This window comes from Python bivittatus, unplaced genomic scaffold, assembly GCF_059951505.1.
Source record: "Python bivittatus isolate LINGU-HERP-01145 unplaced genomic scaffold, Pbiv_v1 ctg000080_np1212, whole genome shotgun sequence".
Classification (NCBI taxonomy): domain Eukaryota; kingdom Metazoa; phylum Chordata; class Lepidosauria; order Squamata; family Pythonidae; genus Python; species Python bivittatus.
In genome coordinates this window covers 40,068,510-40,212,688 of record NW_028277035.1, presented here as the reverse complement: position 1 = coordinate 40,212,688, position 144,179 = coordinate 40,068,510, and positions in this window count along the sequence as shown.

Genomic DNA, 144,179 nt, shown 5'->3' with positions numbered 1-144,179 from the left:
GGATTAATTAAAATATGGCAAAGGAAAGCCAGACCATTAAGACAATGCCAAGTACCTAAAGAAAGCAATCTATATGGATATTTTATACATTCTTTAAAGAGAAAAGAGAAGGAAATCAGCTAAGCTTAATGTATTAAAACATGAGGAACAAACACTTTCTTATATACAACAACACTCTGCTTACTATGGGACATAAGTTGGTAGGTGTACCACCAAGTACTTAGCATCAAATCAGTTCACTATAGCTGAAACTAACACAGTGGCCAACCAATTGGAAGAGGTGAATCTACATTCCAACACACACACCCCAAAAGCAGAGTTAACAGAGTGTGCAAATTACTGTACAATATCCTTAATGTCATATGCCAACAAAATAATGCTTAGAATCATCCAACACAGATTAGAGCCCTACATGGAAAAAGAGATGCCAGATGTTCAAGAAAAGGCCAAGGAACATGAGCCATTATTGCTGATGCCGGCTGGATAATTGAGAAAGCCAAAGAATACCAAAAAAAAGTCACTATGTGCTTCACTGATTATAGAAAAGCCTTTAATTGTAGTTGTGGAAAGTGCTCAGAAAAATGGAATCCCAGAACATCTAATTGCTCTCATGAGAAATTTATATACAGGTCAGGAAGCCACAGTACAGACAGATTATGGTGAAACAGACTGGCTCCAGGTTGGCAAAGAAGTGCATCAAGGCTGCATACGCTCCCCTTATTTATTCAACATATATGCTGAATATAAATTAAGGGAAACCTGAGTGGAAGAAAATGAGTGTGGTTTTAAAATTGGAGGAAACATCAATAACCTGTGCTATGCTGATGACACACTACTCTGATAACCGAAAATGTCTGCAAACCCTAATACTAAGGGTCAAAGAGCACAGTGAAAAAATGGGACTAAAATTAAATATAAAGAAGACCAAACTAATGACAACAGGTACAACAACCACCCTTAGAACTGACAATGAAGATATAAAGTGGTGAATATCTTCTGCCTTTTAGAATTAACCATGAACAGTAAAGGTGCAAGCAGTCAAGAAATACACCACAGACTAGCACTTGGTAGAGCAATCATGAAGGCCTTGGAAAAGATATTCAAATTCCATGATGTGTCTATACCTACAAAGATCATAATCATGCAAGCCATGGTGTTCCCTGTAACACTCCATGTACCAAATGTTGGACTTTAAAAAAGCAGGATAGGAAGAGTATTGACACTTTTGAACTTTGGTGCTGGAGAAGACTCCTGAGAATACTGTGGACAGCCAAGAAAACTAACCAATGGATCATTGAGCAAATCAAACCAGAGATCTCACTTGAGGCACAAATGACCAGGCTCAAATTAACCCTTTAGACACATTATGCAAAGACCCAGGTCTCTGGAAAAGACTCTAATGCTGGGAAAGGTGGAAAGAACGAGAAAAAGAGAACAATCAGCATCAAGGTGGATGGACTCAGTTACAGTGGCAATGAGTGCACCATTGGGAGACTTGAAAGAACAGGTTAGGGATAGACTGTCATGGAGAAAATCTATCTATATTGAAAACAACTTGATGGCACATAATCAATCAATCAATCAATCAATCAATCGTGTGCACTAGATAGGCTGTGCTCAAAGGTAACCCAAGAGGAGAAACAGTGCAATATTCTGTGAAATATTGACTCAGAAGGTCTGAGAGAGGTGATAAAAGAATCTCAACTGACTGGCACTGAGAAAACCAACCTGACAAACAATAGCATCAAGAATGTCTTTGGAAAAGATGAAAAAGAGATAAAGATTAAACAAAACAATATTAGAAAAGTAGTACCAACCAAGTGATTCGATGGCAGAAGGTACAATACAGTCTTGATAAGCTTTTCAATGTAATAATTCTTCAAATTCACAGACATAAAGCAAACAAACAAGGGTAGAAACCATCAATTTATTCTTAGTAGAATTCTAGGTAGAATTTGGAATTTTGAGTAAAATAGGATGAGATGTGAAAAAAAGTTTGGACTATAGAAGGTAGAGGATACAGAAGACATCAAGATCCCTACTATTTTTAGGGATCTTAGTACACATTTTAATAATGACAATGGTAATACTGAAATAAAAATGTCATATTAACTGAAACATAGGTGGCATTTTTTTATAAGTTCTGTAAGGTTCTGGAAACATTTCTAACTTGATTTTTGGCTTCTGTAAGTGTATATTAGGGTTTCCTAATGGGACCTGGGGCTAGTGTAAAACTGGCAAATAATGGCAAATTGTTAGAAAATATAACAAGGGCTAGTGAACAAGAGATTATGTAATGTGTATTTCTAATAAGAATAATAATTGTTTTAAAATGTCCCTTAAAGGGTATATCAAGAGGTTGTTCTAATGCAGAAGGTTGTTCTTATTCCAGCCAATGATCAAGTGAGGCCCTAAGTGTGCTGAAAGGGTTCGGTGATCCTGTAGCTCCATCACTGCTTGCTGCTGACTGTAGAAATAAAAAGCATTTGGCCCTTCCTGAAGCCTTTGACTCCAGCTGAGTCTGAGCTCTCAGATCATTAGAGAGCTACATCCTTAAGAGAAGACATTTAATTTAATCGAATTTATTCAATTTAGGCACCACCCCAGTCCAAACTGACTCTTGATAGTGTACAAGAAAACCAAACAAAATAGAAAATACAATATAATAAAATTGTAAAAGAGAACAAGAACCAATGGTGAGTGGGGCTAACAACACCCACACCCCAAATGAATCCAACAGGGACCCCAACCATCCTAACCCAAAGCCTAGGAAAATAGCCAAGTCTTTAAAGCTTTCCAGAATGCAATCAGAGTGGTAGTCCCATGGATATCATGAGGAAACTCATTCCAGAAGACAGGTGCCATGACAGAGTCGGCACAGTTCCTGGGTCCCAGTAGATGACATTATTTACCACTGCTTTCTTCAAGGCTGAAAATACCACCTCCTCCTTCAAAGAGGCTGTCACCACAGCATGGACCCAACTACACGTCAACTCCCTGGCCACTTTAACTAACCAGGAGGGACCTGGGTCCAACAAACAGGTGGCCAAACTATCAGCGTCAAGAACATGTATACTTCCTCAATAGCTACCAACTCAAACTCATCCCAGATCACACCACAAGACCAATCCCTAGGCAACTCAGCCAGATCTGCAATGAAAGCACAAGAGGAGATGTTAAGAAATGTTGCTTAACAATAGTGACTTAGGTTCATATGCTAAATCTTCTTCAGGAATTTGTTGGAACATGACAAGGAACAAAAAGCATTAGGAAAGATATCAGGGAGAGTTCCATCTCCAGCCATGAAAATGTCTGAATTCCTTAGTTCTTCAGAATCAAAAGTAAATCTCATGTTGTCCAGTTCTGGTCCAGAGGAGAAGAATGAAAGAATGATGGTCAATTACCTAGAAACAGCAGCTGGCAAATCTCCCTGGAGATCTAGGCTCTGAGAAACAACATGAATGAACAACAACCTCTTGCACCCACATTGGTGGAGTTTGGCCAGAGCTACTATCTAAATTTGGAAGAGAGATGGCACCATTCTGTGAAAACCCAGCAAGGTGAATAACACTGAAATGCAAGACAGAAATAAGGACACCAGTTGTAAGTGATGCTTTAAAATATTTTAAAATGCTCTAGGAGATTTTTTGTGGTGAAACTGATGTTAAAATGTTTTAAGCAAAGACATAGAGACACCAGGTTTGTCAAAAAAGAAATCCTAAGAGACTAGTCATATCCCTTTGTCTCTCCCTTGTTGTTTTTCTTTCAAAAAGTATGCACCCACATGCCAACTGCGTTTGGGTGAGACTTAGCTAAACTTGGGTATAAGAGACACAAAGTTCATTCAGCAAGTTATCGGGGGGAAATGGCAAGTTCCTATATTTTCACTTTATGTTTGGAACCTCTGATCTTGAATGAAGTATCAAATTTGTTGGACTTTTGACCATGTACCAAATGGACTTCCTGACTCCTTTTAGTGTAGTACATTTTGCTAGCCATATCTCTTGAACCTGACATTCCTTATTCTTCTGCTTATTTACTCTGTGCTGGACTGATTATCATTTTATCAACCTGAGACAATCTGTTTACTGTTCCTTGGCATTCCCAGGATAGAACAGCATTTTGTCTTTTCCAGCTTAAAGAAAACCAAAGCTTGGAATGGGCTGAAACATTTTTTTTTCCTCTGCAAAATGTGCTATTTGGAGGACTTCCAAAGTGCTATGACACTCCAACCACACCCTACAAAAGACTGCCAGCTTCCTTCACATCCATATCACCAAAGCCATTTAACTGATATCACAATTATTCCAAACCACAGTAACTTTCTTTTAAATTCCGGACAAATAGAGGTTAAAGTACAGACTTTCACAGAAATGTAAATGTTCATCTGAGCTTTGCTTTGGGCAAAGTTCTGTCTGTAATGATGGGAAAACCTCAGTTGGCTTAGACATGGGCTTGGAATAAAGCCTCAAGCCTACCTACTTTTCTGAATTGCTCACTTTCCCCCCACTACCTTACTTTTCTCGCTGTTCTAATGGCCATGCATTAGAGGAAGGAAGATAGACATCCATTTCAAGAGTGCTTCTGGAATTAGTAGAGAGTAATAGTATGGAATGAATATGTTTGTGTGTGTGAAGGGTGGGGGGAAGGGAGAAAGCAATTATTCTAGAGCAGTGTTTCTTAAACTTGGGAACTTTAAGTTTGAGAAATGTGGAATTCTGGGAGTTGCCCACTGGGGAATTCTTTAAGTTTGAGAAGTGGGGAATTCTGGGAATTTGCCAGCTAGGGAATTCTAGGAGTTGAAGTCCAGCATCTTAAAGTTCCCAAGGTTGAGAAACACTGTTCTAGAGATTTAGAGTGGGAGGAACCAGAATGAGGGAAGTTTATCCATTTGTAAGTAGAGCAACAATAGAGGAAACTTACAGGGGAGGAAAAGCTGAATATGAGGTCAGAGTGGAAATCCTCTTTGGTTTAGAGCAAATAGCACCAGAAAATTATTTTTGCACTCATACTAACTTAGGAGTGAACATTACAAATAGGTCATTTTCTTATTTCTAGTACAAATATTAACATTCTACCAAGATTCTCGGACAATGCAGAGAACTATTCCTGGTTCATTTTATCTGCCAACCTAACATGTAACTGTGATGCTGCTAAACACCACTTCCTACTTTAGCTTTACCAGCAACTGCTACCATACTGGTATCTGCAGGAATTTGGGAGGGGGACAAGGAAGCTGAAACATCAAGTGCAAGTTGAATTGTTTGCATGGTGCACATGGATAACACACATCCCCACCACAACCCTTCCTTTGTTTGTTTTTGTTTGCATGTTTGCTTAGTGGCATATTCAGCACAGAAACACTATACAAGCATCTTAACAATGCATTAGATATTCTTGGCAACACTGCGTTCATTTTAAATTGTGAACATAACAAGCTGCCTTATACTAAGCTAAAATATTGGTCCATCTGGTTTAATACAATCCACAGTGATACGCAGCATCTCTTCGAGGTTTCAGATTGGAGTTTTTCCCAACCGATTTGGAGAGGCCAGAGATTAAATCTGGGGCTTTGGAAAGAAAAGCAGAAGCTCTAGCACTGAGCTACAGCCCTTTTCTGCATCCTGGAAATATTAGTGAGCATTCTGTGGAAAGTAGCAAGGGAATCTGTAGGTAGCATTTTTTAAAGTGGGAATGGGGGAAAAAAGGACATATTCGGCAAGGATTTGGAGCTCACTTTGCATTTACACTGACGTGAAAGGCTGAGTGAGGAATAAAAATTGTTCTTGCTCCTGTTACAGATGCATTCATATTCTTTGAAATATGAAAAGCAAGAAGCAAGAACAGTGCTACAGATTAATAATGGTCAGTCTGTATATCTTAGTAGATAGGGCCAGGTTGCTTGTTACCAGTTTTATTAGAAATGGTAGATCTATTCTCTGACTGCACCCATTCCTGAAGACTTCAGATCAATCCATGCTGACACAAGGATCCAAGGTAATCTGTGTGCGTGTGCGTAAAAAAGCCAAAATTGTGATTGCAAGCACATGTAAAATGGGGCAGGGCTTAGATCATATGATGGTGGGTTTCATCTTGACATTTTTGAACTCTTCCTGCAGATGCATGGATCTTAAATAGTTTTGGAATTCCTATAATACTTCTGTCTCCATCGCTGTTCTTCTACCTTCATTTATGTACTAAATTTTATGTTCAGCAATCACTGATCAAAAAGTCATCATACCCACACCTTTAAGTATCTAAATCTAAAGCGATTAACCAGATAACAGTTTAAGTGGCTTGATGAAAAGTGTGTTAACATTCCTGAAGTATTTTTGAATACCAGATATGGGACACTGCAAGGGAGCTTTTAATTTTATGTGTTCTCCACAAGAGGGTTTCTAAAAAGGAAAACAAAGTTATATAACCAATGGGGTTCCAACTTACTTTTGGTGATAGCTTGTATGTTTCCACATAGAAATGTCTAAAGATGTGGTTTGTTTTCTTTTTGTTTCTGTGAAAAGAGCTTGAGAGAACATAACAGCTATGGCTTATAGAGGCTGGTAAGGTTTCCTGCTTTATGTGACCTGGGAAGATATTTCCTAATAGGAGCTCCCAATCCAGCACATTCACCATGAAAGGCCAACACTAAGTCCCAAAGCGTTCAGAAGCATTTTTCTTATTCTGGCATTTTCACACAGCATCTGTCGTGAGATTTTTCAATAGCTTTGGCTCTCTTGGATTTAGACAGTTTCTTAGATTACACTAGGAAAGTTCGTCTACTTTGCCTTAGCAGCGTATTAAAGTATTTCAAGTTATAAGTGGGGGTGGGGTGGGAGGAGCTGGTAACTCCAAGAAAAACAGGAGATTGTAATCATCAAAGTTTTGCCCAGTTTTCAAAATATTGTCACTAGAAGCTATTCATCTTCAAACATTTACTAAACAAAGGACACTTGTTCTAAGGAGAAGAAACTGTAATCCCTGTAAAAAAATAAAATACCAGAAGAGTTTGCTTGGTTTGGCCCATATTATCTCCTGAATCTGCTAGCATTTATCAGAACTCAGACGAAGTTCCAGTGCCTCCAAGACAATGAATGAAAAGAATGGTGAATTATCTATTACATAGGTAGCAACTGTGCTCTCCAGACGTTTTGGTAATCCCTCACCCATGACCATGTTGGCTTGGATTTATGACATCCAAATCATGTGCAGATCACCTAACCGCCTATTACTGTTCTGGAGATAAGTACAAAACAACAAAGATTGTTGGTGTCCACAATTTTGAGGTCTTGGGGTATGTGATTAAGTAAAAGAGAACAAGGTTCAGTAGAGAAAGCATGAGTGAATTTATATGTTAGAGCAATCCATTTTATGCATTTCTGCTCAATAATTGGTCCCACTTAGTTCAGTGAGGCCCAGTATATATAACTAGAGACTATGTATAATTTGATCTTGTGTAGTTTTGAAATTGGGACTGAAAACCCTAAGTGAGACTAATTGCATTTACACTGGCAATTTCTGCTTAATCAAAAGAACAATTTCTCATCAACTACAGTTCATACAACAAGATGCTAAAGACACTGTTCTATAGAGAGGCAAACGAATGTCCACTTTATTTTATTTCAGTGTGTTTGGGTCAATTCTAGATCATTGTTAAACCATGCATGAGACTTTGGCTCTCTCTAAAACAGAACTGAAGGAATATGCCATATTTCTTAAGATTCTGGTTTGGAAGGAGATCAGATGAGTGCACCATCAAGAGCAGATTATGTGTTTTCTTTCTGGCAGATTCTGGCCTCTGCCTCTCCTATTTCTTTCAGGCAGTGTTAAGTTGAGGCTAAAGCTTTACTAGAAGGCACCATGTCTGACTCATGAATCCTTTCTTCAGTCAGTGGCTGCTGGTTATCAGTAAGGATTAACAGCCAATCAGTAAGGATTAACAGCCAAGATAAAAATAATCCTGTGGTGTTCCCTGTGGGAAACATCCCCATGCTATCTGGATACACCAGATTCATTCTGTTTGCCACTGAAGGAAGGACCAGAAAATATAATCAAAGTTGGGCTTTGCCTATCATCATACATATGAAATTAGATGCAAACTGGGAAGTACTAATAGAATCCTGATTTTTAAAAAATATACATTATTTTTAGTCAATACTTGAACACAACAAAATATTCACTTTTAAAAATGTTTTCAAAACTGGATCATTTATTATTTCTGTTTTTTTCAAATATTTCAAAGCACCTTTTAAATAGGATGAGGTAATGTGTAAATTATGGACAGGACTATGAGCCATGCTACATAACTCAAACATATAATTCAAGAACAAAATGTGGGTGTTTTGGCAGACTGGGAAAAGGAAATTGGCAGACTGGGAAAAGGACTTCTCAGTGCCAGGATGGTATTATGGAATCCATCCCGACCAAAAGATGCAGTTATTTGGGCTTTTCTGAATTCTATATGATCCCATGGAGAGAAGGGTAAGGCTGCTTTAAGAACAATCACCTGACAGTTCTGGCATAACAAACTGCTACTTGAAAATGCCTTTTCTGACATTCAAGGTACCACACAGAGACAGAAAAAGTGCCATTGTAGTTGTAATAATTATCTATCCACTTTGTAGCCAAGCATAACAAGGACTGTAAAGAGATCCACAAGACACAATCTTCTCAAGATCTGTGTTTCGCTGCAGACTCTTTGTCATAAATGTGAATCAGAAGAGTTTCTAAGACTATGGAACTGATCTGAGGAACATCAGTCAGCAGTGATTTGTATAGCCTGAGTCACAAAAACAATTCTCAGTTTGTCTGACAGTGCTTGTATTAAATGTCAGACCAAACATTAGTGACAAATGGAAATACTGCCATATAGGGCAATGGTTTCATTCTGAATTGATTTCATCATACTATGTTGGTGTCTGTTTGCAGCATTTTTCATAAAGTATTTGTTTTCTTGTTATTCTTAATCTAACATATATTGTATTGCTTTATTACTACTGATTTTACCTTTTATTTACTGGTATTTTCTCCCTTTCTATTGTGAAGAGTTTTATAAATAAGCCTGAATTTCTGTTGTAGACTTTGCTGTGAGTCCTGGAGGTAAAGCCTAGGAAGTGTAATATGGGAAAGAAGTTAAACACCTGAGTTTTGTAGTTATAGGAAATAGAACTCCGTACATATAAGAAATGTACAAAAAACAGTACTTTTGTAACAACTATTTGTAAAAAGGACAAAATGCAATATGGCATGCCAGCCTGATCAGAAAATAGGTAAGACTAGGGAGGTTGCAGAAAAGGTTTATTCCTCTTTATCTTTGTTGAGTTTGTGGGCATGTAGGGACCAATTTGGGCTGAAATTCTCAGTGCCGTTTGAACACTGGATGTCTCATGTAGATTTGCACAAAATAGCATCCTTTGCCTGACGTATCTTCAAACTCTATACTGTAACAGTAACAGTACAGTTAACAAACAGGTACCAAAGTACCTAAAGGATACGTCTTCTGCTCAGCATTCAGGGCTTCATAAAGATCATCTATGAAACATTCTTTTTAAAGAAATGTATGTGTTACTTGAATTGAATATTGAAACACAGAATATTGAATAGGGTCAAGCCCAGTCTAGAGGGGTCCACACTTTCTTGAATAGGGTCAAGCCCAGTCTAGAGGGGTCCACACTTTCTTCAAGACTCCACCTGCAAGGAATAGGAGTAAGAATCTTAAATAACGCTTGAAAGTAACAATAGATCAATTATGAATAAATTGGTTTTATTATAGCTTTTGGCCAATCAGCAGAATATAATAACCCCCACACCTGGAGTATCATACTTAAAATAAACAAAATTAGTGCAGTCAGTGAAGTTTGTCCTTGGGTATTTCTGGAGTATATACCGAGGTCTCCACTAACGACAGCAGTGTTCTGGACTTTGTAATAGTATCAGAAGATTCATTCTTCCTGCTTCAGCCAGTTACACACCATGAAAGTAATATCAGAGTTTGGCTTTTAGCATATTTACTTATTTGTATAGTTTGATTAATCTCTAGAATTTAAATGGTTGCTTCTCTTAGGCTTTCCCTATGTAACATAACCTTACCGTCACCAAATCACAAAGACATTCCCCTTACTGCTATCCATATCTATAGATGTTGAATTAGAAAGATGGCATTCCTTGTTGAGGATGGGAGGGAGAACTGGCTGTGACTGATCTCCAAGGTTGTTTCAGCTGATTTGGCTGACTAGGCCGATGTTCTCTTTCTCCTGCACCATTCCAAGTGTGTCCCTCTAGAAGCTGCGGGCTCAGTGGAAGAGGATGAACATCCCAGATTGGAGTGTACCATTCTTTGGTCAGGGATATACAATAGCTGCACTCCCCTGCTAGAACCTCCAAACAAGCATTCCATGCTGATATTTGACATTACATCCTATTTCTCTATTGCTATGCTTTTTCATTTTAATGTCCAACAAATTAAAAGTAAGGCTGCAAATTTTCATCTTATACACATCCATATTTAAGTTGCCCTGAATAGTATTGGCTGGATCAGGAAAAGTAAGATCAGAGTGAAGATTATCCATCTCTTTTTTTCTGGCTGAATAGTGATAAACATTTGGTTTCCCCTTCTTGGGTCAATATAAAAAGCAGGTGTTTTCCTATTCCAACATTCAGTACAATCTGGGAGTTCCATAAAGGTAGCAATCCCCATCAGCATTTAGAATAATTTGGCTACCTAAATTGTTATTTGGGAACTCAGTTGCCTGTGTTAAAACTAGAAGAGGGGATTTGACATTCCTGATAAGTTTGTTTTTAAAGATATCTGTTTTAGAGTCATCTCTATAGATTGGCTTTCAGCAGGTACTCCAGGTAGAACAGACTGACACTATGACATTCAGTTGCTTCATTAAAATGGTTGCGAAAAAAGCTCACAGACAAGATAGAGGCACTTAGTTTACAACTGCTGTTTGTAAACAATTAGCAGAGCAGGTTAAAATGTACTTGAAATGTAAGTGCAAAACAAAAATAAGAAGAATTTGATCTGGCTCATAAAAATACAGCCTCCCTCATTGCCATTTTACCTGAAGTACACAATAAATGATTACTTGTAATATTTTATTTTATAATACATGTTCTTACTTATCTCTATATCTTATTATACTCATTGTCTTTCTGATATATATCAGGCCAAAGTGGTCCCAATGGTGATGGTAGGAGCACTCTGGGCTGTGGCTCCTAAGCTGGGAGAATGGCTCCAAAAGATCCTGGGAACAACTTCACTCTTCTCTGTCCAGAAGACTGCAGTGCTAAGAACAGCTAAGATACTGCGCAGAACCCTCAAACTCCCAGGCCTCTGGTAGAGGACCCGAGATTGAGGAAGACACGTACCTCAGCCACTGGGCTGTGGCTCCTAAGTTGGGAGAATGGCTCCAAAAGATCCCGGGAACAGCATCACTCTCCTCTGTCCAAATGGCTCCAAAAGACCTGAGACTGAGGAAGACACGTACCACCCATGGGGGTGAGGGGGGAATTTTTTAAAATAAATGTATGGCTAGATTCCAGAGCTGGGTGCTGTTGAGTTATACATTAAGTCTCATGCAACCATGTTGAAAAACCTGAAAAAGTACACAAAAGATGACTATAACATTCTAGATGCCATTGTGTCTTTATCAGATGATTCCTGTTAATCAATCATTTGCACCATTACAAAAGTTACAGATAATTTTAAAAATGCCATTTTAGAGAATAATATTACTTCTTCTGTTTTCAGTTACTGGATGATATCATTCTGATTCTGGTACCTATGGCCATATTAATTCTTGACAATGAAGCATCATGACTCTCTTTTAATATTCTGGCAGGATTCTTACCAAGAGTGAGGAAGGTGTTAGTGATGACAACAGTGATGATGTTCCATCTGATTTTGAGATTTGCTTTTTAACAAGGACACTTTTAATTAAACTACTGGTTCTTCCTGGCAGTGAAATTTTCCAAGCTTTCAAAAATTAAACATTTTCATTGAATTTCAAAGTTATGGTCACTTGCCAAATTGAGAAAAAGGAAGGAAGGAAGGAAGGAAGGAAGGAAGGAAGGAAGGAAGGAAGGAAGGAAGGAAGGAAGGAAGGAAGGAAGGAAGGAAGGAAGGAAGTTGTGTGAGCCCCAAAAGGTGAGATAATAACAAAAGAAATTGTTATTAAGGAAACAAAGATAATGATCCACTAAACAGTTTTATGAACTAATTTTCTCTTCTTGTTTCAGCCTACAATAATATTGCCTAATGACTCAATGACATACAGCCACTTAAAGAATTCTGGCGTTGCATCACACTGTAAATCTTTTTTCCCCCCTTAATTCATAACCTTAACTAGCCAATGTGAAGTCATTCACTGATTAACTCACAGACAACAACAGGATTTGAACTGCCCTTTATATTATATTGATAAAAAAAAATTGTCTTCTATGGGGAAATAATCACCTCATGCTTTAGGTTATGATTTAAAGGAAATGGAATATAGCATGGTTTAAGATTAGAAATACTCAGGTTTGCATGAAATTCAGAATTGTTAGTGCTACCCCACTGAAAAACCAAAGCTCAGAATTAGCCAATGTTACAAAAAGTTATCTGTCTAATTGTCTAAGAAAAACTATCATTTTTATTTACAAAAAAAGGAGGAATATTCATAATGGTAAAGTCATCAAGCTGCTATTTAAGAACTGTTCCTTTTTTTTCTGTAGGGAAAGTAAAGCATGACAGAAATAGAGAAGATGGGGTGAAATGCTAATGTTGTTTCATTAAATGAATTGTGGAGGCTGGGAAGGCTGGGATAAAAACAGCATCCTTAAAGGATAATTTCTTTAAATACCTTGTGCTTAAGATTCCCCTCTAGGCAACTATTCATCTTTTTTTCCTTTTAAAAAGCAGCATTAAATTTTATAAGAGTCCCAATTAAGCTGATAACTTGCTTCAAAGTACATGCAGGCTTAGGTGAAATGTGCTACATTCACACTGATGGCAGATTGCCCATAAAAGCTTTTTAATTTTTTTAGATTTTATTCTTCAGGAATTTGTACTAACTTGATTGATGTATTTTTGGGGAAATGGCACAAAAATGCTCAGGTTTAAGGTCAAGCTTTAAATAAAGTTGACAGGAATGGGTGAAAGCATATCTGCCTGGCTTTGAAATACAATCAACAGCCACTATGTCTGCAGAGACAGCCTGCTGCTTTTGAATCTGAATCCTTCTTAAATTTTAGGGTGAAGTCAAACCTAGATGTGAAACTAATGGTATTAGTTTAGTAGGCAGTATATATTATGAGCTGCTGTAGTTGAAGACCATTACACATTGGGGCAATTAATTTATTGTCAGGGGCTTACAATCAGAAAGACTGAATATGAAAGTAAGAACACTTATTTTCCAATGCTCATCCCAGCACTCACAAAGATTTCAAATGCTGGAAAGTTTGCGCATATAGGAGTTGAAGTGGCAGAAAAATTAAGGTATCCCAACACTCTGAACTGCTAGGCTGAAGTTTTAATTTGTGAGAGTCTGATAACACAGTTGGACATGTTGATGGTTTAAAACTGTCCCAGATAGGGGCAAGTCTCATGTGGCATATTTAATTGTGTCTGACAATTTGAGAAAGATATTGTGCCTTTAACTAACCCACAGACCAATATTGAATGAACAAGACAAAATTTGGATAAGGACTTGGTACAAAAAACAACAACAACAACAATAATAAATAATTTATTAAACTTGTATGCCACCTGACTCACAGTGACACTAGGTGGCTCCCAACAATCAAATAATTACAATAAAAAATAATTTAAAAAAAAGATGGCAAGCACGATGAAGTGAGGGGTCTCACTCTTCCTTGCTGAAGGCCTGGGTGAAGAGCCAGGTCTTCACAGCTCTTGTAAATATCAGCAGAGTGGTGACCATCCAGAACTTGAGGGAACCTAGTTCCAGAGGGCAGGCACTGCTACAGAGAAGGTGCACTTCCAGGTCTTGGTCTTGGTAGGATTGAGTTGGAGACAGTTCTTCCCCATCCAAACCCATACAACCTCCAGGCACTGGGACAGAGCCGTGACTGCCTCACTTGGCCAGCCCAGGGTAGAAAGATGCAATTGGGTATCATTAGCATACTGATGAAACTGAATCCCAAATCAGTGTGTGACCTCACCCAGCAGTTTCATGTAGATGTTGAAAAGGAGGAGAGAGAGAGAGTAGAACCCTGGGGCACCCCACAGAAGAGGGGCCTAGGGAGTGATTTCTCCCCCAACCAACATCAACTGGAACTAGCCCCAGAAAAAGGAACAGAAGCAGCATAAAATAGTACCCTCAATCCCCAACCTATGGGGGCTCAGAAGGATACCATGGCTGATGATACTGAAAGCTGGTGAGATATCAAGGAGCACAAGGATGGATGTACCACCATCGTTGATCAGAGAAAAGACAATATCTATATTTATTGCTGACTGGAAACCCCTTATGGACTTTCTACGTAAAACAGAAAAAAATGAACTTATGATTTATGGTTTTGATGATTAGTCAGGATAGGTTATAGAAAGAAGAGAGTTATGTTGTGACCATAGAATAAGAGGTAAATTTATAATTGTACTTATAACTGCTGTATAGAAGATCAGAAGCCACTTCTTAGTATCTTTTTTCTTTCTTTTCTATTCTTCTTTTACTTTTTTCCTTTCTTGTACTTTTAGCTCTTTGATTTCTTTCTTTTTCTTTTCTTTTTCTTACATTATCTTAGTTTGTATTAGTTTTGATCTTCCTTTTTAAAAATCTTTAATAAAAATTATATATTAAAAAAAAAGGGAGTCAATTTACTTTGTGAGTTGCTGGGAGTTGGGCAGTGTAAAAATTTAATAAATAAATTTTAAAAAAACAGTCTAAGAGTGAGTTTTCCCAGCCAGAACAATGATTGCTGGACTTGATTTCGTCATTCTCAGGCTGACAAGTTGCCATGGGAATTGAGCACAAGAATTAGAAATATAAAATTGGCCCTTGCATATCACCCTATTAATCTGGCTCAGCCTTTGCAGTTTTATGAAGAAATAAAAGTTTTTTATTCCAATGGGTCTTATCGCAGGTAAATGCATATAACCTAAAACTTTTATCATTTTCTCTCATAGTTTTTTTAAAAATTCTTCTATATAGTAACAGGCAAACAACATTTGGTAGGGCATTCTGTCAGTTTACCACTTACACTGTTTGAAATCCAATTATATATTCAGTTTTATGGCTATATAGGCAAGGGATTTATAAAACAATTGCATATCAACTTATATATTAGTCTACAGCTGTTGTCTGCAAGCAATATGTTCTGCTATAATAAAGCATGCAGGCTGCCTGTATTTTTATAATAAACATAGGCTTCGATGGTATGCGAAAGGGGATCAGAATAAATCCAACCTGACATTTTTGTCAGATGGGACTTCAGCCTCTTTCCAGTCTGCCTTATGCAGCCAGCAGTCCAACCAAAGTGTGGGAAAGAGGATTGCACTGTACCTGCTTAATAGTAAATATCAGAGGAAGAAGTTTTAAGTAGTCATGTTTCAGAAGGTCACATCCAATCAAATGGCCTTTCAGTTTGGAAGCTTTTAAGCTGGTATAGAAAATCTAGTTTATATTTCCCTCTTCTTCAACTAAGGTGACATAGCTCTATCCCTAGGAAAGGTGGTATTTCCATTTTTATTATATATATATATATTTTCTACAGGGTTGACTGAGCTGCAGCATCTACCATTTCATTTTTTCTTTATCTATTCATTTATAAGCCTAAGCCTAACCCTATGCTCCACAAAGCTCTAGGCATCTCACAAGAAGTAAATATTAACAGCTAAAAATATTGTCTAAAACATAAAGGTATAAACCATAAATTATCAGCACAAAGAAGCATACAACAGCAATAATATATCTGAACTATTAAAAACAGTGATTGATTAAGAGCAGTCATGTATGGATTCAGTTTTCATTTGCTAACCTGCTTGTATTTCTACCTCTAAGTTCAATTCAATTGCCTTTTTGGAATGAGATGGAAAAGAAGGATAGGGTGAGTGTTGTATGCATTTTGGTGACACCAAACCCTAAATGACCTCCCACAGAGTATTAAAGGCTTCATAGAGCTGTTTCAAGTTGTTTCCATCACCATGCCTCTATATTTCATCTGCCTTGGTACTCAGCCAGGCATCTTGCATTTTTCGCAGTTTATTCTGGACTATCCTACAAGCACTGGTAAAGGCGTTTTTCTTGGCAGCTGATACGTCATTCTGATGTACGCGATGAAGGTCATACTTTTCAACAAGGAAAGCTTGTATCTCCTCATCATTCTCATTGAACCAGTCGTGCTGCTTGCACAACATCCCTGAAGCATTCCCAATCATCCTGAACACTGCCAGCAAGATGTAGGTCAGCAAGCTTAGTTTCTAAGACTACGGTCAGTGCTGAAGCTGTGCTGGGGTTCTTCAGCCTGGCCACATTAATTCTTTTCATGGCCTTGCTTCCTTATGGTCACCTCTTGGGTCTGATGTGGAGCTGCATTTTGGAGACAATGAGCCTGTGATCTGTCCAACAGTCAGCACCACACATACCTTGGTGATTCTGACATCCTGCTTATCTTTTCTCCTGACAATAAGAAGCCAATGCTTAGAGAGGAGGTACATCCAGGAGGTCTTGTTATGGGTAGGCAGGCAGATGAGGTGATGAGGAGGTCTTGTGCTGCACAGGTCTTCAGTAAGAGTGAGCCATTACTGTCACACTTGCCCACTCCATGTCTCCCAATGACTCCCTGCCAGGCTGCAGAATCGCACCCTACTCTTGCATTAAAGTCACTGAGCAAGATCAGCTTGTTGGTTCTACTCACTGCTGATAGTAGGGCATCTAGGTCTTCATTGAACCTGTCTTTCGTCTTGTCCAGGTTGGTCATTGTGGGGGCATAGGCGCTGATCAGGGTGGCTTGACCTCTATTCTGTAGCAGAACCTGCAGTGTCATGAGCCAGTCATTTACATCCCTGGGGAGACAAGTTTCTGAACAAGGTGCCTCCTGATGGCAAATCCAACTCCAGCATCATGACCACTCCAAAAAAAAGTGTATCCACCTCCAATTTCAGTCAGCTGAACTTTGTTGGCAAGATGAGTCTCACTCAGGGCTACAATGTCAATACTACGTCTTGCAAGCACTCTAGCAGCTAAAGCTGTTCTTCTCCCTGGTCTCCCTGCTGTAGAGTAGTCCAAAAGCGTACCAAGTGCCAATGATGAATGGTATCACCTTGCGTTTTTTTTGTGTTTGTTCAACCACCAAGATGGGATCCCCACCAAATGCAGTAAACTAGCCAGGGTGTAGTGAAGCAGGCAATGTTTAGGGCACCTTTTCTAGCCCCTTCCTCATACTACAGAGGTGAGCAATGTGTTCTTAGAGAGGGCTATTCAGTCACTCTGGTAGACTCCAAGTTTCACTGCTGCTTCGGTCAGCGAAAAAGTGACCATTAGACCTGAGCTGCCTGTGTGCAGTTTCATGACTAGAGCTCCCAGTGCATTCACACCTACTGCTTCGTCATTCACCCATTGCCACAGGACTTTTTAATTATTATTATTATTTTTTCAAGAGTGATGATGATCGTGGTGTCGAGACTAGTGCATAATTTAGATTGAAGTGAGGAAGAGTTGCACAGCATCAGCCTCACTCTCTTCCCAATTCCCATCTGAGTCCAGTGGCAAGACAAAGCTGAGACAACCGAAGACGGGACTAGGCACAGTGGATGACCAGGTCGTCTTCTGTGCCTTGTCACACTCTTTGCATTTCACAATGTTTGCAGAGACCGCCTTCATGACTATTGGGCCTTCCAATGGTCTCATCTGCTCAATCCGCTGGAGTCTATCTTCACATGCTGGGATAGACAGATCCCTGTCTCACCAAGGGTTTAGTTGGCTTGTCAAAGCTGTTGCCCAGGGTATGGCCACTGTCACATGCAAACAGCTATGGGGAGCCACAGATGAGAGCTGACTGCCAGGTGGGGACCAAAGGTGGGCAAACTGCATGGAAAGGATGTGACATGTTCCCCCCCCCCAAGGTGCTACCCCTCCCTTACCCCACACTCCCCAAACCATTCTATAAAGTTTACAAAGTAAGCAGTACAGTGCAAACAATATAAGAAAGAAAGCTCCATCAGAATTACAATGGATCTGGGGCTTGCCATCTCTGAAAGAGCAAAAATATGAAAGATTTAACCACAATAAATACGTTGGACTAAGTGTATCATCATTGCCTAAAAACCAGCATTTTCTTCATTTCAGAATGTTAATTTGCTTTCTACTTTTGAAATACTTTATTTATCAAGACAAAAGAAAAACAAAAGCTTTTTCATTACACAGTGAAATCCACTAAAATGAACTACAATGAACTAAGCCAACAATGAATTAAATGCCAAGCATGCCAATAAAACATCCAGCTCAGACAATTTAAAAATTTAGCACTTTTTCCATTAACAGTAAGGGTCATTATTTTTTCCAGTTACAATCTGATAAAATACAACTCAAAAAAATAATCAAAACCTAACAAGAAAGAAAAACATGTTGTTTGGAAATTTCCTAAAGGCCTGCAGTAATTTTTTTTAAAAATCTATAATATTTCTATTCCCATGGTCTAATGCTCACAAATGTTCTATAATCATTTTGTTTTGTATTACTTTATGAACTACCAAATACTTACTTTAGTAATATATACATTCTCTCACTTAAATAAAAACTGACAATGTTCAGTACTTGTTTTTCATATATTATGCTTCACCCCTTGTTTTCCAAAAAAGCCTTTTCATGAAAATGAAGGAAAACAGAAAGTTCTCATCTTTTTGAAAGAATCATACCACATATTCAATAATTTATCATTCTTTTATCCTTGTTCTATACAGTTTACAACCACATGCCCCTATATTTAATTTGATTTTGACTCTAAATTCTGTAATTACGAAGTTACTGCTCTTGACCACTGACTGAATGAAACAAAAGCCTGTATGCCAATGGAAGTGTTCCAGTATTCCCAGTAACATCTTTTTAATTCTTATTTGTGGTTCTTACAATAATTAATAAAATGGACTGAAGAAAAAAGGAATCCTGTTCTTTGACGATCAATCCCACAGCATCATAGAGGTACACCAGATCACTTGATGTAGGAAAGGGAATCTACTGTCTCCATATGGTGGTGTCAACTCATGTACAGACCACTGAAGCTAGGAGGGATCTTATTCTAGAAAAATGGCTCCTCAAGTAGCCGTAGGTGCTATACGCCAAGAATGCAAGCGCACTGAGTTATTTTGTGAAGGAAATCCACTTTGCACAATCAAGTCTATAAGAATACATTGTGGTGCTGTCAAGTCCCAATTTTTGGTTTAAAATGACTTATTCAGGAACTTATTCAGAGACAGTAACAGGAAAATATGTGGTGCTCAATGGCAGCATCACCTTTCATGTAAAAGCCATCATTCTATGCAATGGATATGGGTAACAGCTTAAGATATGTTCTCCTGCCTACATTTCAACTCTAATTGGAAAGCATAGCTTCATCTCTACTATGCCATAAACTGTTAAAAGAAAAAAAATACATGGCTGAAAATTTTCTATTAACTTACCAAATTAGCTTGTCTGATTTGATATGATATGAATGCTGATTCATATGAACCAAGTGGAAAATAAATGTTTGGATGCATCTATTTGGCAGGGCCCAATCAGAATCCTGTCAGAGTTTTCTGCTACTATTTGCACATCAGTTTATTGTTGTTATCTGCTTAAAGTTTTTGCCAGTCTACAATTGTTAAATAACTAATTAAATAATGCATGCTATGCAATTAAAATGTAATAATAATAATAGTAATAAGATGCACTGAAGCTAGTACACCATGAAGGCTTACTGAATATCGAAGAGACCAAACTGACTACAAGAAAGACCAAATGAAGAATAGAAAAGAGACATGGCAAGGCAAAATATTACATGGCCAGTACCCAAAACAAATAGCAGGCAAAGCAGATAACAACAAGACCTGGCAATGGCTACAAGTGGGAAAGTTGAAGAAAGAGACAGAGGGGCTAATTCTGGCTGCACAAGACCAAGCCTTAAGAACAAAAGCATACAAAGCCAGAATTGAGAAGACAGCAACCGACAGCAAATGCTGCCTCTGCAAAGAAGCTGAAGAAACAGTAGACCACCTAGTTAGCTGCTACAAGAAGATCATACAGACTGACTACAAATAATGGCATGACAAAGTAGTAACAAGGGTGCATTGGAATATCTGCAAGAAATACCATTTGCCTGCAAGCAAGAACTGGTGGGACCACAAAACAGACAAAGTAATAGAAAATGAAGAAGATAAAGTGCTCTGGGACTTTAGAATTCAAACAGACAAGCACCTACCACACAACACCCAGGACTTAACAATTGTTGACAAGAAAAACAAAAAAGTCTGGATGGTGGACACTGCAATACCTGAAGACAACAGAACAGAAGAGAAAGAACTGGAGAAAATCACCAAGACCTGCAAATAGAAGTAGAACGACTATGGCAAGAGAAAGCAAAGAAGTGCCAATAGTTATAGGCACCTTGGATGCAATCCCAAAGCATTTGGAGCACCACTTGAACACCATCAGCACTGACAAAATCACCATCAGTCAATTGCAAAAGGCAGCTTTACTTGGAACAGCTTACATCCTGTGACAATACCTTTAACGCCATCAAACAACATCTTCCCAGGTCCTTGGGAAGGACTCGGTAGGTGGATAAAAATACCAAATCCAGTCTAAACATTTGGCTGACTGTGCGACCAACCATATACTAAAACATTTAAATGAACTGATACATTTAGGAATAACTACATCTTTTGTAGTTATTCTCTGTCTTCTGGTGATGATGCTCTCTAATGCATATTTTGTTGCATATTTGATTTTTGTTTTTTATTTCTTTCCTGTTTGTGTAGTTCAGAGGGGCTCACCAAGACAACAGACTTAACATTGTTTTAGCAACACTGAAAAATTCCTTGTATAAGTTTGTGGAGGTTATCACAGTGTATAAGATTGTCATCAAGAACAACAAATGGCTCTAGATAAGAACTGAGCAGCCTGTTCAAGGCACGTAATTTCACTAGTACGATCCACAAAACCATCAATATAAATTACAGTTTACCTATATGAACCATTTGCAGAGGTTTATTTTTCAAATATGTGGTATATGTGTAGAAAAAAGGTGGGAATTAACATTCTTCTTAATTAAATGATTTTCTTTTCTTTTGTTCAACCATATAAGATGCGAAGATAGAGGATCTGATATGAATATACAGGGAGAACTGATGTCCACAGCAGAATCTGTGATTTCTAATTTTCTAATTTTCTTTCTAATCAGTGCTATGCTGAATAAGGGAATAAAGAATTCCACAAAGAACTGGGGAAAATGTCACCTTATTTTTTTTTCCCCTGAGAAGTGGTCCCCTTTCTACAGTGTCACAGTTGCCAATGCCATCTTTTTTCCTTTCTTCCAGTGATCATCTGACCACACAATAGTTGATGTGCTTCTGGAAACGTATACATACTGCATCTGTCCTCTATATGCATTTGACTTTTCAACAGAAGAGAATGCCTCTTCATCAATCCCAAATTCTACATATTTGATTCATGCTCCTTATTCTTTCTTTCTCACACACTGGGAGACTTCAAAATGGGCCAAAAGTTTGGCCCAACATTAATGTTTACATGATTGTCCTATGAAGAATAAACAGTAAATTTAAGCCCCAATACCTCCTAAATGAAAACTAAATAAATTAAGACTGGATTCCAAGACAAACTTATATAAGAGAAAAATACTAAAAATAATTAAAAACTTGATTGAATAATAATAATTTTCATTGCTTGTCAAACATTAAATAAAGAGAGGTATAGCCACTTCATGAAAGAAATATAGTAATTAAAGTACTGCTACAGAAAAGGCCTTTTCTTGAATATTTGCCAGCCTAACCTCTCTGGGTAGTTGGACTTATTAGAGTGCATGACCTCTGATGTTTGGAAACCAGTTTGGGAATCCAAGGGCACCTCCTTGTGCAACATTTGCACCACTCCTGGATCAGTTCTCTGTGGCTATAATCTCACACTGACCTCAAATCAATCCCATAATTTATTTTTGTGGGAGTCAGTTATATATTCACTTTAGAGTTGAAAGGGTGAAACTCCATGGAATTTGAGAGCAAGCTGATTTCCCACTGGCAATAAATTTTGACTTCAGAATCTCCCACTAGCTTCTTACAGCTGATTTTAATTGATCAGATGGGAGATTTCCTGGGTAGCTCAGTAGCTATCTTTCACAGAAGAGTTTCCCAACCATGGCAACTTCCAGGTATGTGCACCTGCTGGTTGTGGAGTTCTGGAACTTGAAATCCATCCACCTGAAAATTGCCAGCTCTTGTTAGGTCCACTAACCTTCTTTGGGCCTGTAACTATGATTCTGTCAGCCCTACAAGGTAGACCAAATCAGGAAACTGACTCCACAGGAAGACTAGAATAATACTTTATTGAGACAGGCTACAGTAGCAGAATCTTGCAAGTCTGTGTGTGTTTTCCCCTGCCTCCCTCTTATACCCCAGGAAATCAGAGGGGAGTCAGTCTGAATCTCTTATTCATTCTCCCCTCTCCCTGGGCTTAATGCATGCTTCAGCATCTGATCCTGACCTAGCTGCTTCTGGATTCCTTCTCCAAAGTCATTTCCACGGCCCCTTACATAGTCCACCTTAGTGAAGGACACTGACAGGCCTCTGTTCTTTTGGGAATCACATTGGATGAGCTCAGGCTCAGGCTCTGAGTGTGTGTATGAGAGAGAGAGGCAAACACCTTGGATGACTTACAAATATTTCTCTTAAGATAAGCAAAAGCCTGGGAAGTGGAGAAGAGGAGAAAGTTCAGGTCACTCCTCTTTGCACTTCCCCTAAGTAATTCCAGCTATTGATAGAGAATAAAACTGAAAAGTGCGTGTTTCCTTCTTCTCCCTCTTCCCTTTGTAAAGAACATTCCTTTTAAAGGAGATTTGTGCCCTGAGGCACAGGTACTGCTATCCAGGTAGGTCCACCTGGGAAAAATGGGGGTAAGAGAGGTGGTGAAGACTAACACCAGAGAGTTATAATAATAATTTAAAGAAAAAGAGGGGAAGAGGCTGGTCTGGGTAACTGGGTTGGGCTTCCTTCCTGACCAAAAAGTTGTCAAAAGATTGGTGGCCCTGAAAAGGTTGTCTAGGTTCCTTTTTTTGATTACCAAAAGCAGTTCCAAGGAAGAACCAAAATCACTTGCCCATTTCTTTGACAAATGAAAGGCATGGCTCATTAAGGGTCTATGCCTCAGGTAACATGACCTAATGCAGATATTCTTTTGCTGCATCTGCCTTTGTCTTATCAAGATACAGAATTGGCAATGCAAATGGAACAGTTTCAGGGGGTGTTAGCCCAATCTTATTCTGGAAAAACCATCTTTGGGTCCTTTTAGTATCATTTAGTATCATTAGAACTGCCTCTATACAATGAATCATAAAAGAGGCTATTGAAAGCTCTCCAATTTTTTTCAACTAGGTTTCTTTGCAAACCTGAAATCTGTCATTATCTGTCCCACAGGTTCCAACATTTGGGAATGTTAGGAATGTTGAGAATATGTTATGAGTGTTTTTACAAGATAGCTGTCATGAAAAGGCCATAAAATATTTTGCATGTGGGTCTGGCAAATTCCATTTACCAGAAACTAAGCTGGTGAGAACTTTCAACTTTCTCTAGCCTCTCTAGAATATTCCATACTGCTGTATCTCCAGCTTATCTTTTTCCTAAGTGGACCCTTTTATGCCATTGGGATATAATTGCCTACCATTTTGTTACTGTTCCAACACTGACTGAAAGCACTTTTACAGGCATCTTTCTCCATTTACCCAAAGATATCAAGAATTCTGCTTGGGATCTTCTTTATGCAAAATGTGTTTTAGAGCACAGAATTACTGCTTTCTCAAGGGCTACCATTACATTTACAGGGGGTTAGATTGAGCCTTACATACTTATATATGTAAACCTCAAGCCATCTATAATTAATAACATAATCCTTTAAGTCAATCAAATTATACTGTAAAATGGTTATATACCTTAAATTAGAATGTCCCTTTTCTATCAAGGTCTATTTAGCTAACTATGTTTATAACATAATTCTCTAATACAAGATAAAGCAGTACAGTTAGATAGGAGGACATAGTGGGATCTAGCTGAGAAAAAGCACATGGCATTTCATTTTAGGATTTAGGGGTCATGCAGTGTAACAGGCTCATTTAAAACAAAATTTGCATTCTTGAAACACATCACATACAATTATTAGAATAAAGTGAAGAATCAGGAAGCATAATTTATAATTTGCTGTCCTATTCATTTTTTCCATATAGTATCTCCAAAATATTTGATGTATTAATTCATAATGTTGGTACTAATTATATAAGCCATTAAAACTGTGACCTTTGTTGTACTTCCAAAATTATTCTCTGAAAGATCAGTGTTCTTACTTCTAATCTGACATCCATCTTATTCGTTTTGCTTAGTTTCCCAACTGTTTCCAATTATAGATTCCCAGATGTCGGTCTATTGTGGCTCTTTCTAGCTTACCTCCATAGTTTCTTGGGGAAGATTGTAATGTTAAATTTGTGCAATATGACTTATAGATTCAGACTCCAATCAGTTATGAAGAACAATAAACTGAAAATAAATCTTTGGCTGGAAGACTTCTACAATAGATTCTAAGTTCTTGCTTCTATATGTACAGAAGGAAAGACTCAAGGCTGCTGACCTGAGCTTTCCTTCCTTATGAATTTTGTTCTTTCCTAATGGACTGTTCCCTGGGATTTTAAGAGAGCAAAGTACTGTAGGGAGAGAAAATAAAAATGCGGAAGGCACAGGGTGTTGGTGGAAGAAGAGTGGGTTGGAGAGCTAAAGCAGCTACTTGTGCTCAGAGGAGGTGAGACCAAAACAGTTGGTGGAATGAGTAAAAAGACTTGGAAGCTACTACAACTGAGAAAGGAGTAGCAGAACCTTACAGCCTCACAAGCCTTCCAAAGATGCAGACCAGCTACAGCCCGCAACAAGTAATTGTTTTCTCCCTCCTACAGACTGATGAGGACTGAGAGTCAGAGAAGCAATTCAATAAAAAGGAGCAATGACCAGGCTATTTCAGACTTCAGCAGCAACTACTGAAACCTAAGGGCTGGAAGGTAGAAGATCATCTGGGGCTAAATGCAGGGTAAAAGGACATTAAGCCCTGAGTAAAAGGAACAGAATTCCCAGTCCTTAAAGGTGAGGGCTTGGGAAAGAACTGTGGTAATACTGCCTTATTGTTGAAAAAAGTGGGTAGTTAATATTATAGCTATAAGTGGAAAGTGATAATACTTAACATATGTATAGGTTTCCCCTTTTTCCCTGTGTTTTTTTATGTTAAGTATTGTCACTTTTCACTTATGGCTATAATATTTTCACTTATAAATATAATTAGGCACAGATAAGTAGATTAAAACCTATTATATACAACTACACAGTAGAAGTATATGTTTTGTATAATAAACCAACACTGGATAAATATCAAGGGAAAGCATTCAGCTTCTTGGTCTGTGGTTTGTACCATAAGTTAACTGGAATCCTCTTACAATATGCCTTTGACATTAAAACTGATTTAGTAATTATGCCAATGTCTCTCTTTAAGGCAAGCAAAATCTTTGAATTTGTAAAGAACTTTATTTGCTTAGATCCACAGAACCAATGGCAGTGTCATCAGTGGGGAGAAAATGGCTCTCCTGCTCCTCCTACCTCTAGCAGCCCCCTCCCCAGGTCCATTCCTGCTTCTCTTCCTTCACTCCTGAAAATCTGGGCTATTGTGAAGTGGAGAGAAAGGTTGTGTGGTATGAGTTTTTGTATGCAGCTAAGGCATGGTAAAAAATAGAAACCATTGGACAGTTTTGTAATTTCAACTGGTCTCAGCTCTGCCTTTTAATTTCATGTCTCTCCTTTCCCCCCCCCCCTTCTTGAGCCAATTGTCCCTCTTAAAAGATTACACTATCATCATATGAACAATCATGTATTTTACTTACAGTTCAAACAGTACCAATGCCTATAAAGAGGTAGGAGAAAAGATATTATTCTATGTAATCAGGAGCTGCTGCAATTAACCCTTCCCTTCCCTTCCCCTGTGTGTGCAGGTTTGTTTAGCCAACAAGAAAGGGAAAAGAGGATCAGTGAACTTTGGTTGTTGGCTCCTTCTGTGAACTTTCAATAGCTTTCCTAAACCTGTATGCCAACATCATTTTAAATATACTACAGTATATTATCTCCTCTTTCTTCCCATGTCTGATTTTTCAGAACAAGTGTCAAAGAGGTTCATAAGACATACCATTCAAACCTGTGGCCTCTTTAATCTTCCAGTATTGCTCAGTATCAATTATTTCAGAGCAAGGTCTGAAATGATGTTTTGAAAAGATATTGTTGCAGCAACTGGCAGCACCAGCTAGCCATGTTCAGTCCTGAAAGCTATGCAGAGTCAGACTTGGTTAGTATATGAATAGGAGAACACCAGGGGACTGAAGGCTCAGCTGGGCTGAAGGCTCAACTGGGAAGTCAAAAAATATTCTGGAAAAAGTCAGTGGAAAGCTACTTCCATGCTATTGCCAAGAAAACTAGATATTTGGTGTGCATGTACTCATCAGGAGTCAAGATCATCTGAGCCTGTTTGTAGGAAGATATTTCATGTTCACAAGAATATTCCCTGTGAATCTCTTCAGCTTTCAGCTATCCCAAGTATACAAATGAAGTGTGTTCAGCTTTCGTAAGTAGATGGCCTGATAATGAAATAATGTGGAGCAGTTGCTCTTGTAGATTGCAGTGGTTTTCAAAATACTTTCACATCCTATTGCACTGTATTGTAAAAACTGATTTTAACTGAAGATCATATATCAGAGTACATAAAAGCCATATGTACTCATGACAGCCATAAGACGCATTCCCCAAAACATACGTGGGTAGTACTTCTTTTAAGATTCCAGAGAGGTAGACCAACTGGCTCATAAGAAAAACAGAAAATCATCTTCACGTACATTAAAGACTATGAGATTCATTCTGGCATCAACAATGGGAGGAAAAGATCGTGAAAAGGAAGAGACTATTTCTGCTGCACTTCATGGTTCCTTAGTCTCCATATTTATATTTCTACCCTCCTCCCTCCCCTCCCCATTATTTCCCAATATATATAAATTTCTAATATACCTATGCATCTATGATGCATCTACGATGGGCATGAAAGCGTCTAAAACAATGTTTGGTACAAGGGTACCACAAGACTTTATTCCAGTGGGCTAGAAAATCTAGTTGACAAATATGGAGTACTAATGATAATAATACTAATACAAGGGAACAGTAAGGTAACACTACAGTTATCCTTGGCAGTGATCTCCCTAACAAGTACATTTGCTTCTGGCTCACTGCTCAAACTACACTATGTGCCAATAGATATGAAATCACTGCACGGTAAAATATGCCAGATGCTAACATATACTGAGTTAATTAGTGTCTGTGTCTAACAACTGGAGGTTGCTCAGCCTCAAGCATAGAAGGGGGATTATTGCTATAGCAACAGCTTCATTTTTTCCCCCTGTTATGAAAAAAAATCCCATGCATTCTGAATTTGAAACATACCTCTTCTCAGCCACAATTTGTGTCCTTCGTGGGTTTGCTGCTTTCTGCAATAATATAACTTAACAGCACATATCGTAGACATTAATAACACAAAATTGCCCCCAAATATTTTAATATGTGTGATTGAAATAGGATGTATATTTTTATAGTGTGGGAAATATGACATATTAATATACTCAATTACTTTGGGTTCTTTTCTGTAATCGTAGCCCAGAAAGTTGCAGTAGAATTGGCAAACCTGGTGGAGTCTGGTTTCATTCATTCATTCATTCATTCATTCATTCATTCATTCATTCATTCATTGAATTTGGTGGCTATTGGATTCCAGGATGAGTCTGAGTGGCTTACAATTTAAAACAGAAAAACAATAAAAAGAAACTAGAGCATCTGGACAATATCCCATATAACAAAATGCTGATTGGGTTCCACAGCTACCCTACCTGAAGGCTTGGGAGAACAACCATGTTTTTAAAGACCTCTGGAACATGATTAGGGTGGAAGCCAATTTTTTGCTGTGGGGTGGGTATCATTTCAGAGGGCAGGTGATGCAACAGAGAAGGCATAGTCCCTAGGTCCCAATAGGAATACTGAATAAGGCTCAGTCCTGCCTGCACCACTGCATTCTGGACCTCTTGTAGTTTCCAAGTGGTCTTCAAGGGCAGATGTGACGCAAAAGAAAATGATTGGGGAAGGAGGAGGAAAAAAACAGGTCGGATATCTTAAAATTATTATTTTCATTACAACCTGTTGGGATGAAAACAGTGGAGGTGGCCTCATGCAAAGGCTTGCTAGCTAGGTGATGGTTGGATAAGCCAAAGGCAGATGATAACAGAGATAATGGAATAGAATTGCCTCCCTTTCTAATGCACCCTGTTAAAATGGTTGGCACTAAGTGGCGATTTACTAAGTTACTGCCATAATATTTAGAGTCTCTGAGAGGAACAAAAATGATTAAATTATGATATGTGAAACTTGTTCCTGTCACTAAATAATTTTTCTGGAAATAAGTCTTGAAGATTTTAACTGTAGGCTGTTAACACTGTATATTTGGGGGCTGCATCCTACATCAACATAATTGATCAACTTAATCAGCCACCTCAATCCATTTAGAGGGATTTCTGCTCATATGCATGCCAGAATTCATTCTTACTGAAGCAAAGTGCTTCTTCACCCTGGCTGCCCCCACTCTGACCTTTAGAAGCAGGAAGTAGCATTGCTTTACAATAGCTCTAACCACGTGAACTTCTCTTAGTTCCCTCCTCTCTCTGATCTCTTCTATGTCTCCCCAAACTACTCTGAAAGTCCTCTCAAGTCCTGACACAGTGCCTGATCAGATTTTCCCATTTCACTGATAGCTAAACAAAGCTGAACTCATGGTCCAAATACATTGGCATCCACAGCAAGCTGAGATTTCATCAAAACAATGAGATTTTCACCATGATGTCACAATGCAAACTCTGCCACTTACATACCTATGTGCAATGTCACGATACAAGCACAAAAGGAGAAAAAATTCACAATGCATGTTTCATTATTTGCTTCCCTGTGGATGTCCATGTTCAGATTTTATTCATGAATTATTCCATTAATCAAATGAGTACTTGTAAATATCCTAATTATGATATCCTTTCCTCTCAGAGCTCATAAGCATCTACCCTTAATATCTTATGAATGTACAGCTGACTTTTTGGAGTCTACAGTTCAAAAAGTACACATTTTCTCTCATTAGAGCTTTGGAGTGTTTTTTTTAAACAAAGGCTGGAGGCCACTTATCCAGTCTGGGAGAAAATTGATCAGAATGTCTTAGAAGTCTCTTCATAATTCTATGGAATGTATTCTTATGATGGTAGTGCATGCTTCAAAATTATTTAGAAGTATGTATCTTTTATTCATTAAAGCAGGAACCTCTGTTTTCAGGTTTTTGCATGAGCCTGAAAATAGCTGCTGCTGCTGCTGGAAAAGTCATAGTAAAGACATTTTCTTTTAAAGATTTTGTTCATTAAAGTGGCAGCATCCTTTTTTCAAGCTTGCATGGAAACTTAGTGACCTAAAAAACACTTCTTCCAAATCATTTTTAAAACATGGACGGATGGATGGATGGAATAGATGAGAGAGAGAGAGAGAGAAGCTTAGGGTCCTAATCTGCTCTTTCATTCATTCTAAAGGGGGATTTCCATCAACTCCACCTTCATCTGCATCTTGGCCCCTGGACCATCATCCTGATTATTTCAAAAGTCCCCAATTCTTAGGAGCAGATGTTTGGGGAATACAGAGAATTGCAGAGAGAACAAATTGGTTAGACATCCTGACCCATATATGTAAATTCTAATCATCAAAGCCATACTGCTCATAGAGTTCTATGTATTGTTAACATTTCTGTATACAATATTTTGCAGGTGACTGTATGCATATATCATACAGTATACAAAATATACTGTACAGTATACATGATATACTGATAATGAAAAACTGTTACTCAAGGCTGGACAGGAATTTCAACCCTGATTTTCTTAATTTTACTTCAGTACCAAATAGTGTGGTATATTATTGTTTCATATTATCTTTCTGTGAATTTTACTAGGTGGCAAGATTTTGTTTTTGTTTTTTCATTTTCTCCAGAAGCTCACCAATGTTTATGGAGACTGATGCATCATTGGTCTCCTGGAACAGTATTTACTTTCACCAAAGCAGGTAAAGCAATTTATGTAGAACCTATTAATAATGGTTCTTTATCATTTCTGCTAAACTGCCTCCAACCACAGCATAACTTGGGTAATTATAGAGCTGTCTTCATCTAAATAGTTCTCTGGGACATGCTGTAATCAAATAGTTTGTTACTAGTTTGTATCTGAAACCTGAAGATGGGGGATACCCCCAGAAGCAGAGAGTATGGTAATACAATTTAAAAGTGGTGAGGGTTGACTTCTGTGCACCTGTGCAGAAAGCTTCCTAATTAAACTGAACAAATTGTTTCTAAATAAAGTGCTATGTTTCCCATCCCCACTAAAGGCTTTTTACTACGAAATTTCCATTTTTTGTCTATTACAAGCCATTAAAAGGAGAATTGTAATTTAAATCTAGATAGTAACAATCTTTATTCTGTGCAAATAAAATTTAGCAGAACAACGGCATTTAATGAAATCATAAATTATCAACTGCTGCAAGTAATTTTCCTTCTCCACCTCTTTCCTCTGGGCAATGTAACTCTCAGTGCATAGACAAACAGTGCAAGGAGAATGAAGTAAATACTGCTCATATTACTAAATAAGTGGACAAATGCTTGGCAAGATGGCTCCTGATTAGCTTCTCCCTGTATGTTGATCCAGGAGACTTCCTTGGTTTATTGACCATCTCCAGGAGATGAAAACTCAGAAGAGATGCCTAAAGTAATGCTGGTGAAAGATGAGGAATAAATACAACTGTATAAGTACATGAGTGCTATGTTGAGCCTACTATGGCCATAAAGAACTTATTTCTCTGAACTTATAGTGTCTAGAGGCTGCCACCCAGCAGCTTTATTTAGGGTTGTCTATTCCTTGTTAGTGATAAGTCAAAAGAGCATCTCATAAGTGGTTATGGCCTTTTTGCTAAACACTTTCTGGACAAAATCACTCATATTAACTTAAAGTTAGATGTCTGATGAGCAGAATCCAATTAGAGGAAAGGATTACACCATGAACATCTGGGGTTGATTCAAACCTGTGAACTCTGAACAAATGAGCAGGGTTCTCTGTGAGATGATCTCTGTCACTTGTGGGCTTGATCTTTGTCCCACCTTATTGGAGCTGTCAGTGAGAGGATGAAAGACTGGTTTGGGTTAGCAAATGACTCTTTGAAAGAGAAGATAATGATGCCAGCCTTGAAAGAGGGAAAGATGTACTCTCTCCTCAACAGAACATCCCTTGACCCAGCCAACATGAACAACTGTCAGCTCTTCCCTACCTTCCTTTTTAAAGGAATATTGATGAGAAGGTGATGGGATGGCAGTTATCTGGGGTCCTGGGGAAAATGGATTATTTGTATCCTTTCCAGTGAAGGTTCAGGCCCAGCTATGAGATGGAAACTGTTCTGGTCACTCTTGATCTGCAGTAAGATTTAGATGGGGAGCTCACTCCACCTAGTCCTGCTTTACCTTTCAAAATGATTCAGTATCATTGACCATGGTATTCTCTTTCGCTGCCTGTGAAAGTTGAAGACTGTTCTGCAGTGGTTTTGCTACTTCCTGAGTGGGTGTTTCCTCTAGGTGTTAATGGGAGAAGAGAGCTTGGCATCCCTCATCTTCTTAAATATCTACATGAAATTACTGCTGGGAGAGGTCTTCTATCATTTCAAGTGAGGTATCATCAGTGAAGGGCATTATTTTGATACACAATTTTATATTTTAACCATACCTGTAACAGTGCACTCTATTTTATTTCTAAAGGGTTAACTTGCTTTTGCTTTGTAAAGAGCACTGGTTTCTTCCCCGCCCCCCCTTATCTCTTTGCTGAATGCCCGATTGTCTTCGAATAAGCAATTAGCTGAGTACAAGCTGTTTGTTGTACCAAGCTTTTCGCAACAGTCGTGGGGCCCTACATTCCAGAAAAAGATAAGAAAAATCTTGTATGCCATTCCCTTGGTAACCAGAAGAAAAAGTTACATTTAAGTTTACCTTCCTAAGAACCACCTTTCACTTGCTTAGACCGTCCCAAAAATCCCTTGTATGGGTATGAGGGGATGTACTATCTGATTATGTCTATAAAGCCTCTGATGTTTGTTTTGTGAGGTGTGATTTCATCAACATCTCTTGTTAATGTGTTGATTGGGGTCACCCAGCTGTGTCTTGATCAAAATACATCTGTTATCTTAAAGAAGCCTCGTCTCAAGTCTTTTTATTTGGCTTTATTGAGACTTGGGAAATAAAAGGTGCCATACATCAGTATACTAATTATACCCTGCTTTATGTCTCTATCCCAGGCTGCACAGAAGATGTGGTGGAAATCCTGAGCTGGTGCCTGGAGGCTGCAAGGGACTGGATGGGACAAGCTCAGGCTTAGGATGAATCCCAGTAAGATGGAGGTGCTATTTTTTCAGAAGCCTCTCGTTCCAGTACTGGACTTTTAACTCTGGAGGAGGTGGCATTATATCTGAAGGAATAGATCTACAACCTGGGGGTTCTCTTCATGGAACAGCAGTTGGAAGCCATAACTAGAAAGGCCTTTGCTCAGCTTTGGCTGGTGCACCAGTTGTGACCTTTTCTGGACCAGGCAACCATTACTCAAACCTTTATCTAATGGCTAGGTTATTGTAACTCACTCTACATTGCCCTGCCCTTGAAGACTATTTAAAAGCTACAGCTGCTACAAAATGTAGCTGCTCACTTGCAGAGTAGTCAACACCACTATAGTAAAATAACAACTACATTACAGGAGTTGCATTGGTTTTCACTTGACTTTCAGGTCCAATTCAAGGTGCTTTATGATCACCCATAAAGCCCTTAGTGTAGTAAAGACCTGTTCTTGCTACCTTTGCAACCATATGGTCCTATTACAATCTGCTAGGTGGTGCTGGGAACCTGCAGACACCAGAAAAATATCTGCAAGAATTCTTTTTTTGCAAAGGAATTACAAAAGAGCCAGAAAAAAACCGCCAAGCATATCCTTCCCTGCTGAGATTGAAAAGATGTCATCTAATTGTGATCATCATCTTTTAGTCCTCAGTATACAGTGTAACAGGTGTGACCATATTGCAATTCTATGGAAAGACAGCAAGCAGAAGGTTCCCCCAACCAAAAGGAGCATCAAGATATTTTACTGATTGTCACAACTGCTAGATTGCAAACACACTATGGGTTTTTAAAGTGTAATTAACTAAAATTATAATATAGCAATCATGCACTTCTGGAGAAGGTGATATTTTTATTTCACTCCAGTATGTTAGTTTATAAATAGTATTTAAAAAGAAAAAGAAAATTGAGACATAGATAATTTGAGATAAGCTTCATAGGACAATCCTCCTTTGAAGGGTTCTGACTGATGTTGACCTTGTCCATTTCTGGCACCAGATGAGGACCTGATTATTGATGCAAAATTTAGTCTTGTTAAAAATACATGGTAGTATTTTATTACTGTTGTTTTGAAAGTAAGAGTCATTTTGCTGATTAGTTATTTTCCTATTTATGGCTAAATTGTTGTGCAGAATTATTTTATTATTTGTACCCAGTCCTGAGATCTCTTTCTACAAGTCAGCTAGAATAGGTTGACAGTATGCCCCTTTGTTTCCTGACAGCACAGCTTTTAGAAAGATACACAGTATAGACATTCTGATCCAGTAGGGAAAATAAAACAAACCTCAGATCTCAGTTGAATGATACCTTTATTAGGAAAGAACTTCACAAGAAAGCGTACAATTTTTCAATTTCTTCAGTATCTTCAGAGTATTAGGAACAATAAATAAACAACACATATTTATAATGTGGCCAAAACAATTGGTTAGAAATGGGATTTCAGAGGCTCAGATAGACAATTAATACTTTTATTTCACTCCAATGTTAGTTTATAAATAGTATTTAAAAAAGAAAGAAAATTGAGACATAGATAATTTGATATGAACTTCACAGGACAATCCTCCTTTGAAGAGTTCTGACTGATGTTGACCATGTCCATTTCTGGCACCCAGCACTGGATGTTGAAAATCACAAATTATCACTTTACCTCCAGGCCAGGAGACCACTTCAGTATCTGGCTCCCATATATAAATATAGAAAAACGGCTACTAAGATGCATGTCATTCTCGAATGAAAGGGTGCTGAATAAATGGGGACTGAACTGGTATGAAAAAAGGTTCATTGAGGTGGTTTGGTCATAAAGAGAATGAATTGTGCAAAGGGAGTGCGCAAAGTGCTGATTTTTAAAAGTTGGAGTTGACAGTCGTTAACTCAGATCACTCTTTCAAGGAACAAAGATAGGAAGAAAGGATAGACTTAATCTGAGGAAGGAGAAAAAGTAAAATTCAGAAGTCCACTTGAAGCTGGACAACTACTGTATAGTAACTGAACATGGTGAAGGCAGGTGTGTTTTGTTAGAAAGTAACAGTGAACCAACCAGCCCAGAAATGCCTCTCTCTCTTTCAGGAGAGTTGAACAGCCATGCTTCCAGTCTCAGCCCAAAGTACCTTATAAGGCTCTTGTGGAGAAAAAATTAGAGGAGATCCCTACGTACCTCAATCTGGATGTCTGAAAAAAGATGGGGTATAATTATAAGAAAGTATCAAAAGAAGCTGCATTTTAAACAGACGGTTGACATCACTGTTGTAGGTGTATTATTGCTTAGTCTCTTGTGGTAAGATGGACTTCTCCGAAACTTAGGTAACATCCAAAACTTTGTAACTGAAGCTAGGCTAGAGGAGGTAAAGGAATTCTAATGACTAGCTCATGTCTGGTGGTGTCTAGATCACTTCTAAATTCTCCCCACTGCCTGCAATTTCCTGATCCTCTGAAAGCTCTGTTGCCATCAGAAAGAAGCTGTGGCCTCACCACCTTTTTCATTTGAGCATAAACAGTTGATACAATGTGGTGTCTGTCTTTTCTATGGTTCAGTAGCCAGAAAAATCGTTAGCTTACTTTGTGAATCCTGAGAATGGGAAAAAATGCATTATTCAGTGTTTTTCATTCAAGGTTTCTTTTCTTTTTTTTCTTCCCTCACCGAGCAGATGTTTATTTTAAACTATGAAAGGAAAGATATTACAAAAGCTGACCTCTCTCCTTCTAATCTAGCCGGGCTTCAATTATAATGTTTCAAGGAAGTATTTTTAAGTGTATTTCAGGGATAGTGAGCTTTATTTTTCATCCAGAAATATATTTAGCATTGAACCCTTCAGCATGACAAAAAGGACATAAAGCACCTGATGTAACACCTGTATGTGTATGGAGAGGTAAATCATCCGTTCCATTACAGGACTCAGTATCGCTGCTGCTGTTTGACTAGAGTTGTAAAAAGATTACAATGGGTTTTAATCAGCAGCTGCTCAAAGCAACCATGTACATCATCGTTAGCTATACGTATGCAATGTCTAAGAGACATCATGGTGTAATGTAAGTACACAGTCCTTGTCATATGAGGAAATGTTTGGTTTCTAGATGTAGTATAATTGAGTACTGGTGTCTATTACTTATAAAAATGTTTGGCTGCAAAGAAGTGAGTATTTTTTTAATAATAGCAATCTGGCAGTCAGCTAGTATACGTGTAATATTCTTGGCTTAATTTACTACAGTTTTAAAGCCAGGAACAAACACTGTGCCCACATGACTTCATCTTCTCTTGATTTTTGTCATGGTGCTCCAGCATCAGAAGGGAGATCTTGGCCTTTTCAAAACACAGCTTTCTTACATCAAAATCAGGGTACTGTGGTTTAATGTCAGTTTACTAAGCAGGAAGTAATAATTAAAATTTGGTTTAACTGGTTTTCAGAACCCAAGCCATTTGTGGGAAAAGGGAGAGCCAGTGCCTGAGCTCACTATTAATTCCTAAACCAAGATTTAGGAAACCAGGATCTAAAAGGAACAACTATTGTTTTTTGGGGATAAAAACACATTCACATCACCCTTATTAATCTTGTTGATTGTAATCCATAATTAGCAACATATAGCCTCTTTTCAGAAACCCTTGATATGGAACTTTTCTTTCTCCTTGGATCAATTAGCTTCTTCCTTTTGAAACAAAGATGGGGAGAAGGAGAAGGAGAAGTAATTGACATTTATTGCTTTTGCATTGCCTTGATTTCAGCAGAAGCCGCTTTGATAGCTATGCTGTGTTGGCTTAAAGCCTTAGTGAAATGAAAGACTTACAGGTATGCTTAGGAAATTAAAGACAGAAGTGCCAAAGGAATTTAATCCATGGCTGAGAACTTGCCCAGAGAGTAGATGTTTTATATTGCCATATTTTAGATGCTTCAGAATTTCTGGGCAAAATAACTATTATGTAACATGCCTAAAAGATGGGGTCAGGGATACTGCCCATCTAATTAGAACTCTAATATATAGTCCTATATTATTTATTTCCCAGCTGGTTCACATTAAGTTGATATTTCAACTAATATCAACTTCTCCATATTCTTTCTCTTCTCATACTTGGGTTCATGGTGAAAATGGCATATTTTAAGTGAGCGTAGTAGTCTCTTTTCTTTGAAAACAATAATTATTGCCATGGAACTTCCAGAGTTTTCAAAGCAATCCCTGATAGTACTGCTGCTAGACTAATTCATTCACATTGTGTTATATAATGGGTCTTTAAAAAAAAAAACTCTGCTTTTGCATCTTCTGATGAAAAACTAAGAACTGCTTCTATTTAGTAGGAATATTACAAAACAGGAATGATTCATCCCTTCCACAAAGCTAGGCTTTTATGTTACTCTCAAAACCTCCGAATCCTTCCTCCCTGCCCCCAAGGTGTCTTGATCTTATTCTGCAGGTACAAGATGGAAACTGCTGAAGGATAGGAGAAGTAACATAGTAAGTAACTTCTAGGAATTTGCTGCTGCTTAGAAGCAGGACTTCAGCTAATACTGTGGGTGATTAGAGCAAGATTAATCACAAGAACTCTGTGTGCCGCATCACAAGATGGCCTGCTTTCTCATAATGGAAACATGCCATTCAGATGTAAAATTCGATTGGATTGTTACTCCAGAAGGATTCAACTACCAGCTCTCTTGAATCTGCCTTTCAAATAAAGAGATATTGCTTCCAGTAAAGAAAACAGAGTGTGAATCATGAATTGTACTGAATGTCAGATGTCTCTAGAAGGAAGACCAGTCCTACACCAGTCCCAGAAAAAAACAAATGTAAGAACAATTGAAATAAGTGTAATAAAGATTCTGGAGCTATCAGTGTAAGTTTAGTTTTTATTGTAGTTCTATATAGTGCTTGTATTTTATATTCCTATAATTATTATTACTGTATTTTATTATGTATGTTGGAAACCACCTAGAATCCAGATAGATTGAGGCAGCATACATATTTCATGAAGAAACAAAAGAAAAATTAGTCCACAGTTTGTCCTATGCATGATTTATATAGTCCCTACAAAGCAACTTCATATAACTGAATAGTGTCCTTAGTATGAAAAAAATGTACTAATTGCTGAACATCTACCTTAATGCTTAATGATATAATTTGAAAAACTTCTTTCTAAAGTTTGTGTTCTGAATATTCCAATGCTGCTATCAAATGAGACAATAACAAATCAACAGTAAATACAAATAAGACATCCAAAATAAGTTAAAATAAAACACAACAATTCCTCCAGGGAGAGGCTGTTCCATGAGGGCAGGCACCGTTACAGAGAACGCATACCTCTTAGGTCCTGCAAGGTAAAACTATTTTACAGAAGGGACCTTGAGGCAGTCCACCTTGCTGGATCTGGTAGGACAGATGGAAACCAGTGTCCCTCAAATATCTTGAACTGTACCTGGAATCTACTGGGAGCCTGTGCAATCCATGAAAGAGTGGTGTTACGTGGATGTGCCGCTGCATTCTAGGCTGGCTGCAGTTTCTGACTGCTCTTCAAGGGCCACACCATGTAAAGCACATTGTGATAGGCTAAATGGGAAGTGATTAATAGATGGTGCCATCTTGTCAAGAGATAACACTGGAACCATCAGAGCACCTCAGTGCACAACAGCAGCTCCATCTTGCTTCAGTTCAGTTTTACCCTCTTTCATCCCATTAGACCCTAACCTTTAGCTACTTGGACAAGATCAGTTTTGGTAGGGTTAAGCTGAAACTTGTTCCTCCCCATCCAGGCCCCCACACACTCCAGGTACTGGGACAGAGCCTTGACAGCTTCACCAGGACAGCCAAGGGCAGAGATGTACAATTCAGCATCATCACCATACTGATGATACTGCACCCCATGCTGATGGATGACCTGTCCCAGCAGAGGAGGGAGAAGGGAGAGGATAGAGCCTTGAGTCACCCCACAAAACAGGGATTTGGGGCTAGACCTTTTCCCCCAACACCAACTGGAACTTGTCCTGGAGGTAGGAGGGAAACAGCTGCAAAACAGTGCCCCCCCCAACTCCTAACCCCTAAGTCAGTCCAGAAGAACACCATGGATAATGATATTGAAGGCCACTGAGAGGTCAAGGAGGGCCAGGATGGCCCTTATTCCAAGCCCACCGAAGATCATCTACCAGTGCAACCAAAGCAGTCTCAGTACTGTGACCCAGCCTGAAATCTGACTGAAAGGGGTCTATTGAATTCCATAATAAAATGAATTTATTACATTACATTGATTGTGCATTATTATGCATCATACTTGTTCTAAAAATGTCAGATTGTATTAACTTTCAAAAATAGTGACCTGGAAAGGTAGGTCTTCTTGTGGCAGGTTTGTGGGTTGCCAACACTAATTGTGAAAACAAAATGATGCATTGAATTAGGTGAAAGATGCCCAGGTAATGGATATAGGATTGATTCAAGACAGGAAAAATGTCTAGGAAGAATCCATCTAATAATGTTTCTTTGTTTACTTACTTATAAAACATACAGCACCATGGGAATGGGTTGTTATTGAGCCAAACATCAAACAAAGTTTTTATGGAACTATAACTGGATTTATTTCTCTTAGACTATTCAGACTATAAAGTTTAGGATTGCTGGTGGGATTTTGTCTTTGTTGCAACAACCATTTACAAGTAGAGTCTGAGCAGCAGACTGCTCTGAAGCCTTCTGAATTATTCTCAGGAGGTATCTGTTCCAAGGAGTATCTGCTCTATCTCATTCACCTCTTTCATTCTACCTTTGGTATTCCATCTGTTCCATCTCTAAGGTTACTGAGGTTGTAAACAGAAGGGAATGGGATCAGCCGTTGAGCTGAAATACAGTATGAGCAAAAAGGTCAATAGCAGCCACTTACTTTTCATAGGGCTCAGAGAGAGACAGTGTGCAAGCAAGGATTAAAATTATGGCACTACTTTTCACAAGAAAATGCAAGAAAAATCACATACTGTAGCACAGGTCTGTCCCTATGAACAAAACTGAAAATATAAAGAACCTGAACAAGGCAGACTTTATAGGACTTCTATCAATCTAACAATGTTAAAATAATTAATAGTTTTCTGTAATGAGTTCTCTTTAGTACATATGCATCAGGTTCACATCTCCTTGGGTAATTTAAGGCAATTTAACACTAGTCCAAAATCTGAAACTATAATTCATCTTCTCATTTCATATTTGCTTCAGAGACTAAGATCTCCAATTACAGGTAGTCCTTGCTTAACAACCATTCATTCAGCAACCGTTCCAAGTTACAGTGGTGCTGAATGAATGGTACTTGCACCTGGTCCCCAAAAGTATGGCCACTGCAGTGCTCCCACAGTCATGTGATCAAAATTCACATGAATTTTGGCAGCCCACCCACACTTACAACCACAGGGGCACTTCAACTCCCCGCCGCCTATCTTCCCCCCATCTCTGCCCTTTTGGCTGCCCTGCACAGCAGCACTCCTCAGTGGTAGCAGTGGTGCTGTGGCTGAACTAGAACCCTTCACCAATCTCAGCCAGCCTCCACCACCCCTGGGCCTCTACTTCAGCCCCAGTGCTGCCACTGCCACTGCCAATGATGAGTGGCATATCAAGCCCCGTGCCATGGTCAACCATCCCAGCACTGCAAAGCCCAGCTGCCCCCACCACACTGTGCTCCAAAGGCTCTGCAACAACCAGCTGACTTTCACCATCTTCCTCCTGCTGCTGACAAGGCATGTCTGGCTTTCAGAAGGCTTTTGAGGCCTTCTGAAACCTCACAAGAAGGCTGTGCCCACTGTTCTCCAGATCACATGTACCATTGTCAAGATGCTTCGGAAGGTCTCAAAAGCTTTCCAAAGGCTTTCCGAAGCATCGCAAGAATGGTGCGCACAATATAGAGAAAAGCATGAGCGGCCTCGGGAAGAAGGCAGCATGTGGCCAGCAGTTGCCTTGCATAGGGCCAGGCAGGCACACCTCATCAGCAGTGAGAGGAAGATGGTGAAGGTCAGTTGGGTGTGGCAGGACTTGAGGAGCACAGGCAGTGAGGGCAGCTGGGACTTTGTGCTGTGGCACTGGGGTAGCTGGCTGTGGCATAGGGCTTGAGGCAGCACTGGCAGCACTGAGGCTGAAGTAGAGCCCTGGGGGCAGTGACAGCCAGCTGAGACTGCTGAAGGCCCCAGGCCTTTACTTCAGCCCCAGTGCCTCTGCCACAGAGGAGTGTCACTCTGTAGAATGGCCAAAAGGGCAGAGATGTGGGGGGAGATAGCTGGGTGGGGAATTGAAGAGGAGGCAAAGGAGGCAGTCCCTTACCTTACCAAGGCTCAGGGCTGGGAGGGACCAAGCTGGGAATGGCTTAGGTCATGGTGGGTCCTCGCCTAATGACTGGTGGGATTTGGTTAACAATGGCAGTGGGGACTGAGGGGATTGCCATTGCTAAGGGATGCAGTCATGTGACATTGCGTTTTACAACCGCATCACTTAGTGATGGAAATTTGTGTCCCAATTATCGTTGTAACTCAAGGACTACCTGTAGTATAGTCAGTGAGCTAAAAACATGACTGACTGTATTCTGTTGTATCTATCCTTTGACCACTTTGAGGCATAACCCGCCATATTGTTGTTTAGGAAGTTTCCAAACAAGAGTATACATTACTGCTACAACAATCATCATCATCATCATCATCATCATCATCATCATCATCATCATCATCATCAGTTTTTAGGGGAACAGCTGTTTTTCTTGCATTAGCAAATGAAATCACTTGTATGGGTGACCTAGTGTTAATCTCTTCTCAACACTGATAGCATGGATATAAATATTTCATAAATAAATATTTAGACACTGGGCATCCTCAGTTAAATGGATCAGTTAGTATGTGATGGCAAGGTTCCTCAGACGGAAATACTAGACAAATAATTGTGGTTAGTTTTTTTAAAAAATAGTCTGACTCAGTATAAAGCAGCTCCCACAAGTTAAAAGCAACTTTTTTATGTGTTTAAATCAAATGTGCCTTCAATTGTAAGTCAAAAAGGAAAAGAAGTGTGAAACTATCACACATTTGGGAAGTTCTGCAGTTAACAATAACTGCTCATAGCCTATCAGATTTTAACATTTTGTTAGGTATTCATCCATGCCCCTTAATTCTCTCAGTGATGTTCTAATATTCAAGTACAATCGTCTGTTGAATTCACTTTAGGAAGGAACCATCACTCACTATCCAAATTAAGAAGCAGTCATAACTTCTTGACAATCTTTCCCTCAAGAGACCGTTCTCTTTTCTCCGGTGCTTCCATTTTTCATTCCTCATTTATTAAAAGCTATATAAAATGCTTAGTACACGAGCTTTCAGTTCAAAGCCAAAGGATGGTGCATTTTAAGCTAATCACCTCTTTTTGGGAATTAGGAAAAAAAAGCAAACTCTAGCATTTGAATACAATATAAGTCTATAATTAGAAGGAATCACACAGCAACAAAAGAAAGATACCAAGCTACAGAATAAAAGGGGCTGGATTGGGGGAGAAAAAAACCAGAATGAAATCATAGGAATTGCAAAGGAGACCACATAATTAATGGGACTGGCAAAAGCAAATAAAAACAATGAAGGGACTGGCAAAAATGAAAGGAATAGATAATAATTGGTAGGTACTTAAAACCACAATAAAAGAAGTTCAGTTAGGATGCAGTAATAGGAAAGCCAAACTGGATCCTGAAACAATGTGACAAAAAGTTCCTCTAATTATACACTGGTAATGTCTTGAACTAGCAGTGACTGACTAGGAAGGGATACAGTTCTGTGGCTAACCTGAAGATTTACAGGGTGCTCCTCAAAGTAGAGGATAGTGTCAAGGAAATGAGAAAGAGGCAGAGACAAGAGAAAGAAAAAGATTCCTTAAAATCAAGCACTTTTCTTGTTTGACGTGTGAATTTGCCCAAATACACTACTGGGAGTTTGTATTTTGAAATGATTCAAAGAGATGCTGTTGGAATAATTCAGATCCAAGAGCTGACCAGAACTGGAAACAAGCATGTTTTAGGGACACCTCTTCTGCTACTTTGTAGAAAGAATTCTGGTTTACTTCTGTTTCTATATTTTACATCACATTTGAGAACTCTTTTCAAACAATTCTTCACTTAGTACAATAAGAAAAAGCAAAGATGCAGGAGTGAATGCATCTCTGCCCTTCTTTAGAAAGTACTGAAAAGTGGAAGAAGCAAGACTGAAAATATACTGCGTGGTGGTGGTGGTGGTGGTGATGGTTTAGCGAAGTTTACTCCACACAACCAAAAGATCAACAATTTAAAGGATGAGAGATCAAGAGCTGCAGAAATTGCATTTTTTAATTGCTGTCAGTTGTCTTGACAGTTGTATAAACATACAGATGGGATAAAAATATAATAAATAAGTAAATAGCATAGACATTCTGTTCACTCAGCTGTGAATTCCTGTGATGGTTACAGAGGTCTGTAGCTTTCAGAGCTGTTCTCTGCTCTGCCCAGCTGTGATCTCTACCAGACTAGCCACCAGGCAGGCTTAACTGAAAAAGTTCTTCCTCAGTTATGAAATCACCCCCTGTGGATTTTCTTTCTTTTTAGAGATAAGAATTAAAATGGAGTAAGTTAATAGGTAGCAGGGAGGGGAAAGTGCAGGAAGGAAAAATGCAGAAGTACTGAATGCTGATGGCTGAAACGGATTTTTCCCTTCTCAAGGTTTATTTAAATGCCTCAAAATAAAATCTCTTAAAATATTCGTCACCCAGTAATTATGTATAAATGATGCAATTACTTTTCTCAAAGCAGCTAAGTGGCAGGTGGGGAAAAAAATTAAACCCACTTAGGCAAAACAAGTGCAGAAGATCTACAAATCAGCTGAAATTAGCATCAGCAACTTCCATTAAGTCTGAAGGCCCAGAAAATAGAAATCATTTTAGAAGTTACCTGATTTTCCTGCACCCCCCCCCAACATATACCATTAGGCACCAGTTTCACATCAAATATGATTTGTTTTAGAGATTCAGAAAGATGATAAAGGCCAATTTATATAGAGGATTAGCAAGATCAGTCTTTAGTTTGCTAGCTCTACAGTAAGATCTGAATTTGGATACTTTTTCTGACTTCTGTAATGTGGTTACAAATTATAAATTAATGTCTACCTCATAGGGAATAGGGGAATCACCAAAAAAAAAAAAAAAAGGAATTGTTGCTGACTGTGATTATCCTTCCTTTAGACCCTTACAAATATTTAGTATTTGAGCAAGGCCTTCCACATTTCCCTCCTAGTTAACTTTAGCAAGATTCCCTGGAAGCTTAGGGTTATGTGAGGGTCTTCTTGAGAAAACTGCTGAATGTTGGTGCAGATTTTTAAAAAATGTTCAATAACTCAATTGGTAGCTCATAATCTGTGAATTATTGAACTCCTCATACCTGAATATATAGCACGGTATTTCTCAAACTTGGCAACTTTCAGATGTGTGGACTTCAGCTCCCAGAATTCCCAAGCCAGCATGTGTGGGGTTGACGTCCATACATCTTAAAGTTGCCAAGTTTGAAAAACACTGATGTAGCAGGCTTGGAAGGATTATTAAGCCAAGGACAATCTTCAGATGCGATGGAATACATTTCCCATGTTTTCAGAGGTCCCTATTGAGGATTATAGCACTACATGTCCAATGGATCCTGATGGGTTCCCCACTACCACTATAGATTGGTAATAAATCTATAAATTGGGCATATTCCACCATGCTCGAAAGCATGTCACTGGCAATGTTGTAACATGATCTTAAGGAGAGAAAAATATGCATTGAACATAAATTGTTTTAGTTGAGCCCCTTCTAAATTGAGCAGGTGTGGCTTGCATGTCATCTCTAATTATGCTTCTATAATCTCTAATTATGCTTCAAGGATGATCTGACTCTTATGTTCATATATATTACAATACTTCATCAGAGCTGACAGTTCAGTAATTTTTTATTAAAACTTTGGCTCTTAAAATAAGTTATTGCCCTCTTTAGTGACTGTTTTGAGAGGAACTTGAGATGCTTGCTCATTTAGGGCGGTCCATTCAAGTTGAAATCTGATCCAAATAATGGTCTCACTCAGAACTGATTCCATCTGTCTCTAATGACTATGGCATGCATTCAGAATGGAATGGTTATTCAACACTATGGTATCTCATTAGGTACATGATGCCTTAATGGCTGAGATAATGGCTGATCATTGAGTGTGATAGTAATAACATTATGAAACACATGCTATTAGCATATATAAACATTTTCAATCAGCTGTTCAATAATAAACATTTAAACGCAAAGCAGCCTGAAGCCTCAATGAGTGCAGTACCTTTACACACTACATTTAAGCAGGTGGTATCTGTGTGCGGGGGGGGGGGGGGTATAAATAAAAGTCAAGATGTTAGTCACAACTATGCAATCAAACCCCCATCCATTTTTAAGTGCCTATGACACACACAAGAAAGGGTAGGGCTTTGATTGTGCCGTTGCAACTGCCATTTTGAATTTTTGAACCCCCCCTCCCATGGATACCCTGCTTTTAGCTGTTGTTTTCACATTTTACATGAGAGGAGCTGTTCCAACTAAAAGAAATGCAACAGGGAAGTACATGTTTAAATCATACACAAATAACTTACAAAGCAATCATATGCCTGTGTACCTAGAAGACAGGACAATTCAAAGACATTTTTTACTTCTGAACAAAATTTGTGAGGATTCTGCTGCAGGTGGCTAAATTAGACATTTTAGAAATGCCTGAAAAATCATGAAACTTTCCATCAAAAATTTTCAGGTGATGTTAGAAAACCCAGTTGTTGAAATACAGTTATTGAAAGGTCCTTCAAGAGTAACTGGCATATAATGTTGGGTTCTTTTGTTTGTTATTTTTGGTTTGACAATGCATCATTTCTACACTGACTAATGCTACTTAATCTCTTTCCCTTAATCTATAAACATTATATAATTTCCTAATTGATGTAGAAAACAATTCACATTTTCATCCACATTGGATGTACAAAAGATTAATAGCTTCGTGAAAAGCAATGCTGATGTTGACAAACTATCCCTGAGGACACTTCTTAACTGAATGATATTCAGTAATGAATTTTATTTATTTTGGGGATTTTTTTCTTCTCCCATTGGTTCTATATCACTTTTGGCACATCTCGTTTCTTTTTGTCAAAACCCCCTATGTTTTAAGACAAATATTTCTGACCAGCCTGATTAAGGAAAAATACATCTTCCCAAAGGCAACTAGATATATTACTATGTGCTTCCAGACAACAAAGTACATTTCTTAAATTTTGAATGACTTTATCCATGGTCACTTTTAACAATCATGTTAATGAGCATTAGAATTCAGCACTGGATCAACAGGTGCTAATGAGATTTAGTTTTGTCCAGTACTATTCTTCCTGATACGCTCTTGGACCTCAATTATTAATTCATCCCTTCTCTAGATTAGCTGCAGTGCGTGGCCTTTCCAGTTCACAATGAATGGAGCATATTAAGTAAAACAATTATCTGAACTGATGGAGAAAATGAGATAAAAATAAAAACATTTATTCAACCTTTCTGAGCTCATGCCAAGAGAGTGTTGAATGATTTGGAGGCTCTTGTGTCAGAATTTTCAGCAGCATCAGAAAATATTGCTATGTCCATTGTTTTCTGTTCTAGTGACTGAACTACAATTAGAGGAATGCCAAACGATCCTCACAGTTCAAACTGCAAATGACAATTTGTCCCTCCCAAAAACGTATGAGATGCTGAATGACACAATAATTACTACTGTTAAAATGCAGTGGGACCAGTAAAAAATATAACAGTGGTTTATGGTCCTTACCTGAGATAGCAAATTTTCAGTAATTTGAAAACATCCAGTTTTCTAGCATGAATATTTTTGGTCCTAAGGTCACCAGGCCCAGATAGTCCAGCTAAATGGTAAGGATAAAGTTAAAATGTTAATCTACCCTTGAAATGCAAAGTAGATTAGTACTGGAGCATGCATGAATAAAAGCAGTTAATATCTGTCTGAGTTTAGATATTGCAGTAGCTTCTGATATGGAGACACACTTCACTATTTTATCAGCTTACTGAACAAAGTTCTTGTGGCTATTTTCCAGGTGAATGGGTATAAGGAACTAAATAAAAGAGAAAAAACTAGCCAGGAGAACTCCAATCTATGCTACCTAGAATAAGTGTGTGATTACGTTATGCTAGATTGTGAAGTTGAGTAATACTTTCTCATAATTTACATAATGATGGAAAACAATATTTTTCCAATGAGTTGAAAATGCAAACAAGCCATATTTGTAAAATTCAATAAACCATGTAGTTTGGTTACTCTGAGTACAGCCACTAACTCCTCATGTTAAGCAAATAAAATAAAGTTTTTTTAAAGTGTGAATTTCAAACTCAGGATGGATATTATTTCCAGCTAGAACTAACCATAAAAAGTAGCCATGCCTGGCTTGTGTGGCTGCTTATTATGGTTAATTTCAAGCAGAATGAGTTGGTACCCCACATCTGAACAATATGCTTAACTGTAAACAAATCACAGATACACACCGTATTTTTCCGACAATAAGATGCCCCCATGTACAAGACGACCCCCACTTTTCCAGCCCAAAATTAAGAAATCAATATTTTAAAGATAGTGCAGAACACATTTTTATTTAGTAATTAGTTTAGTAAACTGCAGATAGCTTGTCTCTGCAAACAGCCTTCCTCTAATTGGTTTGTTCAGCATCAGCTGACGTCAGTTACATCAGGCTCGTGATTGGAGGAAGTCTGTTTCAGCTATTTCACTCGTGATTGGAGGCTAGCAATAGGAGAAAACCTCTCTGCAGAAACAAAGTATGGGCAGTTTGGAACTGCACGATTCTCGGCTGACTTCCTTGAATAAGACGCCCTTCAATTTTTAGGGTAAGGATTTTAGAAAAAAGTATTGTCTTATAGTCGGAAAAATATGGTAGTTTGGTTGCTACACCACTCGTGAGGAAGCCAATGGATAAGCTAATGTGGTTATTTTATATGAATTACAGAATTAGCTTGCTTCTGTTTTATGGTAAGCTCAGTTTCTAACCTTTCTGAATGGTTTGTTTTTGCAAGAGCAGAGGGGGGCTAGAGCATTAGATTTCCAAAAAGAAGTTCATGCTTTTAAAAAATGTGAAAATTACATCTGCATTTCTTCACTGTTTTATCACTGACCATTTAAAGAGCCTTTTAATTATCTTTCATAGAATGCTTATTTCACATAGGTGCCTTGATAAGTTTGCTTTTCAATATACTATCACAGTGTTCTTATTTTTCCAGGCAAGGATAAAGAATAAGGAAAATGTAAACTTTCCATTAAAAAAAAAAATTAAAAGAGGACTTCTGCTTCTTCTTCAATACAGTATTTCTCTGGATCTATAACCAGGCAATCTGTCGTATCTGTGGCAGAGATTATTTACCCATCAGCTTTCTATATGGGATCTCTACTGCCTAGGCTTTCCCAGAGTAGCCCATCCATTCCAATGCTAACATAAATTACATAGATAAGTGAAGAGTGCCTTCCACCTACAATGCCAGGCAGCCCTAGCTACTATACCAGTGGTGAGAGATGGTGGCTGTTATAGTTCAGCAAACCTAGCAAAGCATAGAGCCCCAACTCATTCTATTGGTTTCTCATTCAGGTCCAGTTTAAATGTTGGTATTAGTGATGTTTAATTGCTGTGGATTCCTCCTGCTTCAACAGCATTTGTCTCAATATTTCCAGATTTGTGCTCAAAACTCTAGAGCTGCACTGCTGACATGCTATTGCCAAATACAGTTGGAAGGGAAAAGCTTATCTGCTGCTCTTTTGTACCAGCCTGACATTGTATTATTCCCATCCTTTGAATGGAACACAACAAGAAAATGAAATGATTTTTCTCCCCAGATGTGTTTTAATGTTCCACATGAAGAAACATAGTTGTATACTTGGCTACATAGGGGTTTGTTTAAAACAGGTATGTAAATCTATTATATGCAAAAGAAGGAAGAAGAGGAGAACAAGAAAATGTGAAGGCTTTCCTCAGGAGCCACTGAGATACTCCTGGTGTTTTGAAGTGGTGGATCCCAGGGGCTTCGTTCCTTCCATGCTTTTTCCCATCAGAATAGCAACAGTTCCTAGGCAGACACATAGGATTGGTGAGTAGATCTTTGGAAACTAGAGAAAGACTGTGAAGATTTGACTCTGGCCTTATCTACTGAGGTAATTCAGCCCCTGGAAGGTATTCTGCCCTGCACCTGGATTGGCAAGGATCACCCACTATCTCTCACTTTAGTAATACAATTGCTATTGCTTATTATATAGTTGCATAGTGTACAGTGAGAAACATTGGCAGAAAAATTTTAAAAACTAAGATCAAGGCTAGATGTTCTCAATATGAGAAACTAGGTTCAATAATACAAAGAATCAGTTGGTGTTCCATAGTCCTTTGGGAGCACAGCAGAGAAATGAAAATCAAACTGAGATGCGGTAAGTTTGATAATGAGCAAGCCCCTGCTTTTAAGCAGGGACTGGAACAATCCTAGGGCAGCCTCAAGCACTCGATGGATTTGCAGGAAGAAAATCTCTTCAGTCTCTTAAATCAAAAGATCCACTGTCCTGCTCTATCCCCTGATTTGAGGATGTTCTAAGTTACAGCTGGAATTGGCAATTGGGAATGGATTAAGCTCAGTTGGGGGTTTATGGTTAAACCTGAAGTATTAACTGCTCAACATACCAAGGTTTCTGTTGAAACTACCTGCAGGTTCATTGTGCTGACAAGCTGTCCACTTAAGCTGTTGATAACAAGCATCCACACTGACTAAAAGAAATATACTAAAAAAGTTTAGCATGCCTTGCGTTAGGAGCCGCATGTAAACATTTTGTGCTGTATATGCAGAATTTCATACAATCTATGTAAAATACATGGCATCCCAACTGATGATGCTGAGTACTAATGTATTTCTTAGCAGTAGTATAATCCTGGTATTATAGCAACCTTGTCTAAAGAACAGCCACAGGTGACATTCTTGATTGCCCTCCATCTGATTAGTGAGTTTGATCATTATTCTAGAATGAAATCAGAACTAGCTTAATGGCTCTTGATGTGTATTCATTTTTTTATATGTATACATATATTCAGGTGTGTCACAGAATTGGTCTGTAGAATTTGAACCTTTTCAAACCTGTTTTGAAATTATGCTTAATAAAGAAAAACAAGTTTACTACTTTCTGGATAGCCTGTGATTCAGACAGATGAGGGCTTCTCTCCTCTTTGGACAATCATTCTACTTCCCAGGAGCCCCATCATTCAATCTTCTCCCAAAGGCCCTCCAGCACTTTCCAATAATTTCTGTAGTCAGCTCAGTTTTGCTCTCTACCTTGACTATGTGCCCCTTCGGCCTATCTGCACTCGTACACAACAGCTCTCTGGGGATGGAGAGAGAAATACTAAAAAACTTCCTAGGTCAATTTAAGAACAGAGTACTCAAATGGGCCACCCTGATTCTCTCAATTTGGCTGGAATTAGTCATAGCTATCAGGCAGAGGTCATAAAGCATATTGCATTACTGTGATCACTATGCAGACTAAACAAGAGCTGGTGTAATGGTTAGAATATCAGACTAGAATCAGGGAGACCAAGTTAAAGTCCATCCTAGATTGTGGAAGCTCAATGCGTGTATTTGGTCAGTGGTCAGTTTTTAGCCAGCCTACCTCACAGGTTACACTGCCTTGAGTTTCTGAAGGAAAGGCAAGATATAAATCTAACAAAATAAGCATTGATATTGTTTCAGGATAATCTCAAGCTTATCCTATAAGGAGAATGTCAGGGTAGATGGAGGAAGAGAGAAAAAACGCACATTATTGAAAGCGCTAGCTTCTAATCACGATCAATAGTTTTATCTGAACTTTCCAAGAGTTCTTTGTTGGAGGGATGTTGAAGTAATATTTTGCTAGTTTTTCTTCTCTCAGAAGCAGGAATGTTCTAAGGGTGGGTTTCAGCGGGATTCGGGGATATAGCACTAGGAAGTGTTTGCTTAGAAAATGCTGGATACTCATTTTCTGGTTCTCCATTTTATATGCTGTTCTCATGTGACTTGAGTGTCAAACTGATTTTCATTCAGCTCTAGCTCATGAACCTATCCTGAAATTTGAATGTTTCTTGTCTAGAGACCATTCTTTGATGTTGAGACAAACCCTTAGTTTTGGTATGACTCCACCATGACCCCTAACATATCTGATGAAATGACCCTACTCTGAGAGGCCTAAATTGATGGAATTCAATTTTTGTTTCCCATGTACCCTATTTATATAAAGATAGAACTGTGAAAATCAGAGTGAGACTTTGTAATTCCATCAAGGTTGTTGGGAAGATGGGTTTAAGGAAATGTCCCTTTCAAGTTGAGCTTGACTCCTGGGGACCTAATGGACATGTCTATGCAGTTTTCTTGGAAACAATACATAAATTATTTGCCAACTTCCCAGTCTAGTATACAGCCCTGGTATACCTTGTGGGTCTCCCATATGGGGGCTAATTAGGCCTGACCCTGTTTCGCTTCTGAACCAAGACAGAATAAGCCAAACACTGCCATTTGCTCAGATGTGTTTAGTCCTTAAATAATTTCTGATTTGCTGGCTAGACACAATGAATTTTAGATTAAGTACTGCCTTTGATTGGTCAAAGCAAGTCTTCCCAAACAGGCTAGCTGTCATTTATCCTCCCATTTTCTATGAAACTGAGCACAAATATTTAGGAGTAAATAAGGAACAGCAGAAGATGACAGAACAAGAAGGACCCACCTATAAACACCCCCAATGTAGTCCCAAAGATCTCTCTCCAACCATCCTCTCTGCAAAGAATATGAGTTGAAACCAAGACCTTATTCAGATTTTATGCATGTGATTGTTGCTTTCTCTTGTTCATCGTGTACTTCCCTTTCCTCAATAAATTTCCTGTCAGAACCTGCATCAATCAAATGTCAATTTAAAAAGCTATAGCAGTCAATGGGTGTCTGCTTGATTTGATTCTGCCATTTGTATCTGGGGGGGCGGGTACCAATACCAATAATTTTCAGGCAAGTGGATGGAACCGCAGTGGGGGGCGGTGTGGTACACTACTATACTGAGGCTTTTGAGCTAAGAGTCGGGACGCACCAGGAGACTTTAAAGTGCCTGGTGGCGCTGCTTGCCCATTACCCCCTCATTTTGGGAATGTCCTGGCTAGAGTTGTGGAACCCAAGTGTCAACTGGCGGGAAAAAACTTTAACCTTCCCAGATGGTGTGAGAGAGATTGAAAAGGTAGAACCTCGCCAACGTGTGGGGCTGGGGTTTGCAGCCACTAATGAACAAATATGAGGGGGGAAACCCTACGAGGGAGGGGCTACTGAAATCCCTAAGCAGTATCGAGACTTGGAGAAAGTTTTTAGCGAGGCTGAATCTGACCAATTGCTGACACACTGCCCCACTGACTGTGAGATTGAGATGGAGCCAGAAGCAAAATACCCAACCCTAAAAATGTACTCAATGACTCAAAAAGAAATGGGGGCATTGCAAGAATTCATTGATAAAAACTTGAGCCGGGGTTTCATAGTGCCTGCTAAATCCCCCCTAGCGGCGGCAGTGTTATTCAGAGAAAAGAAAGATGGGACTTTTCGTTTGTGCACGGACTATCGGAGGTTACATGCAATCTGTAAAGAGAACAAGTACCCACTGCCATTAATGAAAGACTTGTTATCTTATTTGGCAAAAGGAAAGATTTTTATCAAATTCTATTTGAGGGACCCATTTTTTCGCATGCGAATAAAAGCAGGGCAGGAATGGATGACTGCATTCCAATGCCTGCTTGGACACTACGTGTATTGAGTTCTCCCATTCAGATTAAAAGGCACCCCCGGGGTGTTTATGCAATTGATTAATGAGGTGTTGCATGAGTTCCTCTACAAGGGAGTGTTGGTGTACTTGGATGATATTTTAATTTATACAGAAACCATGGAGGAACATGTGGAATTAGTCAGGAAAGTGTTGAAAAAACTGCTAAAGGCACAGCTATATGCAAAATTGTCAAAATGTGAATTCCATAAAGATTGCATTGATTATCTGGGATACAGAATATCTAATAAGGGAGTGGAAATGGATCCCGGTAAAGTGTGGGATGTCATAGCCTGGGAAGCACCTGGATCCTACAATGCCTTTCATAATTCAAGCAGATGCTTCAGATGTGGCCATTGGGGCAGTCCTGCTGCAAAAAGATGAGGGAGGAGTATTAAGACCTTATGCTTACTTATCCAGAAAGTTTTCTGAAACTGAGAGGAGGTGGCTGGTGTGGGAAAAGGAGGCTTTCACTGTAAAATGGGCCTTAATGAATTGAAGAAATCTGCTAGAAGGGGCGGAAAAGCCATTTGAAGTTTGGACAGATCATAAGAACTTAGAGGCTTTAAAATCACCCAGAAAATTGTCTCCTAAACAAATAAAATGGGCACAGCCAATTTAAGTTCACCTTAAAGTACCTTCCTGGGGGAAAGAATTTTTTGGCAGATGCTCTTTCGAGACTGCCTCAACACAATAGCCAGAGAGAGAAAGTGATATCAGCTGTAATCCCTACACGGAGGGAGTCAGAGATGGCAGCAGCAGTCATCAGATCACAGAGTAAAGCTACAAAGCTTCTCATTGAGTCAGAGTTACTTAAGGACTTAAATAGTTTCTTGGAAAAGGATGAACGGTTCCAGAAAAATAAAGAATTACTAACCCAGAAGGAGGGAGCATGGTGGAAAGCAGATACACTCTATGTACCTCAAGAGGCTCGTAAGCAGGTACTACAAAGAGGCCATGATGATAAAACAGCAGGGCATTTTGGATTTGTCAAAATGTTATGTCTACTACGCAGGCAATTTTGGTGGCCCTCCTTAAGAAAAGATGTTGCTGACTTTGTAAACACCTGTCCTGTTTGTGCTATGGCCAAAAGCCGGGGGGGGGGGGAGGCCACGAGGTTTGTTACGGCCAGTAGCAAGCCCTTCCAGACCTTGGAAGGAGATTGCAATGGACTTTATTGTGGATCTGCCAGAGAGCAGAAATAAGACTGTAATTTGGACTGTTACTGATCTATTCTCCAAACAAGCCATGAGCTCTTCTTTTCATCCCCAAACAGATGGAGTGACAGAGAGGAGGCATGCAGGGTTGGAACAATATCTAAGATGTTTTATCAACTATCAACAGGACAATTGGGTAGACTTATTACCTTATGCAGAAGTGGCTTACAATGATGCTGTACATGATAGTACAGGACTGTCCCCTTTCAAAATTGTATCAGGACAAGACTTTGTACCTATACCTGAACTGCCTCATGAAAAGACAGGAGTTAAATCAGTTGATGCATGGGGGGACAGAATAAGACAATTGTGGCCAATCACAGAAGAAGCAATTGCAAAAGCAAGAGAAAGCTATAAAAAACAAGCAGATAAAAAGAGAGCCCCACATGCACCTTGGACAGTGGGGGACAAAGTATGGTTATCTACTAAGAATCTAAAATCATATCAAACATGTAAAAAACTTGGCTACAAATATGTAGGGCCATTTGAAGTGGAAAAAGTTATAAATCCTGTTTCAGTACGTTTAAAGCTCCCTAAAACTCTAAGAAAGATTAATCCTGTTTTTCACAGTGATCTTTTGAAACCATACAAGGAGTCTGATAAGTGGAGACCAGCAGTGCCTAACCCAAACCCAATTTTGATTGAAGGAGAACAGCACTTTGAGGTCAAGGAAATATTTGGCTCTAGAAAACATAGAGGGGACATTCAGTATTTAGTGCATTGGAAACATTTCCCTAAATCTTTTGCTGAATGGGTCTCAAAGAAACATGTTACAGCACCTGACTTGCTCTTAGAATTTTATAAAAAATATCCAGACAAACCTTAGTAAAATACTGAAGAAAATGTAATATATATAACCTTAACCTATTATTTTCTAGGCTTCCACATCAACGAGGTGAAGAAAGACCTTTTTGAGGGGGCAGCATGTCAGAACCTGCATCAATCAAATGTCAATTTAAAAAGCTATAGCAGTCAATGGGTGTTTGCTTGATTTGATTCTGCCATTTGTATCTGGGGGGATGGTAGTTTATAGTTGTGTTTGGATTATTGCTATGAGATGGAGAGGCGCTCAAACTGATATGGGAATTTACAGCAAGACCTGAATGCAGACAAAACCGGTGGTAGTCTGAAGGCTGGGAAGAACTGTGTTATCAGTGGGAGGAATGCACAAGGCCACCATTCTGTGAGAAAGGGTTTTGGCGCCAATGTAGTAAGGGGGGGGGGGAATAAGTAGAGGGAATTTTACACAGGCTTTAGTTTTAGCAATGCTTTGCTTCAAGCTGCATGTACCAACCAATAAAGGAGCATTTATCTGAACCAGGCCTGGTTTTATGAGAATTCTTCTAAATTGGGGTTTGGACTTTGTGGACTTGACATTTCCTTTTTATATCTATTGATTTGGCTTCAGTGGTTTTTAAGGAAATTTCTGATTAAAACCTTTCCTATGTGCAGGACTTCATGGTTGTATAGCTTCACCCTGTGTTTCAGGACTGGCATATGGTTTGTTAATTTCTGTATTTCTGGGGTAGGGGCAGAAGATCCAAAGCACCTTGTCTGTGAGGAAGATGAAGGGACAAGTCCTGAGTAGAATGGCTAAGAACTTCCAAGTAGGACAGACTAAGTAAGTTCAGCCAGACTGATGGTGGCCTCCCATAATTACCTTTTCCTGGATAGCCTTGGAGAAATGGGTCTGTCAGAGAGGTTTTAAATGATTCCCCAGCCTCAGTTTGTAACAGAAGTGTGTGTATGTGTGTCTGTATTTGTTGGTGTGTGCATACACACAAAATGTAGGTGATCAGCAAGCTCTTTTTTTGAAACCCCAAACAATAAAGTTACAGCCACTATTAATTTTTAAGGATAATAAATGTGGAATGTGTGCATTTGGATTAACTCCTGCGTAAAATTGGGAGGGGTGTGCTTGTTCCAGACTGAATGTTATGGTTGGTAAATAGGTCATATAGCTACATATTATGTGATACTTTTGTGCAGAAGATGTTATTGTCTTTTTCTAGCACACTAATTCTATTTATTTGGATGATTTTTAAAACCAGTTCTCTCTGTGAACTGAAAAATAATTTTGCTTTGTGCCTTAGACAGGAAATGGTTGTACTCCCAAACAACAGCCATGATTTGCTCATCAAATCAGAATATTTGCCAGTTGGAATTCAATTAGCTGCTTCTTATTTATTAATCTAAACTCTCAACTAATGAAAGCAATCAGGGTTCAGAACAGGGAACAGGGAGGCCCGAACCAAGTTTACCCAGGTATCTAGCAAATATGGTGAATCACAAAACCCAAGGTTATGTTTTGAATAGACAACCACCCTCCAGTCTTCATTTCTCTGCATGGTGCTTATTAGGGGTATACCGTGCTTTGGATTTGAATTTCAAAATGGTGCTTCAAAGCAGGTGGGAATGTGCATGGAGCGCCTGACTGCAACTTTTTAAATCAGGCATCTCTCTTCCTAGGATCTTGTGGCAGCTGCCCAATCACAAGACGAGACATGGTGGCCTAAGAGTTGCAGACAAGGGCTGTTTGCATCCTCCATAACCCCTTTTTAAAAAACCAGATCCAAAGCACTGCACAGCCCTAATACTTTAACATTTTTGACCAATAGAAAGGGGCATACTGTTGTCCCTAATTAATTTGCCAATAAATTGGCTGATTTTTGAAAAGCATCTGAAAGATGACCCCAATGATTATTCAAGGAATAATGGGCTGGCTGATATTCCTTTATATTCAGCAGGAGATTATGGAGGGTTCTGTCTGTATAAGCATGAGTCTAATAGGAGCCATCCTAGGTAAGTCTGCCCTGTACTTTTTATTCAGTAGATTAAACGGTACATTTTCAGTCAACAAAGCACCAAGATTTGAATCGCTTTTTATTGAACAGCTTTGCAGGCAAAACTGCTGGGAGATTGGTTTTAAGGTCACTGTTGCATATACTGCATTGATGCTAATAGACAAGTAGAAGCATTGGTGTTAGTTATGTGTGAGATAAGCAAACTAGCAGGTTCCTCTGTGAAGGGTTTGGTGGAGAGCAGGCTTTAAGCAGAACTCTTTGGCCCCAAGGCAAAGGGCTGCCAATGGCAAAAGAACTCAGATGCTAAGCTGCCCCCTCCCCCAATTCACTCAAAGCTCCTTCCTTCCTGGAACTGTTCACATACACACTGCCCTGTCACAGATTAGGATTGCCACCTTCTGTTGAGGAACTCTTTTTAGGCTTATGAGACAAGTAGGAAATTAGGGGTGGAAATGGTAGAAAAGCTGGAGGGGCAAGGAGAATAAAGGAACCCTGTACCAGAAGTTGGGCTTCCTGCTCTTCTCCTGGGAGTGAATTCAGAAGTCACAAAGGGAGAAGCTGAAGCAACTGAACTTTTTGTCTCCAGAGGATTTACTGAATTTTGGGATTGAGTGTGCAGACTCTGACAAAGGCAGTGTTTCTCACCCTTGGCCACTTGAAGATGTGTAGACTTCAACTCTCAGAATTCCCCAGCCAGCTGGAATTCTGGGAGTTGAAGTCTACACATCTTCAAGTGGCCAAGGGTGAGAAACACCGGTATGAGGCTTAAGGCTATGCAAAGATCACCTTGCTATGTAACATTGGTGGTGACGTCTCCTTTCCTCCCCCCACAGCTCCCTTTTTCTTCTGGCCCACTCTTCTGCTATGGCCCTAGTGATGGCAAAGAGGTTCAGAACCCTCTCTTTCCTACCACAGCCCTGATACCATAGCCCTACCCCACACAGTCAGGCTTGTGGAAGGCATAGGGCAAAGAGGAGCCTGGCAGGCCTCTATACCTGCAGGGTCCAAGGCAGCCACCTCCTCTGCCTTCACTATCTTTCTGCCACTGATGGCAAATAGGTAGAGATGACATAGATAGAGGTAGAGATACAGTATGTGAATGTGTGCTGCTTGCTCAAATTCTGGATGGATTGTGGCATTCACAAAAGATGGTATAACTCATGCTGGTGTGATTATTTGCTCTCTAAGGCTTCCAGCTATGGAGATGGCATAGCACACACTGAAAGCCTGCTGTGCTGGACATCCATCCATCATCTATTTCTGGGATGATCTTGGGCAAGGCATCTGCTCTAGAAATCTTTCCAGTCTAGGCAGAAAACAGATTCCAACTCAGATTCTAGTTGGGAGGGAAGTCCCCACCACCACCACCTCCTAGTAATGCCTCAGGAAAACTAACAGGAATTATGCCACTCTTAAAACATAGATTTTAAAAACAAAGAATTTAAAAACATCTGATTTTTTGAACAGGTGCATTTGATAGGAGATTGGCCTAGTTTATGTATTTGAGCCCATTCTAACCAATAGCAGGAATTTGGTAAGACACTTAGTGATGATTCCCAGAATACCACTGAAAAAAGAAATCTCTACATATCATTATGAAAATGTTGTTACAAAGACTCCAACAAATTTAAGCAGACAACGATAATGAAAATCAGAAGATGTGACCCTTTCAAAAAGATGCTAATGGTAGAAACGTGTTTTTATTTGATTTGATTTTAGGACCAGAGACTCATGGCTCCTCAGCTCTGTTTTATGAGAAGAGCAGAGATATATTTCAGACCTGTGTTTTGGGATGGTGAGGCATTAAAGCAGTCAACAGATTTCACAGTTCATGAGCACTGAGAGATTAAAATGATTAACTAGAACAGCAGAACCAAGCATAGGGTGAACTTGCAGCTTTGGACAGTGAGAAATTACTGTGATTAGCTATTCAGAATTATTAAAAGTTCACAGGATGAATTGAGATCCATGGAGATTGGGAAACAGTGATTAAGTGTGCCATGTCCATTACTGGGCAGTGGGGAGGACACTGATCCATGGATAGTGAGATGATTATTTACATAGCTACATCAATAGTTATTAACCTGCTTGCATCAATATTGTTTGCAGAATGAACTTAGCTTCAAGGAGAGTGGAAAATTATTAAGAAAGTAACTTAGCAGCAATGTAAGGGCAAATTAAGATCTATGGAGAGTGGTTGAGCTTAATGCGAATACTTCAGCACTGACTTCTGGAGAACAGGTTCATAGATAGACATGAATTAACACAGGTTCTGCCAAATCAGCTTTTCCTTCCTACCAATGTGCATATGAAGGTTATTTCTTCCAGAACTGAAGTTCATATTAATAGGTTCAACAAAATCTCAAAGCTAAGTCTGTCTCTGCAGAATGTGCTATTCCAAGACTTGCAGAGAAAAAATTTGCTCATTGTTTGAAATAAAATATATATGTACAAAGAAACATTTTTAAAAATCCAGATGTGGATATACTCACATAATTCTTAGGACCAGTTTCCAGTTCACAATGACTGGTTATAGGGTCTCATTCTCCACTGAGCATGCAACTTTTGTTGAAATCTGCTTGTTATTTGAAATATTTAGACCATACAAGTCCATCTAGGTGGTAATACCAGGCAAACCTTGGCTAACTGCAAAGAGCTAAGCAAGTCAGACCTGGTTAATACTTAGCTGAGAAACCCCTAGAAATTCCAGAGCTGTAAGCAAAACTGGGATTTTTTTTTAAACAAAGAAACCAGAAGTGGACTGTTGGGAAGAAAACTATATGTCCCATATGTTCAACTCAAGATGTCCTTGAGTTGAACTCAACCCCTGTAGCTTCGTGTGTGTGCATAAAGCTACCGGGGTTGAGTTCAACTCAAGGACATCTTAATTTGTTGGATCATGCACATAAAATCTACTCATGTAGGTATTTTAGTGCATAAACTTTCACTAACAAAATGTGCAGTAACAGGAGATCAGTTCTTTGAATTAGCTACTCTTTCTGTCAATTATATTGTTACTTTTATAAGCATGTAATAATTTCATATTAAGGCCACTTCCACAAATCAGACTTCATTCCACTATCCTCAAAATACTGGGGGGAAAAAGGCTAAGGCAGCTGAACCTCTATGAGTGGACAGAAAAGAGAGCTTACATTTATTCAGCAAATTTCCTGCTGCAGAAATTATTTCTCCAACATATGCATGTTTTAAGCCAAAAGACAGGAATGCAATGGCCGGACAAATACTGACTACAATGTCAATTTTAAAGCATTTAAAACTGTAGACAAAGTTGGAAAATATCATTGACAATTAGAACAAAACTAATATCTACTTAGACTCCAGGAGGTCTCAAGCAGTAAATAAAAATATAATAAATGTAATATAAAATAATAATAATATAATATGTACTATGTAATTTAAGCAGAGCTGAAGCTGAACAGAAATGGTTTCAGCAGAAATTTCTGAGTTGAAATGATTATTTATTATATAAAAATTTGCACTGACTACTCAATCTGAGTTCCCTGGGAAAAGGTACACTTATGAAAATATTAAAGGTACATAAGAAAAGCACTGTTGGATAGGGTAAAACAGTAGCTCTCAAGATGTATTCAAAAAGTCCATATGCAAGGCGTGAGAAAAATAACCCTCTCCATTACTGTTTTCTAGCAATTTGTATTTAAAACACACTGCCTTGGTTTCTGGAGGGAATATACTCTTGTAATTATGAGTAGCCACTAACAGCACTATCTTTCATGAATGTCTCTGCAACATGGCAACTTTCTACTGACTCATACCACTAGTCCACCATACTTGGTGTTGGCAATAAAGATTGGCAGTGCTTCTTCATGTTTTCTTGTCCGATTGGAGATGCCCAAAATTGAACTTTAGCAAGTAAAGCAAAGACTCTTTCATATGGAGCTTTTACATTACTCCAGATTCAGAAACAGAGCAGTGTGTTTCCACCCCATTGTTCAGCTTTCACAGCACCACCCATTCAATTTCTAGTTCACCTACAGTGTAGCCAAGATCAAATGTGAAACAACAACAACAGGGCCTCCCATTTGCAGTGGTGAAGTTCTTGCAGATTGCAGTATGTGAAAGAGCCTGTTTTTTCAATGGTAGGGAAATCTTGCTTCACTTCACCTTCTAGGCTTCAGCTAACATAACCTGGTGTTCACAGGTCCTTAAAGAGAAAAGATGGCTTCATAGTTTCACAAATCCCCCTTGACAGTAACTGCTCAGATCTTTTTCTCAACTTGGTGAATCCATACCATTCTGCTGATTTCACTATAAAAAAGCAGCTGGGATAGATCTGAATTTTCTTTCTTTCTTTCTTTCTTTCTTTCTTTCTTTCTTTCTTTCTTTCTTTCTTTCTTTCTTTCTTTCCATTTGTTTCTGCAGACATAGGGGCTCAGGTGAAGAGAGTGAGGGGTAAAATTGACAAGAATTGTGTCTATTTGCCCTTTCCGTTCTGCAAAGTGCCAGTCTGCAGAAGTATGTGTGTGTGTGTCTGTGTATAAATACTTAGCTAATTGTTTCACTTCTCCATTAGTAATGGATGATCTGATTAAAATCATAAATTGTTATGTAACTCTATTTTATGCCAGGACAGCCACATCTCTATGTATGCATATGGTAATTAAGAGTGCGCATCTTATTTTTAAAAAATGCTTGCTGTGGAAGGACAGAGGTTATATTACCTGTACAGAACCAAGTATAGTAGATCTGTATTCACTTTTTAAATGAGAGGCATTAGAATCCATACTGCCTGGTATTCACAATATTTACTTTGGAAAGCATCATCCAAAGCCTAAAAGCATTTTAACTCATTTCTAATGATTAGGGAAGGGAAAGCATATAAAAGAATGCTGTTTCCTTTGCATTCTTTTGCATGGTCCAAAGCTATAATTAGTTTCTGTATGACTTCCTCTTCAAATTGAATGTGTATATTTGATCCAAGCTGACTAGCCATTATTGGAGTTGAAGTCCATCCCTGGATAATATCAGGTTGTGGAAAGCTGGTCTAGACAGAGAGCAAAGTGGATTGTTTAACCAAATATTCTAGTCCAATCTGACTTGGGGATTCCACAAAGCCTAAAATGGGTATCTGTATACTCATTGTTGGTAAATATCAAATTGCAAATCATTAAGGCAAGAAGAACATAGTTGTACACTCAATTTCTCTACAAGTGAACGTGGAAGGTTTTTAAAATTGGGTAGATGCTACAGAAAAACTAATTCTAAAACTAATTCTAAATTTAACCTATTCAGAAATAATGCCCATTAAATTGGGTTTGGGATGCAAGCATTTGCAACAGGGTGGTATGGAAATGTGTTAAATAAGTAACTTAAATTACTAAATATTCTCATATGATGCGAATCTATCAGAGATTGCCCTTAGTAAAACACTTGCCTGTTATAAGGAATAGGGAATTTTCAACATTTGGAAAGTGCAAATTGCTTAAGAGGTGAAATTCTTCACACTTTCTGATCAGAGTCCAAGGATCATTTTCAGTTACTGTGGACTGGGGAAGTAGACAAGATGCTCGTGGAGATCAGCTCTATCAGCTCCCTGTTCTCAAGATCCTTGCCCGTCATGACTCTTAGTTCTAGCAAGGGATGTTTAATTGGATGAGTCAAGGAAATAGTTAATGTCTGTTTACAGTACATGAAAATATAGCACCACTGCTTTGAAAGAGATAATGATGCAACCTCTCTGGACCTGGAAGTTTTGATTAACCAGTTGCAAATATCCCTCTCCAGGGCAAAATGATAGAGAATTAGTGACTGGTCAATTATAAGTGTGCTTGGAAGAAACATATTAGCTAAACCAGGAATGTACAAATTTATCCAAGCTAAGGAACACATTTAGCATGTAAATTGCATGCCAGAGGTTATGCTTCAAGTGTAATGAGTCCAGGGCAAAAACAAAAATTGATTTCATTGTATTAATATTTAATTAAAAATAATATTATTAATGATTTACCTTCTGTCACATTAAACATTCAATATGATAACTGTTAAAGATCTCTGGGAGTCATACCCAAGATTTTTGAGGGGTGGTGGTGGTGGTAATAAGGACCAGGGACTTCAAGTCGTGCACTTCTGATCTAGACCTATTTCAGTTTGGCTTTAGGCCAGTGAAGCAACTTTGGTTGTCCTGACTGATGTTCTTTATTGGGAGAGAAAAGAGGAGAGCTATATGTTGACCAGCTTCTTCAGTGCCTTGTTCTAGGTGCTGTATCACAGCTATTCTGCCACATCAAATGGCTGCTTTGATAACTTCCAGTGGTCTTCTATGGATGGGCAAAAGACATTTCTGCCCAAGTGAGGTGGCAGGGGGAAGTGAAACAACCAATCTCGATGGTCGCTATTGCACAATGCTTTTCTGTCCTGAGACATCTCCTTGAAGCAGATTGCTCTAGCAATCATGTGAGTGAGTGGAGTTGAGGCAGCTCCACAGAATAAAGCATTGAGCGTCACACACTCCATGCCCTAATATATTCACAGTTAGATACTGAAATGGGCTATTTTTTAAAGGCCTCAAGCGATGTACAACTCAGCTTCAGGATTAGCTAAATGAGTCAGCTAAGTGGGGCCACATAGGTCATTACATTTCTGCATTGGTTCAGTTCAGTTTAATTCATGGTGTTGACTTTGAACAGTAATTCCCTAAAAGGTTAAAATGTGTTAAAATCAGATGGGAACCCCTGCATATGATCCCAGCTATACCTGTAGCCCATACTATGATGACAAAAAATAGGCCTTCTTTAATGGTGGTACCCCAGTTATGGAACTCTCTACCAAGGAAAGTACAACTGCTGCCCATGTTGCCCAGCTGTAAATGTTCAGGTGGGCTTTGACGAGGAAAAACTAGTACAGACCCAGACTGTCTTTCAAAGGAATCTTGCTTAACTATTGTACAGATATGTATGTTGCATTTCTATTTCCTTTTGTTAATTTAGTTCACTGTTTATTCTTCTATTGATTTTGTTTCTGTGCATTGCTCTGTACTCTTCCAGGAAAGAGAATTATATAAACATTCAGTAAATACATTTTAATTGTATCAATGCTGCTTCATTTCCATTTTATTCTTTACTGCTGTAAATCACTTTGATTGTCAAATAGATAAAATGGTGGGAGACAAATCCAAAGATAAATAAAAAGTAAAAGTAAATAGATAATTAGTATTTCTTAAAACCCATGTGATCTTGTGGTTTTCTACCACAAATAAATATCACTGTGTTCTGCAACACTGCCTTCCAGCTAAGTCTGTTTAAGGCTGCAGGCTGAGAATAATAACAATAATTATTATTTGTTAAATTTATATGCTGCCCTACTCTGGCATTGTCCTGATGGAACTAGTTCAGATGACTATCAGTAAGGATACATTAATAGAATGGCATTCTGCTGTGCACAGCAAGCTATTGTGTACCGCCTGATGCTACCTACGTAACTCAGTAGCGTCTGATAGATACTGATTAACAGAAAAGAATGTCTGTATGAGAGAAATGGGGTGAAGATCCAAAATGAAAAAAGAAAGCGGTAGAGCTGCCTGGGGACAGAAAAAAAGGGGGGAGCTGTATGTGCGTGTATGAGAGCAAGAGAATGGTATGACAGAACGTGTCCCAGAAGATACCTTGCTCAGGATCTGCTCAACCATAGTATCATCCCTCATGACTGACTAAGTGACAGAAAACACATGGTTGGGGAAGGATGGATTTGAGCATGGAGTTGGATTTCAAAGATATTTATTTTAACCTCAGTCATATAATTTACTAGGGAATTGTGAGCCATTCCCAATGTCTCAGCCAACCTACCTCAATGGCTGTTGTGGGGATGAGATGGGGTAACTGCTGTATGCTGCTGTGAGCAATTTGAAGTTAGAATGGGAAACAGAGTAGTAAAAGGGCACAATAAAATCTTCATTTTTCACCTGCAAAAGGCTGAAGGGTGCCATGATAGGCAAAGTTAATTGGGGGAAGCAGATAAATACCTGCTATACATAAGAATATTTATGCTTTCTTAATTCCTTACATGCAATAATGTTTACTCAACTTAAAAGAGGTTAAAAGTGCAGTGCAGAAATTAATTGGCTTGCTATGGCTAGGATTAGAATTTGTGTATGATTTTCTAAGGAGGGATAAATAATATTCATTTTAAATTCCAATCATGAATGTTTGTATTAGTTGAGAGAAACAAGAGTGCTTTCATTTTTCATCCACGGCTTTGAGATGAACACACAGGCAGCTGATACAAAATGTCATTACTCTAGAATTTAAAAAACAAACCCATGAAATGCTATGCAGATGAAATGTGTGCAGCTGAGAAAGACAAATTTAACTTAAATACCAATCTCAGACAATATTAATTTAACTATCAGTAGTGAGACCCAGCTGTTCTATTTAGCTTTCCGTTTGGTATTATTGTACCAAGGTTGACTGTAGAGCAGGTTTAACTTGCACTCAAGTGATCATGAGTAGAAACTGTTTCCAATCTGATTAAAGTTGCTATTTAACCTGATATGGCTGTAGGCAGGAATGACATGGCTGGTATGAGCAGGGATGTTATGCCTCATATGCAAGTTTCCTTTTCCTACATTATTTATTTATCCATGATAGCTTTTATCTTCCGACTTTCTCTTTAGAGTATAGTCTCCACAGGTAAGGCCCTCCCCTCATTTGAAACCAGTTTGGCTAAAAGTGTTAAACCCCAAATAAACCAATGAGTTCCATGATTAAGTGGGAACTTTGATCTTAGTTCACTACTTTAACCACAAAAGTATCCTGATTCTTTAAGAGGCTTTCTGTCTCAGCTTGTTTTTCATCAATACAGGCAGTATTCACCTCATATGCTGCAACCTGGTTTCTGAATTAACCTGTTTTCTGGGTTCACATAATCTATTGAACTGTACATTAACCAAATGGGCAGGATTTGTACAGAAAGGAAGTCACAGAAAAAATAACCATGATTATCTTTAGTCATGCTTGGAATAATAAGCATCCTTTCAGTCTTTAACTGATCTGGTTAAACATGTTATATGAACCCAGTATATAATTTGCATTACTTCTATTCCTAGCTGGCAAAAGAGGAACAAAAAGTCTCTTTTTTACGCCTTTGTGTTCCAAGTTTTATTATTATTATTAGTTCCCACTAAGGAAGAAGCTACTTGTCATTCTGGATCACCAAGCAATTTTTTCAACTGAAGATATGGCTAGCTGCTATAACAATGTGGAAACTATAGTAGGAACATGGGAAGGAGATGATATTTTGAGTGAAGGATGCTTTAACTTGATTGGCCAAAACTGAACTGAAATCACTTGAGAGCCAGGAATGCAATCAAACCACCATTCATAAACTTCACATACAAAAACAGCTTTAATTCTCTTTAAAGCAAAAGTTGATGATCCAGTACAGATAATGTAATAGAGATTTTTGCCTTTCATGCTTTGTGATTAATACGGCAAAAATCCCATTTATCTATAACCTAACCTACATGCCAATATTTTAAATGTTGTTGATAGTATTATTTTTAAAAAAGTTTTCTTGACCTCCTGGACTGATACTGCATCAGTGACAATTTTCATCAAATGGTTTATTCATCTACAGTTCACATGAGTTAATACCTTTATTAGACCAGCTCAAGTCACAAAACAGTGTGAACATTTTCAAATCCAAGAACACCTTCTTGTGAATAATAGAGCTGCACAAAGCATTTGCAGCATTACCGCAAACAAATACCTGGCATTAAAATAGCCATGTCCTTTGCTTTCAAAGCAGTTGTGCTGTTCAGTGTAGCAGCCCCTTCAATTGTTCACTCTGTTGATCTGGTCTCAAAAGAATTTATTGCTTAATTTCTCACTCTGTTCAGGTCTTGGATTTTGTTTTTATTCTGTCTAACCAGCTGACTGGTATTTCTATTGCCCTATTCTTTGTCCGATCTTTTCAGTTTTTTTTAATCCTGTCCCATTTGACACTTGCCTATTTCTGCCCCATGTTTTAAGTGCTTGCATCATTTATTTCTCCTTTGTTGCACTTGATCAATAAATCATTCCTGCAGATATCTGCAGTTTCAAGATGTCCCCTCTCTAAATACTTTGAAAGTTACTATCTTGCCATTCTTTTTTTTTTCCCCTCACATCCCTGCAAAATCTTTTGGACTGGATAGGTTTCTGGGAGAAACTCAAGATAGTATTCAAGAGGGTACAAAAACCTACTTCACATTTTGGATGTGTTTGTCTCTTCTGGTCTGGGGGCCCAGACCCAAAGAAGTCATCCTATCAAAGGCAACAGACTATTTAGGTCAGATTGGGGTTAACTGCAGGGGTGATGACTTATTATGAATTTGCTCAATTGTTTTTTTATATTTTTTTACTTGTATTGGTTTTCTACTTCTGATATGGTTAGATGACCAAATCAATAAAGTTTCTGTTCTGTTTTAAAATACTGGCACAACCTGAAATCATCTTAGCATCACAACCTTCATACAACCCACACAGATACCTGGCTTTAACAATAACAACTGCCATTGTAGCAAAATTGTATGCCAAATCTTGGCTGTATATTTTTCTATTAGATGGCATAAGATAAAACAGTTATCAATAGTGGAGTGACCAGACCTAAACCCAGTTTGTTCTTCAGGGAGCAAGTCTTTTTCAATTACCCAGTCCTCAAACTTGTATAAAAAAGATACTTGGCTACAATTTTGCTACAATGTCAAATAGGCTACTTGGTCTATAATTTGAGGGATCAGCCTTATCACCCTTTTTGTAAATGGAGACCCCAGTAGAGAGCTTCCAACCAGCTGGAATTTGGCAGGAATTGTTTATATGAATAAATAAACCTGCAAGTAAGGGAGCCCACCAATTAATATGATATTTGAATAATTCAGGGGGTAGGAGATCTTCCCCAGGAGACTTATTGGGCTTCAAAGATTGAATATGTCCTCTAGTCTCCCGTTCAGGAGGAGGTCAGGGTAGAGAAGGAATACAGGCATTTTGTATATCTTTTTTGAGTCCTCTAATCCACTGCAATTTGAGGCAGTGAATAATTGGCTGTAACCTATGTTCCCACAATATTCCTGCAATCATATGCCAAAAAAAGACTGGGTCAGAATTTTACTAAGGGCTTCTTAGACAAAAAAGGTTAAAAAAATGCTTGATCCCACATTTTGACTATAAAACCCCTTAGGGTTATCACCAATCTATTTTTCATCCTCAGAGAAAAGTTAGAGGGCTTTATATTAACAGTCTGATATACATTTTTTAAAAGTTGCTATTCTGAATTTTTAAAAAAGTAAATTGAAGCCAAATGAAGTAATGATTAAACCCCAGTTTTAGGTAGTATAAAATCTTTCACTGTAAGAGACTACTGTTGAAAGACTAAATTTGGTTCTGTTACTACTATTGTGACTACTACTATAAAGCTATTTATAATGATCATATCGAGGAAAAAAAACCCCACCTCCCTATTTCACGTTTATAATTAAAGAACATCAGGTATATTTCTCACTCTGAATGATGCATGTTTTTCAAATTACTCAATAATTCTTTAAGAACATTACCTAAATTAATAAACTTTGCAGTATTACATTTGTCTTTACACTGATCTCAACCTTCTTCTTTACCACAGTTATTAATGGATCAATTAGGACCTAGTAGCAAGTGATTCATAATGACTTTAAATATTCAGTATTAAAACTGCTTGCTGAAATCCAAGCAATTGCTTCTCTTGCCAGAACCCAACCAATTAAGCATGTGCTGAAAACAAATGCAGAAAAGAATAAAACATGCATTTAAGTCACATTTCACTTTAAAAATCAGGCAAATATTGACAGATCTTTCCCAACCATTTGATCTGCTCTCACAATGAAGTAATATCTGCAGGATGACTTGTTCTGCTTTTAGAGCTTACTAAGCAAGTTTTGTAGGTTTAGTTGATCTGCTTAACCATAGCAAAGCCCTTTTCCTCATTAGAAGAAAGCAAGACAGACCTTCCAGAAGGACTTTGTAAAATTAATGAGAAAGAGCTAGCTGGTCTGACTTCAAAAAAGATAACCTTTTATATTATTAAGAGGGCTTCAGGTGCAAAAAAGAGGACACTTTGGCATGCTAATTTATGTAACATTTGTGTAATTGGCATGTCAGTTGGTCCAACAACCTTAACTTTTATATTTGGTTGAGATAATATCAGGAATAATAGCAGCTGCAATACCCTCTGGCTTTGTTGCCAGCCAGAAATGGTCGACGCTTCAGTGGTTCGAGTCTAGCCTTCACGTTAGCAGGGTAAGCTCCTGTTTCCTCCCCAGTTCCTGTAAACCCAACAGTTCGAAAACTCACGTGAGTAGATAAATGGGTACTCTCACTCCGGTGGGAGGAAAAATGCTGGCGGCGCCTTGGAAAAAAGGAGTCGGGAGCAGTTGCCAGTAAAACGCGAAACTGCGCTTGCCTGAAAAGGGCGCGAAGCAACGGAAACCCCGCCTCCTGCGCGCGCCAGCTGGGCTCTGCTCTAGGAAGGAGGCTCTGGCAAACCACTTCTGAAACACTTGCCTTGAAAACTGCAAGGACTCGTCCAAGCAGTCACTGCAGAGTCGGTAATGACTGGGCGCAGATTAAAAAAACAAAACAAAAAAAAAAACCAAAAGAGAGGTCTCCCCACCCCTCTCTTTCCTGGTGGAAACCACAGGGCATTTTGTTCTTTGGGAAATCTCCTCTCTGACAGGAGGGAGATAAGCAAGAAGCTGTGGGCTGAGGAGGACGTAGTGGGAGAAAGAGAGAGCCATGGTTCTCCTTCAATCTCCGATCCAAATTGGAATTTGCAGGAAGAAGGATTTTGCAGCTAACAAATTGGCACAGAGCTCACATTTATTTTCTAGAAGAATAGGAAAGAATAGGGAAAAAGGCAGCTAAGAACTGTGTTGATTTCTTTTGCTATGTGTTTAAGTCTAATTTATTGTTCCTGGGGATCATTGTCTCAGTTCTGGCATGTTTTATACCAACTGGCACCTCTTTACATCAGGCGTGCTTCTAAATAGGAGTATCATGAGATCTGCTCAAAGTCTTATATTTTCCTGTATACTTTGGGGTTGGCAGTTTTCTAAGATGTTGCCTGTGATTTGTGCAGCCCTATTCTCTACCCCTGAGTGTTTTGTTTACAACAACTTAAAGTTAAAAACTCTTCCCCCCTTTTTCTTTTTAATAAAGTTTCATTCTATTTATCTCTTGTGAGACTAGTCTATCTCCCCCTGACAGGAAGAGGAAGAGGATAATTTTTCTAGTCGTATTCCTCAAGGAGATGATGCTATAGGACTGATTTCCTTTTTATCACTTTTATTTTCCTTTTCCTTGCCAGTAAGATGCACAGGTTGTAAGAGCTCTATTTTTCTCACACCCCAGAGTTGAGGAGGAAGCTATGTCCCCTGGAAGATAGTGGCAGCAAGAACTATCAAGTCATGACACCAAGGCAGTTAACCCAGAGGGTTTCTGGAAGAGGAATCTGAGACCTCTGATCTTTTCACCCTACAGGCTCACTTATGCTCCTGCAATATCTCATTATCTGCAGGAAATCCCAGGTTCTTTCAATTCTACCAGATTTGTGTTCTTTTCATTCTTGATTTATTCTTGATTTTGTATAGGAGCTCAAAGCAACATACATAGTGCTCCCTCCTCCTATTTTTCCCCACAACAACCCTGCAACAGGGGTTGGGTTGAGAGTGAGTGAACGGTTCAAAGTCACCCAGGCAGCTTCCATGGCTGAGGGTAGACTCAAACCTGCATCTCCCCACTCCTCTTTCATTGCACATCTCAAGCCCCAGAACCTAAGCAGCCATTATCTTTTCTTTCTGTTCCAAACCTCCATCATTCAACATTTAACTACAATGAAGAATTGGTCATGTTCACAGTAGCTGTGTTTACATAAGGAACTCACAGCTATATGAATGTGCATTCCTTCAGTCCTTTTGCTGGCAGAAGAGTACGTGGGATAAATGGCTCTGCCCTGGCTGTGAAGCCCTATTCTGCCTCAAGGATGAGGCTTGTGCTATCCTTACAGATTTAATGCAGAAGTTCAGGAGAGGGACAGGTGCATGCCCTCAGCTTCCTTTCTCCACCAACTAAGTGTTATCTGTTGGAAGGAAAAACATCTAGCAATCACTCTCCCTAACATTGGTAGGGCTTGTGTCAGAAGGGGTGTCCAAAGTTTTCACTCTATTTCTCTCTTGCATTGTCTGCATGTGTGAGTTTGAGTGAGAGGGAGAGGGGCTTTGCCCCATGGATCATGGCAGCAGGAGGGCTGCCCACTGAAGCCTCTTGCTCACATTTCCTACCTCCACAAAACAAGGAGGCTTGTGCCAAGCAGCACCAACAACAACAACGAAGAGAAATCCAAATTATACCTCTAGAGAAACTACATTCCTTCTCCTTCCCTACCTAATTTCAAACCCATCTTAGGGATGGTTAAGTAGCTTCTTAAATGAGAGGCACCATAATTTCTGACCATCATGTCTGTCTGTTCAGTCAAAATATAGGCCATGCCATCTCATGGAAACATCAGAGCAGCCAGGCAATGTTATCTGCACATGCTTTATAGCACTCCCTTCCTTCTACCATCTCTCCTGCATACTGAATCCCTGCTTTATTGGCAGCCCCTGATATCTGGTGATTATTGGGGGTGGAGTAAGGCTGCCTGGTAAAATGGGAGAGGCTCCCTCCCCCCCACTGTCTCAATCATCTCCTCCTTGCTAGGCCCATCCCAGGGACAGGTTATTTGCCTTTAATCAAGGCAAAAAAGCGTTAATCAACTCTCTTGGGTTGGACCTATGTCTTTGCATGATTGGTCTTGTATTTTCCAGTGGAAAGATCTGAGTAACTAGTGCTAGCCCTGCCCTGCACAGACAGTTCAGAAAAGTGAGCCAGGTTCTATCAGCTGGGTGTTGCTGGTTCTGTACAATATGAGTGCATTGCCAATTTTAAGCAGCTTCTGCTAACATGGGGTTTCATGCTGCTATACTTCTTTTATTTTTTATTATGGGGGTATCATTTTGCATATGCCATAGGTTATTTCCTAGCCACAGCCCATTCCTCAACACCAGACTGCCATTCCCTTGCAGCACCTATCAATTTGTGATATATGTATCACATCAATTTCCAGCTTTCTTTAGCATTCTCTTGTAACTGGAACCCCAATCACTTCTGCTTGATGCATTACTTTTGAGTCTCTGTCCTGTTTGTGTTTCTTTGCTATTATTCCAGTGCACACAGGAGTCAAAGGTGCCCAGGTGAAACTGGTAAGAATTCTGTTTCCCCTTTTTGTTCCCTGTTTAGGTCCTACTAGTCAGGCTATTTTTAGACCTGAGTTTAGACCTCTTTCAGAAGTGTACTAGATTGTGGACCCAGGTTCAAAAACAGTCCACAGACAAGCAGTAAAAAGGGGATGGAGAACCTCCACAACGGTGACCTGACACTTGGGCAACATGAAAGGTGGCTAAACTCTACACTCCAGTCAACTTGCCCAGCTCCATCTTGCCCAATATTAAGGAGAGTGATTTTGTCCCCTGGCATTTACTGGGAGAAGAAATAAAACCAGGAAATGCACCAATCACTTTCTTTAATGTGTCACCTAATAAAACTGTAGGGACAGCAGCACTCACTGACCACATCACTGAGGCAGAATAGGGCTCAGCCACTCAGGCAGCACATTTTATCACAGTATGATTTTCTGCCAGCTCAGAGAATGGAGAAGAGCACAGAACACAAACACAAGGAAGAGTCCTTAGTCCACACAACAGTGATCTGCCAATTGCTGATTGCATAGCAGGAGGGAAGAAGCAGGATCTGGCAGGGGAATGTAGTGGGGGTAGGGGTGACGAATGACATCAAAGTGGCATGTGAGACTGGGGAATTGAAGCCTCTGCACTTTTTAGGTGGGTACTCTGCACATTAAAAAGAGCCAGGGCTTCACCTGGCATAACCAGCATTCTGATGTTCTTCACACATATCCCCAAGATGAGCCCAAGGTTTCCCAAGGTTCAGAAAAAACAGGTCATCAGCTTGACTTTGAAGGCTTCTCCAGATGTTTTGGGAACTTCAGAATCCTAGACCAGTCGAGACTTTTCCTGGTAAACCTATAATAGAATGTGTCCTATAATACAAAGCAAAGAAGACATTATTTATTAAATTTATATCCCACTTATATGAGTTCATTATTTATTAGAAGCATGATGTTTATAACATTGTTGGGGGGGTTTAATTAATTCAGTGTAAATCATAAGGTGGGGCCATAGAACATAATGCCATGCTAAGATTCCACAATCCTCTTTTCGTAAGGGCAAAATCCAACTGTTATTCCTGGTCTATTAATTTTCCAATTAGAATAAATATATATTTTATTAGCTATTTCCACAACAGAGGTCTGTAAAGTGTTGAAGCATTGTTTTTTCCACAATTAGTTATGAGTGGGATTAAAATGGAGATTTTACACATAGCACTTAATACTGCAACATATTAACCAATGTAGGCCATGATCTTTAATAATGTCTATTCATCAGTAAGTTTTCAAGAGTAAAAGGTCTTTTCCAATAAGAGCACTCAGATTGGTTAAACCTAAGATTTTTCAGGTTGGCCATTCCAGCTTTTCTGCAGTTTTGTCTGCAGTTTGAGCAAAATACTTGTTCCAGATCGTTTTGAACATCCTGACATTCCGTAGCCAGCCTTTTTTAACAAAGAAAAAAAAATCCTCCAAGCTACTAAAAGTTGGAGAGTGCATAAGCCAATAAAACAGCATGCATTCTGCTGCTGTAGGCTGAAGCTAGTTGAAGAAAAGTTGGGAACAAGGAAGAGTCAATTAAACGCATGCTGTTGCTGCCTCCAGGTAGGTCATTTTAATGCTGTTTTAACATTTTCTGCTATATGGAGTCAGAGTTCGTGGGTTATAATATAATATGGTTATTCCTACGCCCCCTATGCATATTATACTTCCTTTCTCAGGCAGGTTGTCAAATGCAAACAAGCACATTGGATATGCGCAACATTAAACCACTAATTCATGTTAAATACACCATAATTGCTGAGTTCATATAATATGGCTTGTTGAAACAAATAATTGTCATGTTTAAATGGGATAGCCTGATTCACACAACATGTGTGATAGTGGTCTTTTCTTACAACATGCTGTACCACAATGTATCCAACCTGGTTTTAGCCTACTTTAATGTGCTTGTAAACCAGCTGATAAGATTTCAGGTTTCCAAACACTGTGTTACTTTGCTTGCTTATTAATTTCTCCACAGAGGTTGCCAAATGCCAGCAGGACGTTGTGTGCATGTGATCCGAAGAATGTCAAATCAGTAGTTAGGTAAGTGCATTTTTGCTGTTCTTTTGTTCTTAAAGGATTATTTTGAAATGGATCTACTGTTACTGCATGTATGAGTTTGGTGGATGATAAATGGGGAAAAAGAACAGACTGCAAAAGCCATGTTTCTTTAGGCTGTCTGTTAGCCAGCATTCAGTATAGACTTTCACACGCACACCCCCCAACATTTGAGGCCCCAGGCTAGAAAACAAAGGAGAAAGTAACTTGACTTGAGTTTCCATTATTCCCTATGACAGATCAATAGAAATGCTTTTTTAAAATTTTGTTTCATCAGAGCACAGTCCACTCAAAAAGTTCCAAATGGAACACTCTTAGAAAGTTTTATTCCAAACTCCCCAGTCCCCTAACTTTGGGACATCCCCATTTCCGAATGTTTTACTGCAATCCTCATTTTATTTTTTCTTGTTAATCTTGGCTGGAGGACTAATGATGAATAACCTCTAATTGTTCCATGAGTAGTCTTTCAGTTATATGTGCAAGCTTCTATTCTAATGGGTTAAATGGCAGGGGGGAAGAGAAAAGCTTTAATTACTGGTCTGACTGTATGAAGACCCTTCTTTATTGTATTACCATATTCATTTTCAGAAAAGATGAAAAATAGGTGGAACCTTCTTTTCAACATTATTATTATCAACATTCATTTCAAAACGTGGTTCTTGAACGTTTTGTGAAAAGAATGACTGTCGTTAGCAATATGAAGCAGATCCAATTAAAACCACTTATAGATGACATTTGACTCCCAGTTAAATTGAAGGAAATGTATTTAAACATGTTAGGAAGGCAATTCTAAAAGTGCTGATTAGATAGATAGGTGCTACCATTCTACAGAAACCAAATGCCAATAACTCCCATTAAATATATGAACCCGGTTTCTATTAAATCTATTGTTACTAATTCTTATGCATTTTTAAAAGGTTTTTGAAAATAGCTAAACTATTGAGATCATGGATAATTTGCTGACCTCCGCAACAGTAGCAAATATTCCAAACTTGGCATAACTGGGGGGTAGTTATCATTTTTTAAAAACAATCAGGTTGTCTCGATTCATATATGGAAAGCATAGAATGGATGAATGAATGATTTCTCTTCTCCAACCTTCTTCTTGTAAGCTTTAAGCTCTTCTTTCCTGATGTGATGTGGCAAGTGAGGTGCAGGAAGTAGAAATCTACTCCCTCTCTTCAGATAACCTGAAGGCAAGTTATCTATGATAGTCATGTAAAATAATTAAATATATTTGAACCACTATAACCACATGTTGGTCCATTTATGGAATTATCTTCCTAGGAAGACTTGCCAGGTACCCAGGTTGATATCTTTTGGGCGTGAGTCATCTCTCTCCCCCTGTCTTTCCTCAGAACTCAGGACAATGTATGTGGCATTCCATCCTCTTTCTCGCAATAACAACTCTATGGAGAATTTGGGCTGAGGGAAGGTGACTGGCACGAATTTACCCAGCAGGCTTCTGTGGCTGAAGGTGGATTTGAACATGATTCTTCCCAGTTCTAGTCCAATGCTTTAACCACTGTACCACACTCATTTGAAGGCAGCTTTTGATTTAGTTCCCCACAGGAGGCTATAGCAGCTTCATCTACCAACTTCTGCCTCCTTCAGCTGATAATGTTGCTCCACAAGGGCATATTCGTGCATGTTGAATGCAGTCAGCAGTGACCTGACAGTTCCCATTTCTACTCAAAAGGCAGTTAAGCAGAGGTGTATCCTGGCTGCTTTATTATTCATGTTTTATGGTAATACGACTGCACAGGCGCACATGAAATGTGAATTCCATCTCTGACTCTGGCCATAACTCAATTCCCATTCCAATCCTTCACGGATGATCCCATTATTTTATCTGTGACCCAAATTGTACTTGGCAAAGCTTTTGAGAACTATCATCTTGCTATGAAGAAAAGCTAGACATTAATTATTCAAAAATTAAGTAGGATGTATTCAACAAGCATCATACCAACTATTTTGATAACTGGAAAATTAATGATAACCAAACTGAATATGGTTGAGACCTTTAAATATCTGGGCATTTATTTCCAATCCTCTACCATTTCAAGACATCAAGCTGGGGGCCTGATAGCATGGCCACAAAAGGCTACTCATGCAGTAATCAGATTACCAAGTCATAAGGACCACAATTATGCTTCTGCAGCAGTTAAAATGTATAACGCTAAGGTATTGAACCTTCTGCAGTATTTTACAGCTTTGCTCCTAAAAGCATGCAACTGCTCTAGAAGCAATTCAGTCAAATTTTTGAGACCCCAATTTCCATCCTATTTTAATTATACAGATTATCCCATTCATAATTATGTGATCATAGGGATTATACATACATACATACATACATACATACATACATACATACATACATACAGTGTATACAAATCTAAGAGATAAATTTGAGAGGAAATCCAGTTTTCTTCACCAGTTGTTCCAGAAACTTGATTTGCACCATATCAAAAGCTTTTTTCAGCATCTAATGATGCTAAACTGGCTATTTCATTCTTTCTCTCATGTAATGATAATAAATTCATTAGTAATCTAACAGCCCTGTATGAGACTCTGCTGTTTGAAGTATTGGCCTAAACAAATATTTGGAAGCGAGTCCCTGGACCAGTTTATTCTGGCAGATAAATATGCATTTTCTTAGAAAGAACAAATAACTTCTGCTCTGTCTTACTTTAGGCCTCTCAATCCATGCCTTATATATTATGGGACTAGAAAAAATACTGTTGAGGTTCAACAGTGAGGGTTTTGTTTTTTTTTACTTAGACCTACAAAACGATACATCTAAAATCTCGTATGATCCTTACAGACACCTTGGTCGGTAATCTTCTTGTCACCCCTGAACAGTTTCACAATACTTTTTCTGCCTCATGCAGGAGGGCATTCATGCTGCTAAGATTGGATACCTTGCCCTCAGATGTGATGGAGGGGAGACTTAACAACATCTCTCACCAGGAATGCCTATGTTTGCATTCGGATGCAGACACTGAGACAGTTGTCCTCTGTATCATGCCTGGTGCTCAGAGCATAATTCAACACACACACCCCGACCCCGTCAGCCTTCCCAGGTAGACCACACAGGAAACATGACTGGATGAACTAATTCTACTTTATTGTAAGGCTATATTAACAGAATCTTGCAAGTCTGAAAGTACAATTCTCCTGCTGTCACCTTTACAGCCTGATAATTTAGGGAGGGTCCCTTCTGAGCCTTTTGCTCTGCCTACTATGCAGCTGTGGGCTATGCTCCCTCTTATCTGACCATTCCCTAGGCAGCATCTCTTCGCCCAGTCTCCCAAGGTCATTCCCACTTACCACTGTACCCCATTAGTAGATGTTTTGGCTGGCCCTAATCAGTGAACTTGTATTTTCTAATAAGAGATCATCCTAGTGGAATTTCTATGAAAGATGCAGAATTTTGTGGCATTGCGATCACTATTAGGAAAGATTGGGTCTGAGTTGTTCATAGTCACAATTTTTTTCCCCTGTGCCTGTTGGCTTCTGAAGTCTGACAGTTTTTACCCTTTTTATTCTTAGTCAACTTACCCCCCTGTAGCCTTCTTATTTTTATGTTAACTTCTTGGTCTGTCAGGTTAATAAGTAAATACGTATGCAAAGAAATGCCACAGTGGCTCTTTTCTTCATTGTGCCATTCTATTAGAGTTTTATTAGGCTATTGTTTTTCTATTTAGGACTAGAAATATTTGTATAGAAAGGCAGAAAATGTGAATAGATATGTATCTGGGGTTCATGTATGTGCACATGTGTACTGTATATGCATGTGTGTGTGTATATATATGTGTGTGTGTGTATGCAGACATACATATGGGATTTTGGTGAGATAAACCATTTTTATTAATATTTACTTCCAACTTTAAGTGTTACTATGCTATTTCATTCTTATAATTGTTCACCATTGTCAATTATCTGATAAAACATGGAGGAAAGCCTCATAAGGGGAGGATGCATGTTGTTGTAGTGATTCAAGAAATAAAAGCTCAGTTCATATCCTTGTTCTTTATATTCTCCAAGCTAATTAATTTTAATTTCCAGAAACACTTTTCAAGGGACTCTGATTTCCTTTCATGGATAACACTGGGAGTGTAGAAAAAAATATGACCATCTGTGGGGAGGTATTCATTGCTTGTGACAAATCAGTTTGGTTCATAATTATTTTCTACATGAATTCATTTAAGAGAGATTTAGAAAACTGAAAAATGTGGAATGAGAGAGAAAGAGAAAGTCATAAAATACAATTGCAACCATTATGTCCCACAGACACCTGGCTAGCATTTAGGTACAAGAGCATTCCCCATTGCTTAGTGTTACTGTCATAACTTCTTTCCTAATTTGTGTCTAGTAACAACAGGGCTTTTTAAAATAGAGTTTAGTTCTTTTTTAAAAAATGATTTTCATTTCCAAGGTATGTAATGTGTTTTTAAGGTTATGATTGTCTCTTCCCTCCCCATCCCACTGTTCCTAGTTCTGATAACAGCAAATATAAATAGGATACAAAAATGTCCTTTCTACCTCTAAGGCAAATAATTCACTGATAAATTAGATAAAATAGTGAGAAAATGATCTGGAGCCAGCCTTGATTACCTTGGTATCAGATGTAAGTTTCAATTAGTGGGGTCCTCGTCAGCTGCTTTTGTTTCCTTGTACAGCAGGAAACAATAGCATGCATCATGTGGAAGTAGCAGTTTCCAACTGATGAGGTTTATCGTGATGGGGAGGATATTCATCCTTCAATCAGATAGACTCATTGTTTGCATTCAGAATAAATTTTAGAGGTTTCCAGAAACACTGCTTCCATTCTTTTGTAGTCACTCTACTGCAAGTCATTTTTTCCCATGTTAATGTTATACATTTTTGAAAGAATATAAGAAATGAATGGTACAAATAGAAGAATCAGGTACGAGCAGTGAAATACTGACAGACAAACAGATGTGACCCGTCAGAAAACTAATATATTCTAACACTTCATTAGAAACTCATGATTTTATAAGATATTTCATATCCATCTTCTAGTCAAAATCCATTTGCCCCTCTTGAACCAAAAAGTGCTTGGTCAACACAGTTCAAGCCACTAAATTAATATATGAACTCTAAAACCCAGATGTTGGATGTGGTATGATTCCATGTATTCAGTTGTAGTGCAAGTATGGTTTCATATACTGCGAGTAATATTAAGAGGCACCTCCTTTCAGATACCACATGCTGTTTATTGCTGAACTTTCATTGAAATACTGATTACTGCATTATAGTCCATGACACAGAAGCTTGCAGTTGTCCTACACAAACTACACAGCTGGAAAAAAAACCTAATCTGTCTTTTGCTTATACCAGAAGGAAACCAATGCCTATGCTGTGACAATAAACACAGATAAACACTGCAAATAGGACACTACTCTTTGCTATTGTTTCCCTCAAACTATGCTTGAATCAGTGGATGCAAAATCCATACTGGCATATTTGTTCCAACGAGAAATACCCACTAGTAGCTGAATAGATATAAAGTAAAATGAAGGCTTTAGAATCTTCAGGGGGGGAAAATCAATGGAAAGAACTGGATTGATTTAATTATTGATCATTCTGGAGGGAGTTTGGGGGTAAAAACATGTTTTGGGCAGGCTATCTAATGTGTACATTTTCTGGTGATCTCTCTTACCTGATCCTAAGAAGTTAGGATGGTTAATGATTTTAAAAGAGCACAGAATAGTTTAAAAAAAAAAAAAGCAGAAACACCTAAAACAGCCTTTTGCAACCTGAAATTTTAAAATGTTGGTATTCACCTCTCATAATCCTGCAGCCAGCATGGCCATTATAAAAAAAGTTACTCCAGTGTATGTGAAGGACCTCAGGTTGGGGAAGGTTGGAACCAATAAAAGCCTTAACCTTATTATAATTTTCCAAACAGTGTGTCACCCTGAATACAAAGATCTCGTTTCTAAAGCAATCCCTGCAAAAGAAAGAGATATGCACCAGGAGGCTGTTATCAAGTTTGCTCTGCGTTGTAATGATCATCCTTTTGTCATCTTTGGTTTTCTTCCCAGCAGGATGGCTTGTATGAAAAAATGGCTGGAGAGAACATGCTGAACTCTATCAACTAGCTATTCCTAAGGTTAATTAAGTCTTCTTTACTATGATAAGCAGAAAAACTAAAAAAGAAAAAAAAGCAGAATTCAAAGCTCTCCATGTTTGGGCTAAGCAAATAAGTCCAAGATGCTAATGAAAACCTAGGAGAAGAGGAAACTGTGCTTTCACCGGATTTATTTTCAAGACACCCCAAGCCACCAGAACAGGTGACATAGATATACAGATATTGGGCTGATTATTCTTCTGTCTCCTAATGTTAGAAGTCACATCATACACAACAATGTCAAAACGTAACAGAAAATACATTGTCAGGATTGTCTCCTACATATGGATATGCTAGGAGGGAGAGTCAATTACTTTAACAAGTATTTTGATTGTAAAATTCCCCTACCTGGCAGTTTCCAAAAGTGTTAGGACTGCAACTCGTAGAAATTCCAACCATGCTAAAGATTCAATTTGATTTGATTCAATCTGATTTGATTCAGTTCAATTCAATTCATTGGATTTTGAGGCTTCCCAGCTTCAAAAAGACTCTGGGTGGCTTACAATATTTAAACTATATAATTTGAAAAAGATGACCACCCGGACAAAACTGCATCAATAACATTCAAAAAGATATTCTAGGACACTAGTCCCTAACACATCTGGAAGATACTAGATTGGGGAAGGCTGTTTTTAGCGCAGGCCTGAGCAGCCTATGGCCCACAGGCAAGATGCTCCCTGCAACATCTAAGACAGTGGGACAAAAATGGCCAGTTGGGATAGAATTGGGAGCAGGAGGTCTCTGGGAGGCAAGCCACTGCATTGCACCTAAAAACCCTACCCAACCCCTAAAACAGCTAGAAATAGCATCTTTGACATTTGGATACCTTGCTGCCAAGTCTTGGTGGTAGTTCCAGGCTGTCTTTTAGGAGGTTGGAGCTCTTAAGTTAGAAATTTGAGTGATTTACATCACTGAAGTTTCTTACTCCCAAGCTTAAACCCAAGAAGAAGTTCTCCAAGAAGCTAAGAAATGCACTGGGCTACTCTATCGAGGTGGTGACGGGTAGGGGACAATATGGCGGGAGCTGGAGGGTGGTCCATCTTCGGGGAAGACGCCCCTGGTGTGTGTTACCAGTGGTGTGTTCCGGCCCTTCTGGCTCATTCCCAGAGCCTGGTCAGCAGGTTCATAGGGGCCCTGGCCTTTGGCTGCTGCTGCTTAATGCCAGGTTGGTTAACAACAAGGTCCCCCACATATGTGACTTGATCATCAAGGAGGGGGCAGACCTGGCATGCATTACTGAGACCTGGCTGGGGCCTGAGGTGCCCCTCTCAGAAATGTGCCCAGCTGGGTTATCGGTGTGGCACCAGCCAAGAGGCCAGGGCAGGGGAGGAGGGGTGGCTGTTGTGATCCGGGAATCTCTAGTGGCCTTCAGGGGCATTGATCCACAAATTTCTGGCTGTGAGACACTGTTTACTAGGTTGGGCACCTGTGAACAGTTGGGAGTTCTGCTATTGTACCAGCCTCCCTGCTGCGTGGCAGCCTCCCTGCCTGAGCTGCTGGAGGCCATCTCGGGGCTGGTGGTGGAGTTCCCCAGGCTCATGGTTCTGGGGGACTTCAACCTTCCGTCCCTGGGGCAGTCCTCGGAGGCGGCTCGGGAGTTCATGGCTACCATGGCAGCCATGGGCCTGTCTCAAATTGTGCGGGACCCAACCTGGGACGTGGCCACATGCCGGATTTGGTTTTCTTGTTGGAGCAATGGGAAAGTGATCCGAGGGGAGATCTACAGCTTTCCCCGTTCTCATAGTCAGATCACGTCCTGGTGACCCTGAGTTTCTCCTATACCACCCCCCTCTGCAGGGAGGCCGGACCCATGCGATTGGTCTGCTCCCAGTGCCTGATGGACCCGTCAGGGTTTCAGAAGGAGCTGGGGGATATTCCCACAGATCTGCTGCACGGTCCAGCGGAGGCCTTGGCTGCTGCCTGGAATAGGGAAGTGGCCGGGGCCTTGGACAGGATTGCACCTATGTGACCTCTCTTGCCACATCGGCCCCGACACTCCCTGTGGTTCATGGAGGAGTTGAGGGTGCTGAAGTCTAGAGCACCGCTGGAGGAAAACAAAGACCGAATCCGACCGAACACAGGTTAGAGCCACTATCAAGGCCTACCTTGTGGCAATAAGAGCGGCGAAGTGCCTCTACTTCTCCGCCCTTATCACGTCCACAGAATGCCGCCCGACGGCCCTGTTTAGGATCACTAGGTCCCTCCTTGGTAAGGGGGATGTGGGGGTTCATTTGCAGGGCCGTGCAGAGGAATTTTCAGAGCATCTGCAGGACAAAGTCGCTCGGATTCATTACAAGTTAGACTCCGAGCATGGGGCACGGTCTGGGGAGACACCAAAGGACTCTTCTTACCCAGGACAAAGTAAAAAAGTTATCTGGGAACGGTTTGATCCTGTTGCTCCTGAGGAAGTGGACAGGATCCTGGGGACTGTGAAGGCCACCACTTGCCATCTTGACCCGTGCCCCTCCTGGCTGGTGAAAGCAGCTCAGGAAGTGACATGTGGTTGGATCCAGGGGATGGTTACTACATCCTTGCAGGAGGGAGTGTTTCCAGCTGCTTTTAAGGAGGCGTTGGTGCACCCCCTCCTCAAGAAACCCTCCCTGGATCCTACTGTACTAGACAATTTCCGTCCAGTCTCCCACCTCCCCTTTTTGGGGAAGGTGGTTGAGAAAGTGGTGGCATCACAGCTCCAAAGGGTTCTGGAGGAAACGGATTATCTGGATCCCTTCCAGTCAGGTTTCAGGCCCGGATATGGAATGGAAACAGCATTGGTCACACTTATGGATGACCTCTGGCAGGAGCGGGATGGTGGAAGTGCGACCATCCTTGCTCTCCTTGATCTCTCAGTGGCTTTCGATATGGTTGACCACGGTATCCTGTTGGGACGGCTCAGGAAATTGGGGGTGGGCTGCACGGTCTTGTGCTGGTTCGCCTCCTTTCTCCAGGGCCGATCCCAATCAGTGGTGATAGGGAGCTAGAGGTCCCATCCTCGGCCCCTCCTTTGTGGGGTGCTGCAGGGTTCGGTTCTCTCTCTGCTCCTTTTCAACATCTACATGAAACCGCTGGGCGAGATCATCTGTCATCATGGGGTGAGGTATCATCAGTATGCTGATGATACGCAGCTATACAACTCCATCCATGGTGAAGTAAGTGATACCGTGGCCACCCTTTCACGGTGCCTGGAGGCTGTAAGGGTCTGGATGGGGAACAACAGGCTTCAGCTGAACCCTGGTAAGACGGAGTGGCTGTGGGTTAATGGCTCCTCTGTATCCGGGATTTTGTCATCTTTGGTGCTGGATGGGGTGGCACTGCCCCAGACAGACCCAGTGCATAATCTGGGGATCGTCCTAGACTCACGGCTCCTGCTTGAAGAGCAGGTGGCAGCTGTGGTAAGGAGGGCCTTTGCACAACTTTGGGTTGTGCATCAGTTATGCCCTTTCCTGGATCAGGATGCCCTTCGAACAGTCACTCAGGCCCTTGTTATCTCCCAGATAGACTACTGCAATGCGCTCTACATGGGGCTACCCTTGAAGAGTATCCGGAAGCTACAGCTGGTCCAGAATGCAGCCGCGTGAGCTATTGGAGCCCCAAGGAGGGCCCATGTAATGCCTCTGCTCTGCGAGCTGCATTGGGTGCCAGTTTGCTTCCGGGTCCAAGGTGTTGGTTATCACCTTTAAACCCCTACATGGCATGGGACCAGGTTATCTAAGGGACCACCTCTCCCCTATGACTTCAACCCATCCCACCCGATCACACAGAGAGGGCATGCTTCGGACCCCCTTTCACCCTCGGTGAAAGAACTTTGACTGTCAGGGTCCAGAAGGCGGGCCTTCTCTGCGGTAGCCCCTGCTGTTTGGAACATTCTGCCCCCGGAGGTGCAATTGGCCCCCACACTCCTGGCCTTCCGTAAGGCTTTGAAGACCTGGTTCTGCCACCTCGCCTGGGGTGGGGGTGGGAATACCTCAAGCATGGGGATGGCTAGCCCCACAGAGGCCTTCTGCCTTCAGCCTCAGATTTTTCATCCTCTTGGTCTCTCCTTCTTCTTTTTAGTAATTTTTTTAATTAAGGTTTTATGTATTTATATATTTTATGTTTTTAATGTTTGTTGTGAATCGCCCAGAGTTCCCCCATTGGGGGGAGATGGGTGGTTGAAAAAAATTAATAAATAAATAAAAGTAAAATAAAATAAAAGTAAAATAAAATAAAATAAAATAAAATAAAATAAAACTAAGGAGTTCTCCAAGAAGCTAAGAAAACTAAGAAGTTCTCCAAGAAGCGTCCTCCCCCCATATCACACCCACCTCTTCCTGTGATGTTATCCTTCTAGTGATGTCCCCTGTAGCTTTCTTCAAGGAGTGAGAGCTGTGATCCCTGACCCTCAAAAAGTTGTTCACTCTAGTTTCAGTGATTTTATTTATTTGTTGATTATTTATTAATACATAATCTGGAAATACCTAACACCATGAAATATAAACTAAGAGGAGTTTTGTTATTACAGTACCCATAGGAAGCATGAATAATTCCTTATATTTTTGTAATTCAGAGAGATGTGTGGATAACTATCTGGAAAATTGTAAGGAGCTCAACGATATATATGGTAAAGTGAAAATTTTATATCAGCACTGAAGATAGGTATTTATTGTCAGTATATTTACTGTCAGCCTCTTCGATTCAAATCATATTGAATTTTAGGTGCTGGACTGTGTTAGCAAATATAATCTATTGTAACTTTTATCATGGGTCCTAGAAGACACAGAGAAAAAAATATCCTTCATCTCCATATCTGCATTCTATAACAACACAGCAGTAAAGAATAAACTAAGCAGGGTTTGAAGAATGCTGCTCAAAGCTCTCTTTTATTTAGATTCACAGAAGATAACATTGTTTGGACAAATGACTTGGATTCCCCCAAGCAACTATAATAAATAATGTGTACAAGTAATAAAAATGACAAGGGAGTTCTTTGTGAGAATAAATGGTTCTCTCTTACAGGGCTGTGTAAATCTTTGAAGGGTGCTTTGCTTCCATGAAGGTTTCTGCAAAGCCCCCCCCCCCTTAAAATTGCTTCACAAAGCAGAGGCCTCCTCATTTCCAAGAGCTAAAAGAAGAAACCATGCTCATGCTCTGCTTTGCAGCCCTCTTCAGCATCCTCCAGACCTTGCAAAAGCTGAACAGAAGCCTCCTTGCTGAAGAAATTAAGAGGAGGCCTATGAGATAACACTCTCCTTTTGGTGTTCTCCAGCCCTCAGGAAAGCAAGCACAAAAACCTCTTTTAGCTTTTGCTGGGCAGAGAAGACAACAAGAAAGGTGACACTGAAAGAATCACAACACTTTCATGATGAAAATCTCATTGTCGAGGTGAATCTAAAAGCTATTTCCCACACCACCCCCTCCTCAAGAGGAAAGTATGACATTTGGGGAATTGTTGCCCCCACAGCATTCCTTGGGTGATGCCTCAGAAATGAGACCAGCAAAGTTGTCACCTTTCATGAGGGCAGTGGCTTCTGCTGCAACTGTTGGGGAAGTGAGGAGCAGATAAGGAGACAGGGTTGCGGAGACACCTGCCGCTCCCCTACAACCTCAAGCCCAGACCCCTTACTGAGAGGGGTCTATGGCTATATGGATCCACCTAGAATGTGTAGAGTAATTATGGTGCTATGAATGCAGCAAGTAGGCAGGCCAGCTGTCACTACAGACACTGCTTCCATGAGAGGCCAGGGATGTTAGCTGGAGGTTAAGGGCAGGGTTTGCCATGGTGGGAGGCCAAGTCATTATCAATAGGACTGAGTTTGTAGAATGCATTCCTTGAGGTTACTCTTCCTTTCAGAGCCAAAATAGAATGAATAAACAAATGAACAGGCTGCAGGGCGAGGTTTTGTTCTATCTGGCAGCCACAGAAGAAATACCCATGAAGGTACAAAGCCCTATGGAGGGACCAGAGGGGGCGATCCTGCAGTGGACCAATTGGAGGCCTGAAGGTCACTGACTGGAGGAGGGACTGAAGGACTCTGGATGGAGGAGGGCTTGTTCTGTTTTCCCCTGAAAACACCACTTTCCTGCCAGATCTTTTTGACAGGACCTTAGCAGCAGGCTTGCCCCAAGGTGGAAGCTCCATTGTAACCACATGTCCTCAACGAACAGAAATAAGCCATCTTGAAGGTGAGAAGAGTAGGTTTCAGGATGAGCCTTAAGTCATGTCACACACTCTTATGTCCTTCAAAATAAACATGGAGCAATTTAATCCCGGGCTGACTGCTAGGAATGTGAGAATTAGCCCAGTTTTGATACAAATTGGAGAGGGCAGGATTCAATGCAAGTTTGTTATTCAGGATTTGAATTATTAAGATTATGGGATATTGTAATTTTAATTGATTTTAACTGTTTTGTAAACTGCCCAGAGTCGTTTCAACGAGATGGGTGGTAACAATTTTGAAAAATAAATAAATAATTCAACTGAAGCACCCCCTTGATGCTTTGCAAATCCCTACTCGTGTTCCAGTGTGAAATGAAAGAGGTGTTTGTGGGTATTTTCTCCCCCAGAAATTATAATAAGAGTAAAGCAAAAGAAGAAAAAATGTTTTTCTATTTAATGCAGATCATAAAGCAGTGCAAGAAGGTTCAGTCACAGCTTTACAAATAATGTATGTTATTTTTATGTTTATGAAGATTCATAGTCATCCAGGTGGAATTGTCTGGAGGTTGAGTCATGGCAACTGGACTTCTTTTCTTTTTCTTTTTTTCTTTTGGGTTATAAAAAACTTAAAAAAAACTTTTTGGTTAACCAGTCCAGTTGCCATGACTCAACCTCCAAGACATGTTATTTCTATATTTCTTACTAAGTCTCTTAAAATATGGTAATATTTGGATGAAGTTGTGAAAGTGAGTAGTTCCATATGCAGAAGCTTAACTGACAGAAATTAAGGCAAAGCAAGCAAAAACATTTAGGTAATGCAAAAAGAATGGCTAATTAATCTGAGTTATTAATCTTTTGGGGTTATAAATTGTACAGGATGGATTCTGTGAATAGATATTTAGTTCCATGGGTAACCCTGTTTTTTTACACATAGACTAGACTTGAATTCAAGAAACTATCATGAGGGGAAGCTCACAGCTGTTGAGTCCTAGTACTGGTTGGCTTAGGTTGACCCAGGCAGGAGGCAAATGATAGGCTATGCAACTCAAGGCTTCCTTCTCATAGAACAGGGTGAGAAGTTTTTAAACCCTGGTTTGTTGAACAAGGCACAGTGGCTCCATAGGTGCATAAAACCATGCCATAACAGGTGGGCTCATACATCATCCTGGGCTGCATACAATCAAATCCCATGTTGGTTTAACATGGTATGTAAACTCAACCAATCTTTTAGGCAAATAGGCATGTGAAATTACTGGATTTTTAACATGAATCTCCTGTCTCCTTTCACCAATTTATAACATAGACTGCATTTGTAGGCTTGACTTGACTTCAGTCTTCAGCTCTAGTTCAAAGACTCAAAAAACTCATGGCTGAAAAGTTCTTGGACCCTGTTAGAGTTTTAAATTTTCATATTAAAAGTAATTGAAACAAATTGAGGCTTTATGCCCAGGTCTTATTTATTTGAATGACCTATCAGGCTAATCTTCATGTAATATAAAAATGAATCTACTGGGGTTGATTTTGGTTGCATTAATGCTTCAGAAATGACTGATAGTAGCCAAGATTAAAACTGCATGTTGCCAACCAATGCACCTTCCTGCCTTTATTAAACCTCCTCCTTAGGAGACATGCAAGTTCATAATAAATCTCATTTCATTTCTTCTTTTGTATGGGAGCCAATGTTAATGAAGTCATTTTGTTCAATTCATGGTTGGACATTGTAAACAAATGATTTCACAGTTGGAGCTTGAGATAATACCTTCCTAATTTCCACCTGCAATTTGAGTCATAAAATTAGTCTGGTCTACTTTATAAGGTTGCTCCAAGATGCTCCAATTTGCTTTATTTTTACCTCTTTACCTCTCCAAGTCCAATTAAGATTATTTTTATTATCAAGGCACCTAATCATAAGTTTCAGGGGATTAATTCAAAGTCAAAACCTCACTTTCCCAAATGCTGATATTTATGAAATAAAATTCATATCCTTTTTTTTTTTTTTTACATCTTGTGTCACTGTGGGATCAAATGTGGAGAAAGTAATTCCATCGAAGGCACTCAAGGACAAATATAATTTCAACTGCTCCAGAAACTTCAAGAACCACTGACAAACTATAAAGAGAGATCTTACCGAGTTCTCTCTCTCGCTGCTCCCTCAAAAGTTATTTGTGCCGGAATTTCATTTGGCATACCTGTATCTGTGTAAGCTATGGGTCATTAAGTTTAATTCATAACATCTGAATTGATTTTAATTCCTTTCTCTCAAAATACAATACAGGTACATGATCATATGAGATGGATCAGGATAGAATATAGTTTTCTTGTATGATCCTCTACTATACTTTCTAATGTTTTCTGCAATATTGCCATGCACTGTTTATAATTCTGAGAATACTCTGCCATTCAATTGGCTAGTTAATGATTATCTTCCACCTCGACGTGCTACAAGCCTAGCTCTAGGCCAGTAATTACAGGCAGGACAGGTCACCCGTCGCTTTTTCTCTCTCTCAGAATGAGGACAGGCTCACAAAAAGTTTGGGCATTGCTATTTTCATTTTAGTTAAAGGGTTCTAGCCAAAGATTCAGTTGAAATCTTCTTCATTGCCATTCAAGATGAAAATTAGGAGTGGGGAAGGGGAAGAAGGGAGGATAAAGTGTTAAGCAAGCTTCAAGAGGCTTGCAAGTTTCCACCCAAGGCTGTTATGAAATTTATGGAGAGGCTAGAGGAGACAAGCTGCTTTTTAAGATGGAGAGGTTTTGGAAAAAAAAGGTCCCTTAAAATTCAAATTACAAAAGCAAAACTTTTGGAATTTTAAATTCAAGCTTTCAGAATTGGAATTCAATGCTGCACTTTCTCTCAGATTGTTAGCCAGCATGTTAAATCTCCCATTCCCCGCTATTGTTAATACTCCCCAGAGTAATGCAAATTTATCCTGTCCTGGCTCACAGATACAAAACAACTTACTATGTTTTTATTATGTTTTTAAGGGTTAGCCACCCAGAATCTTGTATATGAGATGGGCACCCATATAAATTTATGAAATAAACTTCTCCCCATTTCAAAGAAATTGGTCTCAATTATTTATTCACCCCAATGGTGCTAGGATCATAGAGATACTAATACTCTCAGGGAATGGATAATGCTTCTAAAGTAAGTAAATTGACCTCTTAATAATCCATATTCTTTACTTCTTATGCACTCTACTGTGCATCAGATGTGCAAATATGATCACCACGTTTATTTCTGAATTAGCTCATCAACATAAGCAGGGCTTTTCGATCTTAATACACTGTATTTTTGTGACAGGTGCAACTGTTTGAGTACATGAATTTTAATGCATGCTATTAATGCAGCAGTGATATTCTGGGTTCAGATAAAAACATATAGTTAATTCCACTATATACAATAACAATAATGTTTAAAGTCTTACGCTGGGTGAAATGAGACTGAATCGATGAATCTGCTACATAAGATAAATTCACTGAGTGCTGAGTGTAGATATTCTCTACAGCAGAGTAATCCCAAATTGTCGGATTAGTTTAACGATTAGAGACAATATAACCTGCCTTCTTAATGTGCGTTGCAATGATACTTAGCTATGCAAAGCTGATGATAAACAAGCAATCCTAGAATGTAATAGATAATTTGAACAAGGTAAAACGACCATGAAACTTGACATTCTGGTGGTGAAGAAAATGAATTAAGAATGAAGCAGCAGATCCAGTTCTCCCAGGGAACAGAATTTCCCACTGAAATCACTTATACATGCCATGCATAAATAAATGTATAATATACAGCCACTTTACATGTCTCTACACAGGGCAGGTAGGTTAGAGGTTGTGGGCCATAGATAGTCTCTTGGCATCTGTTCACTATCATATCTGGCTATAGGGTTTTTGTTTTTGTTTTGTTTTCCAATTTAATTAATTAATTTATTTATTTTTTGGTGCCTTCTGGTCGGTCTTGGTCCCTGGCGACTGCCTGAACTAGCCTCTGCAGTTTTCGTGGCAAGATTTCAGAAGTGATTTGCCCTTGCCTCCTTCCTAGGGCTGAGAGAGAGGGACTGGCCCAATGTCACCCAGTTGGCTTTGTGCCTCAGGTGGGACTAGAACTCCCAGTCTCCCAGTTTCTAGCCTGGTGCCTTACCACTACACCAAACTGGCTCTCTTAATTTAAAGCATTACAAAAGCAGAACTCCAACCTCTATCATCAGCTTTATTTATAAGAAAGTCTGTAGGCTCCACATATTGACATTCTTAGAAAATAGAAATGATGGGTGGCTACAGCCTAGTTGTCAGGCCCAGCCCAAGAACAATGATGAAACAGTCCAGTCGAGTACAGTTCCTTTATTTGCTTATACCTTATAGACAGTATCTTTCCAAACTAAATCTATACTACAGCAACTAGTGGATATACCCTGGGAGATTCTAGAGAGTGACTATCCTGAACCTCTTTTGCTTCCCACGCTTCCCTTGAGGACTGTATTATCTCTTGTTTCCCTCCTGGAATGCAACCCCTCCCTCCTGAGAGCCTTGATCTCCCATATCACTCTCCTTCTCCAGATACATTCCATCACACTAGTGGATTGTTTGGAAGTAGAGCCATCAGCGCACTGTTTGGAGGCTGGGGCTGTCCTGGGATTGAATAGCTGGTTTCCCTGAGATTCCCAAGGTGGATCTCTTCAGCTCCTTCACAAGCCACTTGTAACCAAAGCCTGATGTTGAGTCTCCAGCCAAAAGCATGGTCATTTCTCTCCCACCCTTCTTATAGTCCAATAACAAATCAAAACTCTAGTTGTGAACAACCAGCCAAGAACAGTGTTACTTCCTGCAGTAAAGAAACAAAAATCATACAGATATACAGATAGTCAACAGTATCATATAGGTACAAGAAAAATGTTAAATACTACTAAATTATTGAACTTGATGGGATGAATTCCCTTTGGCCTATAGGGAAACTTGTTGAGAAGCTAGCACTCCATCTTCTGTATCTTCTCTTTTGTTGACTGAGTAGTCTTCTTGGCTCAGAACATCTTCATATACTGTAGCCATAGCACAGTACATATTTAAATCAACTCTGCCCCCCCCCCCCAGCCTTTACAAAGTGCCCCAAGGCCACAACAAGGTCATGTAAGAGTTTTCTCTCTTTCTTCTTCCTCCACCTGGGCTGAATTTCTTCTATCTATCTGATCCAGTCTATTTCTCTCTCCTGCCTGTCTCACTTCCTGCAAATCTCCATCTTCCCCTAGATGATATACTGGGTGATTCCCCAATGATGAAGATTATCAATTTCTCTTTTATCAGCCAATGATATCCTACTGGTTCAATGACATCTCAAGCAGACATGTTATCATTTCCTTTAAACTGTATATTTTATTTACCATAGCATTTCTGAAGATCCTACTTCTTCTGATTCTTTAAAGAACAGTTTGTTATAGGCTTTTGCAACTAGGTATTAATTCTAATTTCTTCTGGCAAACCCCAACCAGTTTGCATCAAACTTTAACTCCTTTAATTATTTCTCTCTAATGCAGACTTCTGAGTTGCATAGTGTTGTTCTACTTTGTAAGATCTTAAGCCAATACTTGCTGGCATGAGGAATTAGTACAGTGGATTATTAATTTGTACATTTTCTTACATCTCCTTTCTTTGCTATAGGTATATACACGAACCTCTTCCAATCTTTAACCATATACTTATTGGATTGCACCTGTCCATCATCTGTTTCTTATTATATAGTTGATTTGATTCCAATAATGTCCACCTGGTGATATTCAGGTGTTAAACCTGCGTTTATGTCATTTGAAGCAATGAAATGAATACCTTATAAAACTCCATTTTTTTCCTGCATTACTGTGTTGGCCACTCCAAATAGTCCTGTAATTCCAGGTTCCTCTTTTTCACCATCTTTGGCATTTCAATCATGAATTACATCCTTTCTAGATGTTACTTGGGGCTGCCCTTGAAGGTCTCTCAAAAGTGAAGTTGGTCCAGAATACATAGCTCAGTATGTCCATGTGATGCTACTGCTCTGTGAGCTGCAGTGGTTGCCAGTAGGCTTCTGGGTGCAATTCAAGGTGTTGGTTACCACCTATGAATCCTTTCATGACATATTTGAAGGACCACCTATCTCCCATGGTTTTTGCCTGTCTGATAAGATCAGGCAGAGTTGGTGCACTTTGGGTCCCCTCAATCAAATAATGCCATCTTGGAGTAAGGTCCTGGCTAGTTGGTTCTTGCGTAGTTTGTCTGGATGCTTGATTCTTGTTATTGTTCTCTTGTAATTTATTGGGTTATAACTGAGTATATATTTAGCTGTTTCCTTTTTTGAGTATTCTTGTGACTCTATTCCTTTGTATTGTCTCGTGTTCTGAATAGTCTATCACACAAGGATCTGATTTAAAATGGCCTACTCTAGTCCATGTAAATTCCCTTATTATAAAACAATTAATTTAATGCACTTCATTTCTGCTTTGATAATTAAAGTTGTCCTTGATTCATCCTTCTCACTTTTCATGTTCCATTTATTTATTTAATATACTTACTTGCTGTTTCCTATGCTAAAGCATCTTGAAATGGTTTGCAATAAAAGCAGCAATAAAGTATATCATAAAACAGTACATTAAATGATATAAAACAATATTCAGTGAAACATATTCCTTTAAAAGGTTGGAGGCAAAATGGAGGGGGAGTGTTCTTTCAACATTCATATTGAGGAGGTAAAGCAGTGAATTTTTAACAAGTACTTAAATGATGTTACAGTAGGTGCCCACCAAATTTCAAGGAATACATTCCAGAATGTAGATGCCACCACAGAGTCACTCCTTATTACCACCATTACCAGCCACAAGATGGCATTTCTCAGGGCATGTAACAGTACCTCCCTGATTATCTCAGTGACTGACCAGTTTCTATAACAGAAGCAGTTTTCTAGGTATCCTGATCCTAGATTGTTTAGAGTCTTACATGTCATAACCAAAACTTTGAACTGGCTTGGTAAGTAATTGACAACTTGGGCAATTGCTTCAGTATAACATATACATTCAGGAACCCCACACAGCAATCTGGCCACTGCATTCTGCACCTTCTAGACAAAGTGCAAGTGTAGCCCCACATGCAATTACAGCAATCTACATGTGAGATTGACAGCATATGAAAAACTTCAGCTAGATAGTCTCTGTCCAGGAATGGGCAAAATTATTGTACCAACTGAAGCAGGCAACAGACTTTCTTAGCCACAGAGGTCATTTGGACCTCCAGTGACAATTATGCTTCTAGAAGCAGTCCCAACACTACATACCTGGGTTTCCCCCACTCCCCCACCCCCTCAGGGATTGCATCTCCCTTTGGAACAGATACATTTCCCAGTTCCTAAATCTGGGAACAACATACCCACAAAGTCTTCCTCTTCTTAGAATTCAATCTCAATTTACTACCCATCATCTGCCGCTTTACTGCATCCAGTCACTGGTTCAGGACATATACAATCTCTCCAGATTTGAAGTAGAGTGGCATATTTTCTGTATATTGGTGACACCCAGTGGGTTCATATAGATATTAAATAATCTCTGGAGATGGAATAATACCTTGTGGTACTCATCTGCACAGCTGCCAGGGTGTATAGGCATAACAGACTATATAAGAGTCTGTCCCTGCAAGTAGGAGCAGATCCACTGTACCTACGTGTCCACACATCCCATCTCAAAGAGGCGTTCCAGAAGAATTCCAATACTTAATGGAATTGAAAACCACTGAAATATCAAAAAGGATAATCAGATTCACATTCCTTTTGTCTCTTTCTTGTAGGAGATTCTCTGTCAGGGTGACCATGGCTGATTCTGTCCCAGAACCATATCTGAAACCAGACTGAAAAACATTTGAGTGTCCTCCAAGATTATTTACAGCTGCATAGACATTGCCCTCTCAAACACTTCACTCAAAAAAAGTGACTGGATGGTAGTTGGTAAAATCCTCTTGATCCAAGGAAGTATTTTTCAAGAGTGAGCAGACCAGACGCACTTTTAAAGACAGTGGTTACATTTCATCATGCAAAGGTTGTTCACCTATCTGGATTCATTCAGGCAACCCCACTCAGTTAGCTTAAATGAATTAAGATGGGCAGGGATCAAATAAGCATGGGATAGGCTGGACAGATGTAAGTGTCTTGTCCATATCCTCAGGCCTCAGAAACTGAAAAATGATCCCATATAATGGGACCAGACAGCATGCTCCATATCTCCCTATATATTATATCAAGTATCGTGTTCGAGTTGATACAAATATGAGTGACTTTATCCTAAAAGTGCCAGGTCTTTGAGGGTTCCAACATTGGGTTTTATGGGGCAGATAACAATAAGATCTTTGCCATCCTGAAGAGCTCCATTAAAGAGCTACTTGAGGATGCAATGAAGGCTGCAGAATAAGCCTTATGTGTGACCTTCACTGCCATGCAAGACACATGATTATATGCATTGTGGGGTGCCCAGTCATCCTCCTTCCCCACTACTTGTCTCCTGGGCCATTTCACTGCATGTAACTCCCCAGAAAATTAGGGACAAGTCCAGATTCCACAACACCAGGGAGCACTTGGAGCAATCATGTCAATATTCCATACTGGTTTCCCATTTGTTGGGTCAGCAAAAGCTTTGGTGGGCAATCTCCCCAGAACCCATCAAATTCCATACATTTCCAGGGTAGACCATTTTAACAGGTCCACAACCCTCTGAGGGATGTGTGTGTGTGTGTGTGTGTGCGCACGATACCATTAAGATGGCCTGACCATAATAGAAAGGTAACTATAACACCCCTCCAATCCAAGCCACCTTACTCTTGAACTGAGACAAAAACTAAATCAAGACTGTGCCCTGCCCTATCCATTGTCAAATAAATAGCTGTCATAGAGGCCATGAAATCCTGAGCTGGCCTTATTAAGGCAGCCTCACCATCCGTGATGTACCCTAGGACCATTGTCCTGAGGTTTTCCAATACCATACTTGAGGCCACCTTCACTAGCTCCAACTGGGAGATGGTTGAGCAGCATGATGGGCAGTACACCAGTATTTTTTTACTGACCTGTCACCTGACAGATGGGTTTATAGCCTTTCCCAGTTTAGAAAGATTTTCTGCTGATCAAAAGAATATTGCCATGGACCTCAGTGTCTCCCCCATCTGTCCCCCTCAGCCTGGTTGATGCTGCATTAAGAAACCACCCTGGCACAGCTAAGTCCACATTACCAGTGCACCCACCCAGCTCAATTGCCCACAGCCATCTACATCTTCCATATACTTTTCATATTCCATATACATACACTTTCCTTTCATACCTCACTAGCTGTGATCAATAATCACCTGAATTGGAATAACATCTCTCTTCCTCACTCTGGGAACAACCCATGTTCTCCACATGTCTATATAACCACTCATCCAAAGAACACACAAGGCAAATAGTTAAGATTACACTGAATAATTTGGACAACCACACACCCATCAAACATTTAAGGTGACACTAAACAAAATAATAGTATCTTTTGTTTCCTTTATCAATAACACTGCCAACGTTTTAGACAATGTAGTGTCAGGAATGCAACAACCAAGCAGTGTCAGCTGATGTTTTGTGCTGTTGCTAATTCTACATGAAAGAGTTGACTGACAGTCAAAGTATAAAATGTAGATTATTGAAATGCCAGTGGGTAAAAACATTAAATTTAAATATAAATGCAAATTCAAGGGATCTAAATATGGTTTGTAAGTTAGTTGCCTGACCAACATAGTAAGATAGTTCTTACCCTAGGGGTAAACAAACCATACATACTCTCCTTTTTTGTTTTTGTTTTTTAGGCCATTAACATCTTTATTTGCTGTTGGCAGAAGTGAAAAGAAAGAAAATATGTTTCATTTGGTCTATTGATACCACTATAGTCAAACAAATTTAGTAAATGCAGAAAGGCCTTTTGAGAACTCAGAGGAAAATAAAACATTTGGGTAGTTCGCAATTCTGGAGTTTGTAGGAAAACATTAAACCCAAACAGATATAAAAGAGCTGATAAACTGTATCACAACTGAATATACTTTAAAAGGTGCAGAAAAAATTATGTGGTACAGTATTACTGTTTCTGGTCTCATTTTCTGGTGATGTGATATTTATCATAGTAGAGAATATTGGGAAATCCTCCTTTATGGATTAATCACATGAAGGGCTTTCCATGGAATGAACGCAATGCACAGTTGTTGGTTCTGCTTCTGACACTGGAACCTCACTGGCCCCATCTCTTGGACACATTGTGCAGAAAGCTATTTATGGCCAGTTCTTCCTCATGTGCAGGCTACTTCTCTGAAGAAGATTCTGTCAAAGTATGAACATCCAGGAGGTAGAGTCAGGTGCCATATTGAGGAATTTCATTAATTCAACATAAACTTAACCATCACAGAACCATTCTATCATAGAAGAGAGAGGAGACAGGCCAATCTTTTGCTCAGTGCTGGAATCAAATTAAGGCATCTTTCACAAATGACTATCCCGAATCTGTCTGAACATATCCAGCAAAGGGAAGCCTGTCACATCTCTGGTAATTAGTTATACTGTTGGGATTTCCCACCCCTAATATTCAGCTGAAATCTGCTTTCTGGTAAGTTAAAATCCTTGTTCTATATTGGGTACACTAGAATTATACAGATCAGGTCCTGGCCTTCTGTGTGACATTCTTTTGGCTATTTGAATTATGCTATTAAATCCCTACTCTTCTCAAGGCAAAATGTACCCGTTCCCTCCATCTCTCCTCATAGGATTTCATTTCCAGTCCTTTGATCATTCTCACTGACCCTTCCTGTATTCATTTCGGTTTGCCTGAATATTTCTTGTGGTGACTAGAATCAGACACTATATTTAAGATAAGAACTAGCTAATCAAGAATAGAGTAGAACTATCAGTTCTAATTTGGAAACAGCACTTCTATTACTTCAGGTCAAAGTGGTGTTTGCCTTTTTTCTACAGCCCCATTACACTGCTGACTCATTCGTTTTGTGGTGAATTAGAGTTCTGAGATCTTTTTCACAAATTCTGTGGCCAACCCTGTCTTCTACGTGTGCTTTGATTTCTTTTTCCTAAGTGAAGCTTTTTGTATTATCTCTGTGAAGACACATCCTTGGAGGCCAGCCTGCTGTTAAATAGGATGTGGCTGCCACCTCCAAGAGACAATAGTGTGAGTGAGGAAGAGCAGTCAGGTTGCCCTGTATCCTCAAGTTAATCTTGCTGTCACATAGCATAGAAAATTCTGTCCCCTGAACGGTTTTGACAAAAGCTTCAATTGACAGGTCCATCCTTTTCAGAATTTTATCTACATACATATACACAGAGGGCGAGCAGAAGCAACACAATGTTTTGAGCCTGTCTTTAAGTCCAGGTTGCTAGTGTAGCTCCTGTTTTAGCAGAGAAACTCCTCCTGGGCTTGAAGAGCTGGCTCCCCAAGAGATCTCCCAGCTTGGGCTCCTTCAGCTCCTGTCCAATTGTTCTGTCCTGCCAACTACACACACACATCCAGCTTCTGACATAAACTCAAGTTATTTATAACTTTATGTAAATAGTTTACATAAGCACATCACAAATTTCAAACTTTCTGTTTAGAGAACAAAAAGACAGAAATGTCATTTTCAGACAATCTAAGGAGACAAAACACCAGTTCAGGAATGAACCAAGAATGGTCAGTCTCCAGTCCAAAATCCAGCCAGGTAATCCAAGGTATTGAAAGTAGCATATAGATAAGATTGCAGGTGGGTGGAGGTGAAACACTGATTGCCACAAGCTGCCAGTTCCTTTATACAACCCTTACTACCAGCTTGACGAAGTCACACTTTTTTCTTTCAAGTAAATGGGTTGACTTTCCATACTCTGCTCTTCTTAATTTGCCACGTGTTGGTGGGCTCCTGACCTTGTTTAGCTGAGGCTCTGGATCAACAGATTTAGTCTGCACCTGTGACTCCTCAGGTGTATTCTCTCCAGCTAATTCCTTGTAGTGCAGGGGGTATAAGACCTTCAGATTCTGAGTCTGATTACTAATACCAATTTGCTTTAAACAAACCTACTGTACTGCCAAGTCTCCAAACAGCGGAGGCAGGGTTGACCTCTCCCTTCTAGATCATCTATTCTTCTAACCTGAATACAGAAATTTTGATGAGAATAAATTAATGTTGGAGGCCATAGTCTAAATGCCACAATATCTAGGCACCTGAGAAATTCAACAGGTTTCCTTTTAGCAAAGTATTACCATCTGGGTTATGGTCTGCTAATGATAATAGGTTTTTTTGCAAGACAGAAGACTTCTTTTCTATCCATTTGTTATTTTAATGAAGAAGAGTCTCATCATAAGCCTTGTTAAAGTGTCATTAAACAATTACAAAAGAAACAAAGATGCTTGAAAGTGAACATTAAAAGTAATCTCTGTCCATCAGAGCAGAAATTATAAGCTTCAGAGAAGCTTGAAGACACAATCCCAAAAATAAAACCATTATCCTGCTAATGAAATTGTAGCATTTTTTAAATTGTTTTGGACACTAATAAGTCTTTTCACGGATTTTAATTCTCTACATAGTTGAGACAAAAAGAAAGGAACTACTATAAATATAATGTCACTATACATATAATTGGATATTAAACTTGTGTGAGGTGGAACAACTCTAAAAGAGGGCAGGAGAGGTTTAGAAAAAGATTGTCTGTCATTTCCAAAATTGTCCTGGCTTCTGCCAACCAGGACAAATGGAAATATAAAAGCTGATTTGATGCAGGGAAGGGAGGAAAGATTTCTAGCTTGATTCCAGTTCATCAGACTCTTAAGAAGGGTAGGACAAGGTAAATCAACACCGCAGGGCTATACTGTTAGGGCTGTGCATACTTCAAAAATTATTTGGAAACCTGAAAAAGAGTTGTGACTTGATTGTTTAAAGCAGCTACATTTTCCTTTACACTGGCACAAAAGCCAAGGGGAAAAAGCTATGGCTGAACTAATGAAGAACAGATCGGTGGTGTGCTTGTAAGAGTTCTGGAGCTTTTCTTAAGGCACATTGCCTTGATATTGATCTAATAACAATTCCAACTGAATTTCTAGGTGTAAATATGTAAATATGCCTACAATTTCAGTGCTATGCAAGCTTCATTTTATACTTCATACTATCTAAGTAGTATGTTAAATGTTTTAGGCAAAATGAGGTATGACATCAGGATTTATAAAAAAAAAAACTTTGGTGCAGGGTGGACTGCAATATATGGGAAGTAGAAATGTAAGCCCTTCTTTCTTTCTTTTTCCTGCACTTCTTGACTGTAATGAAATACTTTCCATGGTGCAAGAACCAATAGAAAAACGTTCCCAGTGTCAGGAATGGACCTTTTTTCCTATCAATGCAGGCAGCAAAGTAACCATGGACTTGTTGGGATTGTAACAGGTGAGGAGCACTTAAATCTTTTCTCCTAGTATGTTGTATTCCTGATTAAAGCAAAGGAGAGGTCTGTAACTTTTTTGATAAAAGAAAATAATGTAATTTCCACTATATGCAGCATAATTAACCTACTACGTACAACTACAGTGATCACTGGGCTCCTTGGCAAAGGAACACCAAAAAGCCCCAAGGCCCACAAGGTTACAGGTTATATACTCTCTGAAATATACACAGGTCATACAATAGCAGTGTAAATTATAACATAACCTTTACAACAGGAATGTATAATCTGAAAACAACATAGGGTGACCTTACTATAGGCTGACTTGGTACCTCTATGTTCTACTCTTCTAAGGAGGCTCCATGACTGCCTTTTCCACTAATACAAGCACCCTCTAACATAAGGGAGACCAGTAAGATACTGAGGTGGCTCCATTGCTATTAACATCCGCTGTCCTCTCTTAGCCTTTGTGATTTTCTATTTTTTTTAAATAGTAATTGTTTTTTCATATGTTAACCATTTTATAGTGTTATTGTACATCGCCCAGAGTCACTTTTTGTGAGGTGGGTGGCCATATAAATTTGATGACTAAATAAATAAATAATGTATTTTATTGTTCCCATATATTGCCTCCTTGAACACCATGGAAAAGACAACAATCTGTCTGTCTTTTTCTCCACCCCACCCCACCCGGGTCATCAGGCACTTGCAGTTTGCCTGCTTTGTCTAAAATGCACTTCAAAATCATGCATGCAAGGATAGAATATTATTTGTCTCCCACACACTTAGTGTTATAGCTGTAAAAGTGGGGGGAAATCATTCAACTGATTTATATAACTCTCCAGCAAACATACGCAGCCCACAGCATCCATCAGATCTTAATGTGGCTTCCAAAAGTTCCTGAGATGTTGCCTCCTGCCTCATACCACCACTGCTCTTCAGAACCTGCTTCCTCGTCTTCATACCTTTCCTTTCACATCTTGCCTTCTCCCCTTTGTGCTGCTGCTTCCTGAGGGCTTCTTGCTCCAGAAAAAGTTTCCATTTTTTTCTTAGAATTGTGCTAACTGAAACCTGTCAATAGACAATGCGCCCAAAACCTGTCAATATTTTGATACGCGCATATTATTTTTTACCATATAATCCAATTTGTTCCTGTATAATTTGTTAGAAAGATAACAAATTAGGACAAAGTGCATCACTTGCTTACCTTGAAACACATACCAAAGTATTTTACCTAGAGTAACATTTCACAACATACACACATAACGAATTATGCATATATTTGCAATTTGTAATTGGAAGGTCCTACGTAAATGAACAGACCTTGATTTGACAAGGCTGAATGCTTTTTCCAGATGCTCCTTTCAATCTGAGAAGGCTGATTGATTTCAGCAGAGCATACTTGACAGTCAGCTGACTGAGCACAAGGCAAGCAAGCAGCTTGATGACATACGTTTGTATACTGGCATGTGTAAAGATTTCCAGTTTCTAAGAACTTTTGTCATATATCATTATTGCTTATATTAAATAGATCCATGAGGGGGAGGGGTGATTGGAGGAAAGTCAGCTATCTGACTGAATACAAGTTATATCACCTTTATTTAAAGAAAAATGGCAACAGACTCCCAAATTAATGAGAATGTCAGTGTGCATCTATTGGACATGAGACTTCCGGTGAGGACATGGTGAGCTAAATGAGATTTCCGGAGAGGGCATGGTGAGCTAGGTGTCCCTAAAGGGGATGGCACTAGGCTGAAATTGGCAGCCAGAGGATGGATCCTGGCCAGTGAAATCTCTCTGGAGAAAAAAGAGATCATGGGTTTGCCCACATGTACTCTGGACAGCTGCTACGCATACAGTAAGTAGACTGCAGGAACTGGAGTTTTTGCAGTTGGCTGGTGAGTGGAGTGTCTGGGAGTCAAGGGATTCCAATTATGCCACAATCTTAATGTAGATTATGTTCATAAAGCTTGGCTGAGCCTCATTTCTTAGTCACCTTTGGAATTATTTTTTTACTACTTTTCAAATATTAAAAAATGGCAAGTTTGATGGCTTTCACTGGGTGAGTTTCCTTCAATCCTCAGTGAAAGAAGTCTTTTAAGTATGAGTTTAAGGACTTAGCAATTTTGGGGAATAAACAGCAAAAGGGTGATTAGAGTGCTGTTTTTGGAAAGTTATAAACAGATTAAGGGTCTAGATGGAGTTGAAATCGGATTTTGAAATTAACTGAAAGAATCCTTCCTATGGGAAACAGCTGATGTTTTGAACTGGTGGGGGGAGGGAACCCAATATGATAGGATGGGATTTTGAAGGTTGGACACCTGAGGGAGTCAGAAAGAAGTAAAGAGTATAATTAAAGGAGAAGAACACCTATTTGACCTGTTCACAAAGAATGGAGCAAAATACATTAACATTGGATGTACTGAAGGATATTTGTGAACAATGAACTCAGAAGTTAATTTTAAGAATGTCTGTCAAAGATAGATTGTATGTGTATGATGTCATGGAACAGGAACAAGTGCTACTGGATAAGATGGAAATGGATTTGAACATGGATTTAAAAATGACTGGCTACAAGAATGATCTGAAAAAAGATGAAATACTGGATATACAAATGAAACCAGCTGATGTTTTAATAATTAAAAGGGAAATATGAATAACAAACCAGGAGAGTAACTTGGACAATTTTCCTACATCGGATTTCCTAAGGAGAATAAATTGAAGGACTTATTAAGAAGGGACAAAAGAAAAAAAAAATCAAGTTCTAGGACATTATTTATATTTCACATTTAGTTACCGCCCATCTCACTCAGAGTAATTTTGGATTAAAGACTAAGATTGTTAAAAGTAAAGGGAAGAAATATAACATTGGTTTATTTGATCAAGGTTAAAATAGATGTTGTTATTTCTATTAACCCCTAATGGACTTTTGCTGACCAGGACTGAATGACAGGGTTTTAAGGATTTGGCTATAGATAAAATATGTGATATGAGAAGAAGAGATTGTATGTATTTTAAGAGAAAATGAGAAATTGTTAAAATTGTTTATACTTGTTGTAACGAAGGGGGAAGTTACTTCTTTATATTTTCTTTTTGATCTTTGTTATATTCTTTTTTCTTTTCTGAGCTTCTTTTTCTATATTTTTTTTTCTTTTCTGCACTTTCTATTTTTCTTTTTTTCTTTCTTTGTAGTCTATATTAGTTTTATTTGTATAACTGTAATCCTTAATAAAATTATTTTTTCTAAAAAAATACATCTATTGGACATAATAGTGCTGGCCTGCATACAGTATTTAGTTCTAATCAAGAATATTTGGCTTTTCTTTTAAAAGATTATTCCTGTTGCACAAATACAGCATGATAAATTTTACTCTCCAATTGAGCAAGGAATGAGAATTTCCATCTCTGCTGAAGTTGAAACTCTGGACTATGAGATCTACTTTATTATAGGAAATGTGAGAAAAACCCTGCACCCAGAGTCCCATGGTACTGCCTGCAAATCATGGCTGGTGCAGATCACTTGACTCAAAAGATCCAGTTCCTGAGAATGAGGTTTGCATTTTGGGGATGAGACAGGTGTGGTTGAAAATGCATTCATACCTATCTAGCTGCCCCATCCTTCTTCTCCCAGCTTACACAGTGAAAAATGCCAAAGCAACTGTTGTGTAATGGGTCCCTTCTCTTCCTCAGAGGCTCTGGTGAGCTCTCTAATAGCCCAGAATAAGCTCCACCAGGAAGATGTCACATCACCAAAGTCAAGATTAGTGAGGATGACACAAGGGAAAGACATTGAGAATTTAGGATTATAGCATGGCACAAATTGAGGTGTCCGTCCACAACACGGTCAAAATCTGCCAGATGGGGGCTGTAGCCATAATACATATATAATGTATAGGATCTTTTTATATAGTCTGACTTTTTAATTAATGTGAGTATTTATATTTTTAATTGTTTTGGGGTTTTACTCTAACTGTGAGCTGTCCTCCAGGGGAGATGGGTAGCATACTAAACAAATAAATAAATAAATAAATAAATAAATAAATAAATAAATAAATAGCATCACAATACAACCCCCCTGCCCCATTTTGTAAGGGTGTGCAATGGCATGCCCAAAAGTGTTAGGACCTGGATCCTGACACTGCACATACCATCTTGCAGATTTTCACACCCCACTCCCCATGGATGCCACTGGATTGTGGAATGGTATAACTCAGTAAAGATGTGTTAATAAAATGTTTAATGGACATTTGGTTGGGGAGGAGTAGGAAGGAAATGATGGCTTAGGCAAACAGTATTATATTTCAAGTGAAAATCCCCGAATCCTACGAATCCAAAGCTTACCAGTTCCTGATATTTTACATAGGAATACAGTACTTTCCCCGTGGCTGATGCTGGCAGCAATTTCTCTGGCTGCTGCTCTGGATAACAGAAGCAAAATGAGTTACAAAAGCTGGCTTCTTCAACCAACTGCCCTGTTCAATTCACCCACCTGAATTAGTTTTGCAGATTTTAAAATGAACTCCAGAGAGGTTAGTGATGGTTTTTCCTTATGATATACATAGGATTTGGCCAAATCCTATATTCTGAGAAAAGCTAGGTTATTTCAAGGATGATTCTATGCTTCACAAAGCAAGGCAAGGCAAGCTATTTCTGAAGCCGTCAAAACTAAATTGGAACGTTGCAAATCTTCATGTCTAATTTGGAGCTTTGGAACACTGCATCTACATGTTATGCCTCTTTTCTCATGATGATATTTATATTCAATCATCAATCAGGAAGAATGGAAGTACAGCTCTAGCGGATCAGGGCAAACCCTGCCTTAGTTCAGCATTTGGTTTCTCACAGTGGCCCAACCACAAACTTCTGAGCTGCTCTCAAACAGGAGGTGGAGACCTATCCCTCTCCTACCATTGTTCCCCTGCAACTTGTATTTGGAGACATACTATCCCCAACCCAGAGTTAATACTGAGACTTCAAGACCAATAGCCTTGATAGACTTCTCCTCCAGGAACATACTCAAACTCCTCTTAAAGCTATCCAAGTTAGTGGCTTTCTGGATAAAGTATCCCCATCAGACAAATTAAACTTATATTGGCACTTCAGTGGAATGCAGCACATGAAGCCTTCTTTCATTACTGATATCTTCACCCCAGAAGAAAGGCTTGAATCATTTCACAGGATTTAGCATCTGCTCCATGCTTTCTGGGTTCTGTATAGGATGCTGAAATGATGCTTCCCTGGATTCTGTATTGCTGTGGCATCTGCTGTGGGAATGAGTCCACTGTTAGGAGTTCCAGGCCAGGAGCAATTGGGGAAATAGTACCTTCACGTTATATTTGCAGCCAGGCAACCAGTTGTAGTGACTGCCACTTATGGAATGGAGCACTGTTGAAATTGTTCTCCCTACACACGTACGTAAACATACAAATGTGGCTCTGTAAACAGCAGTGTTGCTGGGAAGAACAGGAAAGATGGCTGTGGGATCTCCCGAGCCCATATATTCTTTGAATTTGTCAGATATGTCATTGTAAAAATATGCTTTATGCTATTGTAGTTAAATGGGTATCCCATAGCTGCTAGGATTATTTTGTTAAAGAGACAATATATTACAGAGTTAGCTTAGTAAAAGACAGAGAAAAAAAACATAGGTACTTTAGCAAGTTCTTGAACTGTGACCAAAGGCTCTCAGTAGATCTATTAGCTTTCAACTTAATTATATACAAAAATACTATCCACAAGACAGTTCCTTGCTCAAAAGTAATATATTTTTATAACCACAAATTTAAAGGTAATGCTATAAACTGTTTTAAGGCAGTTTCCTTGGTTTTTATATATATGGCTGAATCCTTAGTAGCTGCTGAATTAATCTGATGCTCAATGGTACCAAAACCAACAAAATGTTGCCTGCATCTTTAGTAAAATGGTCTAAGTACTTCACATCTCTCAATAAGCGCTACTGTATATACAGTAACTACTTGTAGGTGTTATAACTTAAGTCATCCACTCTTAGAAAAACCTGACAATTTGTTGGATTTATTCATTGAGAAATCATTATTATATACAACAGGAATCCTTTGCTAAGGCAAACTATTCACTTCTGTCCTGTAATCTATTTAATATCAAAGCTCTGCAGAAGGGGATCATTTTAATGCATTGCTTTGCTCCTGGATGGATTGATCCATTCTAGCAACTTGGCCAACTACCTTAATTTAATATTTTGTCCATTGGGAAAGTTGAGATTGTGCCATAGATGGAAAGTCATAAGTCCTTTTTTAGATGTTTGCTTAAATGCATGAAGAACTGAAAAGTATAGGGGACGGGTCAATACTGTACTTATCCACCTCCTCTTTCCCATTTCTGTGCATTCACCCAGAGATCTGAAGGAAAATTGTACTTATGTCTGCTGAACAGAAATACAATCTGGAAGCCTGCTGTATTAAAGTTCCAGATTCTGGGGAAAATTATATTTATGCTAAAAATATAATTTTTAAATGAGAGGACTTACCAGTGATGATCCCCACCTTATAGAACACCTTACCCCTAGAAAAATGGACAGCTGTAATTCTCCTTGCTTTCAGGAAGCAAGTTAAAGTGATGCAGTTTCAGTGAGCTTTTGGCTTGTAGCTTGCTTTGGGTGCCCAGTATAGTTGGTTGATCATTGCTATTGTTATCATTTTAATTGCTTTTTAAATATTGTATTATATTTTGAACTATTGTATGCTATCCAGAGCCCAGATGGATTTGAACAGCCAGAAATAATGTTAAAAAGATAAATGTTCAAGTAGTTGAATTTGGCCAAATCCCAATTCAAGCTGGGTGTATTTGAACAGATTCCACAGATGTCCAAATCGAAGAACGATTCTTCCAAATGGTTCATATCCAAATCTGGATTCTTCTAGAGCATTCCCTAATATTAATATATGCATTCATTCTCTTTTGGTTGTGAATCTGAAGACTAATTCAAAAATAGATGACAATATTTTGTCATTTGTTCAGCAAAGGCTTGCTGAAATTGTCAACTATTTTACTCTCAACTGAGTAAAATAGGCAAAATCAGTGACAGGAGGAAAAACACCCACAAGTATCATAGTGTTGTTACATGAATCCCATATTTGAACCATTATATGCATTTTTGGTCGGCCCATAGTTCTGCAATAATAAAGTTCTGGTTGGCCTGTCTCAAATAAAGACTGACAAATTTGCAAATAATGAGGAACGAGCAGATAGGAGTTTTACTCCATCTCTCCAAATTTAAGAACTGAAGCTGGGTTGATGTAAAGCAGCAGATTAGGGATAAAGAAAAGAGAGGAATTTTTGATTTTTATGCACTGTTTAATTAACATTGCCAGAAAACATGGCAAGGAGCACCAGGATAGATGGCTTTAAAAAGGACTAGATGAATTCCTGGGGGACTTGGAACCTCTAGGTTCATAAGCTGTGTGTTTCTATGAGATGCCAAAGGAAACAATGGGAGATAGCATTCTTTTTCTGGTGAGCTTTCCAGGGAGAACTGGCAGGCCACCATATGAAAAAGATTGCTGGAGCTTAGAATACTGGTAGAGATTAAAAATGAGGGAGGGGAGGAGATTTTCAGGGAGAAAGTGACTGGCAATGGAAGGCTTCAACACTCTGTTACTAGCTGAACCAGGATCCACTCTTTCCTGAGCATACCTTGTAAAGAGCTGTTGGGGATCTACCTGCAACCCTTGTACAACAAGCTCTTTTTCTTTTCTTTCAAATAGGGGAACAGATGATTCCAATGGCAGTTCTTCTGATAACTCTTTGTTGTCAAAATTGTCTAATTGGTAAAATTAGACAGAAGTTCATTGGGCAACAAATTGACCCAAGCTGGGGCTCATCCCCAGGTTTGGATCATTCTTTTATTACTTTCTAGAGTGCTCAGAAATATTTTCTAATTCACTGTAATCCCCCCACCAACTAACTTGCCACAGGTACCCTTGCTACTTAGTAAGAGTAACAGGGGTGTCCACGGGGTATGTGTTTGTCAAAAAAGTCAAGATGGCAGCCACAACCGAGTAATCAAAGTTCCACCAATTTTTAATGTGTGTTGCATGCACAACACATGTATAAAGGGGGCAAGGTCCCTGGTAATAGAGCAGCACAAGCCATTTTATTGCCTCTGACATACAAACACGCCACTTGTACCTCAGAAGTGAGGAAGAGCTTTTGGCCTGAAGGGGGAAAAAACTCAAGATCTTTCCCACCATGACTAACTCTGCTTTGTCTTATCTTCCTGCTATTGTTTAGGTTTAGTCAGATGCTAGATTTGTTTTTGGATTAAAATGTGGCTCCTGCTGCATGGCAAAGAAAAGAGATGCTCCATGGCCTCGCTAGGAGCTGACCTCCCCAGAGTGGGGCTCAATTAGTAGTTTTCCAGAGACATGATAAAGAGTTGGCCTTCTCAAAGAACACCCAGAAAGTAACAAGACTCTATGGGCAGAGTAGGGTGCCTAGCTGGCCCATATATCAGCTGCCAGTACTTAAGGACTAGAGAGAAAAGTTCATTTATTCTGGAATTTGGGATTCTGGGATGAGTTTCTGCGGGGAGGCATAGAAATTTTGCTCTCCTCCCAATCTTGTGCCTGTGACAAAAGATTCAGCATCAGATATCATGTTATGATTGGCTCTGATTGTCCAATGCTTTTTGGAAGCAAATGTCTTTTTCCTTCCAAGTCTTTTCCTTTAAAATTAAAAAAAAAAATCTCAAGGGTTTTTTGTTTGTTTGTTTGTTTGTTTAGCAGTTAAAAAACCCACTATCTTTTCAACCCATCTGAGTTAAAAATTCAGATACGTTTCAGGGTAATGAGAGCAGAAAACCACATTTCATTCTTGATTGATTTTTTTCCTAGTCAATAGGAAAAATAGAATTCCTCATTTAATTGCTTTTAGTATTTGACCTTTCTATTCCATTTGATTAATCTCCATGATTATTAATAGCATTTATGATTCATAAAGAGGGTAGCTATTGGAGGCTTGGAATAGGAATGCTTTCTTTCTCTCAGATTTTTTGCTATCACAATCTGGAGTAAAAAGAAGAAACAAGGAATTCGAGGACAGGGTGGGTAATGCACAGTAACCTCCAGTATTGCATTTGATGGTCCTAAGAATGAATGTCTTTTCCATCAAACTCTCCTGCTCTGGAGCTAAGGACAGAATTTGATGTAGACAAGTTTCCTCATGAACCAACCGTGCAATATCCTAAGGGGATGCTTCCCTTGGAGATAAACTCTCTTGGTGTTTCTGATCTCTGGGCTGCCTCTGAACAGAAGAATGACTTCATTAGTAGAAGAATGTCACACCGTTCATGGACCTCAAGTTCTGTTGCAGTGGGAGTTGCTGAAACGATTAACCCAAGCCTAGTCAAAAACATTTTTTTTTTCCTGGCAATAAATAAATAAATTTGTTAGCTTAAGCAAAGATGACCAGTTATTTTCAAAACAGTGTGAGAATTTTACGAATATGCCTGCATGTTAGAGAGAAGCAGAAACAAAAATTGCTGTGCAAAATCTCTCTCTTTCTCTATTCAACCTCTCAGATAAAGTTTCGCCCTCAGTTAAGCAGAGCAATTAAAGATGATCTCATTGAAAGTTCCTGCCAGATTCTATAGTAGCCTTCTCTAACTTGGTGCCCTACAGCTGAGTTGGGACTTCACCCTTCAAACTTCTTATTATGCATTTGTAAGCTGTATTAAATTAATCACTTTGGTGTAATGGTTAAGGCACCAGGCTAGAAACTGGGAGACCGTGAATTCTAGTCCTGCCTAAGTCACAAAGCCAGCTGGGTGACCTTGGGCCAGTCTTTCTCTCTCAGCCCTAGGAAGAAGCAGGCAATTGCAAACCACTTTCAAAATCTTGCCAAGAAAACTTCAGGGAGTAGTCCATGTAGTCACCAGGAGTCAAGATTGAGGGAGGGAGGGAAGCTGTATTAGTACAAGATATCTAGTACTATCATTAATGAAAAGCACTATCCTGGCTTTGATTTATGTCCAGAGGCAGTGTCCCACCATTGACTCTGACCATAATGTCATAAAATTTGTCTTCCTCTCCAGACCCAATCTTAGATCCATGCATTTCAGGTGGATATCTCTGCAGGAGGCTTAGATGCCCTATATGAAGTTGAAATAAGGCCAACATTGAATTTCTACTCTTGGGGATATCCATGGGGGGAGAGATCAGGATGTGGGCCTCAGCTTGGTGATGAAAGGCCCATCCTGTCTTACCTGTGTTGCATGTGCAATGCATATAAAAATGAGGCAGGGCTTGAACTGTGTAGTCATGACTACCTCCCACTTTCCTTCCATTGTGTGGCTGTTCTGCATATCAGTGACATGTAAAGAGGGCTACAAACTTTTTAAGTTAATTATTTTTTATGAAGATGGCAATTCTTTTAAATAACCATGGCATAATAAATATCATCTAACACATTGTGTGGATCTTTGTCTGGACTCATGAGAGTTGGTGCATAGTCACTGTCAATGATGATATAATGACCACAGGCAAAGCAGAACTTCATAAGGCGTTCATTTATTCCAGTGTGTAGAGTAGAGATGTTCTTCAGCAGATCAGTTTTGATTGCAAACCCCACTCCATGAGTCCTGTTGTTGGTCTGTGGTTTCCCTTTCCAAAAGAAAATATATCCACTCGCTGCTTCCAGTAATGAACCCTCGTATGCCAGCCTGGTCTCACTGAATGCGGCAATGTCAATGCTGGAATGGCAAAGTTCAGCTGCTATAAGTGCTGTTTGTCTTTCAGGCCTTGACACCTTGTCTCTATCCAGCAAAGTGTGGACATTCCAGGCTCCAAAAATAAGTTTGCCTTGATTCATTTTTCTTGATGCTCGACTGCTAAGGAGATGATCTGCCAGCCACGATTAACTGGTCAGATGATGTGGGACAGGCAATGTTTAGGGTACTTTTTCCAACCCCCTCCCTCAGGCGAGGGTGGGCAGTGCTATCCTAGAAGGGCTGCCCAGTTGCCCTGGATGCTGCTGGACATTTCTGCTGTCCCAGGTACTGAGATGAATGACCACTGGTCAAAGGGCTGCCCATGTGCAGGTTTGTGACTACAAATGCCAGTGGTCATCTCCACCTGTTGCTTTGCCACTCCCCTATTACCACGGGGCTCAATGAATTAGGTTTGAGATGATTTGCAGATGAGTTGTGGATGAAGAAGAATTGCACAACTGAAACCTGTGCATGGTGGAGTTTTAAGTGGAACAGTCATTGTGCAGGGACAGTCCCACTCTCTCAACATAAGAGACTTTATGGTATAGAGAACCATTACAGCTGGAGATCTCTCCTGCTGCAGATCAGGACATCTAAGTGTCTTGTCATGCTCTTAGTACTCCACAATGCCTGCTGGGCCTGCCTGACTGTTGATCAGTCTTCTCCACTCAATCTGCCAGGGCCAGACCATCAGCTACCCTCACCTGTCTGCCAAGATGGTTTACTGGGGTGTGGCCACTGCACATGTTACAGCTACTTGGAGCCACAGGTGAATGCTGAGCACCAGGTGGGGACCAAAGGTGAACAAGCAGCCCTAGAAAAGGCATGGCAGGCGCCTCCATCAGAGGTGCTACCCTCCCTGGACACCTCATACGCCCCTAGTTAGGGTATTAAAACCAACTCATTCCTCAGAGTAAGGCAGCCTGGAAAAACTAGGGCCTTGCTCCATATCTAGATAGAATTCGGTTTTTCAGTATTGATTGTGAGAAGGAATTTGCCCCCTTCTTTCCTATATAAGCATATCTGAGAATGAAGTCCCTTGACTCTGTCTTCCAGAGTCAGTTTGGAGCCTGCAGGGCTGAAATTGAACCAATTAAATTAAATTAAAAATATCCATACAGGTAGTGGGTATTAGAACAATTTTGGTATTAGTGCCCCAAATCTGGAACAGACTTCTTACCTGAAAAGTTGCTAAGTTGGACACATTTGCTCATTTCAGTATGTACCACATGTTCTTCCATAGGAAGTCTTTCTATCATTAAATGTTATCATAGGCCTCATTTACATATTATGCCTGCCCTAGTGTCAAGATAACCTACTAACCATTTGTTAAGGATATGTTCTCGTAATGGTGCCTTCGTCTCAGTGGCAGTGATCCAGCAGGAAAGTGGTGTTTTCCATTGGAACATGCGATACAGCCTCCTATGTGAACGTTCAGATTTGCAGGGAAGGAGATGCCTGAAAGAGTAAGCTACCTGCAGGACTCCAATTGGCCTGCTATAAGACTACCTCTTCCAGCAGGCTCTGGGGCTTTATGCCTCCAGGGCCATTTCTACTTTGGTTGCTGGAGTGGACAGAACATCATCACAAATCTGCTTGCCTGCATTCCAGCTCAGATGGGAATAGCAATTTGGTGGACAGTTTTCCAGGAAGTTGCTGTTCCTACCAATAACATCTGCTGCCACCTCCTACCAAGTGATCCCTTTTTCTTTTCTTTTCTCCTTTCCAGCAAATATAGTGGCTTGCCAGAGAGAAGAAAACCCTAGAAAGAGTGCAGTGTGGTTTTCCTCTTCTCCAGAAGCAGGGATCCTTCACATTGCTTGCTCCTCTTTCCTTCATATCACCTGACTTTATCTTCATACCTTGCCCTTGTGTGAGGGCAGTCTTGAGGATGGGGAAAGCACATCCTTATAGGGGTGCCAGGGAAAACCCATTGTGAGTGTGAGGAATCAGAAAAGGCCCATTGATCGGAAGGTTAATGGGTGAGGTTTTCCTTGCCAAGCCCCAATACTTTTTATGATTACTGTATATTTTTTGAAGCAGGTGAGCTCTAGTGACTCAGCATTTTTATTTCTTTGGAATCTTCATGAGACCTAGATGGGTCCCAGATCATCAACGAAAGAAAGATGATGCTGGAGGCTGGTGCTTTTCTTTGCAGTTTGTCATATTTTCATTTTTTTTTTAATTGGAAATATCTTTAAAGAAACTAAAGTCAGGTGTGGCAGGTTGCCTGGAAACATTGCTTACTTCTGCCTTAGAGAGCTAAATCTGGCTTCATCGGGGGTTTTGTTTTTTTTTCTTTTGCCACAAAGATAAAATTTTATGCTATTGGCCTTTTTCAGATTACTGCTTTTAAGGAATATTTGGCGATATTGCAGCTGCTCGTTCCCTAGTTTTGTTGTAAATATATTGCTTAGACTGCTAAACTGTTACTTTATTGCCTGCCAATTTACTATTTATAAATCAATTTCACTCTATTAAAAGAAAGGCTAGGATAGAATTGCAGGAAAAAGATAAATAAAATTACGCCATGTTCACACAGTGTTTCTTCCAGAAAATTAGTACCCAGTCTTCTGCTGCCAGGTTTTGCAGACGTTTTATTTCATGTGAGTGAACTGCTGTGTTCACTGTTTGAATTGTTTCTGCAGATTTATATAACTTTTCCAGCTGTAGCCTGGCAAATGAAAACTTGCCAACATTATACACAGGTCTACTGTAACCATCAGGAACAGGCCTGTGTGAGGAAGCTTGACTATGCCTTGATGCCTTGACTATGCCTTTGGACCACAAAGTGATGGAACTCTTCTCACCAAGCCAAAAAGGCAACATGATGCTCCTTGACAAGGCACTTCATATTGCCTTGGAGCCTTAACTGACAGTTCCAGTAAGGCATCTACAGAAAAGCAGCTACTGGAATGGCTGGGGGAGGATTCAGAAGAAAGGCGAGGCAAAGCAATACAACCACTTCATACCTGACTTAGGGACAAGGAAGCGATGCTATTTTCCAAAGCAGGTTGAAAGTGGCATTTTATCTTGCACAGCCTAGGAACTGCACAGCCCTAGGAAGCTACATTTCCAGAAAATGCATGTAAGTTTTTATTGCTCTACTGTGTTTTTTTCTGTTTTTCCTTCTACTGTATCTTGATCAGCCTTCGAACAATTCTGAAAAGTGGTTAAACGTTCTTTTTAAAAAGTGTTTTTGAGATGTATACTTATGTAGCCTTTTTTAAATTAAAAAAGCAAATGATATGAGTTTTTCCTTGCATGCAGACTTCTCTGCATGCATGCATGCATGTACACACACATACATTATATCAAGTTATAATTGTAAAATTCCCAAGAATGTATCAGAGTTAGTGCTAAGTTAAAGATATTTCTATTTCTTCCCATTCATCTATGTTAACAAATATAATCTTATATGCAACAAGGAGAGTTTTCATTATCTTCATTATTGTGCAACTAGAGGCATTTGACCAAAAGAATGAAAGAAACAGCCAATAGTTCTCTTATATATACTCCTTTTCTATATTTAAATTCACTTTGAAGACTAAAAAGATGTCAGTAGGGAGAAGAATCATTTTCATGTTCAGTCCATGGTGGATGGATGATAGATAGATAGATAGATAGATAGATAGATAGATAGATAGATAGATAGATAAACTGTGGAGTTCTTGGGGTTCTCTGAGCTTGGTTGTTTTCTTGCAAACGTTTCATTACCCAGCTAGGTAACATCTTCAGTGCTAGAATGGAATGAGGTTTGCTCTCTGTTTATATACTGTGGCATGCCCTGCCAGTGCTGGTGGGGGTGGGGGTTTTGTTTTGTTTTGCCCTCCCCGCCCCCCGGGTAGTTCCCCTCTGGTAGATATATAATTGCTTTGTGAAATGTGAGTCTAAGAGCCAACTTCGCAACTAAGGAACTTGGGGCTTTAACTGTTTTACTGTTTCTCAAACGCCTCTCAAAATGGAGGCATTATTATGCTTTTATCTAGATTTAACATGTCATCTTTACTGAAAATCATTTTTATGTTCCATATTTGCAGATGTGTTGTGGTCACCGATCTCTTTAACTTGACAGAGAGAAAATAAAAACACTGTTTATGCAACCAGCATGGTATGTCATTCCTAATGTCTGAAATCCATCAACAGGGATCTGTGCGGTGGAGGATAAAACTTGCAGATGAAGAGAAGAAGATGGCAAATATTTTTCAATTACAGAGGAGAGCCATTTTCTACTTCAAATAGACTGGAGTTGACAGGAACTGAGTGCTGAGTACCAGAAGTTAAAACACTTCAGAAGTCTCTCCAGTACATAAAAACAAGGCTGTCTCCTTTCTTTGAAGAATAAAATATTTATGTTTCTAATCTTGGGCATAATGAGAGGAGTTTAGTTCCTGTAGCATCCCAGTTTTAAAAGGCAGATGTTCCTTTCACTTCCAAATCTCTCATCTCGGTCAGACCTCTGCAGCCCTTGTAAGTGAGCTGACATTTCATGACGACTTTTGCACTGTGACAGAAGGGGCCAGAATCACCAGGGAAGATGATTCCGTTGCTCTTTAGAATCAGGTGAACCCTGAAAGTAAACAGCACTTGTCCATTTTCAAAAGTTTTAATTTCAGGAATCTTCCCTCACAAAGAGCGTTCCTATTGTGCTTAATATGTTTCTTGTTTTGAATAGTCACATATCCATCCAACTAGCTACTGTTACAGAAGTTCCTGTACAGAAATCTGTTTTGGGGCTGGGGAAATAGTGTACTTGGTCTGAAAGGAAGGTCATGTGTCAGAGGCAATAACATTAATTCCTGATCTGTCATTCACTTCATTTCATTTCATTCTTTCATTTCATTTCAGCCCCACCTTTCTTCCAGAAGCTGAGGGAGGCATATATAGCACTACCTCTTTTAATCTTTCCAACAAAAATTACCCTTGTGAAGTAGGTTGGGCTGAGAGACAGTGATTGGCCCCAAATCTCTCAGTGATTTACCAACTCCCAGCCAACAACTTAACCACTATAGAGGTTCAGGTTCACTGATACTTCTGCTATATGTGGTGTGCTTTTAATAGATATTTACAGTATCTATTTATACTGGTACTTTATTCATTCCATAATTCCTCTGGTTCTCTGTCAGTGAGGTCCAGGACTTCAAAGCAATTCATGATGTTCTCCTTAAAAATGGTAGGTATATGTTCAAGATCATATTGTGGAAAGTGACTGGATTTCTTCTTCTTCTTTAGCCAGATTATATTCTACCTGGTGGGGAAAAGAAGAGTTACTTCCTTGGTATGGCTGGACTGTGCAGAAGAGTAACAGGCGAGTATTCAGAAGCACCCTAAAACTCTTCTAAGACTTGTCGCTCAATACTGTAGGATACAGAAGGTAGGGGTAGAGAACCTTTTGTGGGAAACCTGTCTCACCCACTTCATGTTGTGGGCTTTAGGAATAATTCAAGAAAGCCTTCCTCAACACCATAACAGCTTCAGCCAATGAAGAAGAGATAATAGTTCCATTATCTCCAACTCATGGGCAAGATGGGCTCCTCTCACCATAAATAATTGCTCAGTATCTCCTCTATTAATAATATCCCAAACAATATTCAGATTGCTACAGGCTCAGTTATATTATAGAAAGTTGTGGCCCCAATTATCCCATCAATGGGCATTGTTGCATATATATAGGAAGTGACAGGACCTTCTTCTGTGTACATCTTGTCCACAGAACAAAGAAATCTTTTGTACTCTTACTACCTTAGAACCAGAGCTATGTTTTTCTTGACATTTGCAAAAAAAGTAAGTGGGTACCATCTTAGATGGCCCCACACTTTCTGATTAGTTAATGGACCCTGTCCATAACCATAGCTTGCTAGGTAGTAGGTGATCACAAAAGTGCCAGAGTGACAGAAGGAAGTGTGGGGAGCATTACAGGGAAAAAGTAAATCTGGAAGAAGCTGGTTCTTATTAAGAAACTGGGTCCGGTCTGAAGAGACTTCAATCTGAAGAAAGAAAGAAAGAAAGAAAGAAAGAAAGAAAGAAAGAAAGAAAGAAAGAAAGAAAGAAAGAAAGAAAGAAAGAAAGAAAGAAAGAAAGACCAAACCATGACGAGCTTTAATCAAAATGCTGATGAAAAGAGAAGGATAACCTTGGGGCAAGATGCTCTTTTCACTTAGTTCTTGAAGCATAAAATGTGAAACCAATTTAAAAACAGTCAGTTTTTTTCCTGCCCTTAAAAATGGAAAAAGAATGTCTGACAAGATTACAAGAGAGCTTTTAACCCATACGGTAAGTTATCTAAGTCCCCGTTCTACTAGCATCCATATGAGCAAAATAGTTGGACGTTCTTGGAGTGCTCTGATGGTCATGGATTGATTACCTCCCTTACTTCCCTCATCCCACTGACACACACCTGGAAATAGGTACCACAAATTTCACATCACGTTCAGCTTCTATAAAACCTGGTGCAAACCTTGCAACATTGGGGTTCATGAAACAAGGGCTGATGAAACTAGGTAGATATGTCAGACTACAAATCAACATGAATATTTCGGCTTTGTATACAACAATGTATCAACCATGTCTATAAGAAGCTTCCTTGTACTGATTTAATCCATTTATTCCAGCATTAGTGGTGCTAGATAATTTTAGACTATAGACTTCAGAATATTATGTTGTCATATGGACCAATTTATATAGACTTATATCTTCCTTGGCAATAAGCATGAAATTGTATAATGGGCATCCGCAACTAAATATATGCCAAGCCAGCCATCCCTGACTGGAACATTTTCTTTAAAAGAAAAAAGGTTCCCCAATGGATGCTGAAGTTAGCCGTAGCATCTCTGATTGGCTTCGACAAACTTGTAACAGCCTAGATAGTGAAGCCAGGCCTGTTTGCTCTTGCCCTGATTACCTGCCATCCTGGAGATTGACATTTGTGTCCCCATCCTTTGATTTCAAGGCCCAAGACCTTTGTCCCAGCCCAGAACTTTCTTCTCCCACTGGCAGAGATTCTCCAAGTTCTTTGATCTTTTCCACCCCTGCTACCTTTAATTAGCAGTTTCAGAGTCCAAGGAGCCCTTATTTGCCAAGAAAAGTTGCTGTCTGCTACCACCACTTGTACTTTTTCCATTAGTGTTGCTCCTGTATACATAAGCTTTAGTTTCCTTTTGAACTCTAAAAGCTTCAAAAGCTACTATTCTTTATTACATTTGTAAGGGAAAGGTGGAGGCCAACAGCATCAGGGAAAGCTGCAGGCAGAATAGAGTTTACATGTAGATGGGAGCTTTTTACAATTCAATATAAATAAGAGTATGCCCATGGATACTTGTGTACTCTCCACACACTTCATTAAATATAATGCTGTGCTTCTGTTATGAGGGGCTGCTCTCTGCTATAAAATTAGGAATCTTTTTATGCAGTGCCAGAGCCAAGTCACTGATCACCACCCCACAATTCCGGGAGACTACTAATAGATTTTAAAAAGGTTTATTTCAATGATACCAGCATCTCACATTCACTCAGATTGCCAGCCCTTTGAGGTAGGCCAGGTCAGGAAACAGGTATCACATGAACTACTAGAACTGTTCTTTATTGTTCTAGGGTATAATAAAGCATCTTGAAAGTTTGTCAGAGATTCTCTGTCCCCCTTCTTATACTAAAGAGAATCAAGGAGAAGTGATCTTGAGTTGTTCTTCACCCTCTTCTGCCTCTCCAGAATAAGCTGATGTTTTGCTTATTTATTTGTTTATTTGATTTATATAGTCACCCATCTCACTTTTCCATGACTCTAGGCAGCTTACATAGTAGACATTGAATTCCTTCTTCAAAGCTGTCTCCATATTCCTCTGCACAAATCATATATATCAAAAGACCCTTCTTGTCATTGGTCAAATGACAAAAAGGAACAGGAATAGCTGCAGAGCACTCTGAAATGAACCCTGATGGAATGGTAGATGGGACTTTGAAATTCTCTTCCCTCCAGTTCTCTTTTATAAGCAATGCTGGATTACCTCAGCTTGATTGCTGGGTCACTCAGCATCACAGAGCACGTTATCAAAGTCAGCAGTTGTCCATCTGACAAAATGTTCCTTACCATGACCATTCCATAACTGTAGAGATTGCAAGAATCTTATCATAGAAATATTCCCCCAACTTCTCTATCCCTTCAATACGTATCTTGCCTCGGAACAATTTATATCCTGATACAGCCTTGCATATGCATTCCTTTCAGGTTCCATGAACAATTTTGAGCTTCTTCAGGCACATCTGGGAGATTTCTCCACTATATTTATTTATTTAAATTTACTTGGACACCCGTTCACCCTGCAATTCCCAGCAGTTAACAAAAAATTAGAAACAGCAAATAAACAACAGCAGTAATCATGCCAAGCACAGTTCCTACATTCCAACAAGTAAAATGGGCTTATGCAACCTTCTGATCCAGGGCCTGGAAGAAGAGCCAAGCCTTCAAGGCTTTTTGAAAGCCAGGCAGGGTTGGGGCCACCAGATCTTAGAGGGCAGGGGGAATGTTGTTCCAAGCAGTGGGCCCAGCAACAGTATCCTCCAAATTTGACCAAATGTGAATCTGAACCATCCCAAAGCATTATTAATAAATAATAATAACCACTATATTCATCAACAAAGGAGCTTCCCACACAGGACAAACTGTAATTTTGTGCAATTTTATTGTAATGTACATTTTGAAGTGAATAGTTGTATCTTCAGGCAAATGCATTATTCTCCCCAATAACCTGACCGCGGAATTAAGAAGTAAATCAAAGTAACCTTTGGATGGGAAAATCAATTATTTGCAGTAAATATAAACAAGTCTGTTTGAACAGCTCCCACCAAAACACAGTGAGCTTTACTATCACTTGCTCTGAAAATTTGTCAGAAATGTAGAATGGTGTAATGGGCGGAGGGAAACATTTCAGTGAAGATTTATATGAGCTACAAGAATGTGTTGCATTTAGAAAATTGCAGAAAGAGAAGTAGTTGCTGCTGCTGCTGTTGCTTAGTCAATGTTTGCAAGTAAGCAGAATAGAATCTGCTTCTCAGGAAATGGCTATGGTTGTTTTTTTCATTTATTTTGTAATGCCTTACAGGGGATGCTGGCTGGGGAATTCTGGGAGTTGAAGTCCACTCATCTTAAAGTGGCCAAGTTTGGACAACACTGCCTTACAGTCATCTGAACTTCCTGCATCCTATTATGAGGTAAGAGGGCTTCCTACTTCAGATGATAATTTGTCCATCATCTTAGAAATATGTCTATTTTATGACTCATCCTTGCACCTGCATACTACCATGCCAAGATGCCCCACTACTGATTTCTGTACAGCTTGATGCACATAGGAGAGATGTGCTTGGAACATACCTTGAAATGTCAGGATCCGGTAACTCTCCCTGAGGAAAATATTGACTGCAGACAAACTGGTCCTTCAGGGTGCAGAAGCTCCTACTAAGGCCTCCCACCAGCCACCCAATTCTTTTCTTAGCAGTGAGGGCTGTGGGCAACAGCAGCCTAACATCACACTCCTCAAGCAGAAGTATGACTTGGGCATATAGAAGACCAACCTGAAGTATTTAAACTTGTTTGTGACCTGGCCCCCTATCCTCAGAAAGCCCTTCCTTCCCCTCCAGGCCCTGTGCTATTGTTATAAGGCTATAAACAGTGCATTTCCATCTATCTTCTCTCACACTATGGGACTAAAAACCTTTGGCCATGCTGGGGACTTTCAGTTTTATGCCCTCTGGATTTATCACTGCCCCCAAGAGACTGGTAGTCTTCTGCCCGCTGACTGCCAGTTTTTCATCCTTAGGGATTATTGCTGCCACTGAGGATCTAGTAATCTGCCCACTGAATGAGGACCACCAGTTTCCTGCTCTCAGGGATTACCTCTTACTCAAACATCTGCTCCAGTCTGTCAACATGGCCACTTGCACACCCAAATTACACCTTTGTCATCTGAATAGGCAGTATACATGAAAGTTAACAATAAGTGCAGATTAAACTCTTTGGTTTTTTACTTAATGGGATACAATATTGTATTACCAAATTCAGCATCCCAGTCTAATGAAGCAGGAGTACAGAAAGGAGAGAGAGAACGGAAACCAGGAATGAGGGAAAGGCCTCATATCTTTCTGGGAGGCTTTAACTAAAAGTTTGCTGTTTGTCTCACCATCTGTTTCTGAGTCTAAGTGCTTCATTGATCTCTTCAAGGTAGCGCTGGGAGAAGAAGGAGTGTTGAATAATAACAGAACCCAAGGACCATCTGCTCTCTGAGAGGCAGAAGTCCTCAACCCTTCTGAAAGGGTCTCCCCTTCAACCCTTTAGGAAACAGCAGCAGCAGCTTTCCTATTTCAGCCTGTCCTCGCCTACGGTGCCTTACTACCCTTCTCTGTATACAGGAAGTGTCAGTGTCCCTCCTTTGATCTTCTTTTCAGTCTTACCCTCATGCATGCCTACGTGACTGCAGCTGATTGGCAGTACAGTCACCGTGCTTCTGCTTCTTGCCCCTCATGCAGTCTATGGTGAGCATAATTTAGTGACTTTAACTTGTTAAATGCTAATTTCCTGTTTCTTGCTTCTTTTGACAACTCAGTATCTGGCATCACCTTTTTCTTCAAAGTCTTTTTAAGAAAGGAAGGGGAAGAGGGGAGGAGGTAGCAAAGTACAGCAAAAAATCAGTGTTTCTGGCATGGCTTCCTTCATGGTAATATCACTACACTGATACATAGAAGCTGAGGGAAGGTAGCTGCTGCATATCAGCAGCCCCAATTTGTTCCACTCCAGGACCAAGTCTCAACCTCCTCCTCCTCATCCCCTATAGCCATGCTTAGTGGAGATGAGGTCACACTGAGAAGCCATGCCAATGACTTATTGAACTGCAGCCTCTGCTGCCTTGAGGCACAACCACACCCAAGGAGCTCTCTAGCTTCACTCTCCAAGTCTTTATCTCAGTCAACAACACAGTAGCCTATGTCAGTGTCAGGCAATGTGGGTTCATCTTATTCCACTTTATTTCATAGGTATAATTCTACGATGGGTATATCAGTCTCATGTCTAGGAGAGGGATCAATAGGTTAACAACCTTAAAACAAAACAAAACAAAACAACAATTATGGGGAAAAAAGTGGGATTGGACAGAGTAGCCAGAGTTTAGAAGTACCTCCCTGACAAAAGCTCTGAATACAATAGTGAGTGAAGGTGATTTTTCCACTAGATGGAAGTGGATGTTGGCTAGGAATGGGACAATAGCAAGGAAAAGCACTAACTGCAGTTCCTATAGGGTCTCACAAAATATCTGGTCAGATGACAGTAACCCATTCTGGATGCGTGGTAAGAATAGGCTATGGGGGCAGCAGAATGTATGCTGGCTTGATTTCCTCCCAGCTCAAAGCTGGGAGGAAAGCACATTAAAACAGCTTTGTGGATGAGCCCTTAAACGTAAGGTGCATCTCGCTTTGGGCACAGCCACAACATGGGTGGCTTTTGTGTTTCTAAAATGGATGTGATAAGCAGAGACAAGGTATATTTCAGGAAGAATTCAGTTGCAGGAAAAAAAGAATGTTAACATACATTCATTTTGTACTATGTAGACACTACTGAAATGTTTTGCAGATAGAATTTCATAAGTGAGATTTGTGACATCACCCAGCTGGAAATATCTTGCCTGCTAAACCTCTTATTGTCATAAAGTTATTAAAGAATAATAAATTTCCTCCTGCCAGGAAACTGCTAAACCCAAATATCTCTATCAGGAATGGTCAATCAGTGGTGTGGAAGAAGCAGAAATTTATTTTATTGCATCAACTCGCCTTATCAAAATAACTTCAGCAGGGCCACCTAGCGTAAGGATTTCCCAGTTACGGATTGCATGCTCATTCCAGAACATTATATTTAAATATGTGTATGCACATACTTTATCAAAAAAAGTTTGATAGAGGGTGATGTCGCTTGCATGCACATACTTTATCAGAAAAAGTTGGTAGAAGGTGATGTCGCTTTTTTGAAAACTTGAAAACAATTATTATTATTATTATTATTATTATTATTATTATTATTATTATTATTATTATTATTATACAGGAGTGGACAGATCCTCAATTACCATCAGACTTCTGAGCATCCAGCTGCTGAACCCTGCCTTAGCCCTACAACCAGGCAAGTGAAAAAAGGCTAAGGCTATAACCATGTAGCCTTTGGGAGAATTCCTAAGGGTAGGATAATGCAGGCCCTACCCTCTAACCCTTGAAAAGCACTGTAAGTTATGAGGGAGACCCAAGCAAGTCCACATGTTCAAATACTCTTTGGTAATGGCAATATGCTAGGGGTGACACTAAAGGGGGTTTAGATCTGCTGGATCCAATTTCCACGTCTAAGACCTTCCTAGAATGAGAGAGAAAACTGTTTCCTCTTGTACTCACTCCCCATCTTGACTCTTCTGGAATGAGCCTACAAGGCTTTGGATATGGCAGTGTCTCTCCCACAACTTCTCCCTCATGCCCCTCTTGGGGTTGTTCTGCTGGGTGATAATGACACAATCAGAAGGCTGTTGTATATTTTAAAGCGGAGTTAGATGGAGGTGGTTGAAGTGCACCAAGTAATATTATTAATGAAATATGGAAAAGAATTGGGTGCAAAAGATGCAACAATTATCCAGAATGCTATGATGCAAAATCAAGTTCTTTCCAGAAAGCTCTTAAAGAAGAAAAAGTGCATGCTTCTCAGTTCTTTTTTAAACATGCCACATAAAAGTGTACTAATACCCACCAGTCAGGACATGCTGGAAGGAGGAAATGACTCTTGCTAGGTTTCTGGATGTATCTAATTAGTCAGCTAAAAAAAGATTTAGTCAGGCCTCCTGTGTTCCAGTCAGCTTTCACCTGTCAGGCATGAAGAATATTGAAGTACAGTGTGGAATTAGCTCAAGGGTTGACTGATCTCATTATGACATCTCTTTTGGGGAGCTGAGTTTATTTCTGGCCCCACTCCAGTTTACTGGAAACCACAGAAAAGCAGGTGTTTTCCTTTGAACTGTGGTCGCTCAGAAAACATGTGGGTAGTCCATGTTCTGAGTGTTGGAACTTTTGCCTCCTCCACTTCCTGGGCTTGGTTATTATTTCCCAACCCCAACCTAAGACTCACTACCCTGTTCCTGGAGTTAGTCTCCTGATGAATTCTTTCGAGCTTACCCATCCTCCTCCAGTCCAGCCTCTGTAGCAACATGCAGCCGTAGTCACAGCTATTGGGAAAAGTTGCAAAATTGCCCAGTTGCAAAATGGCCAACAAGCTGACACTTTACCCTTAACTTAACTAGGATTTTAAATGCAACAAAAGAGTGACAGCAAGGCAGCTGGGAAGACTTTGGAACATTTCAGTGCTTCTGTTTACCTTTTTTAGAACTGACCTGTTACGTTGCTTCCTAACATAGAAAGTTCTCAATTTTTTTAACAGACCATCAGACAACACCCAAAGACGTGTTGAAAATGGAGACGGAGCAAATGTTAATTTCCTCATTGTATGGAGTAGAGGTTGAGGAGATTTTTGTTACTCCAGAAGAAGGAATAGGCCACTAATTGAATGATGTTCTTTGCACTATTTTTGCACTATGCACTTTGCAGTATACTTTGCACTCTCTTATTGGTCAGCTGGAGGGGCAAACTGTGATCACAAATTGCCTCATAGAGTTCTTTGTATTTCAAGGACTTCTCCAAGAGCAGCAAGCACTGGGAAGGGAATTCCCTGCCATGGACACTTCAGTAGCCCAAAAATGGAGTTCCATCAATTACACTTAAATCTGAAACTGGAGCTGGGCTAGTCATTTTCATACTTTTTACTCCCTAAGTACATCACCTGATTTTTTTTTTTTTAAATGCATGGCTGCAGAAGCCAGGTTCTGGCCTCCCTTGCAGCCAAAACAGGCACTGAACCCAGGGACCAGATGGAAGGAGACAGTCCCACAGCAGAAAATTCCCAGCCAACTGTATCTGAGCAGATTGCCACTCCCAACTGGCTGGGGAATGCTGAGAGTTGAAGTCCACACATCTTAAATTTGCTAAGGCTGAGAAACACTGTTGTAGATGCTAAATGCCAAATCTCTTCCCACAATGTTACATTCAAATCAGTCTAGCTATGGATTGCTATGACACATTTTACCTGTTATATCATTTTAAGCATACTTTCCATTTTTATCCCCACAAGCAAACACTAAACACTTTGGAATTTTTTAACTACATCTAATTTTAATATAGATGTGATCTTGAGGGAACACAGAGAACATTATGCTGATAAGCTTCCATAATGTCATTTTCAGAGTAAAGCAGCAGATGAGTAACTGTCACAAACAAAGGCTGTCCTGCAGCTTTATTAAGGTTGTGGTTTTAGCATCTGTACCACTTCGTTGTGGGGTCCACTAGTTTTGTACTGGCTAGCCAAGTTCTTACAGCAAATCTTACCAATGCATGACAAGGGGGGTTGATTTTCAGCTGGATTGATATGGAGCCTGACAAGGATTTGGGCTGACCAGGTAGTAACTGGCCCAAGGTCACCCAGCTGGCTTCTATGCCTAAGGGAGGACCTAATCTTAATCACTACACCATGCTGACCCTCACTAGAGCTTATTAAGGTTATGACTCCTGTATGGAAATGAGATAGGTGCAGTCCCTGTTTCTCCTCATGGACCTGTAAAAAAAAGAAAGTACAATGGGTCAAACCAACTGGAATATTGAGGGCTATCCATAAGCTCTCCTGAAATGGATTATTCCTTGAAGAAAATGCTTAAGTTGCATCTAATCATGTGGCTTTGTTAGTTCCACCTAAGGACTCTGATAAGATCAGACTACAGGGTCAGAGAGCTAATTGAAGCTCAAGAAGCCTCCTGAGAGGGATAAAGTCTTTTCACTTCCACTTTGAAAATCTAATAAAGAAAAGAATATCCTATTAAGGTGAATATCCATTTGCGCTCAACCTGTAGGTTTATAAATAAATGCAAATATTACAAAACATAAGTCTCTAATTATCTCCAACCTCTGAGTTTTCAGTATTCAGGAGAATTGGGTTGGGAAGGCATGACATATGCAAAAAGAAAAAGAAAAAAAAGAAAACGCTTTTGTGAAGTGATTTTACCTAATGGCCCCCAGCAAAGACACAGGATGCGAAAAAGTTTCAGATGCCAGCTCTCCTCTCAAAAGGAAATATTTGGCCCCTGGATTTGTCATTATTTTCATTCTTTGTATTGCCTGTATCTGACACATGGGTGCATTGTCACCTGAAAGCTGTTGCAATCTCAAATATGCTTTCAGGAACAGGACTGAATTCCTCAATCATTCTCTAAGTTATGATTTTGGTGCCTCACCATTTTTCCCACTTGCAATGGAAGAGAAGTTATCTTGTTTGGTTTGGTTTTTTGGCTACACCAGACATCATATATGTATGCTAAAAACCACATCAAGTCAAATTTAAACAAACAGATTGAACCTTGTTCTCAAAAGAAGCTGGCATTTTGTTTTGTTGTCTTGCATCCTCATTCCTCCCTCCCTCCAACTCTCTTTGCCTTTTAATGTAGGAATCATAACAGCTGGCTGAATTACTTGACTTTACAGCCACAGTTGCAGGGTTATTACCCTGCCAGTATTATCCGTAAATGGTTTATAATAGAGAAGCACCTCATTTAGGCCTTGCTTGAAGAACTTGGGCAATAGCAAATAATTTCTCAGTGACAGATAAATCTCTTGCTTAGTAACAAAGAACTTTGAATCTGGAAAGTGAGAGAGCCTTTTAGTGGCTGGCAATGGTAAATTAAAACAGACTTGGCATTTATGATCAAGGCCCTTGTGGCACATCAGAATTTCTTAGGAGAGAACAGTTATGCTGAACATACTCAGTTACCTTATAGGTAGGTTTCTAACTATTATTTCTCTGTTGTACTGATGGAAGAAACCAAGACTGAAGAGACTTAGTTATTTGGTTAACAAAATGATTTTTGTTAACAAAAATTTTTTGTTTTACAAAATGATAATTCAAGGAAGAAGAAAACAGGGACTGAGAACTAAGGGAGAAATAGACCAAATTGAAGGTATTTCTGAAATGAAGTTTAATTCCAGCATATCCTAGTATAGAAAATATTGCCATTGTGCTACCTTTAAGATAAAGCATAGGAGAGTATCTCAGATATATATTATGGCTGATCCCTTTGCCCTGGTACAAATCATACCATCCAGATGTAGTTATGTTATAGAGAAAGTCCTTCTATTTTGGCTGGTGTGGGTCTTCCGGGTTGTGTGGCCGTGTTCTGGAGGTTTTGTTTCCTAACGTTTCGCCAGCACCTGTGACCGGCATCTTCAGAGTGCAGGAGCACAGACAGGAGCAGTTCTCTCTGTGCCCAGGGTGATGTGACCCTTTTTGTGGGTATTTATAGAGATCGGAAGGGGGGGGAAGGGGGGGATTGGGTGTGTGGGGGGGGTTGGGTTACTGAGTGGCTGCTTGTTTTGGTGTCAGAATCTGTGTGTATCTTCCTGGGGATTAGGCAGGGTTTTTTCTTCTATTGGATTGTTAATGAGGGGCTGCTGGGGGTGATTAGCAAGTTCATTGTGTGAACTGTTCACATGTCCTGGTGGTTGAGCTGAGTTCGAAATACAGCCTGCAAAAGGTCAACGAATTTATCTTCTATATTAATCTCAATGGCTTCCCGGTATAGCCTGGTATAGTGGCTGTTGGTGTTGTCCAGTATCTCTGTGTTTTCAAATAGGATTTTGTGTCCAGTGTGCTTGAGAGCATGTTCAGCTACTGCAGATTTTTCTGGTTGTTGTAGTCTGCAGTGTCTTTCGTGTTCTTTTATCCTGGTATGGATGCTGCGTTTTGTGGTCCCAATGTATACTTGCCCGCAACTGCATGGTATGCGGTATACTCCTGTGGCGGTGAGGGGATCCCTTTTGTCTTTTGCTGATTTTAGCACTTCTTGTACTTTTCTGGTGGGTCTGAAGATTGTTTGGAAATTGTGTTTTTCCATCAGTTTTCCCATGCAGTCTGTGACCCCTTTGATATAGGGCAGAAATACTTTGTTGGTGGGTGGCTGTTTTTCTTCTTCAGTCGCATGCTGTTTTCTGGGTTTGATGGCTCTTTTTATTTCATTCTTGGAGTAGCCATTCACTTGTAGGACCCAATTAAGGTGGTTAAGTTCAGAGTTTAGGAGTTGGGTTTCGCAGATCCGATTGGCACGATCCATGAGGGTTTTGATAATGCCTCTTTTCTGACGTGGGTGGTGGTTGGAGTTTTTGTGTAGGTACCAGTCTGTGTGGGTGGGTGAGATTCACAAACACCAGCACAGTTTCAATAAAAAAGAGGAGAGTCTAAAAATCAACAAAACCTGGCTACCAATCCTGAAAAATACAGCCTGCAAAAGGTCAACGAACTCAGCTCAACCACCAGGACATGTGAACAGTTCACACAATGAACTTGCTAATCACCCCCAGCAGCCCCTCGTTAACAATTCAATAGAAGAAAAAACCCTGCCTAATCCCCAGGAAGATACACACAGTTGCTGATACCAAAACAAGCAGCCACTCAGTAACCCAACCCACCCACCCCCACCCCCAATCCTCCCCCCTTGAATCTCTATAAATACCCACAAAAGGTATGGTGCTGGTGAAACGTTAGGAAACAAAAGTGAGTGATTACTCTGAGTGATTCTGAGTGATTACTCAGAATATGATACCGAATGTTTTCCTCATCACTGTTAAACCAGATTTGGTCAGATATTACCTAGTTCAGGGTTCCTCGATCTCAGCAACTTTAAGATGGGTGGACTTCAACTCCCAGAATTCCCCAGCCAGAATTCTGGGAGTTGAAGTCCACCCATCTTAAAGTTGCTGAGGTTGAGGAACCCTGATGTAGTTGCTTGTTTGGGTTGAAAATGTTACTTAGTATTACGAGAGCTGATAAAAATATAGCAAGTCATTTCTGAATATGTTACATGTTCAGGTATTATAGACATGAGATACCTATGTGCAGTCAGTTACTGCATGAAGATGCAGCCCTGCATTTCTGACTTCCCCAAACGTTTAGAAAGAAAGGAGAGAGATTGTGGAGAACAAAATTGGAGGAAGAGGAAGGACAGAGGTTTTAGAAAATGTTCTAAAATAAGATAATTCCCCGCTCCCCATAACATACACACACACATACAAAGTCTTTGTCATCCTTGCTAGAAACAAGCTGCAAAGCACAAATAAAGATTTAAGACCTATCAGATTTTTAAAAATTCTACTGTACCCCTTAGGCTTCGAAAGCTGCAGGTTTATATCCAAAAGCAGAATTTTATTAAAGCGACTACTGAGAAAGTTGCACGCTCTGAGTGGACCACTTTTAGTAGTGAGCTTCTTTTGGGGAATCAGCAAGCTCTATCCATCAATGATCAAAAACTGTCCCTACAGCAAAGCTCATCTCATAAGTTCCCTCTATCACACAATGGACAATTTGCTTCAAATGTGGTATGACAAATCCTACGGTTCTTCTTCATTTCATGAGCAGCTTCCATGTTAACATCCCTTTATCGTTGGGATACCGTCAGGTACAGAAAATAGAAAGCAGACATTTAGATCACCATGTAACTTAAATATCTTATATGCTTGGCAAGTTATTCTGAGAATGTCTTGGAAGGCATAGAAGTGTCCTTTACGTTATGGTTATTCTCCCCACTCCCAGTGGTGGCATTGATTTGCTTTTACTTTACAGGTTGCACTAAGCTGTTTTTGGAAGGGAAGATTTCCATCCTCCACAAATGCTAACTGAGGTTAGGGAACCTGACAAAAGAAATAATTTTTCAAATAAAGCTGAAAGCCTTATGGTAATTCCCTGTCCATTGCATTAATAAGGGCTGGTGGCAATAAGCTACTTTGTTTGCCTAGCATGTTGTACAGATTTGTGGGCTATTTAGTGTGGGTTTTATATTCTTTGGCTGGCAATTGTAAAGATTTAAGAAGTCAGCTTAAGCATCTATGCCCATCATCCACAACCTGGACGGTTTATCTACCAATGAGGGTTGAGGAAACTTCCTTATATCTTTTCCCCAATTTTGTGCAGTTGATTTGAAAGTAAAATAGCCCAGTTGCTATCTTTTCATTTACTGTCAATCCTTCAATGGGTTCTTCAAAAAAGAGCTCCCCAGCAAATGAAATAGCAAATGGAATGTATTAGAATGTTATGTGCAGATTTTGAAGGGAATGATCCTGTTTGAACGAAATCTCAGTAACATAAAGAAGTTCCATTCCGGGAATTCAGTGGAAAAATAGATATGCCTTGTATCCTGGTATCTATTTCCCTGGAGTAAGCCCTGCTGAATTTCATGGGGTTTCTTCCTGCATTAGCCATATATTAGACTACCTTGTAATGTTCCAAACATTTATATCAAAATATTATATCATCGTTTCAGTTGTATTCTTTCTGGGAATTAAATCCCATGGAATTCAATGGGAGGAACTTCTGAAGTACCCTAAGATCATCCATGGAAGCCCTTCTTCATAGCCCCCCTAATGCTAATGTTTCAAAGGTGGCAAGAGAGCAATAACATCATTCCCCACCTTGAAATAATAAAGCAGGCTTAAAAACAGTATCCAAAGAAAGTTGAAAGAAAGCACCATGAAAATATTTCACAGGGAAAGGAAATTTCCAGGAAATTGGAAGATTGATTCACCCCAATCATGCTTTTTGCTTACAGATGTATTTATTTTTATTATTAATTTTGTACTGTCGAGTTGACCCTATTGATTTCGTTGTACTTTATCATGTACATTGTACAGTGCCAAGATATTTTTATGACACCATAATAATATATAATAATAATTGATCACCATAATCATTATAGCTGCAGCCTGTCTGTGTTTAATAGATCCAGTCTAGGTCTGATTTTGAGGAGAAAAAAATGGCACAGTCTTGAAGAATGAAACATCACACACCCACATTTACCTGTGTACCTACCCCTTTGTAAATGATCCCTCCTCACATGCCTTCTATTTTGCAATGTGGCAGAAGAGAAACATGCTGGGACAATGGGATGGGGCACAGGTTGAGATTTTCTGAAGGCACCCTCCATGGAAAGTAAGGAAGATGACCTTGATGGAAATATGCAAAAAACATTTTCTAGACAAAAGGGGCTGAAACGTTTTTTTAAATCCAGAGAAATGAGATAACATTTGGAAGTGGCTCAGGCAGAGGCTGCCCAAATTCACTGGACTATAAGAAGGAGGAGGAGGTGCAGCCCAATCAGACCTACAAGGTTCTGTTATTGCAACCAAACAAGCTGTAGCCTTCCTGTGGAGTTGATTTCCTCCCCAAGTCTACCTAGTGGGGCTGACATTAGAGAAAGCTGAGCTTGAACCACACAGTTAGTGGTGATTGCAACTGCAAGCAGTAGTGATATGCCTCTGTGCAGATCACTGCTTCAGAAATAGCACCATGTTCCTGAGCAGAGCTTGGAGGGACTATCTCTCTACTCTTATTAAAAAGGATTTTTGGTTCACCCTGCCTCCCAGCTCCAGGGAGCCCATCATAGCAACAGGCTGTTTCAGTGAAGCACATTCTCAGTAGGAGTTTGGAAAGCAATAGAGATCAGCTAGATCTTTATTTTTATGGCAGCTGGATAGGATGTGTGCTTAAACCTGAGGGAGTGAAGTCAGACACACAGTTCCTGGCTGCAAGCAAATATTAACTGGCTGACAGTTGTCTGGCTCAGCTTTTGGCTAGGCTTACAAACTTACCTATGCTTATGCTGTTAGCTCCCTGAGGTCCAGACAGATCTGAAAATAGTCAGAATAGCCCAGATCAATCTGAGATGTACTTTAAAGCAAAATCTGACTTGCTGGCAAATGGAAAGGTCAGTTGCCTGGAAGAGGTTGCTCTGCAATAAGCTTTGTGAAAAGAAATTTCAGTAATATCTGTACTAATGCTTTTCTGCTATCACATTGAACTTGGTCTTAAGACGATGGAATTGTGGTATGAACATATATACTTTGCCAATGACCAGAGACAAATTGCTAAATGAGGGACACTTCTGAAAGTCATGTTGTTGGATAGGAACAAAGGAACTGACAGGGATTAACTTTCTTTAACTAAAAAAGAAACGTATATTGGCTCTCTCTCAACATTACCTGGGAAAGCATCTCAACTGAACACTGTTCTAGCTTTGTTTTTGAAAATCAGGGGGTGCCCTGTCAATAATTAAAATGAAAGCATCTAAAGCTTTCTTCCTACCTCCTTTTCATATTATCTTCCAATTGTTCAGAATGTTTGTTTGTTACTGCGATGAAGCAATTAAGCACAGCACGTTATAACAATGGGGATCATAAAGTCAGAGACAGCAAGCAATAGCACAGGAAAATGTTAAAGAAAAGATCATGATTGTAATTGAAAATAATTAGATGATACAGCTCATTTGGCCAGCACTGGTTTTTGGGTCTCTCCAGCATGCATCAGCAGCTACCTCTTCACCTGAGCTCCAACTTTCTACTTTTTTTTTCTTTCTTTTTCCAGAAAGGAAATCCAGAACTAATCTCTGCATACTATGCCTTGTCATTCAAAGGGCAGTGATTACTAACTTGCAAAGCATCTCTAATTAAGGCCATTACAACAAAAAAGAAATCAATCACCATACAAGATTTGGTGTCTGAAATAGAAACATACACGTGCACATACATACACACTCCTGTATAAAAACTAACCCTATTGCTACTGAAAACTGATACAAGACTTGTCAGGTGGGCAATCCTGTTCTGACAATAAACTTGGCAAAATTTCTTTGCCTAACAGCAATAGGAATCATGTAGTCATCCAAACATCTTATTGTTGAAGTTAGCCTTAATAGAAATTTATGTGAGAAAAGTAAGGATTTTTGTTTCTCTAAGAAAACTCCATCTGACATCTATAGACTGCCCAGGTAAATCAGAACAGCTAATCTGAAGACTGACCAAAGGAGTTCGCTCCTTGAAGAGAACTTGATTCCACTTCAATTCCATGTAGGTTAGGGTAGCATTTTTCACCACACGTGAAGGTGGTAGGGTAGTCAGGAGGGCACAGACATGCCATATGACGCACAGATTTGTTTTCTAGCAACTCATAGATTTGCCACCATCCAAGGTATGTGGCATACATAACAAAGGATGCAGCTTTGATCATGTAGTCAGAGCCACCATCTTGACTTTTTCAAATCCCTCTCTGGTCAGCCCTGCTACCATATGCCCTGAAATATTTATCTGTCATTGCTTAATGACAGGGCTGGCCATGTTGCTTCTCCTTGGATTAAAAACTTCAGAAGGTGTTGTCCACCTAGTAGAACTTCAGACCAGAGACCTATGTTGTTCATTTTCCATATCCAGGCTAATATATTTTTTTATCTCAGCTACTTGAGATCATTAAATTTCGATAGTTCATTTCTGAATTCACATGTTCTAGAATAAGCTTATATAGTTATTTTCCTAGTCCTATTTTTATGCACGATCTTTTACTATTTTATTTTTATAGTTTTGTAATTTGCTATATTTATATAACAGTACAACACTATAATATTTATAGTTTTTTTAATTTGTTATATGAAAGAATCTTACTGCTCGTCCATTACAAGTATAATTATTCTAAATATTCTACAGTGGTTCTCTTCCTATCTCCGGGGATGGCTCCAGTCAGTGTTGGCTGGTGGGGGAGAGATCTCTACCCTCCTTTTAAACATCTACATGAAATTGCTGGATGAGATCATCTGCCGGTTTGGAGTTCAGTATCATAAGTTATATCTCTCAAGCCCGGGTTGGCCAAGAAAGGATGTCAAGATTCTGTCCCAGTGTCTGGCAGCTGTGCAGGTTTGGATGGGGAAAAACCATCTCCAAATTAATCCTACCAAGACCAAGTGGCTGTGGGTGTTTGGGCCACCCAGATTTGGGGATATTCTATCTCTGACCTTGGATGGTGTTGTACTTCCCCATTCAAGAGTAGTGTGCAATCTGGGGGTCTTCCTGGAGTCACAGCTCCTGCTTGATGAGCAAGTGGCAGCTGTGGCCTAGAAGGCCTTTGGGCAGCTTCATCTGGTCTGTGAGTTGTATTCTTTCCTCAATCAGGAGGCAGTCTCTCACTCCCTGATCACCTCACAGTGCACAGCCTGGCTACTGCAATGCAGTCAACATGGGGCTGCCCTTGAAGAACACTGAAAAGCTTCAACTGGTCCAGAGTGCAGTGGTGCAGGCAGTGATGGGCATATCTTGGTATGTCCATGGAACACCTTTGGTTCATGAGCTGTACTGGTTGCCAATTTGCTTCTTGGTGTGACTCAAGGTGCTGGTTGTTACCTCTAAACCCTTTGTGGCATAAGGCCAGTTATTTGAGGGTCTACCTATATCTGTCTGGCCAATTCAATCTGGCCGAGTTGGTGCGCTCTGGGTTCCTTCAATTAAACAATGCCATCTGTCAGAACCCTGGCAGAGTGCCTTTTCTGTAGCAGTGTCTGCCCTTCAAGCCCTCACCCTACTGAGGCTTTCAAAGAGGCTTGAAGACCTAGCACTTCTCCCATGCCTATGACAAGGGTGAACAAATCCCTCTTGGATTGTGTGGGTTTGTTTCTTTTTGTCATCATTTATTTGAATAAATAAATATTCTTTATTTTTGTTTCTTACTGTATTTTTAAAAAAGGTTTTTACTTGTGAGTTGCCAAGAGTTGTTGGGAATTGGATGGCATAAGCATTTAATTAATTAATAAAGCCTAGCATAAATGACTTTGATGGAACAAAAGTTGTCAGTACAGTGGAAGTCTCTCTTGGTTGCATTATGAAGCATCCCTCAAAATCTGCTTCAGAGATCTGAGGAAACCTCTCAGAACAAATCTGGGGTGTCAGTTTGAGGGATGGAGAAAAGCGGAAAATGTGACTAGATAAGTAAAAATCATCTTGCTCAATGTAGGATGCCATAGAGAAATCCTATTTTGAGGAGTGCACTCCATTGACTTTAGTGATGGATGCCAGCATGCCTTCATTTGCATTGGACTGCAGTGGGTCATCTAGTATTTGGGGGGTGAGGATGGGGGTTGGCATTTTTTCCCCCTACAGTTTTCATTTGGTATGATGTAAGAGAGATTGCTTTCAATATTTCTTTCAAAGAGAATTTTACTGTAACTCTTGGGAATGGACTATGGTGTTCTGGTACTTTTTCGGTTACAAAGTAGATAAGAGATGTTTGTAACTGCTTTCTTCTGCAGCCTCCCTGGCTTCCCATGTTTCAGTTTAAATCCCAAAGGAAGGAAGCACAAGAAAACACCTTCCACTGGGCTCTCTCAGATTGAGAAAGGTAAGCAGCCAGAAAGGATCCAAAATAATGGAAAGGCCTGTAACAGAACCACAGAAACCACAGTAGTCTTTGCCATCCCCAAAATTCAACCAAGCTGAAAAGCAAGCTCAGGAAGACTGCCAAGAGGAATTCAGACAAAATTCTCAAAGACCCTAACAACAAAGTAGGAAAACAGAAGCATCTTTTATGGGGGAAGAAGACATTTGAGTCAGGACAGATGTTGGCCCAGAATTAGGTCCACTGACTAATCTTTCTAATCAGAGACATGCCAGTACTAGAATAAGTGGTACTTGCTGCAGGATAACTTCTAATTTTCTATTTGCTTTCCAAGTTTGCTGTAAGTTCCACCCTTTTGCATGATATTAATGGGCAAAGCCATGCTGTTCTTTAGGTAATCCTAGCCTATATACTGCAGTTCTCTGGATGAGGACATTGGTAGCAGGATCTGTTTGCTATTTTGTACAGGAACAAATCATTTTACAGTGGATTAACATGAAACTGGAGGTTTTGAGTTGTACAGAGAAATATCACAAGTTTCACTGTGTGAGAAGACTACCTGCAACTAGTAAAAACATTTTGTTTATGAGTCTTCAACTGAGCATCACAGGATGGAAAAGAGCATGAGGCAATGTACAGAATGCTGTCTGCAGTCAAAAGAACAAGAAATGGGATTCTCAGTGCAAAATTATACAAAGAATGACATCATATCCATTATGTCTGAGAAGTAAAACTGAAGATAATAGGAGAAAGAAACTGGAGGCCAGTAATATACAAGGCTTTACTGGAGTATGGCTTGCTTTTGATGTATTTTCTCTGCAATGCAGAAGAACCTGGAATAGGGCTATTATATCTTGGGTGAAAAAATCTAGATACCCAGTACCATTAAACTGTTCTGTATCTCTTTGCTCCCATCTAGTGGTGATCTGGAATTTTGCATCTTAAATATGGTAGCCCCACTTGGAAGTTATTTCTTTTATAATTTGGAACTTATACTGTAAATCAGTCATTTCTTTGCATTCTGTATTAATCTGTATTGAAAACAGATTTCCTATAGAAGAGATTTCCCAATGAAATGCTTACAGCTTGTATCTCAGTACCCTGTTTCCTATGCATTAGGATGGATTTATAATTTGTACATTATTATAAATTACAATTTGAGAGAATGGTTTGAAGAAGAGCATTTGCTTAGGAAACTCTTGAACCTTCTAAAGAAATGCTCTCAGGTCATCATAAATAATGTGGCCTCTTTCTGTCAAGAGATTATTCTCTATTAATTTCAGAACAGCTGGAGTATCTCTTCAGAAGAGATGTCAGAAGAAGATGTCAGTGAGTAGATTATCTAACTGGTCACCACTAACAGTTCTGAGCTGTGTATGAAAGAAGTGTGGGAAAATAGTACATTAAACAGAAGGTATAACACTTTTATTGGATTTAAGCTTCTGTGGCAAACCTGCTAGGAAGGACAGATTGCCATATCCCACCCATCCTTATCATATATTTTACAGATAGAGTGGAATCATAGAAAAATGGGGATTGCTTATGTAGCCATGTAATCTGGGCACACACAGACATGGTTTTTAGTTAGAGGAATGGTCCAGCAAAGGAGAGGAAGGCCTGAATCTCTAACTGCTACTGACTTTCTTAAGCTGGTATGCAAATATGTAGGAGCATATCTGATGAAAAAACAGTCAGGACTGCTCATTCCATGAGTAACTTGATGGAATGCTGTTTTACATCAATAGATGATTTTACATTTCAGAACAAATACACAAGTTTTACTGATTTGCAACATACAGTCAGAGTTGTTGGGATTCGAGTGGTATTCAAATTTATTACTAGTATGGTTGGTCACACAGTTAGCCAGATGTTTAGACTGGATTTGGCATTTTTATCCACCTATCAAGTCCTTCCCAAGGACCTGGGATAGGGAGATGTTGTTGTTGGATGGTGGTAAAGGTATGATTGCAGAATCTAAGCTCTTCCAAGTAAAGCTGCCCTTTGCAATTGACTGATGGTGATTTTGTCAATGTCAATGGTCTTCAAGTGGTACTCCAGATGTTTTGGGATTGCACCTAAGGTGCCCATTCCTATTGATACTATCTTTGCTTTCGTTTGCCATAGTCATTCTATTTGCAGGTCTTCATATTTTGTGATTCTCTCCAGTTCTTTCTCTTCTATTCTGCTGTCTCCAGGTATTGCAATATCCACTATCCAGATGATATTATTATTATTATTATTATTATTATTATTATTATTATTATTCCAATATGTTTGTTTCTATGCTAATGATTTAAAGAAAATGACATTATTTCCTGTGTTGAGTTTAAACATGGCAATGTCAAAAGCTTCTGTGTGCAAAGAAGCTGTTCAAATGTTAGGAGGTTTTGGGGGCATGTTTTTGTTGTATAGATTCACTAGCAAAAGATACAGTGCACATACAAACTTGCCACTTCCATGACTGCACCTTACTGTGAACACATCCAAAATATTTTTTTAAAAAACAAAGCTTTCCATCTTCACTGGAAGATGGCAGAAGTACCCAGCCAGAAGAATGTCATCCAGAATTATCCTTAAGAAATGTCATTTCTTCAGCAATATTTACTGAAATATATAGTAATATTTATTTATTATATTTATTCCTAGTAATATGATGGCACATTGCACAAATTCATAACCTTAATTTATTCATTTAAAAATTACTAATATGTAAAGGTTAATAGGCTAGTGTCAATTTAACATTACATACCATTTTTAAAGAGTAATCATTTCAAATTACCTTAGATGAGTTTTGCTCCTCATCTACATATCACTGATATTATTGGTGTTGTTATTACTATATCATAATACTAGCCAGTGAGGTGCAGTGGTTGAGGAGTTGGTTTAAGACCAAGGAGGCCTAGGTTTAAGTCCACCTTCAGCCAAGGAAGCTCACTGGGGGACGTTGAAACACTTTCTCTCAGCCCAATCTATCTTACAGGTCTGCTGTTGAGGGAATAAAAATGAAGGTTGATCCCCATATAAGCTAGGTAGATCCTAGTGAGACTCTTAATGCCTTTGGGTTTATTTGCACAACAGTATATGATACTGTACTTGTTACTCAATATTTATTATACCAAAACTTACACTTATCAGTGAATTGCTTTCAGGAATAGCTGAAGATGTTTTATCTCCTGGGCCAGTGTTGTCCAAACATGGCCACTTTAAGATGAGTGGACTTCAACTCCCAGAATTCCCCAGCCAGCCATGCTGGCTGGGGAATTCTGGGAGTTGAAGTCCACTCATCTTAAAGTGGCCAAGTTTGGACAACACTGTCCTGGGCAGATGATACAATGGTACTATCCCCTGCACTGCCATTTCCATTCCACATTCAAAAGCCAGTCAGATTGCAAATGAATTCTGTTTCAATTCTGATAACAGGACAGCATTCTCAACCTGATCTAAGGGCATAGGAAGGTACATCTTCTTATATTTCACCAGCATTATTCAACCAATTACCTCATTCTACCTAAAGCTAGAACCAGTCCAGATCCTCCAGCCAGATGTAGAGCATGGCATATGGAAGACTGACGTAAAGGATAAGAGAAATAAATGATAAAGAACATGATTTAGTGAAATGGAAGAAAGAAAAATCAATACACTACATCTTTGTGAAACTAAGATAAAGGAGAAGAAAAACAGATCTGAATGAAAGTAGTCTGAACTTGTCGAAGAGAAACTGATGAACATATGCAGAGAAATGAAGGTGTAGGCACAGCTATACATGTAAAGGCTAAAATGTATGTCAAAAATTATGAATTGATCTAGTTTATGGGTGGGTGTGAAAGTAGGAAGCCATTGTTTGGTGATATCTCTATTTTACACTAATAAATGGTGATAAGGAAGTGTTTGGGGAAACAAAATTGCAACATTCAGCATGAATACAATCTGGGGTGAAAGATATTATGTGGCCTGGATGGATGGGTAATAGCAAGACTAGAAAGTACGGAAAAAGTGATTAGAGAATGGTGATTGTTTGGTGAGCATCTGCTTACCAAAGAAGTCTGCTTCAAATATGTGGTCTGAGCCTAAGTCTATTGATTGTATAAATGGGAAAGGAATGAATCAAAAACATGATTAATTGTTTATAATGAAAGGCTGTGAAAATTAATGAAATATACAAGGGTGATGAGCAGCACTCAGTGTGGGATAGACTATTATTTGTTAAAGTCAAGAGTAGATTTTGGGGAAAAATGGACATGGAAAAAAGGAAGGAAGTGAAAGAAACAAGAGTGAAAGTAAAATGCAGAAAAAAAGGATACATCTTATATGAAAAAGTATTAGAAAACAGATCAATCCCCAAAAAGAATGACTAGAAAATGGATATAAGGAAAGAGGATGTGGAAGTTGCTTGGGAAAAGTGAAAAGAATTAAGCTAACAGGAATTATGAAAAACAGTGCTTGATGGAATAATGTAATATAGAAGCTGAGAAAAATGCATATAAAAGAATGATTGCTGCAAAAATTAGATGACAGAAAGTAGAATACAAGATATATAGTGAGAGAAAGATAGGCACAAGGAATGATTATGATTAGAAAAGGCAGAGTGATTTTACAAACTGGAAATAAAAACTAGTTTTGGAAATGGGTTAAAATGACTGAACAAGGAGCCTCTAGCAGAGTGAATGGAATGAAAAACAAAAGTGATGAAATTATTTGGGAATGCTGAAAGGCACATTTTAGAGATTTGTATGGGAATGATAGTGGTATGCTGAAGAGTGGAAATGCTATCAATTTTAATGTCCAGGAAAAATGATGAAATGGAAATTACAAATTGCAAATGTTAAAGGCAGCAGGTGTAGACAACGAAACTGGAGAACTATTAAACTATGAATGGGGGAGGGGTCTATCAATTAATAAATAAATAAATAAATAACTTGTGTACTTATAGAGTAGCTGTGTGACTTATGTACTGTGTGTGTGAAAACTTCATTTGTGCCTTGACATTTGCAAGGATGCTGTAATTGTTCCCTGTACAAAAGAAAAGAGAGAATGTGAAATCTACAGGGGGATTAGTTTGTGAAGTGTGCCTGGGAAGGTGTTTGGCACAATTATAACTAAAAGAGTATGAGAGGTGATAATGAGCAAAATTTTGGAAGTACTGTGAGGTTTTATACCAGACGGGGACATGCAGATAGATTTTTCCTTTTCAGCAGTTAATTGAGAAATGTATGGACGTGACCAAGAAATTTTATTGCTTTACAAGAGCTTGTTGATTTCGAAGAAGGTGTGAAAAAGAGAATAGGTTTGAATTATGGAAAGTTTTGCTTTAAGATTGGTTGCTGAATGCAAAAGAGTGGTGTATGTAGAAGTAAAGCATGCATGAAAATTAATGGAATGCTGAGAAAATGGTTCAACATTAAGTTGGGAGTAAGACAAGGATCTGTGATATCTTCTTAGCTGCTTAACGTATTTATGGACAAATGTATAAAGAATGCTTTAAGTGACATTAGAGGTGTATGGGTTGGTGAGATGAATGTATGTGACTTTTGTATATAGATGATGTAGTATTGTTGTCTGGGAACTTGAATGATTTGCAACAAATCTTAGATAATTGGTATGATGTAACAAAGGATATGAATCTGAAAATTAATGCATGAAAGAGAACGGTAGTTGTGTTTGACAGGAAAAATGAAGTGAACTGTTACAGGTTAAATAGAAAAAAGCCAGAATAAATAGATGGGTATCTTGGTGGGAGTTTACTAAGGATATGGACCTGATCGGCAGAAAAATGCTGGACACTGGATGCAACTGACACGATGGGCGGAAAAAGATCATCAGTGGAAGAAATCCCGGATGAGCTAACTCCCTTGCGACTGCTGCTGGCCACAATAGAGTAGGGCTGTAATTGTAATAGAGTGGGATTGTAATTGTAATTGTAATTGTAACTGTAATTGTTAGATATTGTACTATGTGAGCTGCCCAGAGTCCCCATTAGGGGAGATGGGCAGAGATAAATCCAATTAAAAAAAATGGATGGAGAAGTTTTAAGGTATGGAAATCCTAGTAGAAATGTACAGGGTAGCATGTGGTCTGTTCTGAAAAATAAATGTTTGTCAAAAGAAGCAAAAATGGCTGAATGGAAGAGCATGCTTCTGCCCACCTTGTTATATGGAAGTGAGTATGGAGTATGTTAGGAGAAACATAACTGTAAGTTGAATGCAATGGGAATAGTACAAGAACTGAATACTGCAGAATATTGCAAAGATACCGGTAAGAATGTATGGTTGTTGGATGAATGTGGATTGAATAGAAAAGTAAGTGAACAGCAGAAAAGTATGTCTGTGTGGTTTGGTCATAGAGACAGAATGAGCAAAGTCTGAACTGCAAAACAAATACATGAAAGGAGAATGAATGGCTTGAGAAGAAAGGGATGACTGAGAAAGTCATGGTTGCCTGACACAGTGTATGGATTTGGTGGAAGAAAAGATGATTTGCTAGCATAAAAAAGAATAGAGATATAATGAATGGTGTTGGTAAAAACTAGAAATAACTATATTTCTTTCTCTTTGCTCTCATCTCGTATCTTCAATTTCTTACTCCTTTTCTGAGCTTTCCATAATATTGCTCATCCAAAAGGGAATGACATGATGGGTGTGTATGCATGTATACTAAGTGTTGGAAATTTCTCAAGCAGCTTTGCTATGGATAACATCATCACATGGCAGTGGTTTAACATGAAAATATCTCTGAAACATGCACAAAATACTGATCAGTGGTTATGTGAGAGAGGGCAACTTCTTCAGCATAATTTGGTACCACATTAGACCCAGGTCTGGCAGATAGATATAGATAATATAGGTGTAAGGACTGAAACTGAGATAGATGAGAATCATCTGAATTACTTTCAGTCATTTTACAAGAATCCAGCAAATTAATCAAGTAAGATTGGGAAATTAACAGAGTTGAAATTAATGAATCTTCCCATCCCTGGAACTCAGAAAAACAAACCCAAATCCTCATTCTTGTTAGGGAAAGGACTAGTAATTTCCCCTTGTCTTACCTTCAACACCTGGGCCCTGATTAAGATAATGCAGATGGAGAGGGCAGCTAGCTATGTAGCAGTGACAGAATGAGAAGAGAAGATTCAATCCAAAAAGCCATCTTGTGATGCCATTTTGGCCAAGGATTCTCCAAAACCAGGACAGGACAAGGCAAAAGACAACTCTGCAAGGAATAACTATTCATCTATTCAGTTAGCAATGTGGCTAACCCAATTGTGAAGGGAGTGAGGCTATTGTTCTGGACAATAGGTGCTAGGAGGTAGCATTTTGTCCTTTTTATCAAGTGGCAAATGCCTTTGGCTGGAATAATGTACAATAGGAATGTACAAAAACTTTGCCATAAATTCTGCTGGAAACTAATCTGGCCATTCTGTTCCCAGAAGGCTTTGGCACAGCATGAAAGCTAGCATCAAAGAACATAATCTTTCCCCAATAAGACGGCCACAAAATATTCTTAGAAAAGTTGCATACAAACAGCAGTATTTATGTTTGAAGATAGCAACCATTAGGCAATTTGCATGTAAAATCTTATATCGGGGAAATGTCCATGTTAAAGAATTGCAGCAGGGAAATATACATTGAATTTGGGGGAGGGGAGTAGGTAGTTCATATTAACAGTTATGTAAAATACACTACAATATGCTGGGAAAATAAACTGCTGCAAAAATTTCTATGGATTTTCTTTTTAAAAAACTGGGGAGTGGTGGGGTGTTAACAAATCAAAATGCTTTCCTAGTAATGTAGGGAGTAAAGTGGACTCATTTTTAGTGAAGACAACCCAAATATACACTGACTTGGGTGTATTGTGCTAGTGATCAGCTAAATTTCTTTTCCAAAGTTGGCTCCTGATTGAAGAATAAAATATCCCCAAAGAAAAGGAAGATGGAATGCTCTCTGGAATTTACCATCTAAGAATGCTGAATGGAATTTAAAATGCAAGAACATTTGTGTTAGAAAACACAATGTAATGAGAAAGATATCCAGCAAAAACAATATCCTGAATGCAGAGAAACATCCATCACAGGTAGGAAACCTGAAACGTCATCTGTCCCATCATAACTCATGTTGGAATCAAGGCAATCTTAGTACTTTCTAATGAACACAAAGGAAAAGGAGCAAAACAGAGAAGATGAATACATCTGCTCACTACGTTGCAATAATAAAACACATCAAGAAGAACCTACAGTTTGATAGAATTCCTTCTCACAAGGATATAAAAAGTCCACAGACTTGCATTAATTCACTGATTTCCAACAAGACAACAGAATGTCAGGGACTGATGCAGCAATATGTCTGAAGAAAAAGCAAAGAAGGCTTATCAGGGATAGCCCAGAGGCAAAGAATTCATAGAATGTACCTGTTCATAAAATTTAGATGTCCACGTATTATGTAAGATCCAAAGAATCCAGCAGGCAAGATATTAAGGAAGCTTAATAATTTAAGAATATGTGCAGGGCTAGGCAATGAAATCAAGAACATAGCTAATACCCTGGATAACAAGTTACTGTCTGTCTGGACCAGTGTTTCTCAACAATGGCCACTTTAAGAGGGGTGTAGTTTAAGAGGGGTGGAGCATGGCTGGAGAATTCTGGGAGTTGAAGTTCACCCCTCTTAAAGTGGCCAAGGTTGAGAAACACTGGTCTAGACCAATATTGTCTCCTGATCCTGGCCAAGAACTTAGCAAGAAATATGTCTTCTGTCATCTAAAGATAACAGGGACCCTTATCAGACCCACTGAAGCATGGAGCCCTGAGCCTAGAAAGAAGCCGTCTGAGGAACCCAATAGGGTGTTCCAATCCAATACATGCTTCTTCATGTAATTATTCAATTTGAGATATATTTTAGCTTTCCACCCAAGCAAAGGTGTTCAAGGAAATTAACAGAACAAAAACATAAAAATAAAAGCAATGTAATTAAAACAACATTAAAATATTGTATATAAAAAATACAATAATATTTAAACAGTTTAAAAAGCCAAGTTAAAAAGTTGCAAAATAATGGGAGGTCATTGGATTTTAAATGCTCTACTCCACAAAGCAGCACACAAACAACCCTAGCACTGATCTGTCAGACTTCTGAAACTTTAGGAAAAATTCAGCAGTCAAGAAAAGATGTGATCAGTTTGTTGTAAATGGGTTTTAAAAAGAAGGAAAATAAAGCCATAGTAAACTCTGTGTGACTATAAAGAAGACAAGAACCACTTAACGATTGCAGAAAAGCAATAATTCTAAGGCTGACAAGTAGCAGGAAGTGGTCAAGGTGAGCATGTATTTTAAAATACCTTAACGGTACTTTTCACCCAAAGAACTATGTACTCAGAGGCAAAGCCCATGAACAGTGCATGGTGTGCTGGAGGAATCCATAACAAGAAAGTTAATAAAAGAAGAT